Raw genomic sequence first — 140,826 nt, 5'->3', positions numbered from 1 at the left:
TAGATGAGTGTTTTCTTGGCAAATGCCTTACTTAACCCATTCGGGTAATTGGGCAATTTTGGATCTATAGCGCCATTTAGCAGCATGAAACAATTCGATAAAAAGGAAACCCAAGAGAACCGACATTGTAAAACAGGCAAAGTTTAAGTTTAAGATTTTCGTGTGGACGAACTTTACTCAAAGCGAGCAATCGATCTTTGTTCACTGTGACGCCACAATCAGGTAAAATTCCACTGGAATCCGCCCTGGCAAAAAGAAATATTATGTTTCTCTCAAAATTAATTATTCAACATAGTGTTTTGCCATCGCACAACTGCACAAGTCAAGTCATTACGCATAAGTGCAATAAATAAATTTAGATCAATAAAACTGCACATGTATGTTGGATTGGGTTGAATGTGCAGAAGACCAATATTAACCACAAGCCATCAGGCGCCTTGTTATCAAAATCAGTGCAGTTTTCATAAAACTCATCCGCCCATTTAGTATTTCGAATGCGTGCGGTCTACATAAAGAAAAAAAAATGCCACGTGCAAATAGTATTTTTGCAAACGAATAATAATTTAATCAAAAACATGCTAGTACCAAAGAATTGATGCCAAACCATGTTTATAATTTTATGTAAAATTTTGTTTGCGTTGAGATGGGTTTTTGTAAGCGTGTGATATTGGTTGCATGCGAATGTAAAAACAATATGCTTTTAAAAAGCAAACGAAATTAGTAGGTACTGATTAAACATCACAAATAAACTGGCAACGCAATATTTAAAGAAATAAATATTGGTTTGCCAGTTTTTATTCGTGGAAAAACCACTGAATAAATTTCGGTTTTATTCGTTATCTTACAAAACAATTGTCTTGTTTAAAGAAAGCACAAATATGGATCAAATTACAACATGTCGTTATTACTGGTAGATTAAGGTAAACAGAAAAAAAACATTTTGTCAGAAGAGTTGTGTTAATGTCATATCATGCCTGGCAGCAAAATGTTTGTTATAAGCGGTTAAATATATGACGTTACCTAGATAATTGATAGTGGATATTGCAATAAAAATTTCGAATGATAAAACTTTATTGGTTTGTTGGTTTGCCAACCCAGATTTGTTCTACCTCTCTAACGAATCATTTGAAAAACAAAACAAAAACATGCGTTACATTTAGGTGAACATATCCACGCACAAAAACAAACACTTTAAACCAAACATGAACTAGTTGTAACCTATTGTGGTATATAAGAGGCAAATTGAATAATGTAAAATAAACATTCAATACATAACATGCGACTAAAAAACCATCATAGCTTAACGTTTGTTACTTAGTATTTTGTATGTGAAATGTTATTTTGTATGTTCATCTCAAAAAAACTGGTTGGTGTCTTGTTTATGACGTAATCACAATTGTTTGCTACTGAATGTTTGGCTATTATTGTTGGCAATGCGATTGTGCTGTAATAAATGATTATTTTAGGTAAGATAAGCCACAACAAATTGACCAAACAGTTTTTAACGTTGATAAACGAATGATAAACAGCAAAGTGTGCTACTTAAAAATTATTTGGAACATTATCTTTTATTATGATTTTGACAAACTTCGAGTTTGAGCTCTAGTGGTTGACGAATTAGTGACGTCACATCAAAAGACGTCACATTTTACGTTAAGCCACCTTGCATTTTTGTAAAACTCGGCGCCTATGTTCCCTAATGTTCAGTCAAAAATGTTCAGTTTAACAACCACAGTTTTGCTATTGGTTGTAACTGCTAACGTGACGTCAGAAAACTACGTCACTGTGATATAGGAGATGTGGCCGAACCATGACGTCATGTTTATACCGTGACAGTGATGTAAATGTTGAAAACGTGGAGATGAATTCTCAACCGCATTGTCGGTGACGTCACATGGTTCACGTCACTGTTAAATTTTCCAAGTCCCAGAGCTTCTAGTTTAGCTGAATGACTTCCAAAACTGGTCTAAACTGACGCAGACTGACCTTTTCTTTAGCTCCAACTCATCCAAACGCGTTAACTCAAAAATGACTTGTCTACCCAAAGTCGCGTGATATATACTGGTGTGTGCGTGTAGGGGGATTTCCCACCAATGTGGTCAGTCAAATGCATATTGATTTGTCAGGGTAACTATTCACTAGATTACCAGTATAACGTAACGCTATACCGGTAAAGAATTTTTTCCGGTACAACAAATTATTATTATGCGATTCAATTATTTAACTGATGGAAATTTCCACTCCCAAACAGTTCGGTCGTGTGATGTGTATTTTCAAGCAACGCGTCGTTTAAAGTTCGATAACCTTCTCGTATTTGGTGCAACGACGTAAATAACATTTGTTCAATAAGATCGTAAACTAACTGATTGCTGTAACGGCCCTTTTATTCCGCTCGATAACTACTCACGTGCCCACCAGTTCTCGTGCCTATGTATTTACTTACGTCGAGCTAACCCAGCAAACTAGAAATGGAATTTTCCCGAGCGTTGCTGAACCCCTGGGGTTCGAACGAACCCGGGTTGAGAACCACTGCTCTAATGTCAATATATGGGCAGTAAGTTCGGGGTGTGCGTTCCATTCCATTGTATGCTATAGTCCTGTGTGCCTACCTCGCCCTCCAATGTGACCCTGTCGCATAACGCTTTTTGTTAAGGCGTAGCTGTAGCGCGTTTATCATCTTGCCGATAATTGTGCCCTTGCCCTTGTCGCGCTTATAACGTCCCAACGTTGCGCAGCTATTTCTGGTGAATGTTTTAGTGCAATTGTGCTTCTACGATTTGTATCCCAGGCGAAATAAACTCAACTCAAAAAATTTGTGTGACAATTTTTTTATAAAAAACCTGCGTGTGACGTAGGCTATATCCTACAGGTGCGAACTAACAACCAAACCACAACTTGAAATGACACAGTGGCAAGACAGCACATTGCACTGTTTTACACAGTAATTAAGTTCATTAATTATGGAACAAGTACGATGAAACCGATTTGGATACAATGATAACATCAGGTTTATGTTTCTGAACACAAATTGACTCAAATAACATAAGTCGATAGCGATCCCTCGCTGTGCCACATACTACAGGGTTCTTGGAGGCCACTACATCAGGGGTGGGCAAATAAAATTTTTAAAAGGTGTCAAATGAATTTTGAAAAGGTTAGGCATCTCATTTTTTAGAAGGGGCCACACAGCAAAGCACTTTAGGCTTTATTGCGTAACGATAGGTTGGACGCCTGGTGTTTTATGTAGGCATTCACCGGCATCCCATACACATGTGCGTCACTACGTAAATATATATTAGTGTTACCATATCTGCGTGGGCAAAATTGCGGACGGTTTCAACAAATATGCTTAAAGACACTGTTTAGATTTAACATCATGAAGCATCATTTAAAGCAGGGTTTGTCAAACTGTGGGTCTATTATTATTTTGGGATCGCGAAACATTATGCGATATTATGTCAGTCACAATAAATGGTGTACGTGCGTACATTTGTTGTTTATACATCATTCCCGTGTATAGGCTATACCAGGGGTGCACAACCTTGCGGCCGTACAAAGACGAGTTTGTGCGGCCGTGAACATGTATATTAGAATATAGGTATTGGCGGCCGTGAAGTAAATAAACTTCTTTTGCCAAATATTTTTATATTTAAACTGCTCTAAACACTGTTTGTGGAACTTAAGAGTATTACCAGCCCCGCCGGATTTTTTATGCCTATTGTGTGCAACAAGCGTCACAATATAGAACAGTGGTTCTTAACCTTTTTGGTGCGGTTTCCCATTAAAGTAAATCACCAAGTTCAAATTTCCCCCTCTGTTATTTGTGTAATGACGTTTTGTGCCAAACATTTCATCGAAATAATTTTGTGAAGCGATTTGGTCGGAACCTTAAATGTATACTGCTATTTTATTTAGTTTAAGTAGTGATTCCTTGAGAAAGTTATATCGTGTGGAATTTTGAAAAATCTCACGTGCTTGCATTAGTCATTTATTGCATCACAACCAACAGATCAAATGTGTATATTCGCGAACAATAACAAAGTCATTGATACTTTTAGTAATGTCTGTGACGTAACAAACGATGTTTGGATTTTTGTGCGCCTTGCAAAACTAGATTTAGTTAATCTTACATGTTGTTGCGGAAAATATTGTATTAGCCTAAATTACCTTTTGATTGTTAATTTCAACCCACGGGCCCGAGTTTGGTGACTTCTGATTCACATAATTTCCCTCTAAAACCATTAAATTTGCCACTAGTGGGAAATTTCCCACCGGTTAAGAACCACTGATATAGAATATAACGTCATAAACTCTAAGACTGTCAATCTGTGTATCAAGTTAGAAATTAATTTAGGCTTTTTAGGCGCCGTTATATCAAGATAAAAACACAAGCAAGCAGGCAATTGGTGGCCGTTGGTGAAATAAAGATCTGTGATTTGGCCGTCAAGCGGTCGCGTAGAAATTTCTGTTTTAAAATTGGGTCGCAGAGCAAGCAAGTTTGAGTAACCCTGATCTAAAGCATTAGATTTAACATAATAAACTTCTAAAATCGCCCAAAGTTTTATTTAAACGTAGCGTATTTTTGTGTTTCCTAAATTTGATAGCAGTTCGTGTCTGTGTGTTGGAGATTAGGCCGCAATTTCCCTTTGTTACGAAGTCAGACTGCTGTGGTTATTCCCCACTTATTCCCCACATCTAAAAGTGACCAGCAGTAGATCTAAAAGTGACCAGCAGTTGCAAAACATGGGAAAAAAGTGACATAAGCTACGAATACCGCAAAAAAATAAAATATATTTTATAACATATATAACCCAATATGTTATTCCTGTCTGCAATATATAATCGACATTAGTTTGTTTACAATTTATTTTTTATTATAAGGTTATATAACCAACACTATTACCGCTTCAGTTGTGTTGGGCTCGTGCATTTAGGTAATTGGAATACAAATAGGCGACCAAACGACAAGTACAGTGTTGTGTTTAAGTTTAAATGTTCAAAGCCTATGTACGCCTTAAACTAGCCTTTGATTATGCACAATTTTTCACCAAATTCGAACAACGACGCTCAGTTCAAATCTAGAGTGTTTTATTGGCAAATGCCTTACTTAAGCCATTCGGATAATTGGGCAATTTTGGATCTATAGCGCCATTTAGCGGCATGAAACAATTCGATAAAAAGGAAACAAACAAGAGAAGCGACATTGTAAAACAGGCAAAGTTTAAGTTTAAGATTTCGGTGTGGACGAACTTTACTTAAAGCGAGCAATCGATCTTTGTTCACTGTGACGCCACAATCAGGTAAAATTCCACTGGAATCCGCCCTGGCAAAAAAGAAATATTATGTTTCTCTCAAAATTAATTATTCAACAGAGTTTTGCCATCGCACAACTGCACAAGTCAAGTCATTACGCATAAGTGCAATAAATAAATTTAGATCAATAAAACTGCACATGTATGTTGGATTGGGTTGAATGTGCAGAAGACCAATATTAACCACAAGCCATCAGGCGCCTTGTTATCAAAATCAGTGCAGTTTTCATGAAACGCATCCGCCCATTTAGTGTTTCGAATGCGTGCGGTCTACATAAAGAAAAAAAAAAAATTGCCACGTGCAAATAGTATTTTTGCAAACGAATAATAATTTAATCAAAAACGTGCTAGTACCAAAGAATTGATGCCAAACCAGGTTTATAATTTTATGTAAAATTTTGTTTGCGTTGAGATGGGTTTTTCGTAAGCTTATAATATTGGTTGCATAAGAATGTAAAAACAATATGCTTTTAAAAAGCAAACGAAATTAGTAGGTACTGATCAAATTACAACATGTCGTTATTTCTGGTAGATTTAAGTAAACAGAAAAAAAAACATTTTGTCAGAAGAGTTGTGTTAATGTCATATCATGCCTGGCAGCAAAATGTTTGTTATAAGCGGTTAAATATATGACGTTACCAAGATAATTGATAGTGGATATTGCAATAAAAATTTCGAATGATAAAACTTTATTGGTTTGTTGGTTTGCCAACCCAGATTTGTTCTACCTCTCTAACGAATCATTTGAAAAACAAAACAAAAACATGCGTTACATTTAGGTGAACATTATCCACGCACAAAAACAAACACTTTAAACCAAACATGAACTAGTTGTAACCTATTGTGGTATATAAGAGGCAAATTGAATAATGTAAAATAAACATTCAATACATAACATGCGACTAAAAAACCATCATAGCTTAACGTTTGTTACTTAGTATTTTGTATGTGAAATGTTATTTTGTATTTTCATCTAAAAAAAAACTGGTTGGTGTCTTGTTTATGACGTAATCACAATTGTTTGCTACTGAATGTTAGGCTATTATTGTTGGCAATGCGATTGTGCTGTAATAATTGATTATTTTAGGTAAGACAAGCCACTAAAAAATTGACCAAACAGTTTTTAACGTTGATAAACGAATGATAAACAGCGAAGTGTGCTACATAAAAATTTTTTGGAACATTATCTTTTATTGTGATTTTGACGAACTTCGAGTTTGAGCTCTAGTGGTTGACGAATTAGTGACGTCACATCAAAAGACGTCACATTTTACGTTAAGCCACCTTGCATTTTTTGTAAAACTCGGCGCCTATGTCCCGTACTGTTCAGTCAATAATGTTCTGTTTAGCAACCACAGTTTTGCTATTGGCTGTAACTGCTAACGTGACGTCAGAAAACTACGTCACTGTGATATAGGAGAAACAGATTCTTGCTTGTCATCGCATGTTGCCGATGACGAAGCGGCCGAACCATGACGTCATGTTTATACCGTGAGCATATTTCCAAAATGTTTCCGAATTCGAACCACAGGGCTTTTTAAGCCAATCACAAAGGCGGGTTTTCCCGGGTCATGTGACTTTTTAACAAATCAGCGTAGTCGACTCATTGAACCAATCAGAAGACATCTGCCTTGAGTTACTATATTTGAAAGTTAAGTTTGTGCGTGGTTTTATAATTGTATTACTAAAATAAAAGCATTTTAAAAGGCATTTTTAATAATTAATCACAAGCTTTTTTGTAAATAATTATCGGATATTGTTAAGTGGATTCCATGCAGCAAATTGCGGAACTTGAAGGCATGCAGCAAATTGTGGAACTTAAAGGAAAATTAGTAACAAAAGGAAATGAAGAAATGGTTTTTAGATTGACCTTACAATCAGCAAAAGACTGGAACGAGTGGCTGGAGTCTTTTTGTGTAGTTTATAGTACTAGCTGGAATGTATGCCAAACATTTTTCAACCCTAAAATATTTTGGAGAAACCTTTAAATGCCATCTTAATCAGTTTTGCCAACATGAAATTGGTGCATCAAATTCAACACTTTGTGTCCTGTGTCTATGGATGTTAAGATCAAACTTTACACCAAGTCAACTAAACATCAGATAAGTTGGTTTCTACTCATCCGTGTATGCCAGTTAACGACAATCACTTGCTTAATGCTACCGGAAACCGTGGTTAGCTAAAGATCAGTGAATCTACAAAAATTTTTTGGCAATGATTGTTAGTGTCTCAAGCATGAAAAAGTTCAAACCCATGAGACCAAGTTGCTTGTTACAGATGGAATAAGTGCAGCAGTCACTAACAACTGCCATAATCCAAAACCCTGCTCTATGTACTATCTCTGGGATCAGTGGCGTAAATATAACTTTGGGGCATCAAGTGGTATAAATTTGTTTTGTGCTATACAGAAGTATGCCGATAAATCTGAGGCTATGATCTGCCATTAGCAATTTAAAGGATTTTATTTTCGTGCCATTGTAAGTCCGATCATGGAAACAATCGACAAAATGATGTTACAATCTTCGGAGATGGTGTTTGTGGCTTCTACAACCAATCTGGACCAGACTAATGCCTCACTTACAGTCCTGTTATGTGGGAGTCCAATTGGGGATGTATCAGGGATCAGCACCTCAGAAGCATATGTATGTAGGCGTTGCTTTTAGTCAGTAGCAGGCACCATCTGTGGAATTCATTAGTGATTTGGCCACCACACATCTACACAAGATCATGGTGGCTGTTCAAATGCCATGGAAATCAATCCACCCACTTCATTGTCTGATGGCATTGCTGGCCCCCCGTAAACATAAACCAGTGACTGAATGTCCAGACTACACTGCAGAGAACTTTTCTTAAATTTAATAGCGTTCTGAGCTTATAAAGACCAAGCACTCTAGTGACTTTCATTAAAAGAAAACTAATGAAGCATTAGAAAGGTTTAAGAACTCTATCTCTTCTGCTTATTTTGTTGCACAAATAAGATCAGCACTTCATTCATTTGGAAGAAACTCAATTGGCAGCCGCAATGCTGGGAGCAAAATACATTGTATTTTTGGTACTGACATTAAAATGATATATTTATTAACTATCATGGAGAATGTTATAACAATAGATTATCATTGGATCTACTTTATAGAACTGTGTTGACTGATTATTTTTAACTGTGGTTACTGCATGCATAATAAACAAACTTTTGGAGGACTGTTAAAGTGAGTGATATAGTGTTTTAATTTAGGTACTGTTTGTTCCAAGAAAGAGTTGCAAATAAATAAACTAATGTAAACCATGAAGGAAAATAAATAGTAAGTAAGTAAGTAAGTTTATTTCGCACAAATATTTGAACACCAAAAACGGGAAAAATTAAATGAAAGGAGAATGTGCGGGGTAGCGAAAGACTCTGTGGTCATCGTGTCAGCTACCCCTTCTTACACAAAAAAATTATACATACACACGCACGAACATGTTTGTACACGCAGATGCATAAAGAACACAAACATAAAAAATCTCTTGCGGGGCTCGAAAATTGTATAGAAACGAAACACAGTATTTAAGCAGGTAGAACAAAAATTGCAAACAATAACAAAAAGTGCACGTAATGAAAAAAAACAAAAACGGTAGCAGTAAGCGAACGTTATTAAATCAAAACGAAAAGAGTGTGTGTGTGTGATTCAGGAAAAAGAGTAGGCCTAGTTTATATGCTGAAAATAAATTTTATTTAAGAAAATACTAACATGGAAAATTTGTACATGACGGTAGAGAAACAAAACACGGAAAGCGAGTGAAAGTTGAAAATTTACGCAAGCCTTATCGCATGGAAATGCGCTGTCGCATTGGATAATTTTGATTTGTGCACGTGTTGTTTTGCGTGAGTTTGTAATCATAACATGTGGTGTAGTAGCTGAGTTTTAATTGCTGATTTAAATTTTGGGAATGATAATGTTTTATTGTTATTGGAAATCGCGGACCATAGTACAACTGCTAAGAATTTTAGACTTTTTTTACCGAAGTTTGTTTGAACGCGGGGATGGAAAAAGTTTTTTAGTTGACTTTGCCTTGTATTATGAGAATGAATGTTGGAGGTGAGATCAAAATAAGAGTTAAATATTGATGGCAGGAGGTGTGTAGCAAGGCCAAGCCTGTGTAGCAAGGCCAAGACAAACTAATTTAACTTGCTGACAAATATGACTGGTAATACAGAGTGCTGTCAATACTACCCAAGCTTGCTTACCCTAATTTAGAGTATTGTAAGTAAAATGGTTTTTGTTTTATACATGTGATTATAAATGAATAAAAAAAAACTGGTGTAAACAAGAAAAATAAAATATCTGAGAAAAAGCTGCTCACATCAGGTGAGATAAGGAAAATAAATTTCTGACACTGCTGCATAGTTTTAGATGGTAGCTATTCTGTACAACATTTTTTGGAACTATTATTATTTCAATGTCACAAGAAAAACAATAAATTTGCTAGCACAAGTAAATCTTCTCATAACTTACTTTATACTGTAGTAGTTTTTCTTAATCCTGCATTTGTTCACAAGCACACTACTTCAATTTGCTATTTAAAATCGCTTCTGTTTTATTGTAAACTTATGACAAAATTCCAGAAAAAAAAGCATGCACAATAAAAATAACATATACATTGGTGGCACAGAACAACATTCAAAACTGAAAGTACGGGAAGTTATTGGAACAACTATGCAAATGGCGTGTAAACCATTCATCTCTGTAGGTTAGGAACAGTTTGTTGATCCCAAGGTATGGCATGCATGTGTTAAATTGCGTTGATCATAGGTGCTTACACTAGAGACAATGAGGCATAATACACTGTTTTTATGCCATGCAAACTTTTTGCATGCAGTGCTCATCATATACAAAGTAAAAAAAAAAACAAAGTAAAATTTTGACATTGATGGTTTGAAGGGGTTGCGTTGCTATCTTGAACAAACACATAGCATTAATAATAGAAAATATTTTGCAAAAAAAGCTATTTCAGACCTAATAAAAAGTATCAGTGTATAAACATTACTGGAGCATATATTGCACAAAAGTGATTTTACACCTAATAAAAATTATCAGTTAAGATGAACATAAATTCATAACTGGGATCAGCCCTGAAGCGTCTATGCAGACCAGCGATCACGGCACACTCATATATAAATCCCGGAAAGACTCCTGTCGTGGGTTCGAATCCCACCGCAGGCTAGATTTTTCTAGCCTACGCCTTGCCATATGGTGGTGAATGCTTGGTGACCGGCTGATTCGGTATATAGCGTCTTCAATGGGCCTGGCGTACTGTGATCAATAAAAATTATGTGTGTATAATTTACTGCTATACTTAACCTAATAAACATTACCTTCAGTTTAAACATCCAAAATGCATCAGTCTTCACTATGTTCCGACTTGTTTTTTTCATTCAAAACTGACATAAAACTTGCAACGTCGACAATACTGAAGTCAAAGTAACCGCTTAGCAACCTAGACGTGCCGTAACGACAACCCGCAGATTTCCGCTGCTGTGATTGGCTGAAAAAGCCCTGTGGTTCGAATTCGGAAACATTTTGGAAATATGCATACCGTGACAGTAATGTAAATGTTGAAAACGTGGAGATGAAATTCTCAACAGGATTGTCGGTGAAGTCACATGGTTCACGTCAGTATGAGGCTAGGAAGTTGAGATGACAGAAAGAAATTCTCATTTTGAGTTCGATGTTGCAAGAAGGACGGTGATGACGTCATGGAAAAGTCCCGTCATAAAGGTCGCTGTTCTAAAGGTCGAACAGCTCTAAAATAACAAAATTTGTTTTGAACAATAAATACAAAAACGGACAAATATAGGTTAATAAAATACTACAATAAAGAACCATGCAGGAAACAGATTAGGTGCTAGGTTAATCTAAACTATGTAAATACATTTTAGTAACCTTTTTCCTTTGTACGAAAATGTTGTCGTTGCTGGCGTCGTTCGCTTGCTCTACCAATGACGTCATCCTGGCTGTAGCGTCTGCTTTATACTGACGTCATCCTGAAAAAACAAATTTAAGACGTTTTTGGACATGAAAGAAAGTAGATAAAGGCATGCCATATTTACGTCTTATTTTTTGGACCAGCGCTTTATTACTCTTAGTTTTAAGAGTCAAAATGACTAAGTGAACCCTAAAAAACAGAAAACCTAATGTTCTAAAGTCTAAACCAATGAAAACCTACAAACTGAAATACAAAAACAAATTTGGGTAAAACCTGCAAAACAAACATAGGTTAGTTATCAAATGTATCTTTGATACGTGGATTTGTAAAAACATCAATTTACTTTTAGAAAGAATACAACAATTCACAGTCTCTAAATTTGTAAACAAAACCAATACATCGTAAAATCGTAAAACCTGTGAAAGAAAAAATACAAATGTCGGAACTTAAACGCTGGTTTACTTAATATCAGCAAAACAATAAAAAACCTAATATACCTATAAATAAAAAATGGAACCAGAAAAACAAAAACAAGGCAATGTTGTACGTTTCAAACCCCCTAGCCTTACAATCCATAAACAAATACATAGGTTTAAAAAACCCGAATACCTAAAAAAACAGTACTTGCTAGAAAATATATATTTTTAAACGTTTTCGCTATCTGGAAAACAACACAGTTTGTTAATCCTGTAAAAAAGTATAAAAAACTGAAAAACCAAAACAGAATATGTTTGAACCTGCAAAAATAGAAATGTTATTTGCTGTTTTTAAAACACTAATACCGGAAAAACAAAACGGCACTTGTTAGGAAATATAATTTTTTAAACGTTTCCGCAATCTGGAAAACAAAACAGTTTGTTAATCCTGTGAAAAAATATGAAAACCTGAAAAATCAAAAAATAATATGATTGAACCTCTAAAAATAGAAATGTTTTTTGCTGTAAAAGAAAACACAACGTTAATTGAATCACTAACTTTAATATACCTCAAAAAACCTTAGTTTGTATTCCACGGTTTTGCAAATGATATTTTTTCCCATAAATTGTAAACAATAGTAGTGTGATACCAACCCTGAAAAACAAGAACAAAATTAGTGTTTTGAAATAAAAAGAAAAACAACAATAAACTTTCAATTTAAGATAAGTCGACTTGAAACGGCAAGAACAGCAAAACCTGACAAGTACACGTTTCTCGTTCTAACACTTAGCGATAGCAGTTCGCGTGATTAGAGCCAGCGACGGACGATAAAAAAAAACATAATAATAACATGAAGAACCTGTCGGCTGATGTAAAATGGCACAACACTGCCCAAGAACTGGTCTACTTAAAAAGAAATGATAAAATAGAATAAGTGACTCCGCACACAGTATTGTCGATGAAAGAGTGAAAAAAAAATCTAAATGCACTTTTTTGGAGTTAAAAAATACTAAACTTGAAAAAGCTTGCAATGGAAACTATAGAAATATCGTACACTTCGGAAGAAAAATAAATTGTTCGTCTGCTTCGTTTGTTAAGTTTCTGAAAAAAAACAACAACGTTGGAACCGCCATCGCCCCTGCGCGCGCGACGTAAAAGTACACAATGCAAGCTTGCCTTAACTAACTGCACTGCATTGCATACCACCGCCGCAAATTACCCTATAAAAGTAAAAAGTGAGTCTGTCGTGTTTTACAACCATCCAAATTGTCATTGCCCCATAATGACTGGATGGCCGAGTCAAGCAGAAAAACAAAACTGAAATTAGTAGTAATAAATAGGCCTAAATCCATTCAAAAACGGGTTTGACCAGCAAAAGGCGAAATTTAGGGATTTTAACCGGCGAAAGTTTAACTTAATGCAAAAACTGTTACGCAAATAATAGGCATTGTTACATCGCACGCTTGATATCCAATTCGAAATATCTTCTTAGTAAAAAAGACTTTGAAACGGATGTACATGCCTGTAAAAAAATCCTCAACTTTCCTAATTTTACAGTTAGCGTAGGCGCAAAAGTTTGTTTAAAAGGAACAGTGACATTTTAAGGTCAACAACATCGCGTCACTGTACCCTGCCCTTCGAGTCCCCCCATAAGGACCAAAACATACGCAAAGGCAGGGCTGGGAAAGTTAGCAACAGTTTGCGCCCTACGGGGAGGCTCACGGGACTTTTCGGGCAAAATGCTATGCCGGCCCCCTTCCATCTCACGAACTCAGGCCGTGTTTCTATGCGCACCTTATTTTAGCTAAATCCATTTAGCAACGCGCCACACCTAGCAAGAAATCGATCTAAGCTAAAGTTTCTAGGTGGCCCGCGAATCCCAAACATACCCCACCTATGTTATCTAGATAGTTTTTGAGTACTACTCTAGTTCTATAGAACTATAGTTTTTGGGACTATAGTCCCTAGCGCCCACTTGCTGACATAGTAGCACTCCTACAGACTTGGGCCTTTCTTTGACCGAGGAAGACTTCCTCTACAGGTCCACTTTGGACAAAGAGTAGGTCACTCAACCCTAGCGCCAGTTAACCTAAGTTAGACCTAACAGTTTCGCAAACCCGGTTGACCCACGACAGACTCCTATTCTTACATACAAGTAAATATTTGAAGTTGGAAAAGTTGGTTGAAGGGCGAAGATTTGGATGTCGATAAGATGTAAAATGGTGAATCTGCAAAAAAGTTAAATTAAAACAGTGCAGCAAACTAGAATGCTGCCATGCACCAATTCCTACAGGCAAAATGCTAGGGTTTGTGCGAAGCATTACTTCTGCCTTTGGCGCTAATTAATTTCCCGTGTTTTGCTTTAAGCGGACCCCAAACACGTTTGAGTATGAAAATAGTTTAGGCATTGGGTGATTTAGTTTACAACACCAGCATTTCCATTCAGTTTTAGTTTATAACTTATAACTTACAAAACTACACCACCATAGTTTGCTGCATGCAATAAGTTATATATGTAACTGATTATATATTCATTCAGTTTAGAAACATGTAAATATGTGAACTTTTATACGTTTGACATATCATTGTTGTAACATGCATTTGAACTTTAGTTACTCAACAACATGAACACAGCTTCCGTTTACAGGAAATTAAAATAATCGTAAGTTATAAGTTTAGAAATAGTTGCAACTCACCTTATAACAGAGCAGCCTTCCTTTACAATGGACGGAACGACCTGGAATTATATTGGAACTCGACTCTGATTGGTCGCGACGTTGTTAAACTGTATCAAGCGTATCAACTTAAAATGTGGCGCGTTTAGCAGATGGTTAGATTCGAAAACACTTTTTGTGAAAAAAAAAATTCACAGTCTTTTTTTAAGTGAAAAATTTCAGCACTAAGCTAAGTGTTTATAGTACATATTAAAAACATTGAAAATAAGGAAGAGTTTGATGTGAAATAGGAATAGTTTGATGTGAATCGACTCGTACAGTCAAAGTTTTGTGTTCCCCACACCAACATAGTCCAAACATAATTCCAGTGTATAAATCACCGTAAACCCAAGTGAGGCTTTGAAAAAAACAGCGAAATAACCGCTTCTATTTGATTCCAATTTGTTCACGTGCACCTTGACGCAAATAAACATACTAGCACAAAAACACAGGACATAGCATGAAAGAACTAAACGTAAGTCAATATTTCAGCAGTTCGACATCTCAGTAGCTTGTCCTACACTAAACGATTAATTTTAACCACCATGTTTGGGCATCGGCTTATTTATCTAAGCTATGGCAGCCAAAATCCTAAAGTATAAAAGACATTCAGATCTACGACGTAATATTTGTAATAATGCATCAAACCGGATGTATTTTGTTCGGACCAAAACATATTAATTAGCAACTTTGTCGAATATATTTAATCAACAGAATCAGGCTATTGACATGTTCACATACGTTTCTCATGTGTTTAAAACAACAAATATGTTTGCCCAGCACCACACTGCATGGAAGATGAGTTTGTTGAAAAAGATTTGCTGGAAGGCAAACAATAGTGTCACTGTAACATGAAAATTCTGATGCATTTAACCATCATTGTTCTGTGGGTATGATAAGTCATGTGCCTAATATTCGGTTTGCCGAAATAATTTGGCAGAATTAGCCATTTGTACAAAGATTCGGTTGTGGCGGAATTGTTACTTGCGTCGCGACATCGTTGTCACGAAGATGACAAAATAAAAATCGAGATTAACGGGCAAACACAGTTAGTTGAACAATATCGCAGCTTATAAGTTTTTTTTTATGAAAAAAAAACAAGAAATTGTTCTCAGCCATAACAGTTTACTTGATATAGTCGAAATTTATTAGTTTACTCGTGGTGATTATCGCATTTATACTCAACAAAAGTGATAAGATCACCAAAATTACAGGAGCACTGTTGTTTCGTCAATTATTCCTAAGATTAAGGTACAAAACCACGAAAACCACCGACTTTAACAAACCAAAGTTGTTTTCTCTTGTTCATAGGATCAAAGCACGCATAAAATAGATTACACATTGGTTAGTTACAAATCTGAAGAAAGGTGACTTGTATTGGTCTTATTGATGATTTTGAGCAACATTTCCATTTTAAAGGTTCCTTTAGTGTAGCTCCACAGTTTTTCACTAACCAACTGTAAAACAGCTGTAGTACTTATCATTAGGAAAAAAAAGTATACAGTACTAGTGGTGCATCTAAAATATTCAGGATCGCCTGGTGCAACTTTATACCACTCGGTGCATCTATATTTAGCTTGGTGCGCCTGTACAATGCTGCGTACACCTTGTTTCGGGCCATGGACCACCGGCCCAGTAAACATAACATCGCAGACCATTACTTTTTGGAGCAAGATTGAAGTACGCATACGAAACAACCATTTGTACTTGCAGCATAGTTCTTTAAAAACGATTTTCAAGAAGTGAGATTAAAATATCAACAGATAATATTTTGTTACTATTTCAAAATATAACTTAATATGCAAAACATTGTTGTTGTGTGAAGATGTTGTAAAGGTCCTGATATGAACAGGTACTCCACCCTGCTTCGGACTTTGTGTGACAAACTGATTTCCATTTTCGGCAACAGACAATAAGTTCATGTTGACATGTTTGGTAGATGGTAGTCGAGCTAAAAATGTCAATTTTTATTTCTGCAAATACCACCTCAAGAAATTTGTGATAAGATTTAAAACGTCCACAGCTAACTCTTGATCCATGTGCAACATCGCTTTGAAGGGTCAAGTCCCAACAGTTTAAAGAATCATTGCAAAGCCACAAAAACGCATCTTCAACCTCGTTAAGCTAAGCTTCTTTTCTTACTTGCATAAAAATCAGCTGGATAAGTACGTCTTCGCGTGTTGCGTGTCTCGTTGTTATTTACGTCGCGACACCGTTTGTCACGAAGACGACAAAATGAAAAATCGAGAAATAACGGACAAACACAGTTTGGTTAACGATGTCCTTGTTTAAATATGGTTTTGAAATAAAATTATTCTTAGCTGTTACTGTTTACTTAAGGTAGCCGCATTTTGTCAATTTACTTGTGGAGATTATCGCAATTAAGAAGAATTTTTCGAACGGAAAAATATAAAATCGATGATCAACAAAAAGTGGCAACTAAATATTGTACCTCTCTTAATGCATGTGCAAGTCTAACAGTCAGCTGGTGAATTAATATATAAAAAACAAGAATATTTCAATTATTGGTAATTAACATGTACATGAGTGAATTGGATTACTATGGTAACAATGTGAACAGAAAATTTCACACCTTTTTGCAATTTTTTTCATTTTTCGGTAAAATTTTATTATTGTGCTCGTAAACAATTTCATTTATGAAATTTATTTCCTTAAACATAAATTAACGCTTTTTTTTTTAACAATTCCTGTTTATTACAACAAACATCTCAGATGTCGCAATAAGAACACTGATTTCAGTTTGTCTTTCATCGCAGTCAGAATAATAAGAGCAGTGGTTCCCAAACTTTTTCATATTTTTTTAAAAACGGTACCTTTGCCATTGTTTCGAGGGCTCGCGGTCTTTAAGCCTAAATGTGTATTTCATAAAAACGAAAGTTGATTGCAGGATTTTAGCTAGTTATGCAAAGTTGCGCATAACAATCATCCAAAGACAGCGTGTGACATCACAAACAGGACAAAAGCATTACAATTGTGCGCGAACAATTGCATTTTTGATAGTTGTCATTCAACAAGGGCCATTGATTAGCAATAGAGACAGTCGATTCTCAATTCTACTTTCATTTAAACTCATTTAGTGGCACAAACTGACCCCAAATAAGTTTATAGAATTACTTCAGCCACTTCGCGGTCCCCCCAAATTGCCTCACGGACCCCTAAAGGACCGCGGATCCCACTTTCGGAGCCGCTGAATTACAGGAAAACAATCCATTTTCATCCCACAATCCCACGATAGTTGAAAGCTGGAAACAACAAAAAACATTAAGTAAAAATATTTCTAAACAATGTTAAATAAAATTCCGAAATGTAAAGAAAATTGTGACATTATTATGTTTACGTCACTATTATTTTTTACAGGATTAAAAAAAGTTAAGTTAAATAGCAGAACAGACAATCTTACGGGAAGTCCGAGTCTTTGGAGTTCTCCGCCTAAAATCTGTTTCCCATCATCAGAAATCCCGCAATCCTCCAGCCTCAACTTCCGCACGTTGTTTAAACAATCACGAATAATTCCGACTCCGTCATCTCCGAACTCGTTAAAACTCAGATCAAGATATTTCATCTGCACAAGATTTGATGATTACTTGTTGCAACCCTAATAACAAAAAATTATTTCTGTGGTTGAAATGTCACGTGACCAGTGACGTAATTGTGTTAATTAATTTACCTGTTTAAGTTTTTTTTTTGCAAAACAATGAGTAAATATTCAAGACAAACCTTATGTTTAAGTTTCGAGATTCCTTTACAAATCATCTCCAGTGATTCTAAGTTCAGGTTGCAGATGTGAAGATCCAGCCTCTCAACAGGTCGATTCAATTTCGGGAGGATTTGACCCAAGGCGTGAGCTGTACTGGATGTGATGGGGGTGAGGCTGAAATTGAACTTCACAGGAAGAAACTTCGCCAGGGAATTCTTCTCATCATCCGAGCATTCTTGTAGGTCACTCAGCAGATCTAACAAAAATGTTGATGACACATTAAAATGTCCAGTAGAGAACGTGCAACTGCATTTTACAATTGTAGTTGCAGATACAACATTTAAAGAGTTCTTTTACTGCCTAGAATTACAATTCAAATACACAACTGGACTTTATTTCGTATCATATTTATTTCACATTTAAAAAAAAAATGAAATAATGCGGGTCTTTTGCTGCTAAAAAAAATAATTCAAAGCAAACGTTAGCTTACCTGGTTATTGGCCACAATTTTTCACCCGAGGTTTCAGGCAATAAAAACTATTAAGGGGGAAAATTTAAAGAAAATTGCGATAGAAAATAAAACGCGCCCTACCTCTGCAACTCGTGAACTAATGCTAATTTTTTGGTTGAGCAAATGTTCCATAAAAACAATGTTGTATTTGTGACGTAATACAAGCTTTGTTGCACTTTGTGATATCACATGTGCCAGTTATCACAGTAATGTTTACAGTTTTACACTTTGCAGCAATTCTTTCTAACACTAATTTTCAAAACTAATTTACCTTTCGTTTTAGATAGGTTTAAGTAACAAAAATGTCGCTCATGTAAAATACGTTTTTATGCAGCATTACAATACAGAATAAACATGTATTGCGGACCGAATCGCAAATTGGGGCTTCTACGATCATGCTTACGTCTTGTAACGTCACAAATGGAGTCAAAAAAGTAACACATGTGCAACTAAATGTAAAATTTAATGTGTCCTTACCTATCAGTTGATGCTGATCCATTTCATGTTTCATGAATTCGGTGAGCTGAGTGCGAAGCTTTTCAGACTTGCCTAAAATAACAAACAATTGTTTTAATTTGGAAAAAAATCTAATAGGCGATTGCGAGACTAAATTAGCTATTTAAACGGTGGTGCGTTGTAGACATATTTCCAACATTTAATGTATTTCAAGTACGGGCCTTTGAGCCAATCAAAAGCAAGGATGGCAGTACGGTGTGGTACGTATTGAACTGACTGCACTACGTGCCTTGTTACGAAGAGCGTACCGTACCAAATGTCAATCGAAACGTACCATACCACCGTAATCGTACCGTATCTTTAAATAAACCAATCGGGATTAGGTTGGATAAATTTCATGACATGCACTAGAGCAGGGGTGGGCAACATACGGCCCGCGGGCCGGATCCGGCCCGCGACGGGATTTTGAGCGGCCCGCGGACAGTTTCCGGTCTTACATGATAATGTGGCCCGCGGCCACAGTCTGCCGCAATCCCCCATTACTTGCTTACTACGTCAAATTACAGTTGTAACGCACAGTAACGCTCCCCAATAGCAAAAAAATTTCCCGCCGTTGTTACCATTGCACCATACGTCCATTGTTACGACATAACTACCAACCTTGTGTGTGTCCTACTTCAAAGTATATATAAAACACAAGTAGTCCAACCCATTGTTACGCGATAGAGCAGCATGGACGCCATTTTGTGTCCAAATTAATACAGCAGGTATAGGGAAAAAACACATAAATTGTCTGATTTTTACAAACTGGTGGGATTTAACGCGTGTTTGATAGGCAAAATCGAATAAAACGTTTGGGTTCTAACATTTGAGCGTGATAATGCACGCTGAACGCAAATATTTAAAGTTTACATGAAAAATAAGCGGCCAAATTTACATGAAAAACAGCAATTTAGCTTTTAATATTACGGTGAAATGTTAGAACTCGAAATTTTCATTCAATTTGGCGAATCAAATTCGCGTCTATGCTCTCCAGTTTGTAAAAATCAGACAATTTATGTGTTATTTTTCTCTACCCACAGTATCATTTTGGACACAAAATGGCTACATAGGCTTTATTGCGTAATAATAGGTTGGACAACTTGTGTTTTATATAGACTTTGTCCTACTTTAACGGTTTTCTTTGTTTCCACACGTATAGCCTAGTTCAGGGGTGGGGAACCTGCGGCCTAAAGGCCACATGAGGCCTTTTAGGGCACTAAGTGCGGCTTTCGATGGCAAAATACATTTTTAAGATGTTGATATAACCGACTGCACCAGGCGCTGAAAAAAATAGACAGAAACGTATTTTTGACTTTATTGCAGATTATTTTTTGATTAGTTCCAGGGCAGCGGTTTTCAAACAAGACCCATGTGGTCCCATAGTGGTACATAAAGCGATTTCCATAGTTAGGACTACCAAAAACTCCAGGTTCAGCAATTTCTAGGTTAAATAAATCCTGAATGTTGTAGTGAAGATGAAAATGTAGTGAGGAATTTTAATTAGCTGAGACCATAAGTCCTACAAACTACGAGGAAATAGCAAAACGACCATTCTGTAAGTCAAAAAGTTTGAACATCACTGCCCTTGGCCTGGAAAATAGTCTATGCGGCCTACACGAGTGTCGATAAATCGTTTGGTAGCCTTTATAAACAAAAAGGTTCCCCACCCCTGGTTTATGTGGTCAAAAATCCGTTTCAAATCACTGGATAAATACGCGATTAATGTATCGATTCAGGAATCCGGCCCGCCAAGTACTTCATTTTCCCATATCAGGCCCGCCGACTGGAGAAGTTGCCCGCCCCTGCACTAGAGTCTAGTATTGACTAGACTAGAGGTTTATAAACAAAAGTAAGAAGAAGTTTATAAACAATCTGCCCAACTACAAAACCCTCTCATTCGAAATAAAAAGTTGACGTATTTTCTACGATGCGCTCGTGCAGCGACGTGGTGTTTTTTTTTCAACATCACGTTTTTCAAAGTCAAATCATTGCTGCAAAAGAGACTACAAGATTTACTAACTTTATTTAACTAATTTAAAATTCCAATAATAGGCCTGCATGCGTGTAACCCTGCTTTTGCAAATCGTTTAGACCGTAAGCACAAAGTATTAAGCACTGACGCCATTAACATATTTTGAGCCCTTTTTGGTACAGTGACATTGTGATGAAATAGTGTCATAAGTAATTTAAATCCAACTTTTATGCAATTTCAATGTTATCTGCAAATGTTAACGATGCAAAAATGACCGTAATGTGTACCAGTAATGTGGTACAGAACGCTTTTGGTACGGTGGTACGCTGTAGTGAAGGAACGTACCATCGTACACTGTAAATCAGGGGTCGTTTTTGGGGTGGTATTTCGATACCCCAAGGATGGAAATACCACAAAGGATGGATTTTTCCATCATTTTAGTGTTGCTTGGTTCGAAATCCATCCTTGGGGATGAGAAATACCATGGTCCCGAGAAGGGAGTTTTCAAAGTAATATGTATTTTTCCATCATTCCGTATTGCTGGCTATACTACGTGGGAAAAAACACGTTTGAGGGTGTAAGTAAATGTATGCACGTAATTTGTACAGACTTGTACTAAGTAAAAAATTATGGACGTAAAGTTTTGTTTCAGATAAACTGAATGTAAAAACGACGACGCATTCAGTAATTTGAAGCCAATAATTGTGCCTCCTGTCGCGCACTGTGACAGACGCCTCCCACTGCACATTGTGACATATTCCAGCCACGCTATAACGCTCACATTTTTTTCTTTTTAATGGCGCGCAAATTGAAACTTTGGACGATATTAGTTCTGATTGGCTGATACTATCCACTTACACATTGAAGGAAGTTTTAGAACATTATGGCGTAATACTGTCTTATTCAGCATGAGAACAAATTGTGAAGTTGATGTTACATTGAAAATGGTAAAATGGCGGTTGTCTTGATTGAAGGTAAATGTTAGGATAATGGAGTTAGGACAGTTGGCCATGACTTTAAAGGAGAGGAATATTTGCTAAAAAAGGTACATATGCTAATCTAAATTGTAGCATTCGAATTTTGTCTAGGTGCTGTGTGTGTTTTAATGTAACATTGCTGCGTATGTCAAGGAAATGATGAAGGAGTGCAAGAGAAGTGAAAAACAGGGACCTCATTAAAGATCGGATGCAAATAACATTTGTATATCGACAAGAAGCTAAAAATGGTTCCCTAACAATCACCGACGTAATTGAAAAATATCCAGCTTACCAGTTTCCTGCTATGGTGAGTAATACACTCTTCTGTACTTTTTAAAGAATTTAGTAGCATGAGAAAGTGTTGTATGAAAAAAAAAAACATGAGAAAGTGTTGTATGTAGCTTGGCATAAACAACTAAATAAAAGGGTAGTTTAGCCCGCATTATACCAGTACCAGTTTTTCCATGTTTTCCGTTGTCCCACCTAAGACATTGCCTGCACACTTACGAGCCCCACCTAGTTAATAAACGAACATTTTACTTACCTTGTTTGGGGTCACCTCCAAGCAAAAGTCCACACATAAAGCGCCGAACCATTGACCAGTGACTTTTGTAGACCACCTCGTGAACGACGTTGTTGAACTCTGAATCAGGCATTTTCATGCAGATGTACATGGCAGCAAACATTTCCTGCAACGACTGATGTATGAAGTAGAATGTTGCCTTGTCTCCATCGAACAAGTTTGTCCATGACGCAACCTTGATGACGAAATCTTGTACATTTGCATCGTCCAAGCCAGTCGTTTTCAAATTTTCATTAGTAAACACAACAGTTTTGCGATCCATTCCGTCGTAAGCCATTCCACCAAGTGGTTCGATAAGTTCGGGAAATTTTAAACCTTTTTTGTAAACAGAGTTTTCTAATTCGTGTAAAAATTGTAAGAACACATTGGTTATTGTGTCAAGTTGATCGACATTGCCACTTAAACCAGCGTAAACCACCAGTTGTAACAGCAATGGGTTGTGACAAAGTTGAATTAACTGCGGTGCATTAGAGTTCCATGTGGTCCATAAATGATCTGCATGATCCCCGGCGAATGCAAAAAATAGCACTCGCATGCCGTCTGTTGGAAGATCTCCAACAACAACGGTGACTTTTGGGCGAAGATGCATTGGAATCGAAAGAATTGCATGAGGCCGGGACGTAAAAGTTATCAGGGATTTGCTAAACAAGTTTTTACAGCAGAGATTAGCAACAAGCTGCTGGATTGGTGAAGGTTTTTCATACGACATATCGGCTTGGTTTATGTTGCTTAGAGACAACGACCATTGATCGTAGCCATCTAACACAAAAGCGCATTTCTCTTGATTTTTTAACATCCATTGAAAGGCATTATCTTTAGTTGTTTGGTTTAAATCTTTGAAGGGAAAATCAATGAGTAGCTGCTGAGGAGTGAGAACCGTTTCATAACCTAGATCCATAAACCTCAGAAAAATCACCAGAAAATGTGCGGCTCTTTTTGGCAAGGTCAATCTCTTGGCCAATGTTGTTTTGCCACAGCCTGGGGGACCAATTAGAGCCATAAAACCAATGCCCAGCATAGCTGTTAGTAAGTTATGAAAGTCAATCTGTTTTGAAGCATCAAACCTTCTGATCTCATTCCCCTCTGTAGATGGATGGAAAGGCTCCTGTTTGGGCGGGTTCTTGATATTGAAGATGTTGCTTTCAGCCAAGCTCTGATAAACATCAGGAAGTGCCGACTGACCGACAGTCAAACCAGGGATAACTTCGTTATGTTTTAGTTTTTCCAATTGATGTTGTCGAATCGCCTCTGCTGCTTCTTCTAAAATATTATCTGCGTACACATTAATATAACAAAAATAAAGGATATGATTCAAGTATTTTCCAATCAGAATATTTTTGGAGTATATTACTGGTTGATTTTTTATCAATTTTACTTACTGTCTTATTCCTAGAAATTATCCCGCTTATGTAACTACTGACTTTGCGGCAATAAAAGAATAATTTCCTTCTGTACAAGGTTTTCAACAGATCGTTTGTTTTGTTTTTACGTTGGTTGTTTTTATGTTGGCGCATGAGGTGTTGTTGGTTTACTTACTGATACATTTGTACAGGTCATAATTCAACACCTTCAGTGCAAAAGTAACCCATACCCAAACCCAAAAAATCAATTTGCTGAAATGTTTTAAATGTGACTTCTAGGTTAGATACAAGAAACGTTACCTGAACAAGGTGCAGTGGGCTGACTTGCTGTTTGGTTGCTGGGTGTAATAATGGCTGTAAAAGTATAATTGTTTACAAACGAATGTACAACATGACCAATAACCATATTCTAGTCCAAATGAGAAATTGTTAAAGCTATACATAATATAATTTGGAAACAATTGGCTAATATTAATATTCATGGGTTCCCAAATATGTACATTTTTGAATCCCAAATAGTATTAATAAGGTGCGTTCATATTTAGATTTTGAAAGTTAAGTTTGTAAAAGGGTTCAAGCAAACTTTAGAACCACATGTCTGTTAGCCTTTTACAACATTACTTTGTTAATAATAAAAGGGAAAGAAGCAACATGAAGACAACCTATACCTCAATTTTAAAATCAGCTCTACATATTGTCATCTGACAGCACCTTTGTACTTCAAACATAAAAACGAATATTTGGGAATGACAGAGTGAAAAAGGAGAAATTCAACTAAAAGTTACAAATGCTTTGGACTTTCTTTTTCACTTTTTACGATACACCACCAATAATGTATGCATCTCCTTGGTTATGTACTTCAGCAAATATGTTTTTGGTGATTTGATTGGGTGGATTTTCTGTGGGTGTAAGTTTGGTCACCTGGGGTCAAGTTTTAAGAGAATCAAGTTTAAAGAATCAACTTTGTCTAAATAACTATCATGCATGTAGATGTGAAAAGCATGAAGCGTCTTGACTAATTCGGTGGAGCAACTCGAAGCGTTACATTCCACTCTTGTTTCCAGCCTCAAATTATAGCAAGGATATGAATAACAATCTATGTTGTCAATATCATAAACACACATGCTTACTTGTAATATTTACGTTCCCTTGAACTCCAACTACAGAACCACCTCCAACTGTTGCTCCTCCCATATTTATGCTTTGACGATTAAGAGCACTTTGGTCTAATTTAAAAACAATAATGAAACTATTTAATGTAGCTGTGTGGGTGTTTAAATTTGGTTTATCTGTAGAAACAACAATGTTACGGAAACTATTCCTTTGGTAAATTCCTCACCTTCATTAGCTTGATTGGCTGCCAGTAGTTGAGAAGTAGTTTGTGTGCCAAGAGTAGAAGTTTTTCCTTCCTGATAATAACAAATACAATTTTAGTATTTTTCTAAACCAATATCTTCCCTAGTGTAAGGTGATCATGCTGAAATATTTTTTAAGCTTATTCATATTCAAAGTGACTTTCTGTTTTTTAACCTTTGTTACTTAGTGGCACCCTTAAAGTCATTTCTCAGAGCCTATGGACCCATGTTCACAGAAAAAAATTGATGACACACTCACCAGATTAAAGTTAAAGAGTAAAGTCCAAAATCTATCAGATTTTTTTTATTATTTTAACAAACAAATTTTTTTAATCTATATGCATGTGGAAATTGTTTGTGTTTTGCACAAAGGAATAATGGATTACTGTTATTTGCATTTCTTAAAAAAACTTTGCATTGAGCTTGTTGACCCCCGAATTACAGCTTGAAGTACAAAAACTGTAATCTATATCTGTTCAGTTTATATGATATTTTATGTGATATAACTGTGCAATTTATACGATATTTTATGTGATATAACTGTTCAGTTTATATGATATTTTATGTGATATAACTGTGCAGTTTATATGATATTTTATGTGATATATCTGTTCAGTTTATATGATATTTTATGTGTTATAACTTTGCAGTTTATATGATATTGTATGTGATATAACTGTTCAGTTTCTATGATATTTTATGTGATATAACTGTGCAGTTTCTATCATATTTCATGTGATATAACTGTTCAGTTTATATGATATTTTATGTGATATAACTGTGCAGTTTATATGATATTTTATGTGATATATCTGTTCATGTAGACTCTGAACGGCCGACCTGCAAGGCTGAGCCTCACAAAGGGGTTTGTCACGTTGAAACACGCCCCGCCCTTTCCCACACAAATCACACTTCCCGAATCACGTGTAATAATCCACAGCGACAACAGCGGCAACAACCACAACGTCGTACACAATCAGGAACGGACAGAAACAGGGTTGAGAACGAAACGGGAACGGGAACGGTTTTCTAAACAAGAAAACGAAACACATTGACATATGCCAACGCACAAAAATGCCAATGACTAACTTACCAACTATTTTGCGACACAGGTCAACAGGTACAGTACACGTATCAACAGTTGCAAGACGATGAAACAATCGCTGCAATCACTATAGGAAAATACAGCATGCCATAAGTCACACATAAAGCCATGAATTAATTTAGGTCACAAATCGAATTAAACACTCACCGACAATCACGGTAAACAGCCTTCACTTGAAGATTAATTAGTCAGTCGTCACAATATTTAATTTAGCCTTATTCGTCTCTAAAAATGCAACACAAACGAATTTACTTAATGCAGTAATAAATCACCTTACTCGACCACGTTGTACAGTAAAATGAACTAATCATTGCAACATACAGACAAAGGCCTTCTAATTTTACTGTTACGCACATGGCGATTGTAACGTCATAGCAGGGGAATAATGAGACAAGTTAATCATGCGTAACTGAACGTGGAGATGTAACATACCCCCACCTAAATGTATGACCCGGGTAAATACATTTCACACACAAACAAACATCGAACGTTCAACGAAATTCAACAAACAAAACAGCGCCACACTAAACATCGCTTTCAGCGGCGACAATCAAGCAAAGTTTTGCAATGGGTCGTTTGACACGATTGTATCGCGTTTGCACAAGCACCGAGCGTACAGTTCCCGTTTTATCGGGAAATGTATCCGCAACGCGACCCATCAACCACTTGGAGCGTGGCTGTGAATCATCCACGACGAGAACCACATCGTTGATCTGGAGATCTCTCCTCTTCTGGAACCACTTCTGCCTGGAAATGATGTTCGGTAGATATTCGCGAACCCAGCGGATCCAAAATTGATTCGCCAAGTACTGCACTTGCGCCCAACGGCGCCGCACGTAACAGTCCTTTTTATCGAACAAGCCAGGAGGCAAATTCGAGTTGCATCTCATGAGCAAGAGATGATTGGGTGTGATCGGCTCATCATCGCGGGGATCAAAGGTGACAGGAATAAGAGGACGCGAGTTGAGTATTGACTCAACCTCAACAAAAAGCGTTGACAATGTTTCGTCGGAAACAACTTGCTGTGTCATCAGAGACGTCAGAATTCGCCGGATGGAGCGCACCATTCGTTCCCACGCACCTCCCATATGACTGGCTGTCGGGGGATTGAACGACCAACGAATTCCGGTTTGTTTCAGGTACTCCTCAATGTGAACTTGGTTCCAAGACTGCAGTGATTCTCTCAGTATCCGTTCTGCACCGACAAAGTTCGTCCCATTGTCGGAATATATATTTACAGGATTCCCACGCCGACCAATGAAGCGACGAAGCGCGTCGATGAACGAGTCTGTAGATAGGCTGTGGGCAACTTCGATATGGACAGCTCGAATTGATAGGCAGGTAAACACTGCGCCATACCGTTTCACTATGCTCCGTCCCTGCTTAACTGGAAAGGGACCGAAATAATCAACCCCTACGTGTGAAAACGGGGGCTCGTCCGGATGCAATCTTGCTGAAGGAAGGTCTGCCATCCTCTGTACTCCAGCAGAAGCATTTCGTCTTTTGCAGAACAGGCAATTCCCGATCACTCGACGCACGGCTACTCCACCTTTAAGTATCCAAAACCTTTGGCGCAGCGACGACCAAGTGTGGCCCATCCCAGAATGTCCGACAACACGATGATGTCTCTCGATAACCAAGTCAGTAAAATGACACGAATGTGGTAGCAGAATCGGATGTTTGGCATCGTACGGAATGAAAGCCTTTTCTAGTCGACCACCAACTCGAAGCACGGAGTCAACAACAATTGGATTCAGTTTGAACATGTGACGTTTCACAGAGGTCTTCGAAAGAGAGCCCTTCTCCAACGCAGCAAGCTCAGGGCTTAAATGCTTTCGCTGCACATATTTAATCAACTCCAGTTCGGCAGCATTTAATTCTTCAACGGACAATGATCCACGATTATCCACCACAGCTTTGTCACGCCGAACACGCGACAGTAAAAAATTCTTATATCGTAGCAGCCATGCGATACTCTTTTTCAGACGATGCAACGAAGAGTACCGATGGATGATCCTCTCAACAATGGTCTGCTTCTCTACAACCATATGTATGGAGACTTCCTGCTTTTTTACGGGACTGAACTCAGCAGGTAAGTCGGGTAAAACAATCGGACTCACGGGCCAGTGATCCTCAGACTCCAACAAAAACTGCGGACCACGCAACCAGCGGCCAGTCGTCACTAACGCCTCTGACGTCAAACCACGTGACGCCTCGTCCGCCGGATTGAGCTTTGAAGGAACATGTCTCCAGCTTGAAGGATCGCTTTGCCTTTCAATCTTTGCAATTCGATTAGCAACGAACGTAGGGAATCTCTTCTTCGAATTCCTGATGCTCTGTAGGACGGCAGTGGAGTCTGTCCAGAACACAGACCGATGCACCGGTAGGCCAAGCTCTCGTCGCATCATTTCATCTAGCTTCACGGACAAAACTGCCGCCGTCAGTTCCAGTCTTGGAATTGACACTGTTTTCAGCGGCGCTAGTCGACACTTGCCAACAAGAAACACGCAGTGAACACGCGAACCGACGTCGACTATCCTCAGATAACACATAGCTCCGTAGGCCACGGAGGAAGCATCTGCAAAGTGGTGTAACTCCCAACTTTGCACATCGCCGAAATCATCGGGCTTAAAACAACGAGGAAGACACAGGTCATGAAGCTTCGGTAAACGCCCAAGCCATTCGCTCCATTGTGTTGCTTCCGATTCCAAAATGCAGTCGTCCCAGCCAACTCCACGTTTGCACAAACCTTGGAGTAATAATTTGGCTCCAAGCGTGCACGGTGCAACGAATCCAAGAGGGTCGTACAGTGAACTCAATGCAGAAAGAATTCCTCTTCGAGTCTTTGCCGTTTCAGGAAGGTTGACCTTAAATCCAAACGTATCGTCATGCACGTTCCAGTGGACACCAAGCACTCTCTCTGTGACGTCATCACTCAAGGTTTTGTTTCGCACTGCCTTTGACCTCTCTTCTTCAGGAATTTTTGACAAGATCTTCTGATTATTACTGAGCCATTTTGTCAAGTGGAATCCTCCGCGTGACAACAAATCTGAAATCTCTTTGGTCATTTGAATTCCCTCCTCTGTAGATGCAACCGAAGTCAGGCAGTCGTCCACGTAAAAATTTCTTCTGACGACCGAAGACGCTTGTGCATTGAAATCTTGACCAAAATCCAAGGCTGTTTGCTTCAAGCAAAAACTCGCGCAACTAGGGGATGAAGTCGCCCCGAACAGGTGCACAGTCATTTGATGCGCTGTTGGTTCATTTGTCAAATCACCTCCAGGCCACCACAGAAATCGCAAGGCATCCCTGTCCTTAGGGGAAACACGAATCTGGTGGAACATCGATTCTATATCGGCCACTAAAGCGTAGCGCTCTTTGCGAAATCGAGTCAAAACACCCACCAAACTGTTTACGAGATCCGGGCCCTGCATCAACACATCATTGAGGGAAACGCCCTTGTGCTTTGCAGCGCAATCAAAAACTACACGAACCTTGTCTGGCTTACGGGGATGAAGTACAGGATGATGTGGTAAATACCAGCAAACACCATCAACCGATTCGATGTCTTCTCGAGGTATCTCTCTTGCGTACCCTTTCTCGAGGTAGGACTGCATTGTGCTCACGTACTTTTCCTTCAGTGAGTGATCCTTCTCCAGGCGTCGCTTCAAGTATGTCAGCCGTCTTTCGGCCATTCGCTTGTTATCCGGCAAACAAGCTGAGCTATCTCTCCACGGCAACGGCAGCTCATAGTGACCTTCCACCATTCTCACGTCTTTTTGCATGATACCATACGTCTTTCTGTCTTCGCGCGACGTGGGGAAATCTAGAACAGCAGTTTCGTCCCCAAAATCCGTCTCCCACAGACTAGAGATTTGCTTCTGTAGACAGCTGTCTCTAGACTTCACGAAGTTCACCTGGTACCTCGATGATGCACACGGAAGGAGTGACGGACCAAATAATGTCCATCCAAAAGGTGTCTTGACAGCAAACGGTTTCCCTTTTGGACCACGACGCATCTCCTCAATGAACAAGGCGTCTGGATTATCCAGACCAATCAGCAATGTTACAGTTCCTTTCTCGATTAAGGGAAAATCCAAGTCACGTAAATGTGGGGCACCCCTTAATGCTTCTTTGCTAAGAATCGGATTAGGACGAACGGGGATTTCACCAACGGTTATTACTTTAGGAAGAAATATATCATCTCCGCCACCTACTGGAGAAACAGAGAAACTCACTGAAACAGCCGTATGCTCTTTAGCTTCGTCGGTGAGTGTTTGCAAAACAATCTCTTTAGTTTCACCTTTCATGCCCAGAGCTTCAATCAACCTTTGGTTACAGAAAGTTCCGGTAGAGCCGATATCCAAAAATGCGTAAGTTAAAACCTTCCGGCCTTCGTATTTTACCTCAACCGGTACGATACACTGATACACGTCGTCGTAACCGCATTCGCCGGGCGTTGCTACTGAACATGAAGCGACCTTTTGTGGTTCAACCGGTGTCGCTGGTGACTCTGGCTTTGCGGCTGGAGCAGGCCTATGCAGCAATGTGTGGTGATAGTGACTCGAACAGTCGTTTTCTTCGCAGGCAGTTCTCGCTTTACATCTTCTTACACGATGACCTGGAGTAAGGCATCTGAAGCACATTCTCTTACGACTGACAAATTCCACACGTTCGGAGTACGTTTTACGTTTAAACTCAAAGCACTTGGACAAATCGTGAGCCTTACCACAGAACAGACACGTAGCGGAAGTAGTCGGCCTCTCTGCCGGACGCTGCCGAACTTCTACTGGGTTCACAACGTACGCAGACGCTCTTGGCTTTCTCATCGGTGGACCAGGATCCTTGTCGCGCCTAGAACCCATAATCCTACTTCCGTAGAGGGAATTTTCCACCTCAGCACGCTCCGAAACAAACTGAACAAAGTGGCTAAACCCGGCTTCACGATTAGTGCGATGTAGAACTTCGACTGATCGCTCTATCCATCTTTCCTGCAAGCGATATGGCAACTTGTCAATGAGCTGCAGCATGGTGTCAAGTGAATTAAGACCGGCATATTCATCAATATCCTCCAGTGTAGTGAGACATTTTTCCAGCAAATCTGCAAACTGCATTAGTCGTTCCGGTTGATCTCCTTTCAAGCGAGGACTCTTCTTCAAATGCTGCTCACAGGCATTTGCGATAATGTGCGGCTGTCCGTACTCATGAAAAAGCTTTTGACGTGCCTGTCGGTAACCCTCGACTGGCCTTTTCGTCAAGTGATCAATTTTCGGTCGCACTTTGTCATCACAATGTTGCAGCAGATAAACCAAACGCAAATCGTCAGAGTGAACTTTAGTGGCAACGTGCGCTTCAAAGTTGCGAATGAACGTCCAGTATTCCATTGGATCGCCGTTAAATGACATTATCTTCGGACGCGGTAGAAAACGTTCATCTGAGCTGTAGCGAGGTTCCTGCGCTACTATGGGATTATTCCTATTTTGACAATCGTATTGCGGAGTAGCATAGATAGGAGCCTGATGACTTACTTTAGGCAGCTCCTGCCTATCACAACGCGGTACAGGTTTTGGACATTCGTTGACCGTTTGTACAAAAGGCCTCTCAACGGTTGGCGGACAAACGAATTCCGCTTCAAATTTACCTTCCCATCCGCGAGCTTCGATTTCGGCTAATTCGGCTTGACGTTCTACCTCGCGAATTTCGGCGTCGGCAGCCAACTGGCGCTCTGTCTCGCGCAAGTTCTGTTCTTCATTACGCAAATTTTGTTCCTCATCACGCAACTTACGTTCTTCATCCCGCAACTTACGTTCTTCATCCCGCAACTTTCGTTCTTCATCACGCAACTTATGTTCTCCATCACGCAATTTCCTTCGTCGCTCATTCTCTTCCTCCTGTCTTTCTTTGGCCTGACGAAGTTTTGCGCGAGCCATCTCAAACTTAATTCGTGCTTCAGTTCTGCGGACGCTGGAACTCGTACTCGCAGAAGTAGGGCAACTAGAAGTGCAACTTTTTGCCGACTTTTTTGAACCAGCTTGTGGCGGTGGGGACGTAGCAGGCTGGGCCTTTTCGATCCATTCAGCAACCCTGCTATCAAACTCCGTCTTCTCTTCAGTGTATCGCTTTAACAAATCCTTATCAAGATCTTCATTTTCAGATAAATTTGAAGTTATATGCTCCACAAGAAGTCGGTATCTTTCATTTGTAATTCGCACCGATGTATGTACAGAAACTAAGTTATTGAGACTGACCATTAAACATTCCGTTCGGGTGTAGGCTTCTTGCAATGAACGTTGCAATTTGACGAGCTGTTCACCCTTATCCTCTTCAATCACGTCGGAAATCATTTTTCTTCACCTAGCTAACGAGCAACAGTTGAAAACTTCTTTTTCAACGAGCAAAAGTTGAAAACTTCTTTATGTAGACTCTGAACGGCCGACCTGCAAGGCTGAGCCTCACAAAGGGGTTTGTCACGTTGAAACACGCCCCGCCCTTTCCCACACAAATCACACTTCCCGAATCACGTGTAATAATCCACAGCGACAACAGCGGCAACAACCACAACGTCGTACACAATCAGGAACGGACAGAAACAGGGTTGAGAACGAAACGGGAACGGGAACGGTTTTCTAAACAAGAAAACGAAACACATTGACATATGCCAACGCACAAAAATGCCAATGACTAACTTACCAACTATTTTGCGACACAGGTCAACAGGTACAGTACACGTATCAACAGTTGCAAGACGATGAAACAATCGCTGCAATCACTATAGGAAAATACAGCATGCCATAAGTCACACATAAAGCCATGAATTAATTTAGGTCACAAATCGAATTAAACACTCACCGACAATCACGGTAAACAGCCTTCACTTGAAGATTAATTAGTCAGTCGTCACAATATTTAATTTAGCCTTATTCGTCTCTAAAAATGCAACACAAACGAATTTACTTAATGCAGTAATAAATCACCTTACTCGACCACGTTGTACAGTAAAATGAACTAATCATTGCAACATACAGACAAAGGCCTTCTAATTTTACTGTTACGCACATGGCGATTGTAACGTCATAGCAGGGGAATAATGAGACAAGTTAATCATGCGTAACTGAACGTGGAGATGTAACAGTTCAGTTTATATGATATTTTATGTGTTATAACTTTGCAGTTGATATGATATTTATGTGATATAACTGTGCAATTTATACGATATTTTATGTGATATAACTGTGCAGTTTATATGATATTTTATGTGATATAACTGTGCAATTTATACGATATTTTATGTGATATAACTGTGCAGTTTATATGATATTATGTGATATAACTGTGCAGTTTATATGATATTGTATGTGATATAACTGTTTAGTTTCTATGATATTTTATGTGATATAACTGTGCAGTTTCTATCATATTTCATGTGATATAACTGTTCAGTTTATATGATATTGTATGTGATATAACTGTGCAGTTTATATGATATTTTATGTGATATATCTGTTCAGTTTATATGATATTTTATGTGTTATAACTTTGCAGTTTATATAATATTTATGTGATATAACTGTGCAGTTTATATGATCTTTTATGTGATATAACTGTGCAGTTTATATGATATTTTATGTGATATAACTGTGCAGTTTATATGATATTTATGTGATATAACTGTTCAGTTTCTATGATATTTTATGTGATATAACTGTGCAGTTTGTATGATATTTTATGTGATATATCTGTTAAGTTTATATGATATTTTATGTGTTATAACTTTGCAGTTTATATGATATTGTATGTGATATAACTGTTCAGTTTCTATGATATTTTATGTGATATAACTGTGCAGTTTCTATCATATTTCATGTGATATAACTGTTCAGTTTATACGATATTTTATGTGATATAACTGTGCAGTTTATATGATATTTTATGTTATATAACTGTGCAGGTTATATAATATTTTATGTGATATAACTGTGCAGTTTATATGATATTTTATGTTATATATCTGTGCAGTTTATATGATATTGATGTGATATAACTGTGCAGTTTATATGATGTTTATGTGATATAACTGTGCAGTTTATATGATGTTATATGTGATATAACTGTGCAGTTTATATGATATTATATGTGATATAACTGTGCAGTTTATATGGTATTATATGTGATATAACTGTGCAGTTTGTATGATATTTTATGTGATATAACTGTGCAGTTTATATGATATTTTATGTTATATAACTGTGCAGTTTATATGATATTTTATAAGATAACACTGTGCAGTTTATATGATATTTTATGTGATATATCTGTGCAGTTTATATCATATTTTATGTGATATAACTGTGCAGCTTATGTGATATTTCATGTGATATAACTGTGCAGTTTATATGATATTTTATGTGATATATCTGTGTAGTTTATATAATATAATATGTGATAACACTGTGCAGTTTATATGATATTTTATGTGATATATCTGTGCAGTTTATATCATATTTTATGTGATATAACTGTGCAGCTTATATGATATTTCATGTGATATAACTGTGCAGTTTATATGATATTTTATGTGATATATCTGTGTAGTTTATATGATATAATATGTGATATAACTGTGCAGTTTATATGATATTTTATGTGATATATCTGTGTAGTTTATATGATATAATATGTGATATAACTGTGCAGTTTATATGATATTTTATTAGATATATCTGTTCAGCTTATATGATATTTTATGTGATATAACTGTGCAGTTTATATGATATTATATGTGATATAACTGTGCAGTTTATATGATATTTATGTGATATAACTGTGCAGTTTATATGATATTGTATGTGATATAACTGTTCAGTTTCTATGATATTTTATGTGATATAACTGTTCAGTTTATATGATATTGTATGTGATATAACTGTTCAGTTTCTATGATATTTTATGTGATATAACTGTGCAGTTTCTATCATATTTTATGTGATATAACTGTGCAGCTTATATGATATTTCATGTGATATAACTGTGCAGTTTATATGATATTTTATGTGATATATCTGTGTAGTTTATATGATATAATATGTGATATAACTGTGCAGTTTATATGATATTTTATGTGATATATCTGTGTAGTTTATATGATATAATATGTGATATAACTGTGCAGTTTATATGATATTTTATTAGATATATCTGTTCAGCTTATATGATATTTTATGTGATATAACTGTGCAGTTTATATGATATTTTATGTGATATATCTGTGCAGTTTATATGATACTTTGTGTGATATATCTGTGCTGTTTATATGATACCTGAGATAAGGAAAGAACCAACATCATGGATGAATCAGTTACACTGGTAGCTACTGGTGGTTTGGGTTGAAACTGGACATCTGACACACTTGATATTGATGTGTTTGTGGAGCTTTCTGGCACTGATAATAAAGTGGGGTCATTAGGGTCATTTGGAAAATCATTTTCCAGGTTAAAGGCATCTATAAATGGAGTCATAATTTACAAACGAGAAAAAAAAACTTTATTAAATCTCCTGCAGAGTAGAGAAGCTGTTTAATATGCATAAAAGTCCTAAACAAGCTGTTAACAATGTGTTGGGTACAGTTTTCCATCTGTCCCCTTTATGAGTTGGCATACATGGGCCAAAAAAGTTTAGCAGTGAAGAATAAACCAAAATATGTTTTGCAACAAATTTCATCAATAGAATGCAAATTACAAAATTTATTTTGTTTTAGTATCACCAAGAATATTTCCTGGAGCACATTTTTGTTATATCTCTGTCGACTGAATACCACCAGCACTTTCCTAACATTGTTTAGGTAATCCCCCCAAAAACATTAATTGCTATGAAACAAAGGTGGAAGGATTAACAAACCTGATGTCTTTTGTCTCTTCTTGGGAGGTGATCTATCTGACATTGTGGATGCTTCTAGCATACAAACAGAGTATTTATCCATTGCCCAAGTAAATATGCAAAATGTGTCTAACAAATTTGCAACAGATATTAACTCAGATATCAGTTGTTAGCCCAAAAATAGTGCAGATACATATAATCACAAAAAGGTGGATTTTCGTAAAACATATACAATCTGATGTATGCGTTACCTTGTACTTCCAAATTGTCTTTCTTTGTTTCTTTCTAAAACAACAATTATTAAACAATAACTTTTGTGCAAAAAATGCTTTTGTTTAAGCAGCATGTTGAAGATTTAAAATTAAGTTTGCATAGAATAGTTAAAAAAGTGGTGTTAAACACTGTAGGATGTTATTGTATGCAACTATTGGCATTGATTTTTTTTTTATTTCATCACACTATTATTAAATTACACTTCTATGATGACACTCTTGTTAATCCGTCATACTGTGCGTTATAACTATCCTAGCCTTTTGGCATTGATTTACTGATACAATTTAACTTTATAGATTCAGCGTGGTGAAGATACCAGGTTTCATTCTCTGAATCCAAGTAAATATTATTTTATTTTTTAATAAAGAAATGTATGTGTTGTTTGGTTGTCTGACCCTCAGCATTATCATAACTGTAAGTTATGGCCTGTTGCGATAAACAGTTGCATGACCCTGCTCTAGAAGGTATTTTGTTGATTTATCAAACTGTTTATGTATTTTTGATTGATTTACATACACCCAACTGAAAATCAGGAGAAAATAAAACCCATTCAATTTTGTGACTTTGTTTGCTCTTAAAAAAAGTCTCATTGGGCAACTAGCAAAGCTAAAAATAAATAAGTTTTGACCTAACGATAAGTTTGTTGTGATACACTGTATTCCTCCAATGCTTATAAACACACTAGCTACAAAATAATTTCTTGTCATAGAATGGTGTGAGGGAATTTCATATTTAGTCTTCGCTAACAAAACCAAAATAATTCAATGTTGTGCAGAATAAATAGATAGATTTTTGTGCAGAAAAAATCTCCTAACCTTGTTTTGATCATCACTAGTTTGAACGCCAACTTTTGTGGTATTCCGCTCCATCAGATGCAAATGACAAGTTTGGCAGATCAAGGTTTCCCCAGATCTGCTGATTTGTAATAAAAAAGTTTTTAAACTAGGCAGTTTAAAACAACAGACAGAAAATACATGAAGCTAAACACAAAAACAACAGTTTTAAGAATGTCTTTCTCACAAATTCGTAATTCCAAAACCTCAAAGTGCAAAACAATTACTGAAAATTTCTGTTGTGGAAGACGTACAACTTGTTCACAACCACACTGCATTATAATGGTTTCTCGGGTTGTTAGCTAGCCTATGTTACCAAAGGCACATAGTCAAACCGTACACGTTTTAGGACTTGTATATTTCTTCGCACGTTGCATAACCAAGTTCAAACAACAAACGAAGGATAAATGCTTGAAACTGTCAAAGCATGACATACTTTTATTTTTCATTAATCTTTATTTGAATTTTTGCATTAGGTGTAAACAGTAATGGTAATTATTTCTGTTGCTGCAAATGTTTTGTTTGAACACAACAGTTGGAGTTTTGTTTATATCAGATTCTGTTTTTATAATGTATTCTGTTTTAATTAACTTATGCGCAAGTTGATGAAAAACTCAAGTTGTTGAGTTGAGCACAATTGCGCTAAAATATTCACGAGGCCGGGAATAACTGCGCAACGTTAATAAGCGCGACAAATATGACGGTACAATTGGTGAAGGGATGGAAGACGCGCTGCAGCTACACCGTTATTATAAGCAAAATATAGGTGGAACAAAAATAAGCATTTTCACATTTTTAGGAAGACATGGACGTAAAACAACTACTTTTAGGCAACTCTATTCTTATGTTCACAAAAACATATGTAGTAGCACGATTAATGACAGATCTGCAAATTAGATTAACTTTCCTCATAGGCTGCCAAACTATAACAATAGCCCGTTGACCGCCGAAACAAATACTTTGCACACAATGTAGTGGCTCACTCGAATTGAATAGATTATGTTCGATTTATTTCACAACATGTCATTTGTGTCTAGATAACAAGGATTTGTTTTTACTGTTAATGGTGGCATCGTAATCTAAAAATATGAAAATTGGAACTTGTATAGTCATGAACGCAAAACAAACACTGCCAAGAGTATTTTTAATGTTTAAAGTAGATGACAAGTGCAAGCTGCCCATCTATAGTTCACAATTCAATTACTGTTCTGGTTTTGCACATATTCCGGTGTACAGCTCACTCAACTCTTTTTTTTATTGATTTTTCACGGGGTTCGAACCCAGGACACTCCCGGGGACGAATCCCGATCAAGGTTGTTTTTTATGTCTGTATGTGGGTCAGGCGCGCCAGACCATTCGACCAAGTTCCTGCCCCAGCTCACTCAACTCCCAGAGTTTTTGACAAGCGTTGTCGTCTTGCGCCACCTCGTGTACACTCGGATCCTCTTGACAGATTCAACTTTTTTTTTGCTTGCGAAACCATTTACCTTTCTTCGTTGTTGACCACGTGATTGGCAAACTCGCGGACTGACTGAAAAGAACTCAGGTCCAACGTCTTTAAAACGATATTGGATTCTCTACACCAGCGACAATTTCCATGCGGGCAGCCTCGCCTCGAATCAGTGAGCGACAAGCCAAAATGACCAGGGCGTTTCGTTTCGCGAATTCCGCAGCAAGAGCCTTTCCCAGTCCTGTAAAATAACATAAGTTTAAATGACATCTGTGCATTCAGGCTGCAAGTTAGTTTTAAACAGGACTCGAAAAAAATACCTATTTAGCAAACATTAAATCAATAAAAACAATTTTCAACGTTTCTCTGTGTGTGACAATCCGTTGATAAAATAGTGGGAGCTGATAGCAGTTGCAAGACAACCTGTTTTTTTTTTCAAGTTGTTCCTCTATTATGCTTCATTAACCCTACACACAAAATCAATTTAAAAATGTGCTTTTCTGATGTACGAAGCATGATTGTCTGCTTTAATACAAAGCTACAATCAGTTTAAAAAGCAAACAATTTTAATACATTATGCCTGCCAGCAACAGCTTGTTGATTCATGTATTCAATCTTAAAAATCTATGTCATAGTCACAAAAAAGGCTTCTAAAGATCAAGTTTCAAAATCTCCAACACTTCCAGTTTAACATAATAAGTTGTTTCGCGCCCAATGGAAATATTTTATTGAGCTTCTGGAGTTACCTTAGATTAGGGTTGCCATTTTTTATGATATACAATCCCTGACACAATTTATCTCAGCTGCGTTAGCCCAGTGGTTCTCAAACTTTTTCGTTATTTTCTCTAAACGGTCTCTTTGCCATTATTTCGAGGGCTTCCTTAAGTCCTTAAGCCTGAAGGTGTTTTTCAGAAAAAGGAAAATTGATTGCAGCATTTTAGCTGGTAAAAATAAATTCTGCATTACAATGATCCAAATCTGACATTACAGACCAGACAAAAAACATTACCATTGTGAGCGAACAATTGCATTTTTGTTAGTTGGCATGCAATAAAGCCTATTATTTGGCAATGAAGACAATCGATTCTCAATTTTACTTTGATTTAAACTTATTTAGTTTCACAAACTGACGCTAAATTAGAATATAGAATTACTTCCAGCTTTTTGCGGTCCCCGCAAAATTACCTCACGGAGCCCTAAAGGACCGAGGACCCCAGTTTGAGAACTGTTGGGTTAACCTTTTTTGCGATCCAATTACTTATATTTCGTAATAAATTTAGAATATTCGGAAGTCACACGGACGGCGACACGAGAAAACGTTAGGTACGATACTCTGATCCTTGTTAATTAACTTTCAGCGTAGGTTTCTGTTTAGTTAAGTTTATTAGGCTAAGCTTACTACTCTCACTATCCTTGAAACAATAAGCACATATATCACGCGTCGCCAACCTTTGCCACTCTAAAAACTATTCGGACTAATTTCAAATTGTCACAGAAAAAACACACACTGGGAGCCGGCCTTTTTAAATTTGAAATAAAATACCACTGATGTAAAAACGTTTTTATATGTCACGACATTCCACTTTTTGTTGTTAGTTAATTCCTTGCATATTAGGTACACAGTTAAGCAAGTGAAACTTCCCACGTAGCATCGAGCGCTGTGTTTTTTTGAGACGGGGATTTTTATTTCTGTATTTAACGCGTATTGCTAGACAACTAGTAACAAACAGGTATTGTTACGCGCGCGCACACACTGCAAAACGAAACAGTAACCTTGTGAGTTAAGCTGCGCGCCGCCAGTTTACCTCTTTACGTTTCATGGTATAGACGCGTTTGTAGCTAACTAGTAGAAATTTTCTCCGTTAGTACATTAATTTCATAGTATATCTATATTTTTTCTTAAATTCCTGACCTTTATGTACATTTTAACATTTATCCCTGACGCAGATTTGAACACAAAATTCCCTGACTTGTCAGAGAAAATCCTGATGTAGGGGAACCCTACCTAAGATGCAAGATAGCTGTAGAATTTGCATGCACCATTATACTCTCCATATAATGTGCTAGCATTCATCCTGCAATAAATTAAACCAATTTTAGCACAAAACAATTGTTCAAAAATTTGATAAAGGTGGCCTAAGAGTTATTGCACAGTTTTAGTTCATAAGGCCATAGGTTCTAATCCTGTTTTAGCCATTTGGGTTTTACTGATCAAACAACATGATCAGCATGGCTCAGGAAAAAATTTATTTCAATTCTGAAAGAAATTAATTTTAATTTTGTCTGGTTTGACTTGGCAGGACTTGAAAAACCACCCAAACGTGCCCAAAGCTAAGTAGTTGGTTTCTGTTGGACAAAACAAACGAACGACACTTACCAATATCAACTTACTATGGGTTTGTAGCAAAATTACACCAATATCAAAAATATGATAGCCAAGTGAAGGCTTAGGTACAAAACCATGAAAACCACTGAATTTAACAAACTAATAGGTTGTAAGTCTTTTTCTTAGGTTTAAAACATATGAATCAACTATATCAGGGGTGTCAAACTCGTGGGGTTCGGGGGCCACATTGCAGTTTAGAAATTATGCCGAGGGCCGCATGTAATTTTCAAACTAGATCCTTATTTCACCAACATCCGCCAATTACCTGCTGTTTTTTGTTTTAAAATTACAGATGTAAAGAAATAGGTTTATATCATCTATATACCATCTATTGACGCCCCAAAAGCCCAGAATAATTTCCAACTTGATGCACAGATTGAGCTGCACAGTGTTCAAATCGGTTTTAGCTGTTAATTTCGTCATAATCTATATTGTGACGCTGAAGGTACTTGTTTTTTCGCATTGTTTGCACACAGTAGGCCTACAAAAGTCTGACGCATATGGCTGCTAGGCTGGTAATACTCTTGGCTGCTAGGCTGGTAATACTTTTCAGCAACACAAAAACAATTAATTATAATTAGATACAAGTCTGGCAAAATACTACAATTGTTGTTGGGTGTTTGTGGGCCGCATTGGACGGCTTCGTGGGCCGCATGCGGCCCGCGGGCCGCGAGTTTGACACCCCTGAACTATATAACACAATGATTACAAGCCTGAAGAGAAGTGACTTGTATCGGTCTTATCGATGATTTTTGAGCAACATTCGTATTTTAAAGGTTCTTTTAGTGTGGCTCCACAGTTTAAACAAAGTATTCGTTTTTCACTAACTAACTGCAAAAAAAACTGTTGTACTCACCATAAAGAAAAATGCACATGCCATGAGATATGTTACATTGTATGGTTCAATAGATTGTGTTAACGTGGCACACCAAACAATTAAACTAAATCCCTGTGGAATCACATAGTTTAAAAAATTGCACAAACGAAGCATGTACATGGGTGTATATAAAACCCCTACGAAGTTATTAATGTTTTATTTATGTACTTGTAGCATGTTTTGTGTGGAATCAGTCGTAGATTGAACCATAATTACTGGTGTCCCCTGAACCAAAACATTGTTGTTGTGTGGAGATGTTGTCAAGGTCTGGATACGAACAAGTACTCCAACCTGCTTCGGACTTTGTGTGACAAACTGATTTCCATTTTCAGCAACAGACAATAAGTTGATGTTGGCATGTTTCGTAGATGGTAGTCGAACTAAACAGACATTTAACAAATTTGCGAACTAAACAGAGCAAATACAAGTTTAACAAATTTGTGACCGGATTTAAAACGTCTACAGCAAAATTATCACGCAGTACGAAGCAAAAGCGTTTACTTAATATTTTTTGTGAATTCCCAGGCTGTTGGTTCATCGTGAAGGGGAGTGACCCGGATTACATAAACTCAAAACATTTTCGGAATATTGGCAACAACATCGTTTGCAGGGCCAGGTCGAAACAGTTTACAGAAGCATTGCAAAGCCACAAAAACGCATCTTAAACCTCGTCACGCTTTTTTTCTTACTTGCTAACTTGCTTGAGAATCAGCTGGATAAGTACGGCGTGTCTCGTGTCTCGTTGGTATTTGCGTCTCGAGGTATTTGCGTCTCGAGGTATATTCGAAGAATAACAGACAAATACAGTTTGGTGAACAATATCCCTGTGTAAAAGTTTTTGGACAAGAAACTTTTCTCAGATGAAACAGTTTACCGAAGGCAGTCCAGTGTAGCAATATGTATTTTATGTGTTTTCTGTAATTTATTTTGGCGACATTTCAGACACGTCAAGGCATTTGTGTCTTGTCTTTGAAGCCTAGTAAATACACGATTGCCTTGACGTGTCAGATGTGTCGCTAAAATAAAAATACACAAAATATAAAACACACATTGCTACACTGCCTAGGATGTTTCGTTTTCTAATACCACACGCACTAGCACTTACGCAGTTATTTCTATTGTTTCGGAGCGACACTACCTTTGCCCAGTAGCGGGATTCAAATTTTTTCGTCAGCTGCTCCATCACAAAAGTAATATTTTTCAGCCGGTTCTGTTACAAAAAGTAATATTTTCATTGACAGTAACCAGTAATGCCAACCGGTTCGCTGATCTCATAAAATTTCGTTAGGCGGATAGAACCGGTGCGAACCGACTGAATCCCATCACTGCCTTCGATACAATACCACGATGTCGCTTCACCAAGAAAAGACTTACTTATTATCTTACTCCAGAATACTTACGTTAGACTAGACGAAGTTATCGCCAACGGTATATCTGTACGTTTGTTCTCGTCGTTTATATATGTGTTTAATAAACCTTGTTTTACGTTCTAGTTGTTTGCAACACTGTAGCAAAAAAAGATATTCGCCCAGAATATTACGAAGTACGTTTTTGTTTGGCATTCTTGAAATACCTTACAAAAGTTATAAGATTGACAACACTGATAATTCTAATTTTTTAGTTGGCAACCCTAATTTTCGGTCCACTTATAAAATGTGCTTCCGGCACTGGGTATATCTAAAATTTACAGGATCCCTTGATGCATTATTAATAACGGTTGGTGTACCAAGTGTACCAGGTAAAGGAGCATTAAGCAATATTAATGTGAGCCAAGTAATGTTGGATCCTGTCTATGTTAGGTGCACCGTATTGGTAGAAAAAAAACTAAATTTTCTAACCCCTTTCATTTATTTTCAAGTCTTAGCAATCAAGTTGTGATTAAAGAAAACAATAATAATTCTATTATTGGTAATTAACATGAACAGGACTGAATTGGATAACTATGATGACGGCAATTACAGGAAATTTATAAACTTGGCAGGTTTTGCAGTTTTTGGTAAAATTTGGGGAATAATATTCTGCTCGACAACTTGATTTATAAAACTTGTTTTCATAAACATAATCTAACGCTTGTTCCTGTTTTATTGGAACAAACATAGCTGATAAAAAAACGACAAAAACAACACAATTGTCGAAATAATAACATTGCTTCGAGGTTACTTTCATCGTCGCTGTGGGAATCATGAAAAAAATATTCAATGTCAGAAAATCCAACGTCATCTCACAATCCAACAATAGTTGAAATCTAAAACAAAACAAAATTCTGAAACGTTTTTACAAAAATTCCAGGTTTGATTTAACGCCTGACTGAGTCGGCTAACTTAACGTCGGGGGCACAAATATTTTTGAACTGACTGCTTCAACGATGTCTAAAGGCTCAGAATTTTAAGTTTATAAAACGCAGAGGGGTTTGCTTTCGTCTGGATCGGTTAGAAAATGCCCTACTGTGTTAATTGTAATCTAAAAGCAACTGACTTTTGTGAATTTTCTGTCATAGAAGACCTGACTTTCGTAAATTGTCAGTAGTTAAGGCCTGACTTTCGTAATTGTTCGTTGTTGAAAGTTGTTTCAAAGTGTTGTAGATGAGTTCACTTCCGTTAACAGCAAGGGTTTGATTTTGAAAATCCATCAGAAGTGCGTTTGGGTTTAATCATTTTTCGGTTTTAAGGCCATAACGCATGAAGTTTTTTTCATAGGCTATACCCGTTTTTCATTATTAGTAATATGTTGTGCAATTAAATAAATATGAAGACGGTAAACGATATGCTAAAACATAATAAGTCAGGCCGTTCTTAAATCAAGATTTACGAAAGTCATGCCGTCCTTTGTGCAGTCTGGTCTTTTTCAGGCAACAATAAAAAAGTCCATTACGATCGACAAATCACAAATTTCTTTTTATTAGCAATTAACAATTTTAGATACTTTCTCATCAACCATGGTCAAAGCCAAGCCATCTGTTTTTTATAAACTTCAAATGTAGGCTTAACACTCTTCGAAAAAGTCAGCGCGGGCAGTTTAAGAGTATTTTGTGAAACACTGCTACTGAAACCAGTCAAGTATGGTTTTTAGTCGACCCCAAAATTTCGGAATGCAGAGAAGGCTGTTACGTTGTTATTTTTACGTTACTATTTTTTAGAATTATAAAAGTTTCACTTAAACAATTATGACAAACAAGCTTAAGGGAAGCCCGAGTTTTTGAAGTTCTCTGGGAAAAATCTGTTTTCCATCATCAGAAATCCCACAACACCCCAGGCACAGCAACTCCACGTTGTTCAAACAATCTGTGCTTGGCCATTGTGAACCTGTTTTCTCTGTGCTTTATGCCTTGTTGTGGCGGAATAGGAGAGGCATGGAGTGAAGTAAATGGTAAAGCTACGGGGGAAAACTCAACAGTCGACACCTTGAAATGGTAACTGTACAAATGTCATCAAATTTGTTGACAAGTTTTACCTATTTTAGGAGTGAATGGTGGGACTACATGGTAAGACAAATCGCTCGACACCTCAAAATGGTGTATTCTATAAACTGTAAAAATTTCATCCCATTCGCACATTGTTTTAAAAGTTTACCAATTTTAGGAAGCTAGGGGGTGTCTGATAAGGTTTTTACCAAAACTAATATATAACTAAACGACAAAAAACAAATTACACTCCCAATTTTTTTTATCCAAATCGGCCACTGTTTAAAATTTTGCCCACTAGAGGTGACCAGCAGTCGTTAACGCTTCTATGTTGTAAACACAAGTAACATATGTTCTGTTGCCTTTATCGCACGGGTTAACCACTAAAACTTTCCGTTGTGATGCGTGGCATTATAAAAAACGTTTTAGTCTTTGGGGACCAGCAGGGTAACGGCTGGGGCTATCGAGTCACACAACTAGATGATGTCACATCTACATGTCCATATCCACCATCTGTAAAAGTTTCATCAAAATCTAAAGATTTTGTGATAAAAGGTAGTTAATTACAGGATATTGTCATACTTTTACAAAGACAGTAAAAAAGAAATGGGAAAAAAATCAAATCCTTGAGAATTTAGTCTCTAGGATGACTGAGAAACATGCTTGTAAATTTAAAAAACATATCTTTCAGCCTTCTTTGTTGCTAAACGTGTGGACAAACCAGTGTTGGATAAATAAAATAAGGCCAAAAAAGAAACCCCTTCAGGGACCCATAAATGTTGAAGATATACCCCAATTGTGAGGTCCAGGAATGATTGAATCGGTTTCAGCGACTCTAGGTTGAGGTTGCAGTTGATAAGATTCAGACACTTGAGGGGTTGTTTTAATCTCAGGATGCCACCCAAGGTGCAAGCTGCACTAATGGTGATAGAGGTTCCGCTGACATCAAACACTCTAGGTAGAAAATCTACAATAGAATCCTTCTCAGCATCCGAGCATTCTTGTATGTCAGTCAGCAGATCTATATAAATAGTTGCTCTTGGTAAAAATGTTGCATGAGTTGACATTATCCAATCACAACCACTAGTTACTTCTCCAGTTTTCCCTGTGTAGGAATTCTAAACACAAACAAATTATTACCTGACCCGATTTCCTCTAAAACAAAATTAACAAACACAAACCGTCGTCAAACTTTATCCGGTGAAAATGTGTTTAATTTTGCACCGAATTGTACAGAATATTCAGTTTCGGTTAATCGTTTTTTCCCACGGAAGACAAAAAGTCAGTAATTCATGGCAGGTTGGATACGGTGGCCGAGGGACCGCACAGAACAAAACTAATAATGAAACACAACTATCCTGATGTGTAGCACAACTGTTTGCCATCACGTGCAAGTCAGCATTTTCACGAAGAACACGGTTGTTTGATTTACACGATACGTCATCTTAGTTTGCATACTGCACTGATGATGACAACACCGATTGGGAAAACATTGCAGTAAATATATTCCATATTCACAAGGTCTCTGGGAGTTGTGTTTCAAAAAAACAAGAACATCTTTAGTTAATTCATGAACCAAACGAGAACAACAAGACACATCATTACCAACATATCAATTTGTGTTGCATGTTCAGCACGAGATGTGGTTGACAGTTGCTCTGATGATTGAGGTATTGTTGCTGTTGTAGGTGTTGCAATTGATGTAGTAATTGTTGTTGTTGTTGTTGTTGCAGTTGCTCTAGTGTTTGTAGGAGTTGTAGTCGTTTAGTGGTTGTAAATATTGCTGCTGTAGTGGTTGTAGGTGTTGCTGCTGCTTTAGTGGTTGTTGTTGTTGTAGTTGGTAAAGTGGATTTATGTGTTGTTGTTGCTGTTGTGTTTGTAGGTGTTGTTTAGCTTGTAATTTTTGTTGCGTAGTTGTTGTTGCTGCAGCGGTTGTAGGTTTTGTTGCTGTAGTGGTTGTAAGTTTTGTTGCTGTAGTTGTTGCTTCTATGGTGATTGTTTTTGTTGTCGCAGTGTTTGTAGGTGTTGTTTTTGCCATTATGGTTGTAGGTTTTGCTGTTGTGATTATAAGTGTTGGTGTTGCGGTTGTACTTATTGTTGTTGTAGCGGTTGTAGGTGTTGTTGCTGTAGTGGTTGTAAGTGTTGTTGCTGTAGTGGTTGTAAGTGTTGTTGCTGTAGTGGAGGTGGTTGTTGCTGAAGTTATAGTTGCTAGTGTAGTATCCGGTGTGGAGCTCCTTACTTTGAGTTCAGCCACACTCAGAAAGATACATTCGTCGTTTTGGCAACAAGCAGCCACACAGTTACTGTAAAAAACACGTTTATTTCACTCATTATAGGTATCTACTATAAAAAGTCACGAAATTTACTCAGGTGAAATTGTTGCAGAGCATATTGCAAGTTTCGTATGTCAAACACATGCCGGTTGTTTTTGTGACTGCAAACACAACAACGTTGCAGCAAGAGTTAATTAAGTGTTAAATACTTTGACTTGAGTATTATTGAGCTATACTATGTCCATCTGTTGGTTTATAATCGAATGCCGACTTCCATGTTTTAACTTGCCAACTTTCCTCACCTCCATCAATGATGGTTTCTCTCCTTGCGCAAAATTCATATTCATCACATGTTTTCGTTTCGGTAAGGGTTCCATTTGTTGTTGTTCCTGTCATACAAGTGACCTCATAAACTAATACATCAATAGTCTTGTAGTTGCAGTTTGGTTCATCGTTGCAGCATGCAGACCAACAGTCCCTTAATATATAATTTCCTGTTAATAATCCTGCTACGAATAGGAAGACGTCATTATTCAGCAGTGCATGACATTATAAGCATGCTACAAATATAAAGGGTTATGGTTTGATTTAATCGTTGCCAAACGTGAAGATCATTGCTATTCTTACGTCTATCCAGTAAATCAAGATGGTATATCTTGCCATGGTTGCTTTTTAAACAGACCTTGGTACGATTCTTATCCGTCGATGCCTGAGCCCACAGTGCACAACGTTTTTGACATTTGAGCAAAGTTGCGATTAATCCGTTTTTTTTGTTTTGAGCCCTCAGGCCAAATGCAACTAATGCTTCTTATATAGCTCGTTTAGCTATTGTTTTCTCAACAATCTGTTTTATTTATTTCTTCACGCTTGTTCGGTTGATTTGGATTTTTAGAAAAAACCCTCACAAACTCAATGACTAGTTTTTCATTATTGTTTAACCCTAAACCCGCTTTGTTCAACATTTAAATGCAATTGCACAACTGCCATTTAAGTGAAGCACCAGTGAGCATTTTAATCAACCGAAAGCCGCTGAAGTAAATACAATAAAGCAGTGGTTCCCAACATTTTCTGACCTTGCGGCACCCTAACAAAGAGATAAACAGTTTGCGACACCCTTGCAAAACTAGATCAATTTTATGAGGTTTCTGTATTTCAAATAACTGTATAAAACAACACAAAATGAGTTGTACAGTACAGCGCGCGTAACTAAATGTATTTGATCAAAACTCAGTGTGAAATTTGGCCTTGGCTTCTTGCACAAAGTCCATTAATATGTGAAGGCACATTCGATAAAGCCACCCGCATTTCTTCCTCGACTATAAGTAGTCGTTCTCGTTTTTCAGTTTTTATGTTCGTTAATACAGAAAATCCACTCCCACATAGGTATGACGAGGAAAACTGCAACACAAGCACAGTAGCTTTCTTTCCAACGCAAGGATATTCATTTTAAATTTTTACGCAGAACGTGTCGAGGGGCATTTTTGCTTGTGCATAAGCTTAAAATTACCATCGTTATGCTATTCAAACGTTTTATGGAAAGAAACGCAACGAGTCAAAATCTCTTTCACTATGTTTTTTTTCCTGGGAAAGAATCCAAAGGCTTCCTGCGGAGTATCTACTTACCGCCAGCGACTTCCCCACGAAGCGACTCTCCAGAATGGGAATAACTGCGAGACGCGAAACCTTTTAAGGGGTTAAAGTTAAAATAAAGAATGGGTCGCAGTATTGCAATATCAATATCTCGCGGCACCCCCGAGCATTACAATTAGCATCCCAGGGTGCCGCGGCACCCCGGTTGGGAACCATTGCAATAAAGCTTTCAAAATCAACTTTCTTTAACTTTGTTTCTTCTTTTCAGTTTGACACATTGAAAACATGTCACTCCGCAGTGAACGTTTTTTGTTTTATCTTACTTACTTAACCCGCAGTTTAACTTTTGCAAATTGATACTACGGGACTCCTGCACAAAGTTGAACGCATACGACGACGTCATCCTCGTACGATGCAACAGATATCTTAGAACCATTGTCAAAAGTTTTTTTCTGTCAATCCACATTAAGTAGCAGAGGCAGGATATTCAGCGTAGTTGAATCCAGGTGGATTCGATCCCAGAGCACAAGTCAAACTATTGACTAGTTGAGGTTCCAACAACATGACAGCAACCAACAAGACTACAGCAAGTATTTGGTTCATTGCCGCCGCTTAAAACTTTATTAAAACTCCTAAACATCATAAAAACGCTGTTGAGCTGAATAAAGCCACCTTGAAATAGTAGTATTAGAAACGCAAGAGTGTTTGATTCGTTCATTCAACCCTGCCTATATTAACTTTACTCAACTCAAAACTTCCAGGTGCCATTAAACAAGTTACAGCAACGAACCAAACAAATTAATTTCACAAAAACATATACTCACAGCGGAAAAAGTAAGAACCATAGACAAGCGAGCTTGCCGAACTCCACAACGAAAAATGTACACCAAACATTTTTGTGCAATAACCCGGCGACGTTAAAATTATTCGTATTTAGGCTGCAGCTCAAAGCAGTATATTCCCCCCCCCAATAAAAAAAAATTCGACGCAGGTCAACAAAGGTGTATGTACATAGTGCTCGGTTAACTGCAGCAACTTGAGATAAATGCATAAACCAAGTTAAAAAATAAAATAAACATATAACCAGAAATAGGAAGAGACCGAAACACGCGAGTATTTAGCCGTTCGGGTAAGCGATTGGTCATTCTGCGGGAAAGCGACAAGCGAATTCCCGCGCGAACCCTAGCGACTCATATAGACTAAAGGAAAAACAAAACAGTTTATATGTTTGATAATTATAGCCTAGATAGAAAAATGCCGTTACTGTTTGGGCTCTAGCGTTGGCGCTTGCCTTAATCATAATTAATAGTTGGTTTGGTTTTAGTTTGGAGATTCAATACAGGTTTAACGGTTTCTATTCTGTGTCTTCTTTGTAATACTTTTGTTAATTGCTGGTATTTGGTTCATTTGCTGTAGCCTAAAATTATAGTTCCTAAACATTTTAAAAACACTGTTGAAACTGAGTAAAAAGAAAACACTGGAATAGTAGTATTATAAATGCAAACGTGTTTTATTCGTTATTTCAACCTTGCCTATGCTACATTAAGTTTACTAAACGCCAAACTTCCAGAAGCTATTAAACAAGTTACAGCAACGAACCAAACAAATTAATTTCACAAAAACATAGACTCGTAGCGAAAAAGGTAGAAACCATAGACAAGTAAGCTTGCCTAACTCGACGAAAAAATCTACGACAGCCATTTTTGGGCAATAATCCGGCGATGTTAAAGTTATTAACATTAAGGCTGCAAAGCACTTTTATTTTCCTTGCGGCAAATTACCAAGACTCACCATCGAAGCTTTGCTTAACGCGCCAATAGTGTACAAGCCATTTTACACAGCACACACACGTGTGTACTTTCTCAAAGACAAACTTTTATCAAAATACGCCAAAATCGAAATGAAAAACAGATCGGAATTTGATGATTTCCCAGGAAAAAAAAAACAAGACAGAAGGCAATTTGTTCTGGTCGCTGCGATTGCTAATTTTCATGGGGAACATGGTTGTCTGAATTACAAAATACATCATCCAAGCAGTGAATGTGAGAATTTATTTCCAATTTAGTTTACAACCTGCACTAATGATGACAACAGCCATTGTTGAAACAGCTGCGCTAATATGTATTTTATATGCACAATCTCTCTGGCAGTTATGTTTTCAATGAATATATGTAATTCGATAAAACGTCTTTAAGGAAGTTAAATATTTGCGATTATTGTTGCAAATTAAACGAATCTTTTATCCGTTCGAGTTACAAATGTATGCGCAGTTTAATTATAACAAAAACACCGGCTAAGAATGTCATTAGTTAAATCACGAACCAATCGAGAACCACAAGACAAGTCATCAAAATATTAATTTGTGCTGCGTGTTTAGCACCAGATGTTGTTGTTGCTGTAGGTGTTGTTGTTGTAGGTGTAGTTGTTGCTGTAGTGGTTGTAGGTGTTTTTGACGGGGTTGTAGTTATTGTTGCTGTTGCTGTAGTGGTTGTAGTTGCTGTTGCGGTAGTGGTTGTAGGAGTTGTTGCTGTAGTGGTTGTCGGTGTTGTTGTTACTGTTGTAGTATCCGGTACTGTGCTCCCCCTTGCATTGAGTTTAGCCACACTCAAGAAGTTACAATTGTCGTTTTGGCAACAGGCAGCCACACAGTTACTGTGAAAAACACTTTTATTTTACTCATTATAGATATCTTTAAACTAAAAAAATATTTTTATAAAATCTGTCTTTGGAAATTTGAAAAACTTGCAATTATTGGTCGCTATCTTAAGTTTATGTTTAATTAATTATCTTCAGGTCGCTACTGTAAGTTCCTGGACAGTCTAAACCTAAAACTAACTTACATTCTGTTTCCACAAAGTCCAGCATCACAGGCAGCCGTTGTCTGACACGAAACTTCGGTTGCTGAAACAGAAAAAAGTTTTGGTTTTAAAGCAAACGACTTTCAATCGCAAATCGCAACAAATCTTTGCTTCTCGTTTCAATTCAACTTTTACAAACCACCATCAACAATTTTACCTTTAGTGGTTTAATTCATATTTTGCGGTTTAAGGTAAAGACCAACCGTTTTGGTTCCCATCTTCTATTCTTCCACACTGATAGCCCGGAGCGCAAGTGCTGAATTGAAAAACACTTCCATCTGGTCTGAGTTTGGTCACACAGCGTACAATGTTGTTTATGTCGCTAACTAGTCGAACGTTGCACTCATCCGCATCATGGCAACATGCCGATACACAATTTCTGAACAGAAGAAAATTTGTGATCTTATGTAACAAACCATCCAATCTTTTTGAACTGTTTTTGCTTTCGTAAAAGCTCAAAAACCTTTGCAGACCACAGACAAAAACATTTTAAAATCTCGAAATGTACTCACGTAAAATTTTGGCAGAGTATATTGCAAGTTTTGAGCGTCGAACACATGCCGGTTGTTGTTGTGACTGCAAACAAAACTGCGTTACAATGGGAGTTATTTAACAACGTTGTCTTGTGTCGAGCCTCAGTGTTCAAAACCTTGACTGGAGTATTAATTGAGAAACGAATAGAGAATTGGTCCATATGTTGGTTAAAATCGATTGCGGATTTTCATGTTTTAACTTGCCAACTTTCCTTACCTCCATCAATGGTGGTTTCTCTCCTTGCGCAAAATTCATACTCATCACATGTTTTCGTTTCGGTAAGGGTTCCATTTGTTGTTGTTCCTGTCATACAAGTCACTTCAGCAGCTAATCCATATACACCGTCGAAGTTGCAGTTCGGCGATTCGTTGCAGCACGTTGACCAACAATTCCTAAACATATCTTCTAGTTAATAATTCTGCTACGAATAGGAAAACGTCATTATTCAACAGTGCATGACATTGTAAGCATGCAACAAATATGAAGCGTTCTTTTATACTTTAATACATTGGAAACATGTCACGCTGAAGTGAAACAATGTTTTGTTTTCTTTCACATACTGAACCTTCAGTCCTATTAATGGAAATTGATACTTACGGGGCTCCTGCACAAAGTTGATCGCATGCAACGACGTCATCCTCGCACGATGCGGCAGACATCTCAGAACCATTGTCAAAAGTTGTGTATGTCAATCCACAATAAGTAGCAGAGACAGGACATTCAGCGGGGTCTAATCCAGGTGGATATGTTCCCTGAGCACAACTCAAACCGTTAACTAGTTGCGCTTCCAACAACCTCAAAGCAATTGGAAAGACTACAGCAAGTATTTGGTTCATTGCTGTTGCTTAAAACTTTACTAAAACCCCTAAACATTTTAAAAACACTGTTGAAGGCCACCCTGCGATAGTAGTATTAGAAACTCAAGCGTGTTTTCTTCGATCTTTCACACTGTCTGTATTGCATCAACTTTACTCTGCGTCAAACTTCCAGCAGCCATTAAACAAGTTACAGCAACAAGCCAAACAAATGCATGAACCTTAGACAAGCGAGCTTGCCCAAGTCAACTGCGAAAACTCAACAACAGACATTCTTGTGCAAAAACCTGGCGACATTAAAGTTGTTGGTATTTAGGCTGCAACTCAAAGCAGTTTTATTTTCCCCGCGGCAAATTACAAGATACATCGCATCATCGAAGCCTCGCAAAACGCACATGCGGAAACAAAATGATAAATAGAGCGGACTTTCACGACTTTCCCGATTAAATACAGAAGGCAATTTGTCTGGATCCCTTTGAATAAACTAAACCGAAGTCAAGTTACCCAAAGCGGCCGGCATATTCTCGCTGAAAATAAAAAAACAAATTAATTTAAAATTTCGGACTTCTAACGACCGCAGATTTCGATGTGTCAAGCTACTGAGAATTTGAAACACATGCATATGGGTACCTGGCCTGTTTTGCTTCATAAACCGTTTTTAAACTTTACTCGATGAAGATGTGTTAAAATCTGAAACCTCATGTGCGTCTTCATTTTCGGTGACATTCGAGAACACACGACTACGCTAATACAGTTTGCACTTAACCACCTTGTAGAGAAATACTTGTACGTCAACATTTTTAGGGGACAACGCGGTTGTTTGAACTGCATGATATATCATCCATGTAGTAAATGTGAATGTTTGTTTTAAGCTTAGTTGCACTAACAAACGTCTGCACTAATATGTATTCTATACACACTTGCTTTCCGGGAGTTATGTTTTTAATGGAATGAATCAGGTAGCTCACGTATATTCGTCAGTCGATTTTTACAATTATTGTTGCAATTCAAACGAATCTTTTCTCCGTCCCAATTTTAAATGTATGTGCATTATATTTATGACAAAAACACCAACCAAAAATGTTTATAGTTAAATTATGAAGCAACCGAGAACCACAAGACCCTTCATCACCAACATATTAATTTGTGCAGCGTGTTCAGCTCCAGCTGTTGTTGATACAGGTGTTGTTGGTGCTGCTGTAGGTGTTGTTGTTGCTGTAGCGGTTACAGGTGTTGTTTCTGTTGAATTGGTAGAAGGTATTGTTGTTGCTGTAGTCGTTGTATTTGTTTTTGCAGTGATTGTTATTGTTGGTGTAGTGGTTGCAAGTGTTGTTGCTGTAGTGGCTGTAAGTGTTGTTGCTGTAGTGGTGGAGATGGTTGTTGCTGAAGTTATAGCTACTGTTGTAGTATCCGGTGTTGTGGTTCTCCTCACATTGAGTTCAGCCACACTCATGAAGTTACATTTGTCGTTTTGGCAACAGGCAGCCACACAGTTACTGTAAAAAACATGTGAATGTTACTCATTATAGATATCTTACACTAAAAATATATTTTATCAAATTTAATTTTGGAAATTTGAAAAACTTGCAATTATTATTCGCTCTTATAAGTTTATGTTTAATTAGTTATATTCGCTACTGTAAGTTTGTGGCCAATTAAAACTTGAAAATAACTTACGTTCTGTTTCCACAAAGTCCAGCATTACAGGCAGCCGCTGTCTGACAAGAAACTTCTATTTCAAAACAGAAATTTTGGTTTAAAAGCAAACGTCTTTTAATCGCATTTCAGACAACTCACAAACAAATGTTTGTTTCTCGTTTCAATTTAACTTTTCCAAATCATCATCAACAGTATCATCTTTCAATTGTTTAACTCATATTTAGTTGTTTAGTTTAAGTTAAGGACCAACCTTTTTGGCTCCCATCTTCTATTCTTCCACACCGATAACCAGGAGCACACGTGCTGACTTGAAAAACCCTTTTAGCTGGTACAATTTTGGTCGCACAGCGCACAATGTTGTTCATGTCACTAACTGGTCGAAAATTGCATTCATCCGCATCATAGCAACATGCCGACACACAATTTCTGAACAGAAGAAAATTTGTCGTATTTACAAATCATCCAATCTTTTCGAACTTTTTTTGTCAACTCCAAACTTCCAGCAGCCACAACGAAAAATCGAAATCGAAAAATCAGTTTAATTTTGCCCGCTTTAAATTCCAATTCACGACGCATCATCCAAGCCCAGCAAAACGCACCCACGGAAACAAAATGATAAACAGAGCGGACTTTCACGACTTTCCCGATTAAAACAGAAGGCAATTTGTCTGGGTCGCTGTGATTAAACTAAACCGAAGTCAAGTTACCCAAAGCGGCCGGCATATTCTCGCAAAAATCAAAAACCAAATTAAATTATAAATTTCGGACTTCTAACAACAAAAAAGCTTTACTGCAGAATTCGATGTGCAAAGTTACTCAAAATTTGAAACACATACAAGTGTGTACCTGACCTGTTTTACGCGGTTGTTTGAACTGCATGATATATCATCCATGTAGTAAATGTGAACCTCGGTACCTTGGGTCGCCATTCCATGTTTGTGTGTTAGCTCAGTTTGCCGCAGCCGCAAATATGTTGTTTACATCGAGCTCTCGGGCTAATTTTGCCGTCTCGTTTTACCCACAGAACTTACGCTTAAAAAAATCTTAGCGTTCTGTTCCATTCACCTTCACTCCTATAAGCTTATGGTTGATGTGTTCTTTAATTGTGAAAAATATAAAACTTTTTGTTTAAAATTAAAAAAACAATGTTTTGTGTAAGGTGGTTAGTGAATAGTTTTTACTCGTTACAATTCTTGTTGCTGCCAAACTGCTAATATCTTTGCTTTTTGCAGTCAGCAAGCTAAACCGGTATGTTCCTTCTCAGTTTGGGTCAAAGAATATAATTGTTCAAATTTCTGTTACGATAGGGTAAAGTATGGGGTGATTTGAAAAACGTTTTTACATTTTATTAAACGAAACGCTTTAATCAATTTCGCCCTAAACCAGGGGTTCCCAAACTTTTTCGGTCTGTGGCCCAAATGTTTATTGAATAGCAATTCGTGGCCCACCACGTGCTGTAAATTTGGGCACAAACAAAAAAATGACTCAAAAACAGGCAAAATTTTCTAGCAAATTATTTTTAATGAGATACATGCTCCTGGCAGTGGGCTACAAGATTCACAATTCTTTGCAAAAATTACGTTTTTCAAAACAAAGCTCGTAATATCTACAGTAAAACGAAACAGTAGAATCTGTTCAAATGGCTCTGTGGCCCATTGAAAAGGTCTTGGTGGCCCACAGTTTGGGAACCACTGCCCTAAACTGATAGATTATCGCCTAATGGTGATTTTTGTAAAATTTTATGAATGATTAAAGTAGGGTAAAGGAATTTTTATGTATGCATTCCTAATTTGGCCTTTGTTTATTTTTTACACAACAATCATACATAGTGCAGGTAGCGCAAGTGCATCGAATACCTAATATTAACCACATGTCTGTGCAGTACGAACGTATCTAAGTTATTCGATATGCCTACAACGTAATTACAAAATTACTTTGTTTTCGGCAAGCTAGCTTTTTTACATTGGTAAATCAAATTGTAGATTTTTGAATAGTATATTTAAGTTCAAATAAAATTATACATCAAATACCTCTGGAATATTGAGATATACTTTTATTCACTTTACCGGCATCATAAGTATCTATAAACGAGCATGCAGAATTACCATAATATTTCAGTGTAATGTTTCAGTAAAGTTGAAGGTTTGTTGATGAAATAAGTAAAAAGTCAAAAAAACGAAACTACGAAAGATTCAAACATATTTTAAAACACACAGCTTTTATAAAAACTTCCAGACAACTTTCCCGTAATTACCGTCAGATACTTCAAACCGGCATGTAGCGCTCCGCGCTGACAAAATTAAAAGTTCTTACATTTTAGGGTACGACAGCTCCTCGTTATTTGTATGCTGACGTGCTAAGTTTGGTCCTAGAGTGTAAATTGTTTTGTAGCCCTTCGTCATGTATAGCATCTAACATATTTCTCGTTTGGCCCGTTACCTATATTTGATGTAACAAGTTAATTTGTAGCGATTACGTCATAACGAAGGCCATTTACTACACCTTTGTACCCACAAATTCTTCTAAACGGTTGACAATGCAAATTGAACGGCTTACTATTTTGATATGTGGTCAATGTGGTATTTTATTTTCACCATACATAAGCCCTCTAAATTTTAACAGACGCGAAACATTTTGCAAGATGTCCATCCGAAAATTTCAAAAGTCAGACGCTGGTGAATTTGCTTTTAATGAACATTCACGAATGGATAGAACTAGGTAATTTACGCCTCAATCAATATAAGATTAGTGGTCGGCAACCACCGGGCCGGGCCCAATGGCGGGGGGGGGGGGGGGGGGGGGAGTTCGTTGCCGGGCCGTGTAAATTTTAGACATCAGGTATTTTGTTTGTTATTCCTACAGCCGCTGATGTTGATGAGGTGGGCAACTTCTGCTTTATGTTGATTTGTGGTTGTGGTCGTTTGGTTTGTGTTTCAGTAAGGAGTTTTACAAAACGATAATGTTTTAAATAAACGATTATTGACGCGATATTAGTTTTAACTTCGTTTAAAAGGTTGTGTAGTACTCATGAAGCAGAAAATACACGTTTTACGCTTAAAACTTGTGTCCATAAAATACTCAGTTTCAGTCGAATCGCAACAAATTATTTAACCGAATCCGAATCTTTGTAAAATTGGCCAATCCGGCCGAATAAATTCGGCAAACCGAATAGTCAGTACAACTTCATCTTTTTGCAGTAATATGGAAAACTAATTGTAAGCGGCTCTTGCTGTCATTTCCGACGCACTACCGATGCATACTTCTGTGATAACGACGAAACTGTAAATGGACTGGAAGTGAATTGTGTTTAAAAATTCCCTAGGTAGTAGCGCCTCGTTGCGACAAAACAAGCTCAATGTTCTCATTTCATTAATCTTCTAATGACTTTTACTGCTTAAAATTTGCTGTTTTGTAAAGAACGGTCCGCGAGAAAAGTTTCAGTTTCAAAACCAGTGCGCAGTGCAAAAAAGCTTGCCAACTTCTGCTATAGACGATATATTTGGATGGAGTTACAAACGGAATGGAATAAAAAGAATATGTAAAACGTAGACTTTTAACGAACAATTCGGAAATAATTTTGAGCGAGGGCAGCTTCTGTAGGAAAGTGTATTTCATATTTTCGTGTGTCTTTGTGTTAGTGGCACATTATACGCTTAAGGCAATCTCTCATTTAAAGGGTAGAGCCTTAGATGTGTTTTTTTTCAAAAAAAACACACGCCCTAGCACTTACACAATCGTGAAACTGTTTCTCGCTGAGACTTTTCTTGTTTAGTAATTGTTTCCTTTATTTCGGAGCGACACTATCTTTGCCTGATGTACAATAACGCTTTGTCACTTTGGTATATATTGGCGTTTGCTAAACCAAAGGACTCAGACCACGCGCCAGTGCAAGCAGACTTTTATATGGTTAAGTCGTTTTTGTGGGTTTATCATCGCTTACATATCTTTTTAATAAAACCTTTGTTTACGTTCTTGTTGTTTTTAGTCAGTTAACTGTTAATAGTTTACACTTACTGGAGTCAGACTGCGCATTTTCCTACTTTAACCTTGCCGTTGCTGGTCTTAAGACCTTTCCAACATACAACATTTTTGCAACGCAACCTTGTAACAGGGTAATTGCGCTAATACCAAAACGGCCATATTCCTTAATACGCAAAATGGGAGATTTTCTACGTGAAAATGGGGCTTGATAGGGAACTGTTTGTGAATACTGATGATTACAGTTTAACGCAAACTCCTTTTAACTGCAGACTTTATTGTCGACTGTAGCCTAGTATTTTTTAGAAAAAGTTAATCAATCACAATCACAACAAAAAGCTTAGCAAGTGAGTTTGCAAGGATGGCGATAGTGCGTTAATAAAGACAAAAACTACACATCTATACTTTTTAGAAAAATTGACATATTATTACCTTTAGATAGAAATCAAACACCGATAGCAAGAAACCGCTAAAACTGTCAGATGTTGTGGCTTTATTAAAAAAATAGTTTATTTTTTGACCAAAAACTTTTGCAGCTATCACAAAGTGCACTTAAGGCAGCAAAAAAGAATTAGTGATAACAAGCTACATAAATGCAGGAATAATAAATACTAAAAAAACAGTGCAATATTGCATAGAACATAAACAGTTTAAAATATTTGTGGAGAATTTTATGCAGCAAACATATTAATGCATAATTACAGAGACAATAGTATTGCGTGAAAACGAAGCAGTCAAAAAAGCGTTCGTATAAGTTACATTGTTGTAATGTGAAGTAGAGAATTTTATACAGCAAACATATAAATGCACAACTATAGAGACAATAAAGTCACAAAAATCTTAAAGAAAAAAGAAAAGTAACAAAACTGCATAAATTTCACAGCAACTTTTCAGCTAGTAAGTATATGCAACCTTTAAACAGAGGTGACAGTGTCAGATGTTACAAAAGATTCGCCATCAACAAGCAACCCACAAAGCCATGAGAATAACAGATTGGCACAATAACACATGATAATAAACTGCAACTGTTGCATTGTGGGCCATCTGGTAGATTACAAACTTGAGGTCAATGCGGGAACTGTCGTTAAAGAATGCCCAGATCGATATAACTTAAAATATTAAACTGAAAAAGTGGCTTTTTTATGTATATTTTTACAAGTTTTATTTCTTATTTAACGATTTCCTTTATACACCATTTGACCTACTAACATGATTATTTTGCAAACACACATGTGATTATGCTAATAGGTAACGTACAAAAAATTTTTTTGATTTCGGTCATTTTTAGATTCTGAAGGACAAATCAAAAGCCAAATTTAAAAACTGACAGAATGACGATGGTGTTTAACGACATTTGACACGGTGGTTTACGGTAACCGCAGTTCATCCTTCATGTTCAACAACAACGCTTTACCTCAGTTAAATAAAACCGAATTTGGTCCATCTCATGTTAAATTAAGAAGCCACGACGAAGGTATAACGAATCGTTCCTAAATGTTTTAGTCAAAAGTTACCTATAATTATTTGACCTGTAGTGACCCCTTGGTTGTTCGGCGACCGTTAAATGACCACTTAACGAATCGAGGTTATTAGAGACGTACAGTTTACCTTTAACCATTATGTTGATCAAAACGCTTTGCGAAACATACGAAACTACAGTATCACTCGTTAAAGCAACAAGATACTTGCACCAAAACTAAAAATGCCTAAAGGCATTGCGGCGCAAAAACTCATATAGGGGGTAAAGCACATGACCTGCTCTCTCCTGCTCTACATTAAACCGCGACAATTGCAAACCATTGAATCACTCGCTTGGGACTTCTGCAGTAGTGTCTGAAGGTCTATCAAACACATATTTGAGGCTGTGAAAATTCAGATAAAGATGTTGTTATTGTGTGTCTGATAAAATCTGGCTTCTGTCAAATCAACATTAACAACATTACTTTAACTTACCCAACATTAACTTAAAACTTAGTTAGTTAAATTTACCAACGTCTTTTCATACAAACCTGATGCTGCTAATCAGCAGTAATGTTCATAATGAACTGTGTTAAAGTGGTTCTATGAATTTTCAAGGGTATCTTGTTCGTTCAAGGATCAGCTTGGGCTTCTGAATATTCAACAACAAAAAGTTTGCATGTAATTATATTAATTATCATTTTTTGAAAATCTTTATTGCAAAATTTTGACCTCATATGAAACAGTAAACAACAAAATATGCTTCACTTACTGGATCCGGAAGTTGTTCAAACTTGGTTTTAAAGTCAGATGATATTAAATCATAAATTATCAGTTTATCTTGTATGTTTTTGGCATGTTGAAGCAACAGTTTTTCTGTTCCTTCTGAAAATTCGTCATAAAAACATGGGCCAATGGTAAGACTTTTGATCTAAAATACAAATATCTCAATGATTACAGTATATACTCGCGGATAGGTTGCAACTTTTTTCCTTATATTTAAAAAAATATATAGGTGCGGCCTATCCGCTCGACATAAGTGCAAATCGCCACCAAGTAGGAACAAAATTAAAGGTTTTTGGCTATTGCAAGTACCGTATTTTCCGGTCGGCTGATTGGGCAGATATAACGTATTTATTTGAGTATAACGCGCAAAATTTTATACTAATTTTCAATAAAAAATTAAGGGTGCGCGTTATAGACGCGAATTGTAGTGGAAATGTGCTATCGAATACGGGTGCATGCGCTCGTGCACGCACATACCAATGCGAGACAGTTTCATGAGCGCACACGCAGAAAACATAGTTTTGCGGCTTCAATGCAATGCAGTTCAATGCTAAACCAATTGCACCAGTTATTTGAGCAAAAAGGTTAGGGAAAGGGCCTTTTAAATCCCTAGATTTTCAGTGCGACTTAAGTGCGAGTCAACTCTAAATTACACTTTTTTAATACAAAACTAATAGTGTGACCTATACGGTAATTTGATTCAACCAACCCTTTTGGCACTTTTGAAAACTTTGGTGACACTTAAATGTATTGGTCTGAATGTTGTTTGAAAAAAATGCATAGGCTTTCATGGTTTTTATGAATGATTTTACAGGGAACCTCTTATGTGTCCACATGCAATGAAACAAATAAAAACTTGCCTTGTATTGCACAAACATCAGACTGAAAGGCTAACTAAAAATGTTACACTATGGTAACAATCCTTACAGTAACCATTGTCACATTATGAATGGTAATATTTCAGTCTGAGATATTATACCTGTCAATACATTAGAGTCTGCTGGGTATGTGGCTTGTATAAATCAAATGTTATATTTCAGCAGGATTTTTTTTCTACTACACTGTGTTCTAACTTTGGATATGTTTGTATGCTAAAGGCATAGGAAGAAATATTTTTTGCAGGACAATGTAACCTTCATTTGTACTAATATTTAAGGTTAAAAACACTTTTTGGCATGTATTGAGCATCAGTGTAGGGGTTGCTCAGTTGCACGCATTGAGTCTGACTTTGCATGGCTTATCCATACATTTAGGCTCATACATCATAAATATTTGCAAATCAGACTTTTTCAACACAAAAAAACTGAAAGTTTTGAACTGAATACCTTTTTTTGTATTGACTTGACAACTTCTTGTAATGCAAAATCATAAACAATATTCAAAGTCAGTTCCAGCGTTGGAGGAAATAAGTGCATGACACATGAAAAAGCATAAGCTTCACCATTACATTTAAAACAAATGTTGTTTGGAATAGATTCAATCTTAAAAAAATAAACGTTTTTTAGGTAAAGTAGTAAACATTGTACATGTGAAACATATGAAAATATGTTACTCACTAACAGACAAATAAAATAAAAAAGACACAAAAAACAAAATAATCTTAAAGACTAAATTGTTCACAAAATGATGAGGATTTAGCATTTTTAGGAACTACCAATCTTACCATGAACGCTGCTTTAGTGTACATCTCTTCTAACCATGTTTGATTCTGCAACACATCCTAAAAACACTTTTGTAAATGATAGGTTAAGTACAGTACCTGAAGATTGTGGCAACATGTTGCTATTAACATAAACGTAAGTTAGCGCAAAAATTAAAAACATATTATTAAAAAAATGACTTAATTTTCATTGATGGCTAATTTTTTTATTACATATGAATACATTTTCACCTTGTTAATGTTTGCATATAAATCAACTTTGCCAAAAGCATGAATTCCATCTTCTGATATTTTATACTGTGTCACATACAACTCATCCAATTTCTCAACAACATCATGGCTCATCAGTTGTTTCAAAACTGATCTGGGTATTGGATGTCCATCGATATCCAGTGATTTCATCTTAATAAAAAAAATGTTTTATTTACTAAAGTCACTTTAAATTGGTTCTATTATTTACAAGTACAATTTAAAACAAAATGAATACATATCTGTGCAATAGCATTCAAATATACATTCAATTGGAAACAATAGTCAAAAGTTGCACATTTTAGTAAGTATAAGGGAGATATACATTACACAAATAGATATTGCAACAATAAAAATTAGGGGACATACTGGTTGCTGAAGTTGTGAAATTGAAGCTGCAAGCTTTGTAAGAAATACAGTTGATAGTTTACAATCTACCAGTGACAATGCAGCAATGTGATCTATGCAAAAGTTTGAAATGTTGTCCATGCCGAAGATACAGGTACAGTGTAAAAGCGCCACCTAAACAAAAAACTTTTAAAACTTGGAACTATATTATTGCTAAGTTAAACAAGAACAATGTAAAAAGAACATTTTTCTAAGAGATAAATAAAATATTAACTTTATTGAACTCATTACATTGCTTGAAAATAAACATCTAACTAGATGTTGACTCATTACATATTACCATTGCACATACCCCTATTTAGTTAAATGTTCCCCCATACTTATTTTTATATCAGTGAAATTATTTTGAAGCTTCTATCTGCAGGCAGACTATACCCACACACAGAAAGTTGTAAACAATACATTTTCTGACAATCATGCGAAAAACCCCATCATAGCGATCAATATTCCGCTCAAATAATTATTCAATGTAAAGCACATATTCAAAGTTCATTTAATTCTAACTTTGTTTACTTTTTTTGAAATTCAAATGCTACATGGTTTAACACAACAAGGGACAACTCACAATGGCATATTCTTCAAACTGTCTAAATTTCATGCAATTCGGTCATTGGTTTACTATTTTACCCAGTTTAGGAGGCAAGTGAGATAATTGATAGGGCTAAAAGGCAAAACAGAACATATATTCATCAATCAGGTGAAGTTTGCATGGGCAAACTCTGCTAAAGAAAAAGGAAACACACACAAACAATGGACTCATAATCTTAGCATTTTAGCAAAGGGGTTGTATTAATAAGTAATTCAATAAACATTACAAAGTGCGCTTTACATTACCCAAGCTTTTAAATGGAGTATGTGATAAACCTGTTAACCAGATTTAATCAGTATGGTGCAACCGTAACGCTCAATCAACACAAACTTGTGCAGCATACCTTTTGTGCTGGTTGGTAATGTTTGCTCAACCTTTCAAGTGCAATGGGATCAGCATGACATGCAATGGTAAGTTGGCCATCAATTTTTGGTGTTGTTTTGCTAAGGTCTTTTATCATTTGAACAGACATGTTGTTGGTGATAACAAAGTCCTAAATTAATACAGCACAAATAATAAAAAACTCAGTAAACATGTACCATTTTATAAAGCTTTCAAACCTGTATTTTGTTCCCATCCAGTTTATCTAGTAAAAGCCTAAAGCTACCATAAGGAAATGTGCAACTTTTAGAGATTCTAATGTCATGTGTTTGTGTGGACTTCTGACACATTTTTTCAATGCTGGAAATGTCAGTCAAAAGTATGCTGCCAGTTAAAGTGATGGATTTTGGAGCAAGTGGTCCAACTTCAGTGTAAAAATCTTTATCATTAATTTCTTGCAACCAGGAGCATATTTGTAAAAGCTTTTTTCCACCTGCCCCAGCCTTCTGCATTTGACTACAAGCAAACGCCAGCAGAGTTTTCTTTTTGTCATCGACAAAGCTTATTGTGTCTGAAAAACAGCATTGGGCTACTTCACTAACTTCTGAGTTGCAAAGACCAAAAACAAACTTGGCAACAACCTCCCATCTGTTGCTTTTAAACTTAGGCACCAGTTTGCAGAAGTCATACTCAGTTATAAAATAAACAAGGTAACAAGCAGCAAAATATTCCTGCCAGGTTAAATGAGAAAAAGTTTTCTTTTTGTCACCATCAAGAATTGTCATGTTCCAGTTTTCATCAGTTACAAATGCATTAAGTATATCATTGTCATGCCTTGGATCAATTCCTGCTTCTATTAAGTGTTCATTTTCAAAAACAAGTCTTTTGTGTAAAAAGCCATTCCATGCCAACTTTGCTATTTTATTCAAGTACTTTTGGTTTTCTTTCTGCTCTTTTCGGCCTCTCACTAGTTTACTTTTAAAGTAAAACTTGAATCCATTTGCAAAAACATGAGTGATGGAGTGAAACTGTCCACTACCATTCTCACCTAAACTTTTCCAAATAGCAAACGCAATAAATATACATTTAGCTGGAACATAACATGAGTAAGATAGGTTAGGGTTGCTCTTTATAATATTCCACACATCATCCTGTTTATCAGTACAAATGCTACGACACAATTTTTCCTGTGAATCTGTGCTGAGACCCAAAACTTCCGCAACTAGCATCTTCCTACAACTTTCATCCATGTCAAAAAAGTGTTTTTGTCGAGATGTAAAAAGCTTTTTTGCATTAGGTAATAATTCACCATTCAAAAGACCAAGCAAATATTGCAAAGGATTGTTTTCCTTTTCCCAGTCTAACCCCCGGATGTAATTATGGTTCCATTTTGTTGAAGCTTCATCTAAACCATCAAATGCAATGAAGACATTCTCACTATTTAAAATTTGTGTGTTAAATAATTTATCTTTTTTAGGTACTTCATTGCATGTTGTAGTGGGTAAAGCATGTTTCAAAAGAAATTCTTTGAGTGACAGATTAGTTTCAAAGCCAATTTTTTTAACAGGAATATAGAAAAACAAGTCAATGTTTTTGAGACCTTCTGTATTACCAGACAAAGCTTTTTCAGTAATAACTTTACAAAGTGTTGTTTTTCCTATTCCAGGCTGACCTATTACCGCAACACTATTCTTAAGCCATGGATAATTTGATTCTGCTGCCTTCTCAAACAGATTCTCAACTAATATTTCGCTATTGTGTGTCAAATCAATTTTTTCATAATCCTGCCTTCTGTTATAATGTCCATCATATTCATCATAATGTGCGTTTGCAGTTTTTCTTTTTTTCTTTGGAGGTTTGGAAATGTTTCTGCTCAGATTCTTAGTTAAATCTAATTTGCATACTTCAATGTTTTGATTTATCAAGGGCACCAAGCCTTTGGAAGTGCATTCTTTTGTGGCTGCCTCTTTCAAATCCCTTTGAAGGTTTTCTGAAATATCTGAAAAGAAATACTTACAGTGAATGAAGGAACAAAAAATATAAAATAACAGAAAACAAATAAAGACATCTGTATGAAATAAGAGCCTTGATCACATGCACATGATTCAATGATTTGCCTGATGTCTAGTTTATTTAACATGCAACTTAGTTTATGACAAAACAAACCAGTCCTCCAATAACAACAGCATTTATTTTTTACTATTTTAACTTCTCTTATTTGTGCAGTTTTAAGAGCAAATTAAACAACAAAATACATCATGTTAATAACTGAATGCAAAGGGCAAGGAAGGTATAAAGACAATGTTAAAAAACACTGTATAGTTGCCTACGTGTATATTTTCCAAAAACATGTAAAATGCAAAGAAAATTACCGGCACAAGATTCACTGGGTTGAATCAATGTCTGGTTGCCAGGTGTGTAATTATCTACAGAAGTAAAACTTGTTTAAACTTTAATATCTTAAGAAATTTTAACATGACTGTGGTCAAAGTACACTATCATTTAATTTATTTACAAGAAAGGTTGTATTCATGAAGGCCGTTGAATTGTGCATTGACACCATTGCATAAGCACGGAGGTAAACCGGAACTAAACCTGAACTTCTGAACTGGTTTGAGTGGTTTATTCTATTAAACCTGAACTGCAAATTACAATTTTCAATATTTTGTTTGGTGTTGGCCCCGTACCGGAACTGAAGCAGTAAATTCAATTTCATGTAAAACCATTTTGGGGGGCTTGTGGGGGAAATGTTGGGACAAAAGGGTGAAACTCATCATTCTACACCTATAAATGGCACACTCTACAAGCTATCTAAATTTCACTCAATTCTGACATTGTTTAAAATATTGACCAATTTTGGGGGGCTAGTGGGGTAAATGTGGGGGGACAGGATTAAACATCACAAACAACAACTATCAGTAGCACACTCTTTAAGATGTCCAAATTTCATCCAATTCGGACATCTGGCATTTTCAGGGTAAAACAGGCGCCAAATTCCATACTTTTTCTTTGCAAACATTAGCTTTCTTAAAACTTTTCCAGGCCTTAAAAATACAAATTTACATTCCACAACTTTTGCAGGCTTTCCATACCTGGAAGCCTGACTAAATGAGTGTCCTACTGCAATCTTATTCTTTATCATTTTAGCACATATAACGGGCTTGCATTTCTGACCAAAAGGACTGGAAAAACTAAAACCGATTATTTCGGGGTTAAAGGGGGTAAAAATGGGTGAATCCAAAGCTTGAAACTCCTAGATTACGTACTTTAGTCAGGACAGACACTTAAATTTTATGTTTTGGGTGTGGGTGAACTGTTTAGTCATTCGGGGTCTAACTTTGGGAGGATCAACTTAAATAAACAACTAACTTCTGTGTAAATTTAAATAAATTTGAAGCACTGTATCTTGACCAAACATGTACAACAAACCAACATTAGACACAAACAAAAATTGTGGGTTTAAAAGGTGAAAATAGGTAAATTCTGTTAAAACAACAAATTGCTTTGAAATACCTTACATTGCACCAACAAACAAAGCATAAAACTCATAGATTATGTACTTTAGCATGTACAGCTGTTTTACAAATTTTACGTTTTGGGGGCCTGTGGGTGAATCACTGGGTCTTTTGCGGTCAAACTTTAGGAGGATCAAATTTGGATCAATAGCTAACAACTGTCTTCAGGGAAGTGGACACATAACTATAACCATCCTTATAACGTTAAAGTTGCAGCACCAGTATTGCTTGAACAAAAAAACTTAAAATGTGAAAATTTCATATTTAATAAAAATTCGAAATGCAGAAAAGCTTACTACAATTTCCCGCAGCTATGTATATTGAAGAATTTGAAATTGTGTTTCCATCAAAGTTGGCCTGGGCAGGTCCTGCATTGCAAACATTAGGACATTTATTTCAACCACCGATATTTTGCTATTGTTTTAAGTACAACATCAACAAAAACAAAATTGTAAGTTGTGTGTTACTTAAAACATACTTTACGAAAAGTTACTTATATCTAGGGTTGGGCATTTGACCGATCAAATAAATTCTTGTCTATTGACCAGTGAAATACTTGACAAATAGGTCAAATATCGGTCAAATACTATACACATTATTAAATTGCAATTTTAGTTAAAACTTGAAAGTTAATTCTTCTCCTAAACCGTAAGTAACGAAAATGAAGGTTTCAACTCATGTAAATTTGTTTGTGAAATAGGGAATGTCCAGTTTGTATTATATTACAGACTTTTTCGACTGCATTGCATGCTTCATTACATCAATGGCCCCATCTGTGTGTCTGTAATTTTCATTCAGTAATCACATTTGTGAACAGAATTCTCATAATATTCTATATACATCAGATTAAAGTCTAATTTTGACTAAGATTTAACTGCAAAACTCGCTTATCTTGCTTAAAGTCGTAATTTATACTGTTGCGCTGTTGTCACATCTCCATTCATGACAAAAAAGGAATATACAAAGGCTTGATATGTACGTACTTCATCTTAATAAGTACTGACCTGTAACTTACTAACAAAAATCTATTCAGGGCAATTATAAGCTAAATATATAGTTACAAACAATTTTTGGATCAACTATAGAAAAAAATGACTGTAGACCTACAAGTTTACACAGATGCTTTAAATTACTTAGATTTTTTATCTGTCAGTAAAAATGTGCAACATTTGCAAAAATGTATATATACTACTGAAGTATATACTACTGAACTAACTTCCCCTGATACATATCACACTCGATTTGTATTAAGATAGAACGGTGCTAGAAGTGATCCATGTTTTTTAATTGCATTGTAAACTTTGCAAAGTTTGCCATAACGTGAATCAGATCTTAATTTCAAATAAAAAGTATCCACTAATTGTTTGGGCATTTTTTTCAAATGAACAAAACACATCTATAATGGCTTTAAAAGCACTTATTACTACAAGAGTATGCCCTAAACCAGTGGTTCTTAACCGGTGGGAAATTTCCCACTAGTGGGAAATTAAATGTGTTTAGAGGGAAATTATGTGAGTCAGGTAACCAAACTCGGGCCCGACTGTCGAACCTGACTTTGAATTAATCGTTGAAAGTTACTTTCCTAACATTTTTCCGCAACAATATGTAAGATTGATTTCAGCAAGGCTTACAATACACATACAAATCCAAAGGCCGTTTGTTACATCACAAACAAGACTAAAAGTATCAATGACTTTGCTATTGTGTGCAAATAAAAGTCTTTCCTTTGTTGAATATGATGCAATAAATGACTACTTCAATATTCCAAAAACTTTAATCTCTCACAGGAGCACTATTTAAACTAAATAAGATTGCAGTATACCTTTGGGGTTTGTTAACGTAAGGGCACAAAACACAATTTCAAAAAACAGGGGGGAAATTCGAAGTTGGCGGTTGACTTTAGTGGGAAACCACACCAAAAAGGTTAAGAACCACTGCCCTAAACTGTTCTACTTGAGGGTTAATAGAAATAATTTACCCTTTCCAACAACCAAAAAGCAATTCCAAGAAAATTTACCACATTGATTTTAAAAATTAAAAATAGTATTTGACCGGTCAATTAACTGGCTTGCCAACCCTACTTATAACATACACTTTTACCTGTTTGCCCTTGACCCAAACCTTGACAATTCTAGAAAAAGAAAAAAAAGAGCTCAGTACACACAGGTTTTTTACCACACAACTAACTAATTAGGCAGTTTATTTGCAAAACATTTTAAGCCAATTCTGAAAAGGTTCTAAACAGAAAAGTGCAATAGTGCAAGAAAAGTATATAAATAAAAAAGAATGTGTTATAAAATGAGCTCCCTTTAAAAAAGGACTTTACATAATTTAATAAGTTGTACTTACAGAAAACCCAGGTTGATTAGGGTTTTGAGATGGGTAAGCTAATTGGCCACTCTGAAAATAAGCCTGAGCCTCTGGATAACTTTGCAATGCAGATGGTCTATGAGGTCTGTAAGAGGTTTGGCAGCCACTTGCTGAAGTCAAAGCTGCATAAGTTGGATCAGGCCCAGAAGTTGTTAAAGTGATGGGCATAGTAGTTGGAGCAGAGTTAAATGGAGTAGGCCTTGCTGCAGAGGTCACTTGGTGAAATAAAAAGGTAAAAAAATGGTTAGCCCGATTTTTTAAAACTTTTATTTCTGGATTGTTACGATTATTGTTATGATCCAATTAACACACAAAATCCTAATATTTCAGTATTTGTTTTCCGTTTGGCAAATCAAATTCACATTTAAGCTCTCCAGTTTGTAAAACTGACCATGTATGTTTTTTTCCTATACCCGCTGTATTATTTTAGACACAAATGGCTACATGGGCTTTAATGCACAACAATGGGTTGGACAACATTTTTTATGTAGACTTTGACCAGCATCACATGTAGCTGTTTGCCTACGTATATACATAATTATGTAATAATATAAACATCAATGACAGTTTTTTTAAAATAAAAGCAATACTATTTTATTTCATGTACAGCATAAATAAGGCTAATTCCAGGTTAATGTTTCAATTTACTTGACCCCATGTAAGTAAATTTGGGCCAATAAGAGACAGCCACTAGAGATGTGGCCTGCAGGCGGTAAAATGCCATGGTCTGCTCCAAAGCAATAAATAATAGTGAATTCTAGCAAATGAAGATTACAGTTCAATGGATACAGTCTGGTTATTTGCATACCAATTGATCTCATATTCTTCATTAATTTTATCTGGACCATAATTTCAAGTCTATTATTTGCTTGAAAAAAGTTTATTTCGAATAATCAATTTTATGATAAGTTCCTGGATTTATTGGTACTTAACCTTAAACCAACCGAACGATAAATATCCTAAACCACATTGCGGTCGATTTTAAGTAAAAATTATGTTATCAAGCAAACAAACTCACTCTGCTGGTAACCAGGATTGATAAAAGGATTAAACCAAAAAGATGAAGACCCTCTTAAGTTTGGTTGGTGGTAGAAAAATGGAGTAGAGTCTAATAAATGCAAACAAAAGGTAATTTTTCTAGGTGCAGTATGTTTATAACAAGCTCTTCTTATTACATATTTTTCAATCCAAAGCGACAAAATAACATGGTAATGGGTGCTGTGTTAAAAAAATGAGCTAGTTTATTAAGTCAATTGCCCACCTGCTGGGAATGTTGGTTGGGTAAAAAAGGCACGATTTTGGTTAACACTGCTATCCCATTGAAATGAAGATCCATAACCTTGATGAGGACATTTGTCATGAATCTGGGACACAGGATTTACAAAGTTTGGAAGAGGAATCGTTGGAGTGAAAGAGGTTACGCGAGGAGAATAAGAAGATGAATAGTTTTGCGAATCATATGGTGTCCCAACAGAACTTGGTGTTGATTCAAAAATGTTAAAACCACTTGCTGCAGCATCCTGGCAGTAAAAAAACATATTCAATATTTATTGTTTTTATATCAATAATAGAATGAACAACTAGAATGGCAACTTTCGTGTATATTTGCAGTTTATATGTAACTTTTCTATGTAAGCTTGGGAACCAAAGTTATTGACTTAATGCGTTTACATTGAAACTCTACACTGAGCTGACTTCACTTTGGTTCCCAAGCAGTTGCTTGGCCATTGTGAGCCAGTTTCCTTTGTGGTGTTGTGGTGTCGCATGGGCTAGGGGAGGCATGAGTTTTTACTCTGTTACTTCCAACAAACTGGAGTGCCATTGGATAGCCAGTACAACTGATCTCTTGTCACCAGCTGCACTGATGAGACCCAAAACAGTGTGCATTGTCTGCAGCTTATCATTTATTGGCTTGATGCATTAAAAAAGCTTTAGTTAAAGTGTTTTTTTAATGTTTTAGCTACATCGCTAGGCCTCAAAATCATATGTGCAGCCCACTGATCCACAAAAAAACAAACCAAAATAAGATTTGGTCATGAGGACTGTATTGAAATAGTTTATTGCAGTAGTTTCTCAAACCCCTTTGTCATACATGCCCACATTTTATTCCTAACTTCTAAAGCACTAGAGGATCTTTAAAATAGTTTAGTACTACTGTATATTATGGTACACTTCGAAATCTTGTCACTGTTGATTAGTGTGCAACACACATTTAGTGAGTCAATGGTATAGCTGGTCACACTTTGTTTAAAAACCACATATAACACACGCCACAAAACCGTTTATTAATTTCAATGTTTATTGAGCTTTTCAATCACTTCTTTCACATCATGTAGATTTAAGGCAAACAACAGCATCCACACACAAATTATCCTTAATCTGATGATAATTAATGTCAACAAATGGCAGTTATTGTTCTTTGGGTGGGTACGGAACTTATAAAATTTGGTAGGGATTGGCCGAACCGAGCCTCGGTACCGAGCGTCGCTGTTTTCAATGCTCGGTGCTCGGCCGAGCAGTTGCACAAACTAATCCGAGCATTAAATTTGCATATACATGCCCTGCTAACATACGTAACTGGTGTCCTAAGCCTTAGAACTTAGAATCTAAGGGGTGTCTATGAACAAAAACGAATGATTTTTCCATTGTATTAGATGGTGGAAAAACGCTTACTTTATGGGCATGTGCAGCTTAACAAAACACCGCCGGTGACCAAAGAGACCTTGTAGAGCTAAAACGTAGAAAGGGGATTTTTGTGACGTCATAGTGCACCAAGCATGCTCGGCCGAGCACTGAGCATTAAAGTGAGATGCTCGGTGCTCGACCAAACAGAACATTTGCAGTTTTGGCACATCCCTAATATTTGGTATTTGCAAATTAAACTTGGCTGTTGCTATAATACCTGGTTGTTACTGTTGTTATTGTTGTCAACAGAATTGAAGTTTTGTTGGTGGTGGTTCCTATCCATGATGTCAGAATAACATATTATATGACAGGCAGCAAATATGTTTAAGTACAGTTAAGCTGGTATTTAAAGCAAAAATAAGTTTCAAATCGGTTGATACAATTATTATTTTTAAAAATACTTTAACTACAGTTATTACTCTAAAGGTTAGTAAATTTTACATAGAGTATAGTTTTTAGTTTTACATTCACACTGACAAAATTGGAATCATTTATAAATTAGGTTTAAAAAGCGTAGCATAATATTGGTTTAGTTAAATATTGAACCCTTTACCATTTTTAATTCAAGGTTGTTATAATCCGAGCAAAAAATGTACCTTTACAAAACGTTTTACTAATCATGTATCAGATACATATAACAAACACGCCCATGCCCTGTTATTATATACCTATAGTAAAGTTACATTGAAATATTTTGAATTGTTTCTCTTAACCTGTTTCCTGACAATAATTGGTACAGAGGGACAAAACTTACTCAATTTTTGTTTATTGTTGGCTTTCGTTTACAACTCAAGTCCCATAATCCAACACAATTTGCACTGTTAGACTTAGAACAATACAGAACAGAAACAGGAAGTGCAAAAAGTTTTATCCTGAATCTACTACCAGGGGAATCCCCACACGGTGCAAGTAAAAGTCATCTCACAAATTTTCATGAAAACCAAATGGCTTGAAAATTTAAATACATATTGCAGTAAAACTTCATAATTTTTGCTTTACCCACGAGGCATATATTAGCCCAAACGAACACGATAACGTGTAATTAACATCGATATTTCGGCGGCCATCACGTGTGTTTATAGAAATCATAAAAGGTATGCATTGTTTGACAAATGGCGGTGGTCAAATGAGTTAATTCAACGAGAGTACTGAGTTCACTAAACGTAGTAAGAATAATTTAGCACTAACCGTGTTTAGCTATATGTTTTATTGTATATGAGCAAAGTAAGGTGTAAACCCATTGTTACTGCGTTCTGAAGTAGAAAACAACTCAATGCTTTAAATGTAGCTGTGCGCCGTGTACAATACACTAGGGGTTGCATACGCTTTGTATTAGGTAAAGGTTCAAAAATATTGTTGTTAAGCTGTTTCAATTTCCAAACCACTTGTGTTCTAAAAATGTCGGATCATGAAGATGATTTTGATGGGTAAGGTTTTCTCTTTTTATCCTGCCTAATATTGGTGTTACCACAAACTTCATTTAAAGTGGTGGTGTAAAATTACAACAGTTAGTTGCAAGTTAGAACTTAACACATTTCAGTTGCTGTTGGCCAAAATTACATGTTATATAAGCAGTGTACTCAAGCATTTGTTGTACAGGTAATATGTAAACAAAGCAAATTATTTAACTGGCTTCATTTTTGTTGGTTAAATTTCCAGATAACCCCAATTGAAATTAATATGCCCATCACCAAAAAAACACACTTATGTTAAAATTATGTTTCAGGTATGGTGAGGATGGTGCTGAGATGGATGATGTAGGTGAAGGTGGAGAGATGGAAAATGCTGAAGATGGAGATCAAAGAGTGGAAATAATGGATGCAAGTGGTAAAGTGCTTCAGGAAATTTATAATCTCGATTTTAGGGCTTGTGAAATTTATTAGTAGGATGCAAATCTGGAGTTTATGCATATGTTTCAAAAATGTTTTGTCAGTATTAAAGGATAAACTTGTGCAACTTCGTTTCTAATTAAGTTTTAATGACAGAAGATATGCAGAGTTTCTATTGTGCTTAATATTAGAAAACTCTATGAGGAATGCGAATATAGTTTCAAACCAGCAGAAAAATATTTTTCAGAAATCGGTGCTATTGCTCCATCAAAAAGGATTACTACACCCTATCTTACAAAGTATGAAAGAGCCAGGGTACTTGGAACAAGAGCATTGCAAATATCGTAAGTTGTTTGTCATACAGTAGTAGTATTGTATGGTTTGCCCATTTGTTGGTGTAAAGTAGGGTTGGCCCCATAATGCTGTATCAGCACTGATAGACGATGCTATGCGTGGTATCGGCACTCGTCTGATACTTTGTCGATAACGAAACAAATACCGATACCTTTATTACCAAGTGAAACATGCTTTAGTCTGTCGTTTCTGCCTTAACATTTTGCGGAAAGTCGCATCACACAGACTTTTCACTTAGTCATTGTGCAACAACACAATCTCTATGCCAGTGCAATACAATCTCTATTCCTGGGTGGGACGTTTGTTCTATGCCTGGGTGGGACGTTCATCTCAGACCGATTTGCAGAAACAGCTGCCAATTCGTTTTTTAAGTAATTTAAATACAGTGGGGTAAAACTAGACAAAAGCAGTTCATTTGCCATATATCACCCATATATACCTATACTATGCTTTGTTAAGTTAATTCGCCTCAACTGAGGTCACAATGGATCAAGTTAAAGCTGTTACAATGCTTTAAAACACACACTAAATGTTGTTTTGGAATGGTTAAAAACTTGCGCAACAGCAACTAAAAATATCTGGTATGGGTATCAGACCAAACCTAACAAGTTCGGTAAACCTTGGTTAATCCGGACCTGGTTGGACTAAAAATATTGTGCCGATTATGCAAGATTCAGGTTTGTTCATTGTCGTTTTTAACCCTATGTAATGGGATTAGTAAGAACCATATAATGATAGAAATAAAGTGAATTAGGTGAAGATATGTACAGAATCCAGTTAAACTGTGTTTTTTTGGAGGTCTAAAATTTGTTATGCTTTACTTAATGCTTAAATGCATATTTATGGTCTTATTACTACTGGCAGTGCGGTCACCTTGCATGTTAAGATCAAGTGATCTGTATCTTTATCTTGCTTGGTGCTGTACAATAAAAACAAACGTGACATTAGTCTCCATTATAGTCAATGTTAATATTTTTAATTTGTAGAATGAATGCTCCTGTAATGGTTGAACTGGAGGGGGAAACTGATCCACTGCAAATTGCAATGAAAGAATTGAAGTAAGTTTTTTTACCTGAAATGTGCTTTTTGTTGAATAGGTGGTAGTATAAAATTGTGTATTTTGGTCTTGTGTTGATTTTTTATTGGTGAAAATTGTGTAACATCTTCAAACGAAACCTTTATTCTCAATATGTTTGCATAAATTGCAAGTAGAATCATGGACCACTTTTTATATTTATTCCCTGGGTAAAAAAAACAACTTAAATAGAAATACTGTATTGTTAACCAAGTGTGTTCCACCCGCTTTTATTCACAAAATGCTAAGAACTAAGGCAACTGTGGTACACTATGTCACTTTTTGCGAATTTTCTTTTTTCAGAGCTAAGAAAATTCCCATCATAATTCGACGGTACATGCCAGATGGCAGTTATGAAGATTGGTCAATTGATGAGCTTATCATTGAGTAAAAGCAGCAGTCGACAAAAAAGTTAAAACATGACACGTCCAGCTTCAAGAGAGAAGGATTTATCAAGCTTGAACACAATTTTTGTGGTCCAAGTCTTACTTTTTTATTGCATGACGACAGAGTTGAAATTTTCAACAATGTTTAAAACTGCCACAACAAAGCGTATGTTTGCAATCACCAAAACTAAAATCACTACATAGATTTTGTGTTTCATTTCTCAATTTGTGGTGTTCAGCTACTTGGTATATGATAAATTGTGCTCAAAAATAAAATGTGTTTGTAAAACTTTTGATTTTGTAGATCTAGCAAAGAAGCCTGCGGACATTATTTACAAATTTAAATAATACTTTTATGTAGTGTAAGCACTCGGTGGCGCAAATGAGCTACCTAATTTAATCAAGCAATTCAAATAAGCAAACAAAAAGCATTAGTTTCTACAATGAAAACCTAACAGTATTGTCCAGGCCATTTTTATTTTTTAGTGAAACATTATCAAATACTTAGCCTAAATGCAACCGTTCGGTACCTTACTTACAACCTTCGCTGGTGTTAGAAAAATGCTTTAACTCTCCAAACAGATTTGTTAAATTCAAGATATTAGCGCAAACAGTAGACTAATATGAGCTTGACATACTTAATACTTAAAAAATACGCACTTTATAACTCTACTTCCGCATGTACGACAGTCAGTAATTAACGCCACCAGATTAATTTTGTGGTGACTGATAACTTGCCAAAACAAGTTCTCGACCCCCGCGTTTTATATCCCTGATGAATCATTACACGATCTGTCATCTACCAAATTTTTACCGGCTGTGTCAAAATATTGAAGCTGCACATTCACTATTTGGCTGTTTTGTGGATACATTTTATCGAAGCAAACTTTTTGTGCTACATTACCAAGTAATTTTAGTAACCTAATTAAAAGGTTGAATCTGCGGCCGCGGGTGGTAGTTTGGGCTTAGCCAAATCAATGTGCCAAAATTATGGTTTGAAATCTCGTGATCACTACAAACCAAACTTTGGGATTCAGGGCACAAAAATAGTAAAAAAGCTCTTGTGTGTTCTTGCATTATACCACAACATGACTCCGAACGAGTCACATCAGCTGATATAATAAAAGTTTTAAAATTTAAATGAGCGACCAATGTACATTTATTTTAAATCCTACTTTGATATCGCCACTGTTGTTGGTGTTCGGGCTTCTGACTCCTTGAACACATTTGCAATGATCCAATGGTTATATGTACGGCATAAACACAAAACTTTAATATTCTTGTAATTAAGTTATTAACTGACTTTGTACAACAAGCACCCCCTGGCCTGAAAAGCAATGGATTAGTCACTTCCTATAGTTAAAAACACCAGTTATGCGTAGAGCCCTGTTGCAGGCCTGACGTACTTTAGGCACACATAGTGCGTGCGCTTCAAGCCTTTAGTGTTTAAGCAAGCAGCCCCAAGACCTCTTTAACCATGTTGAAGAATGGCGACGCTCAAGGTAAGACTGAAGACTGTACAAGTCAGTAAAACTGAATAGTTTTGAAAGTATCACATCATTTTGTATAGAACTGGTTTAGATTTTTTCTTTCTGCTCCTTAAACTAACTGACGGGTTTACAAACAAACTGTACAGCAGCCAGCAGGTGTTAAGTTTGTAATATAGTAACATTTTGTGGATTAAATCCAATTACCTGTGACGGCATAGAGAATAGAAAACGTGTTTGTTAGGTCAATATTATTGTGTATTCTTTATCCATTGTTGATTAAAAATAGGCTCCAGCGTGGCCGTGCAGTCGTCGAGTAATCTGCCAGCGGGGAAACACGTGACGTGACGTCATAACCGGCTGAGCAGTAATCAAAACAGATCGTAGTTGGGTCGACAGAATTTGCAGCAATTTCTGGCAACGACTACAGTTTGTGCTATGTTAAAAATTTCGCATGAAAAGTTAAAATGTTGGCGCTTTATTTTACGGACGAACAAGTTGTCTAAACCAGATACACAGGCGAAAGTGATGAACAGCGCGTTTCACTGGGCATATGCCAGGCATAACAGTTCAACGCGTTGGTGAGGCTGCACGTAGTTCAGTTTACAATAGCAATAACGCAATTCGTGGTGCAACCTTCTGCATGTTGCATAGTGGTATACAAATATAGGAGATGAAAGGCGGCAACAAGTTTATGTGGTGTCCAGCACAAAACGCACAATGTTGGAACAATAGATTTAAAAAAAAGTTTTTTAAGTTGACTTTTTTGATAAGTCAAAACAGGTTTTCGCATTTTTCGTGTGCATTTCGTGTCCAATGTAGTTAAATGTTTGCGCATGATCGGTTGAAACTGTATTGTCTTGTTGGAAAAGGAAATTGGCATCAAATACAGACAGAATGAAACACTTCCTGGCAAATAGTTCAAATGTTTGTTCATTTCCTAACTACTGTGTCAGACGCAAACTGTAGTAACGTATATGGCACTATTAGCTATACGTAAATGAATAAATTTACAAACGGTGCTTTAGGCGCTGTGAGACTGCAATCAGTGACTGGCAGTTTAGAACTGAGGATATGACAGTGATGATTGTTTTTGTTCTATATTTTGGTAATACAACTTTTTCAGCAGTTTCGTTTTTTTTGCTAGGCCGCCTATAATCGTTTTCTGTCGGCATTTTCGCGTTTCTGGGCACAAAATCGAGAGGACGAGTTCGAAGAAGAAACTGCTTCAGATACAAAGTCCAGGGAAATTCCAAAAATTAAAGTTGACGAGGTAAAGATTGTTATTTTTAAGGTTTAGGGCAAATTTGCAGATATTTAACTTAGTTAGAAACACTATGCATTTGACATGCTCCGAGAAAAACAATCTAACGCATATTTTAAATTATTACCAACCTATGTTAAAAATATGGTCCGTTTTAGACGCAACAGCATAACGTAGTGCTTTATAGCCTGAAACAACCCCATAAGCAGCAAATGATGTTTACCAACACCGCAAGTAACGTTTTGTGTTTAAAAGGGTGATTGTTATGTTTGTCGATCATTACCTTTTTGGTTACATTACTGGTGAATTTTCGAACAATACATTAACATGAGGAAAAATTGATCCGGATAAAAATTACTGCCTTCTGGAAGATAAACCGCCTATCGCTTTTGTTTGGTCTTGACGTTGTGCAACTAACACTCTCAATTTTCACTGACAGGTTGACGACGTAACATTGGTGTCGTCATCAGAAACCGAAAGCGTCACTCTGCGCGTGGGAAACGGAAGAAGGAAAGAGACCAAAGCTTTGTTCAGACGCAGTTACTACGCTTTACGAAGCAGCACAGAATCTCTGCTGAAGAAGTCGCCGAAAAAGATGGCGGAAATAAAATTGAGCGACTCCAAGACCTTAGCAACGTAAGAATTAATTTGTAGAAGCAGCAAATTGTAGTCTAAGGTTTCAAGTAATTGTAAGTATTGGTTGAAAATTAAGACAAGCAAACGGTACTTCAAGGTTGGGTTTTTAATATGGTCTAAATTTGAGATTATTGGCATAGTTGTACAGGTTTATGGAATGGTTTTAATATGCCAGAAAAAGCCTTTATTTGTGCCCCATTAGCGTGTTTAATAATTTTGTAACCGTGTTGAATTCTTTGCTTATAGGGTGCACCTTTTCTTAGCATACGAATGTAAGGTTTATCGTTTTAAATCAATTCAACAAACAAGCGTTTACATACAGTAAACATATATTTGTATACCTTGGGTACATAACGTTATAGCCCGTGTTTAAAGATAAGACCAACTTTTAGCTGTTCTTAATCGTGACGTCGTGTTTGACGTTATGTCAACTGGTTTTATCGGGCGCAGTTCGCTAAGTAACAAATCGCCAAATTAGGTCAGGACATTTTGGGAATGCTGTTAGTTTTGGCTATGTTCCTGATTGCAGAAATGAGTCCATTTTTTTGGCTGCGGTTTCATGATTTTCCAAACATATTTGGTGACAGACACTTTGATTAATATAGGGTCATTTCTCAACAAAGGGTCAATTTTGGGAGCAGCATAGCAAAACACATGCTTTGGTACAAAACTTGTTGAAATCAAGTCGGTAAAAGAAATCGTAGCAGCACAATTGCGCCAAAAATATTCACCAAGCCGGAAATAGCTGCGCAACATTGGAACGTTAAGCATGACAAAGCATTGGCCCGTAGATATTGGACGCGCTGCAGCTACATCGTTAATACAAAGCTTGTGTGACCAGAAACGTTAATTACAGGGTAATGTTGACGTGCTACGAAACCAAAACTTTGGGTTATCATTGTTCATGTAAATACTTTGAATGGCTCAATACATCCTCTGTTTGACAACATATTTTCCATTACTGAAACGTTAGTATATCACTAAATCAAGAAAAATAGGAACGAACAAAAGATGTCATGACAATAATAGTTCTAAACGTTGTTGTTTGGTGAGATTTTAGTTTCCAAAGTAGTTGCTGTATGTTAAACAGGTGCGGTAATCTTGTCACTAAGTTGTTTAGACACAGAAATACCATGTTCATATCTTCTACCCTTTGATGTAGGGAATCATCATGTTTCCTGGCATCCTGGACAAATAAAAGTCAAATTTTAACAAATAAACACTTGCAATATATAGATTACTCAAGTAATTATGTACACATGGCATAAAATATATGCAGTAGATTTGCGTCAACGATGAAAAATCCCCGCACAGCCATGCAACTATGAGCAATTTTGTCCGTTAAAATTTTCGTAAATGTCCGTTAAAGCATAATAACGGGCAAGTGCCCCCTTCTTGCCCTTACGTCCCAGCGCTCATGACACCCAGCATATTTCAGTCTGTGTCTGACTTGACAAGTTGCAGTAACAAGATGCATGTTGCTGTTGTTTTGCAGTGACAGTTTTATGTCCCGTCTGAACGATTACAACACTTATTACGATGGAGGTGCCGAAAAACTCGGTAAACGACAAAACAAGAAGGGAGAATTGGTCGTGGAAGGACTGCTTAATATTTACTGGGGCCTGAAAACAGCTATACGACTCCAGGTAAGACCTCATACGAGTTATAAATAGTAAAAATATTCGTGAAACTCAATAATTTAAACGAAATTTTTATTTTTTGAAAAGTTATTTTTAGGTGAATATACGTCACCCTCACTTCCTTATTCAAATAGAATCTTCTTTATTCGTTATTTACTTGCTGGTGTTATGAAAAACTTAAAATTGTGTGTCGGTAACCAAGCAAGTTCTGCGTTATACTTTTTGCAAATAATATAAGAGTTTACTAGTGTGGTTTAAAGTTGCATCGTTGAGCTGATTTGAAACTTTACCGCTGGGTGATAAAAGTTGTAACTTAGCATAAAATTTACAAAAAATACATTTGTGAAAGAATTTCTACTATACCAAACATTCAAACCCAACTTCTTTCGTTTTTGTTCGTGGCAAAGATGGTATTAGGGCAATAGTCATTGGTAAGGGATGATTAAACAATAACTGAGTACTTGGCAAACGGAATCCATTTTTTGTGAAAGAACGTTTTTTCGGGTGCATCCAAAATATATAGGATCACTTTGATCGCTTGGTTCATTATTATACCAAGCGACCGAGCGTAACAAAACTTCACCAAGTGAATTAAAGTCGCACCAAACGATTTGCTGGTACATCAAACGATATAATTAGGTGCAACAAACAATTTACAGTGTGTTAAAAATGCATCAAGCGATTTAGTTGTTAAAAGTGATTCTGTTTATTGTAGATTCACAGTGTTTTTTCGGAAATAAAAACGGAAATAAAACCGTAAAAACAGTTTTTGCAAAACAAACATAAATTGATGATTTCTTGCAGCTTGCTGATGACGACGAGAAAATAAGGCCGATGATACAAGGAGATGAAGAACAAACGGAGTAAGTTGACTTAAAACCAAGTACAACTTTGTGTTAAGATTTTTTGCACCGTTACTTTCAACTTATATTTGTTGTTGTGTTCAGAAACGGGGAAGGAACTGGAAACAAACTTGAAGTGCCAGGCGCGAGCGGTAAGTTGCAATGTTTATTCTCACTACGTTCCATACGTTGTTTTATTATTATAACCAATTGCTTACCTGCATAAGAGTAAATTGTATACATACAAGCTTACAAAACCTTTGCACCGGAGTCGTTTGGGACAAAAATGGATTTATTAAAGTCTAAAACTTTTAAATCTAAAGTTTCAAACCTATATCTATTTCGTAGTATTTCAAAGTCATTTAAACACAAATCATTTTTAACCACAAATGACCTGTGCATTGTATCGTTTTGATACTAAAATAAAACTTTTGCAATCTTTGACTGGAGCATAAGTTGTCAAATTGATGTTAACTTTCTAAACGAGATTTTTTAATTATTTTCGCCCAACCCACCACATCTACCAACCGCAATAAATCTCTAGTCGTGTAGGTTAATATTTTTAAATTGTTTTGGACGGCATCAAATCCAAATGTACAGCTATATGTATAGCAATGATAATGCAAAGTCAGGCTGAGGCATTCAACCCTCAAATCGATTGCTTTAAACCAGTGGTTCTCAAACTTTTTTATTGTCGGGGCCAAATGGTATTTTTTTAAATGTGTAGGAGCCGCAAAAAAACAAAACCTTGGGAAAATCGCTGAAGATTATTACTTTGAAAGCTAAAATAGCAATGTTTGGTGGTTTTCTGAGGTTTTGGTGCGAGCCGCAGAATAAGTAGTTGGGAGCCGCATGCGGCCCCAAAAACCGAGTTTGAGAACCACTGCTTTAAATCAAGGGCTGCTATTTACTTACAGGAGCCAACTTAAACGTGGAGAATGCAATTTGGGGCAAAACGAGGCAACGTCGTAACGACAGGAGGAGAGGAGCCATGAGACTTCGGGTTCGTGACCCCACAAGACCAGGTACACACCGAGGCATGACTGAACACCAGTTGTGTATATCTCAAAGGCCAAATTTGAATGAAAACACTGGTAAACGCAAACGTTGCAAGAACAGACCACAGTTTATAACCTTCTTACCCAAGAAACTCAAATTAAGGATTCGAAAAGTAATTTAATCATAAACATAACTGCCAAAGAAAGTTCTTTTAAATTTTACGAATACATTTGTCGAGTAAGTAACAAATTTTCTGGACAAGGTTGCATGATTGTTGAAAGGCTACATAAAGTCTCACCGGCGTTGCAAGAGCAAAATACATTTAACTTTTTAAATTGTTGAACTCTAAATTGAACAAATGAACGTTTTTTCAGAAACCGATAGTGACGAGGAAGGAGGAAGTTTGGCTCGTACCAGCAGCGTCATCATGCGGAAAAAGGGTTCACGAAATTTGAGACACCGGGCCTCGATCAACGGTCACAGTTACAACTACAGGGTAACCACTATTTAAAAAATGTATTACCTACAAATATACACTTTCAAAAGTGCGTATTACCTAAAAATTATCAAAACATAAATCCTTTGTGTTTCTTATGTATAACCCAGGGGTTCTTAACCAGGGGTACGTGTACCCCTTGGGGGTACGAAGCATCAAAGCAGGGGGTACGGCATGCAGAGCGAAACTATATGCTATTTAGGCATATTTGTGAAGAATGCGTAACAAGTTACTTATTTACAGTATCCAGAACGGGTTAGTTTTGAACTACTTGCAATACTGTTTTCATGCATGCATTCAACACATAAGTTACAAATACACTGAGTTTAATTGTTACAATTTTATTTTCTTCCATCGGCTATTTTAGACAGGGGGTACGAGAAAATTTTATGAAAGCTCAAAGGGTACGAGCGCTAAAAAGGTTAAGAAACACTGGTATAACCTATTGCTGCCAGGCATAATGTCGAGTTTACAGAGCTCTTCTGGCAATTGTATTTTTATTCTGACGTTTCGACATCCTATACAGGTCGCCTTCGTCAGGGTAAACAACACTGAATGCGACTAGTCAGTGCACGATAAACAAACGACAATAGAATGAAACGCAAGCACGTCACAGCGCAACGAAAACACCGTTTTTCGTGCATTGTAGTATAGTCGCATTCAGTGTTATTTACCCTGATGAAGGCGACCTGCATACAATGTTTCTTAATTAGAGTTCGTGATTCAGTGAAAGGTTTTCATGCGTCCGTGACCGACTTATGACATGTTTTCCAACTTCATGCGGTTTTTATTACTTAACATTTTACGTGGTTAAGTACTGCAGGACCAGGAACGGTTAAGAAACTCTGGGCGTCATTCATAATGATGTTTATTATTCAACTTTTTCAACAGACTTCGGTATTCACTCCTGCATTCGGTTCAGTGACAAAAGTTCGAGTAACGAGTCAAAACAACGCGCACACTGTCGTCACGAAGTTGTTCGCGAAATTCCGAGTGGAAAATACTCCCGATGACTTCTCACTTTACATTGTAAAGGAAACCGGGGGTAAGCATGTAGGAAAGTTCCCAAGCTTTGGGCGATGAGAGGGGTAAATTGTCCCAAGACACTCTTTTAGGAAAATCAACCCCCGAAAATTTTAAAGTTTCAGCGTTTTTTGAAAATTTGAAGATGAAGGACTAACGGGTCTTTTCTAAATTAAACGCGAATTAAGTTATAGACCACTATAGTGAGAGAAAGTATACATTTTGTCAATTTCGTTTTGTTGGATAGTAATTAGGAACTCAAAAAATGTGCATTGTGAAAACAGTTGCAATACTACTGTGTTAAAATTATACTTTTTGCCTTCTAAAATGTCTACATTTTCTACAAAAAGGTGACAAACAGAAACCTTGCTACAAGCTTAAACCATGACAATTATTTTCACAGAACGTCGTGAGCTTCCTGGCGACGAGTTCCCACTATTGAGTCGGGTTCTTGTCGGCCCAAACGAGAAGCTCGGCAAAATCTTTCTGCAGGAACGAAAAATGCACAAAGAGATTTCGCCTGAGGTCAGTCGTTTGATCACGTGTTAGCTAGCGTTTGATCACCAGTTCGTTAATTTAAAAACAGTTTTAAACAGACAAGAATGACCCCAATGGTGTATGCAAGTGCTCTATAATGTTAAAAAATGAAAATAAAAAATGCAGAAAAACCACACATTATAATCGAAGCAAACATTTTTTGTTCAAATGTTTCAAAACTTTTCTGTTTAAAAAAACGCATTTTTCGTAGTGATGACATCACTAAGAGAATCTGTAAATTGTCGGTGACTATATCGTAGTTTGGAAATATTCTTTGTGACTTCTAACTGAATTTGAACTGTATTAAAAGGTTTCCAGGAAACTGTTGCTTTAGCCTGGTGCACTTGAAAACTTAAACACTGTTTTGTTGTTGCTCAGGTTGCTCAATACATAAAACTAGACACGAGAATTCTTCAAGTTTTTCTCACGAAATTCGCCGAAGAGGAAGACAAGGAAGTGAGCAAGATGAGGAAAAGGTAAAGTTCGTATTTAACATTTTTCCCTTTGTTGATGTTTATTGATAATAATTTTCTTTCCCATTAACTAAGTTTATTGCAAGATCTAAGGCACCGTGACACGAACTCTAATACAGGTAGACAAAAAAATTGGTGTAAGGCACGCACAATAATAACGACATAAGCGACATAAGCGACATGAAAATTTAGGCTAACAATATTTTACAAATTTGCAAAACAGGTGAAACAGAAAGTTCAATTTGTCACAAAAAACTTATGTATTGTTATATCAAAGTAAATGTAAAATTGTATTCAAACTCCATTTTGTTACATTTTGTGCTCTCGCGCATCATCTAGCGGACATAATATTTTTATTTACTTTTTTCAGATTCGAGTTCTATCGCAAAATGCTACGGAAAGAAATACGCGAACAGAAACAAGCACAGTCCGGGTAATGACGTCAAGCTCCACGTACGTCACATTGACGTCATATGTATTCCTGTTTGGCACGTGACGTCTGGTTGTAATTGTACGTGACGTCATCGGTCGGGTCGTGATGACGTGAACCAACGATGACGAAAATGGAGCCAATGAACCATAACAGCCCGAATGCAAGGCAGATCTGATTGGAGTATGTGTTTTTGTAAAACGTAAAAAAATATAAAAACGATAAATTTGTTTCAAGTTTTGTGAAAAAATGTTACTCTGGTTGAAAAGTATTTCTGATTTTTTGGTTGAAAATATTTTTCTTACTTGTCGAAAACTCGTAATAATCGTAAACATTTGGGCTATTTGACCACATAGCTAATTAAACCAATGATAGACTACAATATTCGTCACGGGTCCAGTCAATGAGATATGCCCGGTTAAATTTGTATGCGTGGCAACGATTTGAAGGATTTCATGAACACATTGTTTACAAAGTTACAACCGAACACTCATCAAAAGTGCCTTAGAATAAATTGAATTTTTGAAATCTAACTTTTTCATACTTTACCAAATGATTTGAATGATTTTGTTTCTGTTCGGCACGTCTTAACCAATCAATTTTACGTATTGGGAAATTTGATTACAGATTTTACAGTCTCGGCCACTCCAAGTTGTTTTAGTTGTAATAGCCCACCTACGATTTAGTAACCTCGTTTGTAATAGCCTACCTAAGACACTAAACCCACGGGTATTTTTAGTTGAAGTTTTTACAAGCACTCTCTACTTTTTCAAGATTAGTATTTCGTTTGTTCGAAAGAATTGTAACACGAAACTAATCAAATATCTGTAAGGTTAAAAAAACTATTTTTAACATTATTTTAAAATGATGTGTCAATTTTATTTACATTGAAGTGATCGATTTGTGCCCAGTTTGTCATTCATTTTCGTTGCAATTATTTGTTTAACTTTTATGGAAAACCTTTATCATAGCGGCGAAATCGTTCATGCGGAGCTGTTGCCACCGGTTACTTACGTACGATTTGCGCGCTTTTTAACCAACTTTGATTTTCACTTTATTACGCTTTTCTGCTGGACGACGAACTGTTGTAAACATAAAAACATGAAAAACTCTTTATTTGACCTTTTGACACTACTTCGAAATTTACGTAGACAACATAAAAATTATTATTTGAAATGCAAGATATTTAGGATATTCTGATACATTGAAAATGATTTTCTTCAGTGGACTTTCTAGAGACCTTTTATTAACTTTACAAAAGTCGTTCATCAGTCGGAAATAAAGTCACGCGATGCAAAATTGTGAGCCTGGCAGAGATTTTTGGGTCGGGTTTGGACTTTTGAATGAAACAAAGCTACTTCATATCATATGCCGCATTTGTGCCGTAATTTTACCTTGCTTAAACTAACTTTCGGGTATAACTAGGACTTTATTTCAACACAATTTCCAGTTCCGGCCTGGTTTTATGCATGCACATTCGGGCCCTAATTTAAGCCCGCTGACATGTTTTGAATAATAAGGTAAAGTGCAGATGTGCGACAAAAAGTAAGAACTAAAGAACAGCGTTTTTTCCTGACCTGCACTGCTTCGTGAATTTTGTAGGTCAGCAAATTTCTTCTCGGTCCAATGGGTGGTGGTGACGTCATGACACTAAATATGTACCAGCATGACGCAATGATGACGCACGAAGCTGTGACGACATGCATGTTTTAATAATAATTTATAGCTACACAATAAAATGCTATTGTTTATCTTAGTGATTTTGCCAATTACCAAAAAATTTTTTAATGTTTATTGTTTACTATTCTTTCCATTTTGCAACGTTTTTGGTCATTTTTTGTTGTTAAAGTCAGTATTAATTGCGTTATATCACACTAGAATACAACATGGTCGAAGGCAAACAGGCTCCTTTGTCAAAAGGTGTCAAACGGAGATTTTTTTATTATTATCGTGTCGGTACGATTTCAAATTTACTTGAAATTAACCATCGAAAAAAAATCCTTAAAGGACAAGTTCAGGTTTTATGAAAAACATAGCGTAAGTGTCAATAAGTCGTCCCCACTTGACGCGTCTTTAACAAAAACAAACTTGAAATTAGATGAAAAGGATTTCACCCCCCTTTTGTCAATCCGTCAAAACAGATCGTGCCTTAGCAAAACACATGGCTCCTTGAAGGAGTTCGTAAAAATAACAAACTCTTCTCCAAAGTGGTTTTGGTTTACCGTTAAGATGCCAGTTTTTCGTCGGGATTTATGTCTGTTGTCTGAGGTAATTTCTATCAGATATACCCCTACCATAGGTCAATGGAAAGCAATTGCGCATTTTCACTTATTGAAAATAAAACCCGTACACTTGACCAAGAAAAACTAACGTTCAGGACGCTAGTCACTAATTCGATGCAAATGTATTTATTTTTACCAAGTTCATATGCGAAGATTGAGATCATTTTATTGCAAATCGTTTAAATAATTAAACTCTAGATGAAATTTGAAATTCACTATAAATGTAACAACGCGTCCTTAACAGGGCCATTTACTGTTCAGAGTTATACAGTTTCGTGTTTGCTTTTGTACAATCGCGTTGTTACGAACCCCCACAAATTGCCTAATTTGGTGAAATTCCTTTCGAACTTTTAAAGTTTTCTGAACGAGGTGTTGTGCTGAACAAATTTTGGCAAAAATTTAGGAAAACCATACAGTACCTGAAACAAGAAACATAATCCCGCTTATAAGAGCGCACTTGGCTTTGGCCTTGGCTGTGCTGGGACCAACCGCCGTACACTTAAATCCCATAAGCGTGACGAGACCGGCAATACAGCCCAATAAGATTGCGAATATAAGAAAACATCGACAAGCCAGGACGACCACTGTAAAACGGAAAGACAAGAGTCTGGCATTGATCAAATTTTTAAGTAAGGCGTGTATAAAATAAACATTTTTCGTCATGAGGGCTTAGGAACCCCCGGTGATTGTCAAAATTTCAATCAATTGCTTCTTAGACTGGGCGCGACTGGGATTAATGTGACTAAGGAGATAATCTTAGTAAACTGCGGCGATGCATGGCGGTAAAGCGGATTGCTGGCAAGATCTCTAACAATAATAAATGTGGGATACGTTGTATTGTTGCGCCAAAACAATATTGTTTGCTTTTGTTAAAAATTGTTTCAGTCTAATCAATAACTATAAACTTTAACAAAACACATCAAAACAATTTCGTTTGGTTGACTGTGTATTTTTTCATGTCACGTTGAACTACAAACTATGTATAGGCTAACCTTAGGAATATCAAAGAAAACGTTGTTTTTGCTGCCAGATTAACTATTGGTTAAACTTAAGTGGAGCAAACATATCATTATTTTAACACTAGTTTGCATGACAGCTGAAGCTGATTGTTAGAAAACAAAATCGATTGTTATTATTTCATTAAACTTAATTATCTAACACGTAAATAAGTATTTTTGTCGTTTTTAGTACTTACTGCTGACAGGAGCCAGAGAATAACACTGTTTTTGTCCGGATGGAAATACTTGACATGTCTGAAATAAACCTTCCATATTTGCAATCGTATCCAGAGCCGAATGATGCAACCCTTCTACCGAATTCTGCTTCCACTTATGGGACAAGAGAACTCCGATTGTGGCCCCCCAAGAACCCATGCTAAGGATCCAACCTATAAAGTGAAATAAAGCAAAATTTGATGGGGTCATAGAAAACGTTTGAAAGAGTTTCGTAACACGTCATTTATATTTCACAAAAGAAACAAAACTTAAAAAATATAGGATTTTGTAAAAAGCAAATTAAAAACTGATACTTGAAGTGCAAAACCGGTGTGCACATGGAATTATCGGTTTGAAGAAAGAACAAAAGCTATAGATAAAACTTTCGATACAAGACACTGGATTTACCAACTTACATGATGTTGTTATTGGCCCAACAGTATACGTAAAAAACATTAATCTCGTCGCTACTGAAATGTAAGAAAGCATGCGCTTAACAAAACGTGCTTTGTGAAATAAATACCCCTAAGGTAAATTTGGTTTAAGGTTGAGTTGAGTTGAGTTTATTTCGCTTGGTGAAAGACAACATAGCAACACAATTGCACTAAAACAATCACCAAGCCGGAAATAGGTAGGTTATTACTATCCAGGCCAAAATAATTCAACATTTCCAACGCGCTGTCAACAATTTAAAAGAATGCGGTGATTATGTGTACCGCTTATATGTTTTGTTGTTTGTTCCGAAATACGTATTAAGCCAATTTTAATGTGATTTATCTCTACAAGTAAGTAAGTAAGTAAGTAATTTATTTTTGCGCTGTTTAAGCGGCAGGGTGGCGAAAGACCCTAAGGTCACCTTGTCAGCCACCCTTGATTTCTACAAGCATCCTAAACAAAACTAGATCATTAATGTTTGGTGTTGTTATACAGCCAATAGACTTACCTAAAGCTTGAACTATAGTCTTGGCCATTTCAACAGCGTACGATCCACAGTGAACACTAAAAAAACCTACACACCCTGAGAAGGGAGTATCGGCCGCTGGCTTTTTTCTTCTTCGAGCAACTATCTGTCACTAGTTGATGCGCGAGAGCAATTTGTAAAATAAGAAACGGGTGAAGTATTTAAAACTAGGGGCAAAAATCATGGCTTAATATTTGTTGCATTAAACCACCGCCTAATTATAATTCACATGTAAAACAATGGACTGTTTTGGTAAAAACAACAACACAAATGGTTTAAATAAGTAGGCTAGGCTGGTTTAAAACCCTCAGATCGTTTTTTTTTTTTTTTGGCAACTACCCGAAAGTTTTTAGAATGGACGTTAGTTTGCACCCATAAATTCGGTGGAAATAAAACTGCTTATGTTATCATCAACTCAATCTAACCAAGTCAACTCAAGCTGGTTTCGGATTTTTTACTTTGCTGGTGTAAAAACTTGTGTGATAAAATATAGGACAAACCGTGGTGAAAGTAGAGCCAGAACGTCGCTCTGGTAGAAGAATTATTGTCGAAACGGCGCCCCACGAAGGTTTTCAACGCAAGGTGTTATTATTATAGGCTATATCATGAATCTATATGATAATCTCTCGGATACTTTGTCTTCAAGACGTTTTTGTTGTGCCTTGTGCGCAGCCTTTAATTGTTGTGTTTATTTATGCTTTTATGTTATATAATTTACGCCTAAATTATAGACAAATAGCGGATGGTTCCGGTAAAAAAACACCATACTTTTGTTACAGGATATAACCAAGGGTTGTTGCATTAGGACGTTGAGTTGAGTTTATTTCGCTTGGTGAAAGACAACATAGCGAAACAATTGCACTAAAACAATCACCAAGCCGGAAATAGCTGCGCAACGTTGAAACGTTTTGGAGCGCATAAAAGTGTCGGGCACAATTGGTGGATGAGAGCCAAAACGCGCTGCAGCTACACCGTCATTACAAGGCGTTAAGTAACACGTAACAGTGATATATTGTATTTTTTTCTGCAAAATCTACAAATACGGTCGAAGAATTTGCATAAACGGCTCGTGGAACAGCTTTTGCCCTGCACTGTCGATAAATAACATCACCATATTGTGTTTATTGTTTTGGCAGTTGAAATGTAGCCATGTAGACATACTAATTGTAACACTAAACTGAACAAATAACATTAACTTGGGCAAGGGAACCCTGATTCATCAAACAAGCTCTTTAAACAGTACAGTAAACAGGCATGGGAATGGCGTCATAAGGCATTTGCAACGTCATATAACATATCACTTTAGCGCAAATGTCAAAAGCACCCAAAAAAGAAAGACCACATTGTTGGTAAATCATATTTTAATGGGCAGAAACACATTTTGTCATCTTCTACAACTCCTCGATGACAAACACTTCAACCAGTTGGCCAAGATACCCACCGTCCTGATTGCTAGGTAACAGTTTCATCAAAAATGGTGTCAATATCAAAACCGCACTACCTTCTTTTTGGCCTTCACAGGCCGTTTTACTGTTTCAATGTCTTCGTATAAGCTCATTTCGTCGTCCATACTCACGTGAGCGATTTTACGTTTCCCGTTGGACAATCTGGTTGCTCGTGGCAATCTGTATGCTGTGACCTCACCCTTGACCTTGCGGTCAGGGCAGTCTTTTTTGTAATGTTCCACTGAGCCGCAAAGTTGGCAACAACCCCCATCTGGGTACAAGCCTCTAGGATTGTCTGGACAAGATTTCGAAAGGTGACCAGTTTCGCCACATACAAAACATTTTGCAAATGTGAATTCCTTGCCTGAAATAAAAGGAAAATTTCATGTTAATTAAGCTTGTATGCTGTTTTTAAATAACTTACATTTGTTTTTTTAACCAAACCTAGCAGATTTATACATGTCAAATAATATTAAAATTCACAGCTTGATTTTTACAGTTTAAATTATTGAAACAATAAACTCGAAAAAGCCCCTGTGGCAAAAGTTTTATTTCAAATCAACACTACAATGGTTTATTGACGTCAACCCCCAAAATATAAGTAGATTTATGCTTTGCCTGATAGCAACAGATTATGCAGCAAATAGCAGCAATGTAACAAAATGTTTTGTTTTGAACACTGCACAATTAATTATTTGTGGTTGTGTGACACAGGAAATATGTGACGCACCCTATAAAAACCGACATGGTCCTTGTTGAACAAATGTGGGATAAACAAATCAATTATACATGGTTTGCGGTCACTAAGGTCACAACAACAACCTAATTGGCACCATAAAACAACTACTTTATTACTACAAAGTAAGTTTCAAGCATTCTTCAGCAATTCGCCTAATCTTTACGTTATTTGCTGTCATCTTGTGCTTTGCATTTATGGGTAGTGAGCCCAACATTTAAACAACTAAGCTTGTTTAACAACAAAATCAAACAAGCTTTGACAAGTGGGCGGTAATGACTTTATCACTGTAATGCACTTGCCCACTACCGACCTTTAGTGACTTTTGCAGTGCATACACTGGACCTGTGTTCTGTTGAGCCACATTTAAAACATATATCAGTGCCTTGTTCCACATCATCCTTAACCATTGGACAATCTGCCATTCCATGTCCAGGCATTCTGCAATGAAAACAAACCTAAAAAAGAAAGACAGCATTTTTAATGCAAATTGACAGCATTCTGTGCATTGGGGCCTAATTCATTAAAATTGATTACGCATTAATGGGTGTTGAAAATGCCCAACCTTTGAAGCATCGTTTTTCCTAATTCGTTTAATGCGGCGATTTTCCCTTCGCTTGTCCTTTTTAACTGCAAGGTCTTGAGCAACTTCCAACTGATGTTTTTCAAATGTTGTTACTGCCTTGGTGCCTACAAAATGAAAATAAATAGTAATGTGTGATATTTAACAGTGAAAACAAAATGAAAATGTGAGGTGATAGAAATAGCTTCATTGGAAAGAAATTGACAAAACAGTTTAAATCACCTATAAAATTTGCAAAGCACCCTTGACATAGCAAACCTAAAAATACCATCAGCTCTTAATACCACAATTAGGACCAGATTTTGTACATATAAAGACTTTTCCCTGTTTTTTACCTTTTGACTTTTCAGTCTTTTTTTTCAGGTCTTTCCATGCAGTTCCGTCATGTGCAACTTTCTTTACTACTCCAGGTCTCGCCCATCTTGTCATTATATAATGCCTAGTTTATTTAACCAACTCCAAAGCTTACAGCCCTAGGAAGGAACAGACAAAAGAAATAGCTATAAGAGCAATGAAAGAAATGCAACACAAAATGAAGAACATAATTACATTAAAAAGCTATGAAACAAACAAGCAGTGTTACCAACAGACCACGGTGGTCTTTTCAAATGGTATACCTTACAGCATAATAAGCAAGGTTTTAGACATGATTTTGTATCACATATTTGCCTGTTATGATTTAACCTGGTGGATTTTAGTTGATCTGAGACTGAATGCAAAATCACATCAGATAATAAAAACCGAATGAAAACAATGGGAATAAATTAACACAGAACAATAGTCCCTGAAACAAACACACAGTATGAAAGCAAACACTCATTTGCTTAAACATTGTGATAAGCTCTATGCCACACAGAGTAGATGTTATGTTTCACATAAATCATTTTGGTCGTTTTGGTTGAACTTAAAAGTGAACAATTGCACCAATACCATAAACCAATGAAAATATTTACTTTTGCAATTCTTCCAATAAAGAACAAGGTAAGTAAAGACTTATTCCAGGTGAGGTAAATCAAAAACTGTTTGAAAAAAAGACATCAATCTTTAACACTAAGGATCACCAACAACAATACGGCGAAAAACTACTATGTGTACACACAATTAATAATCCTTGTCTTATGTTAGTTTGTTTTAAATGCTGTTTCAAGCCACAACTTTAAAGCAAATTTTGTTCCAGTACTAACTCTTTCGCGCATGTTTTCTTTTATCATGCTCAACATGGGCTTAAAGGGAATGCTTGTAGTTTGGACTGTTTGTTCAGTTTGTACCACTGTGCCACATAAATCACTATCACCAGTTCGATGACAGGTGTTTGTGTCATTGCACTGTCCACAATCTTTGTCCAATGAAAACTGGGGATCAGATTGAACAATCCTTTTGGCTTGACAGGGGCAAATCCATGCTGAGCATGCAACTTCATTTTGCTGCAAGTTAATTAAGGAGTTTACTTCTTGTGCTGTTTGTTTTCCTTTGACATGTAAGTATATAACAACATGATGACGTTTTGGCAATCCAGACATAAGCCATGGGGGGAAAACAGACTCCCATAAACCAAGCAGTCGAGATTCAGAAATTGTATTCACAGGATTGAAAGAGATACCAATCTCTTCATGAGCTTCCCGAAATGCAGCTTCCTCAAACGTCTCACCAGGATCGATATGTCCACCAGGTGGCACCCAAACATTGGGAAAAGTGCGCATGTTTGAAGCTCTTTTTGTCAATAAAATATTATTGTCTGCACTCTCAAACAGCATTGCCACACCAACATTAACACCCCTAAGCCGTGTTTGAGGCGACAAATTAAGAAGCTGATTTTTGTCCAATTGTTTGATGGGACAAAATGGTGGTCTGGCCAAAATTCCACAGCTGTGCGACTCTGTGGACAGTTTTTTACTCTCGCTTGGTGCAGACAACACTAGCCTGTTCTTGCTCAAGTGACATGAGACCTTTACCTCATTTTCTGACAACATAGAGCCAACATTCTCTTGCTGAAGGATATCAACAAGACTTTCAGAAAACTTGGCAGCAACACATGCTTCAGAAGACTTTGGAATATGATGTACCAACAGCTTTAATGATTTTGCCATTTCCATGAGCAATTTTGAATATTAATTATTCAACATTTACACAGTTAATCTGCCAATGTGGTGTGTCGCCTGAAAATATAATGTATGAAAATAGAATAAAAATGCTTGAACAAAATGTTTTCATCATGGCAACATTAACATCTGGGCATTTGAGTTGGAATCATTTAAAAAAAGTAGCTAACAACTTTTAGAGCATCTTTTAAATCAGTGTTTTCAATGAGACTTGTTAAAATAGTTTTAAATCTAAGAATCGTTTCATAAATTAACCACTAAGTTTATGTAAACACTTAATTGATTTAAAAGATGTTGCATTTGAAGTTTATGTAAACATTTACCGTAATTAAGAGACTGCATGTGAAGAATTTTTTTAACTTCACCACACTAAACATAAGGCATTAGTTCTCGTTAATTCTTGCTTAAAATACACTGCAACAAACTGACTTGCCAAGCAAATCAAGAACCAGTCCTACTACAATAGCAAACGAAACCTAACTAAAGGAAGTAAAATTTAAATACTCTCTTTGTCGGCATGCCAGGTGTCACGTAATTGCAATTTGCAACCCTTCTGGCTCTGGTAATAGTTGTTTTAATCAATCTATTCTGTACTGTGGTGTCGAGGATTATTTGAAATTCCACGCATCACTGCGCTCCAGCTAACATCAAAACCGCCGGCGACAGAATCAGTTCTACTTTGCTGCAACTGTTTATATCAGTTAATTTTTACAGTTGTACAAAGTCTGCGTTTATAAATACATTTTAAGGTAATTTTGTCCTAAGAGTTGGGATTTAATTGCAGGTAAAGTTGTAATAGCTTCACGTAAAACACGTAAATGATGTTTATAGTTATTTTTTACGATGTATTGTTTGTTAGTGCCGTTTTTTAAGGAGTATGCTATCGACATCTAACAATTAGCATGTTTTGAGGAGCAGTTTATTCTTCCAATTCAACTTACACCTACAAGGCCGCTATTTAGCTGTTACTGCTCATAAGCGTACATAACGCGGATGCAACATAATTTGATGTCGAAACTAAGTTTAGTTTATTTCGTTTGGTAAAAAAACGCAATCTCTGAATCAAAGGTAATAAACACGCTAGACCTTCCTTTTGTCAGGTGTATGTAACAGGAACTTCTGTGACAGTACTTTTTTAGAATCCCCGCTGCAAGCAACAATTACTTTGCTTATTAAAGATCCTTTGCATATAGTTGCTTCAATTTGCTTGATGAAGAAAAATCATAGTAGATTTATTGCACGAAAAGCAATAGGTTGCAACAAAACATTGGGCATTATTAAGCGCAAACAGTAATATTAGGCATTTAAGTGGATTTGAACAATGATATAATATATACAATTGAAGAATTGTGTGATATAAAACTTTAGCATGTAAAACCTAACATAGATTAGGGAGAGAATTTTGCAAATACAATGTGTAAAATAAGGCAAATTTCAGGTGAGCCAATAGAGGGGAATTTAAGGAGTTCTATAAATTGCCAATTTCATTCTAACTTTAATAGGTCATAAGTTAATTTAACTATTCCATTTCAATGCACTTTCCTATAAACTGCAGGAAATAAGTTGACAAAGTAAAAATGCTTTTGATCTAAATTACATGTACTAATTGAACATTAAATAGTTGATATATTTTACTTTCCAGTATGAATTAAATTATCACATATATGGTTGTCATGCAGTTACACACACACCAACAAAGCAAACCAAGCATGGACTTTCGTTTTATTCTGTAAAGTGAAAAAAAAAAATTAAGTGCAACCCAATTTATAATAACAACAATTACATTACCCCCAGTTTATTCAGTGTGATTGACACGCTTTTCTATTCTTTACACTAAAATAGGTAAGTTTATGCTTAATTTCACATTTAAATTTTTGCCTGGCAAGTAACAGAAGTTCTTCATCAGTTGAAATTTTTACTTCTGTAATAATTTTATCTGTGTTTGGGTCCACAATTTCCCTGACAACAAAACAGTCATCAAAAAACCTTAACATTTTCTTTGGTTCAAATCGCATTAAAAGTATTTTATGGTACAGCGTAGATTGATCATTATCATGTAAAAAGTCAATGCAGTCTTGAAAGTCTTCTGAATTTGCAGGCAAAGTGTTGAATCGAAACAAAAAAGTCCAGTGTTGTGATTCTTCCTTTGCGCATTCACTGTCACAAAATCCAGTTACTGAAGTGGCAGGTCCTTTCTTTGAAATATTGCCTAAACGTTTGTTGTAAAGAAAACAGACCTTTTCAGAAACAACTGACATACATTCTTACCAAGTGCTAGGTCCTTAAACATACATTAAACAAAAATTGAGGGAATTTAGACATGTGATAGCTTTTTCCTCTGATTTATCATGTACTAAATTGCATGTTTAAATGCATTGAAACTAATCTAAAACCCAAATATCTTTACAAACAACAAATATTCTCCTAGAAAAGAATGTCAACAAAGACATTTCAGGTGTAGCAAAGTTAAAAATACTTGCCTTCGACATCCAAAATGGTCTTTTTATGTCTTTCAATATAGCACCATCCATCACGATCATGCATTGTGCGGAATCTGTACCTACCATGGGTTTCAACATATGGTGACATGAGTTCAAGCTTCATTGGGCCAAATGTTATCCAACCCGGATCAACATAGTACTGGTCACCAGAAAGTTCTACCTATAAAGCTTTAGCAAGTTTTCTCTTGAATAACCATTTGAACTAACTTCATTGATTTCACTAAATCTAAGACAGTATTGTTTTTTGCAACCAACACCTGTTATTACACTCAAAATTTTTATCCGCAGATCATTTAATTTGAACCAAATTTGATAAACTACCTTTAAAAAGTGTGTTTTAAAAAAAAACTTTCACACACAAAAATACACAAAAGAACGTGGTGCTTAAACTAACCAGTAAAACCATATGGTGATGATCACGTGTGAATTTTTCTGAACGCTCCTGATAAAAGTCAGCTTCAAAAAACTTAACTTTGTAACCAAGCTTCCGTAGAATCCACATAAATAAATAATTCAGTTCACAACAAATTCCACCTTGTCTTTCAATGACTATTTTTTGATATATGGCTTCTACGTCAAGAACCGTTCTTTTTCCACCCCAAAACTGAAGGCTAGAGTATGGAACTGCCAGTTTGTATGCATAAGAAAGTAATTGTAAGTTTTCCACATTAGGTTCTCGATTACCATTGTATTCAATCCTTTTCAAACACTTATCAATTTCCATTGTGCTTTTAGTTTTCTTCCAAATTCTTCAGGAATCTAAAAAAGTGATTTGTGATCAGATAATAACAGTGATTGGAATTTTTGAACTAATGATTACATTAACTAGAAACAAGTAAATATATTAAATTAATTTGTATTGATAAATAACTTTAAAATATGTGCGAAAATTTTTGTTAAAGCTCTTGCCTCACCTGAGATTTAAGTCATCCCAATTAGTAGGTAAAGTAACTGCTGCACCACGCATTTCAAAAACGTTCACGGTAGGTTGTATCGAGAACACCTGTTAAACTTTAACTAGAGTTGGGTGTTGACTTTCCACGTTATTGACGCCATACAGTCGCGACTTCTTGCCATACATGATTGTTTTTTTGCCTAACGCAGAGCTAATCCTCAAAATTTTCATAGTCCAAATACTAATATTTCATAAATTACCACTAAAACAACGGCACATTTGCAAAAACGATCAATAGAAATTTAACCGTATTGCGAAATAACCCTACGGTACTTACCCAGTTGAGAGTTTGTCGCTTTTATTAATTTTACTTCTTTAATTAATCCTGATCACTGCGACTTCAAATTCGACTTCATAGCGAAAGTAAAACCCTTTTAAACAATTTTGGGTGAAGTTTTGTCTATTATTTTGTTTGTCATTGCGTAAATAACGAAACATTGGTTAAAGAACAGCAATTTATAGCCGAACACAAATTAAGTTCAAAATAGCATGCAATGTAAAACTTTTATAGCCAAACACAAATGCACAACAATGTAAAAATTACTTGATTTTGGAAATAATGTCAACAGTATGTTAAAGGAAGTTAGGTTAACTGTGGGTAATGAATAAATTTGTCAGTGAAAGTGAAATTGCTGAAAAGCGCCGCCTTCGACAAGAGGAATGGGAAAAGGTGCGGAAAGCTGAAGACCCAGTCGAAGCCCCAGAGGAGGTGTATGACCCACGGTCACTGTTTGATCGCTTACAGGAACAGAAAGATAAGAAACAAAATGAATTTGAAGAAAGCATCAAGTTTAAAAATCAGTTCCGTGGCATTGACAAAACTGAAGCAGACTTTTTGGACATGGTTTCAACACAAGCTTCGTTAATTGAAAAACAGAAAAAAGATGAAGAGAAAAAAGAGTTGGAAGAATTTCGAGCTGCTGTCAGAACTGTGAAAAAAGTTGAACCAAATGACAATTCTGATAAAATGCCTAAAACTGAAAGTTTTGTTAAAAAGTCAACCAATAAGCAACTTAAACTTTTGCAAAGTGGAATTAAAAGAAAAAGCACTCCCTTGCCAGAGAAAAATGCAAAACGAACAACAAATGAGAAGCAGACTGATAACAGAAATGTAACTCCTGTCTCTAACATAGGTACAGACAATGAGAAAAAAGAAACAACACCTACACCACCAGGTAAATCTAATGCATTGCTACCAGGTTTATCGTGCTATGGATCAGATGAAGATTCAACGAACAGTGAAGAAGAATTGGATGATAATAAAACTTGAGAACTCAATGTGTGCAACAGGCTCTGTCATCTACTTGGCCTTAATTAGGTAAACAATTTACACATTGTATGCTCTGTAGCCACATAGTAATTGTTCTTCTGTGTTTTTATATTAAATCATACAACAGTTGCTTTTGGTAATATATCTTTTTTGTATTGTTATTACTCTTTGTGCTGCAACTCTTAATGGAATTATAAAACACTATTACTAATTAAGAACTTTGTGTCTAAATGTATAGAAATCAAATAACTACACTAGAAAAAAGTAGAACTGCAGCAATTTATTGCATGTATACATGTTAAATACAATGAAAGATCCACACTTGCAACAATCACAAAAAAGCAGTGCAAAAAATCATTTACACTGCATAAAAATATATATAGGTTAAATTTTTTCTGATTATGTAACAGTCAAAATTACAAAGATTGAGGTGATAATTCAAGTTCACAAATATAAAATAGGTTGCAAACTATTTTGAATAACTATATGAATATATACATATGTCAGGTGATAAGATATGAACTAAGGCAGATATTACACTACATTTTGATGAATAAGTTAATGATGGCATAGAAAACTTTCTAAAAAAAAGAGGTGAATGGTTTTACCAAAATGTAGTCATAAATTAATTCAATGTCCTAGTGTTTTTTACTATTTTTATTTTTCCAAACCACTGTAGTAGTTTCTGGTGGCAAAGGACAATAATTTATTGTTTCTTGCAACTAAAATATGATAGTTTGTGATTTATTTCACAGTTAAATATCTCTTTGGCTACCCTAACAAGATCATCATCAGTTTTCAATTTCACCTCTTCCAAAATCTTGTCTGTGTTTGGATCAACACTTTCTTTAATGGCATAAGAGTCACCAAAAAACATAAGAAACTTATTTGGAGTAAATCGAATCATTGCAAAATTGTCATACAAAATAGACTGCTCGTCATCATGCAGATAATCCAAACGATACTGAAAATCTTCTACTTTTGCAGGTGTAGTGTCAAAACGAAACATAAAAGTCCAGTGATCTGATTCTTCTTTAGCACATTCATCATCACAATATCCTGTTGATGACGTTGCTGGGCCTTTTTTTAAAATGTTACCTGCATAAACGTTAAAATTTAAATAAGTGTGAATCATTTAGTGCAGAAGAAAGCATAAAAGTAAAGTATGTTAAAAACAATCAAACTAGAATATACAGAAACTAGAATAGTGGTTTTGCTATATATTGCTAGTTTATATATATATACTACATCATAATTAAACTGTATCACATATAACATTTACTATATTTATAATGGATATATATTTGGCACACCGTTAAGTTTCTACATACCAACAATATGATTGCTTAGCTGGGCTTTTTACGTCCAAAACCTGTTCTGAAACAGTTCTATTAATGTTTCAGTTTGATAAGTCATGTTACACAGGTGTAACAAATCGTGCTGCGTTGTCGCTCTGCATTTCGAAACACGAATAAGTTGACATACATTAAAGTTTACAGCACAATATAACTAACATCGTAACATCTTAATTCCAACTAGTGAGAAAATGGTCAAGTCACAACTGCGTTCAAGCGTGAAGCAGAGACACTTTTTTCCATATCGTCAATCACCCATATTGCGTCAGCTGTGCACTGAGCGAGCACAAATTTGACAAAAGACAGCATGTAAAAACATACTTGAGGCTGTAAGAGTAATTACTGAGCTGATTGCACTGACATTTTTAACAGCCAACAAGGAGCACCCTATCCACAACTGTTTAAAATTTCAGCAGGTTAAGTCTTGTATTTCTAAGCTCATTAACATGTGAACAAACAAACAAATATTTGAGGGTAAAGGGGTGAAAATTGATATATACAACTTCAAGTTACAAAATACTTAAAAATACGCTGCAATGTACCAAGCAAAAAAGTATGAAACTCCAGAATCATATGCTTTACCAAGTATAGCATATGACCAAGTTAGACCAATATCTATGTGTGTAAATTTGAAAAAGTTTGAACCATTCTTTCTTGATCAAAACGTGAGAACAAATCCGAGTTAAAAATTTCACGTTTTGGGGGGCTATGGGTGAACCGAGGGATCAAACAGGGTCAAAATTCACATGGACTATCTTTAGACCAATATCTATAATGTGTGCAAATTTGAAAAAGTTTGAACCATTCTTTCTTGACCAAAGCATGGAAACAAATCCACGTTAAACAGGAAAAAAAGATATAGACATAAACAATATGTGTCCCCTTCAGGAAAGGGGACCCATAAATATCATGTTTGTGTTGTTACACAGGTACTAAATTCTGGGAAAAAAGTTTTTATTTGTTTTGGTATACCTTGTGCATCTAAAACTGTTTTCTTGTGCCTTTCCATGTAATACCAACCATCACGACTTGACATTTTTCTCATTCTGTATATTGCATGAGTTTCAATGTGGGGCAACATGTGTTCAAATTTCATTGGGCCAAATGTAAACCATCCTGGATCAACAAGATACTTGATATTTTCTACAGTCACCTAAAGGTACAACGATAAAGATTAAGAGCTAAATGTGGTAATGTCAACACAGGTGTTCATTTAATTTGAAACATGACAGTAAATTTGTGGCTAATAAAAACACATTGCCCTCAGGGGCGCTGACATACGAAGTAATTTTCATAGCGTGAAACGAAATGGTGTAAAAAAGTGTTTTGCACAGTTTATGACCAATAATTTCGTAACATAATATTTATAAAGGAGTAATTAAATGGCTATGGTGTACACTGATGTAATTGCAGTGTGGTAAAAGTGACCATGAAAAAATATAATAATAATAATATTACCATTTAAAGTCATGTTTCTAGAATACCAGAAAAAAAATGTTATTACTATTTGCGCAATTCTTACCAGGGGTACACAAATAGGATTTAAATCTACTGGTAGACAAATCTTGCAAACAAACATAAACTGGGAAAATAATTTAAAACTTTTGCTCACCAATGGTATCATGTGATGATGGCTTGGAGAAAATCCTTCAAAAAATTCATGAAAAAACTCTGCAGGGCAAAATTCTATGTCATAACCAAGTTGCTGAAGAAGCCAAAGAAACAGATAGTTCAGCTCATAGCAAATGCCACCCCCTTTTTCAGTCACAATTTTATCATACATTTTCTTCACGTCAAGAGTACTTCTTGCTCCTCCAAAGAAATTGGAACTTGTATATTGGATGTTGATTTTTTGTGCATATGACAAAGCACGGAGGTTTTCTAGATTTGGTTCCCGAGAACCGTAGTAACAAATGCGATCTAAATAAGCGTCAACATTCATAGTTGCTAGTTTATAACATAACCTACAAAAATTAAAACAAGATTGCATGTTAATTTTCTGGCTCACCACTTCTTCCAAGTCATGAGTTTGGCTGTTTTCCATGGAAGGTTGCCAACTTTATGCAAAGACTACATGCCGGTGCTAAAGAATATTATGCACTAGATAGGAGCAGCAAAACAAAATGCATGTGAATAGCAATGCATGCAGCTATACGGAAACTTTTTGACTCGGTACTTTTGCTATTGCATCATTGCACAACTCACTAATTCAGTTGTTCTTCTGGACAAAAATTGAAAAATACACAATGCACAACAAAGCATACCGCAGTAAACCAGCTTCGTATTTAGGAGTAGATTGCATATTTTTCATAGTATGACATCGTTGAAATAGACTGCATTTAAATAAAACTCAGCAGAAGCATCGGACATAACATGCTAGCCGTGGATAGCATGGCATGCTAGCCGTAGATATTTATAGGTACCTGCCCCACCCCTGTTAAAAGCAATGACCACTCTACTCTTTTTGGTTACATTAGATTACATTACAATGCCTGACTTTCCAGGCCCTCACCTCACGTATTTTACATGGGGTAATTCCCCAATTAAAACCATGATTTGACAGTTGACACAAATACTGCCTTTTTTATTTGAGGAATCAAGCCCTAGGATGTAATCTTGGAGTTAAACAAGGTTCGCAAAATCAAACTCGTGATTGTACAACACCCACTTTTGTGACTTACCATTAGAAGGTTGCAAGTCGCGGATCCCGGATACCTTAATAACAAAGAAAGTGTTTTAAACTAAAAGTAGGACTGTTTTACTACAGCACGCTAATCGCTGTAACAAAAGATTGTATATCTTGTGATCTATAGGCTAAAAGATAGAACGGTAAAAGTTTACTCCGGTACTATGTGGAACAATAAACAATTTAGGTGCATCATACCCTATTGTAGGCCTACCATATTTTCACCCCCCGAAAAGAGGACACATTGTTAAAAAAAAACAGGTTGGATAGAGTTTGACGTTTATCACATCACAACACTAAAATAAGCGTGTAAAAATTAAAACCTGTATTCTTTAAAAAATAAGCTAAAGATGTGTATTTGGCTGTTTTCAAAGGCACAATTGTCACATATGTGTTTGGTAAATCAGAAATTCTTCAGAAAGGAGGACATTTGGGCACTTTTTCTTGTCCTCGGAGGACAACTTGGTTTTTGGTAAAAAGGAGGACATGTCCTCCAAAAAGAGGACGTATGGTAGGCCTACCCTATTGGGACTATATTCTCAAATGTGCTGGAGTGGGTAATAAACACTGTATAGTGTGGCTTGTGAGCACTGGAAAGGTATAATAATAATTTCAATTTTAGGCCTGTTGTAATTACAGATCTTCACCCAATCCCTAATAGCCCTAATCGTCAGCAATTTCATGCGTTTTGTTACGACTGTAGGGGTTGGTCGAGTTGGCTTTATACTTATTACTACAGAATTATTTTTTGCTGTAAACGTTTATACTCTAAGTCCTTGGCTATCTGAGCTACTGCTTGTCTGAACTTAGTCCGATATAGCGGACGGCGTTTAAACTTTAAACTTAGTTTATTGAGTTTGTGGTTTAAGAGAGAGATTAAGAGTTCGTTAAGAGAGCTACCGATATCGTCACTGATGTTGTTAGAGTGTGTGTGAGAGAGAGTTAGTCTCTGATATGGTTACAACACACGTTAATATAGCCTATATAGCAGGGGTTCCCAACCTGTGGTACGAGTGGTACGCGTAGGTTTTTTAGGTGGCACGCGAGTAGCTTCCGTTTTTTCACAAAAACCTGGATTCACAACTTTACATTTTGTTTATATGGCTTTGATAACAACCAAAAATACCGAAGCCTATTCTGATTGGTACGTAACTATTCCTGTTGTTTCGTGTCATTACGATCTGCAAAATGCAGGTCATGTCAACAAAATGATGTCGACGACCGAAGAAAACGATCGTACAATCACGTGATAAAGTTACTCGTATGACATTTGTGCTTATTTGTACTATAATACACGATACAGTTGATTAGTTAGATTGCGTATTTTAAACGAGTATCAAGCAAAGCAGGCAAAAATGACTTTTTAGCTTTTCTTAAAGTTTTTTAAAAACAACCCGGTAAAGTATGGGTTTTAAAAGGTCTTATAAATGTTTAGTAACTAAAAGTCTAAAACTACACACAGCCTTGCAATTATTATGTAAAGTTCACTTCAACTGTTTGTAAAGAATACATAAAATAAAACATTACAACACAGCATCATGTCGGCATCTTTAATAAAATCAATAGGTTTCGAAATTAAGTCCATCAACACACAACCTTCAACATTGAGGGGACATAATAACATTTAAAAAGGCACTTGCTGCGAAGTAATATTGTCAAAAGTGTTTAATGTCCCAAACATAAATTTTTAGAAAGAGTAATATGGAGTGCAATTACATGACGTAAAAACACACTAAAAGTAACAATAATGCTGAATCAAAGTCTTGCTTGCTGTGAGTTAATATAAGACAAAGAAAGTTGTCTGAAGAGAGTTCAAATACTTTTTTACAGTTTGTTCTGGGCTAAACAAAAAAGTTCTATTTCGTATAGAAATTATAGACCGTTATTTTGAGGTTTGTTACTAAAAAAGTTAATTTTGTGCTTGGTATTGTAATTGTAATACTTTTTACAGGCCTCGTGCACTTCATCATCATCGTGCAATGAAATATCCGATAAAATTTTATCTGTGTTCGGACCTAAGCTTTCCTTGACGGTGACATTTTCGCCGAAAGTCACAATATATCGGTCTTTCTCAAATCGGTGCATTATCATGTGAGTTCTCAATAGCCCCTTTTCATAATCTTGATGGTGATCACAGCATTCTATGAAATCATCCAACTGCTTTGGTTCCATGCTCATTCGAAATAGTGAACTCCAGTGAGAGGATTCTTCCTTTGCACATTCTTCATTGCAGTAACCAGTAGGAACCCCAGGGGGTGCTGGACCTTGCTTTAATACATTTCCTTAAGAAAAGAACCTGTTTAGAGAAGAATTTCTATGCCTTGCCCACAGGAATGATTGGCACATATTTTGTAGTTAGATGTGCAATGTATGCGATATTCGCACGGTACACATGAATATTTTTTGTTGCAACGGAAAAGTGGATAATTTCGGATTGGATTTCGGCTTTATTTTGTTCAAACCGTTTTTTTTTAGGACAGACTTTCTATAAGGCATCTTTTGCCACAATTCTACCAGCTTTCAGAACCAATTTACGGTTCGGATCCGGCTTCAGGCAGTTTTAGGCTCAGGACGGATTCGATCCATTTTTAACAGTGCATATGTAACACTGGATGGTTGTTGATGTGCTAAGTTACACAATTGTTCTTGTTTTGTTATTTCAGTGTTGTATTAGTGACTGTAACCGGTCCACGTTACGACCACGTCAACTTCCAGTTTTTCTAGTTGCACAACCTTGAATTAAAACGTAAACTTGCCACCAGAAGTTCTCAAATTTGCCCATCTGGCTTATTTCGGGATGTAAACAACTTTAATCCCGGGAAATCCCAGGATTTTATTTGATATTTGGTAATTTTGTAATATTTGTTTGTTTGTTACATTTTAACTTTCAGGAGGCGGGCAAAGCATTAATTTATTCTGGTCACGAGGTTTTCAAAATTGAAAAATATTTTTTTACAAAATGAAAATCAGTTTCGAAATTTTTTAAACTGTTCCGCCGTTCAAAATTTAAAATATTTTTTACAAAATTAAAATCAGTTCTCGATTTAGGCGGTTGGTGAGTTTTAAACAATTTAGTTCAACCCCTCAGGTTCCACTGGGTTGGGGCATTGCCGCTAAAAGTAATGGAGTGGGTATCGGGTAAAACACATAAATTGGCAGGTTTTTACAAACTGGATAGCTATAACGCGAATTTGACAAACTGAAGAGCGATAAGATGGGTTCTAACACTGTTGTACTGTTCGCAAATTTGCAACAGCAGAACTATTTATCATTACTGTTTGTTACAAGAAACCTCGGGGAACCATTTAATTCACGGAAACCCTGTTAGTGTCGCACGCCTAGTTGAAGAGTTCAACTTAAAAAGCAATCAATTATTGTCCCGGTATACAGAGAAAATTCCGCGATATATTGTTTTGAAATTTGTCCAGGATCCTGAGAAAGAAACTCTACTTGCCACGTACCATCAGCATCCAACACAGTCTTCTTATGTCGTTCAATGAAATACCAGCAGTCGTCCTCTCCCGGGATATTTCTCGACCTATACATCGCATGAGTTTCAACATGAGGTTCCATATGTTTGACTTTCATGGGACCCACTATCACCCAACCCGGATCTGGGATGTAATACTCCCCATCAATCTTGACCTGAAAACAAATTTAATTAATAAGTTTACCTTGTTCAAAGTATGCAACAAATAGGTACAAGTATACGTAGTACGTTGTTTTCGCTTTTGCGTCGAGACAACAGACAAGACGGTGCATTAAGTCCCACTTAATTGTTTCAAAATAAACTGGAATTTTTGCAACATAGGCAACACGACGTTTATTTGTTCATAAGTTTCTTCCAACATTACATTAGTTTCCAGCCTACATTAAACAATGTAAGTTACTTTTGTATCCATCTGTAGGTGGGTTACAAAGCCGTGTTAATTGTCCGTTTGCAAGGTACTGCAACGGCCTAAACTTAATCGAAGGTGACCAAAGTTTTGGCGTCAACAGTGCAAAGTAGGATGTATTATAAAACGTTAATCGCTTTTACTTCTATTGCCCGCCGTAACAAGTGACCCAAAAATAAATCGTCGTTAAACTTGCTAATTTGCAAACGCGCAAACGTACAGTCAACGTCTTAAACAGAACGAAGAAATTGTGTGAAGTGACTGTTTGCAAAATAATTTGCCAGAACCTACAGGCATGTAAAAAGTATCTGTGTTTAGTCAGCATGTAAAAAGTATCTGTGTTTTGTCCCAAAGTATGGTTATGGGTACAGACACTGAACATGGCATAGGCATCCGCCAAGTCGCACTCTGGTATTTTTTTGAACTCTACGCCTGTGCTCATAACACTCTTTAGCGTTGCTCTGTACTTTATCTTTTAAATTTACTAACATTTGGCAGGCCACATGAACTCCGTAGTTTGCCCACCCTTGGACTAGGCAAAATTAATTCTATATGACGTTGCAGGAAATCTTTTGTAAGGAATAAATAAATTTTGGTTATTAAATATTACAAAGTTTAATACGATTCGGCAAATCCGAAAAAACGGTCGCGGGCCGGATGAAATGAACTTGCGGATCGGCTCTGGCCCGCTGGTCATAGTTTGGTTGTTTTAAAAGCAACAAATTCGTACAGATTTGCTGCAACCGGGAAAAAATAATACAAAAGTTAACAAATCCACAATCATTTATGAGTTGTGAGTTCTAACCAATAAGTATCTGCATTTTGAAATGGACAACTATGCAATAACAAAGCACTTACAAACAACAAAATATGATAGTATGGGATAGAAAATCCATTTGTTCCAGGGTTAAAGAACGCCCCCTGTCCACAATGTACTTGGTATCCCAAATTTTGCAGAAGCCACATAAAAAGACTGTTCAGCTCGTAGCAGATACCTCCGCGCTTGTTGGTTACGACTTTTTGATAAATCACATCTAGGTTTATAACAATACGTTCGCCCCCAAAAATGTCCATACTGGTGTACGGCACATGTATTTTATGAGACAATGAAAGAGCGCCTAGATTTTCTAGGGTTGGTTCCCTTGAACCGGTGTAATTTATTCGTTCCAAGTAATCGTCTACATTCATTTTAACTGAGCTCATTGTTTGAGGTGTATAGTGCAGAATAGGTAAAAATCTGTCAATGATAGAGGACAAGAAAATACTTCTTTATTTTTGTTCAATTTTATTTTGTTGCATAATTTTATCTGGAAAAATGTTGGTCAGAAATATTTTTCACTAATATGCACATAACGGTTTTCTTAAACTTTGTACTTTGTAATTCTTTTCACAATTAACCTGCAAAAAGTCGCAACCTTTTTTCATGTCTATGTTTTACCTAGAATAATTGTGATTTGGGCCTTTCATAGTTTGCTTTCACATCTAACAACTACAACCTCATAAAGTACATTTTTGTATTTAAATTCAATTATAACTCCTGCCTTAAAGCAATACAAATATTATAAGGGTATAAGAAAACCAGTCTAAACTGTAAAACTGAACACGTTTTATAAACATAACTGCTCAATAGCTAGTTATCTGCCAACGAAGCACCCTTGTACGCTAACCTAGTTAACTCGACAGTCGACACACCAGTTTTTCGTCCCTGTCCAGCGCCGTTAACAAAAGAGGGCTTCAGACGGCAAACAGTCTGGCGCGGTCAACACAATAAAGAGACCAGTCATCTGGTCGAGCGAGCCATAAAAAAGAGATGTCCACTGTCCTCTCAACTGGCCGGCTGACAGTAATCGTATTGTTGTCGGTTTGGCAAATAGACAAGTATGCGATGATATTCATCTTTGCCCGAAGCAATACTGCGAAGACATCGCTGGCAAATGCGATGGGAACTTTTTATGTTAAATTCAGAGAGTTGCAAGATGTTTTTTTTGGCCAGAGTTTTTTTGTAGATGTTTTTTTCCTTAATTAGTGTTTTGTCTTGTGCCTTTTTTGTCCAAATCAATATATCCTTGGCATTTTGACCCAAATTTACGTTTTCTATAATGATTTTAAACCCAAATTTGTATTTTTAAGCAATAAAACGAACTGCGTATTTCGTAAAAGAAAGGAATGACCCGAAAAAACGATACAAAAACGTATCAACCACAGACTAGAATGGGAATCATGTATATTATATTTTATTAGATTTTCCAAGTCCACGCCGAAGTGGTAACATATCAACACAACATGTATGATCGTAACAGCTATTGTTTCTATGTTCAATCACCATCAACAGTAACCTCTGACCCCACATACTTGAGCCAGACGCCAAAAGCTTAAACAAACTGTAAAGCTCTTTGACCAAATGTGCACGTGAATTGTCCGTGTGTGATTCACAAGCCAAAATCTCAATCATAAATGAAATGGGGTTTCCTTGTTTTGGTAGGTGTGAAGGTTGGAAATTCTTCTAACGTAAGAACTTAACTCTTAAACAGTTTGCTAAATACCGATGGATGGCGCGAAGAGCATTTAATCAAAAAATATTTTTTAATGTTTGAAAATGATGACGGGTAGGGCTATTAGGGTTGAATGAAGTTGTATAATAAAAATACCAATATTTATAAATCAATTTATAAACTTTGTTTCTTACCTTATCCCACTCTCACTGTTAATTGAAATAACTATACTTTTTACGCCACCTATCGGAATTTAGCACATTGTTTGTGATGTGAGTTCTTGGTTGGTTGCTCTACTCGTTGAAAAATCAGCCACGCATTAGAAGCAGTCAAGCGTGACTGAAACAAAAAAAAAACGATTTTACGTGTTCCCAATCTATATCTATGCTGATTGCTGAAACTCAATGGTAAGACTTACGGACACAATGTTTCTTTCTTTAGGAATTAAACATGTAGCGGTTGTCATGCGAAAGCATTAGATTTAAAATCATAAACTTCTAAAATTACCCAAGTCATTCAAACGTATAGCGTATTTTTATGTGTCCTAAATTTTGTGTTTGTGCGTTGGGGATTAGGCTGTCGCAATTTCCCTTTGTTTCGGAGTCAGGAAGCTTGTGTTTTCAGCCGTGCGCCTGCAAAAGTGATTTAGTGTTCCCTGCTGAATTTTGTACCACGTGTTTTGTGCTATATAAGGTTTTGCGTTTTGTTCAATAAAACACTCTAGATACTGTGCTCTGCACACTCTACGCTCTGGAGTCAGAACTGGGAACACAGTGTGGACAGTGGGAACACACACTGGCCTCAGTCCACAGTCGCGACGGGCCATGATGTCAACAAACTAACGGCAGGGTCCCATGCCCCCAACTGAAAAAAAATCTTACTTTGGTATGAGTTATATATTTTACTTTAAGCATCAAATGACATTGTGGAATGAAGTTGCAGAGCCTAAACTTCTATATGCCAACAGAATATCAGACATAATTGACCAATACTAATCATTCCCACGTATTCAGGACAAAATATCACACCTTGTTGGATTATGCAACAATAGTGAACTCGGTCCAAGCTGAATCAATGTAAAACCATATACATTTTCACTGCACCATTCAGGATTTATTTTATCGACAGATTCGGTTGTTTATGCATATTATTAATCTAAAAAGAGTTTGTTACATTACAGACAAATCTAAAATATTACATCATTAGTAAACAATTGCTTAAATTGTCACACAATAAGATAGTTTAGCAATAATGCAGTCCACGACTGCAACTAGTGTGGAATAGCTGTTCAAAATTCAATTAAATGATAATGTATAGAAATAACTGTAAATAAAAATTTAAAAATGGCATTTCCACATATTTCTCTTCGACGTGCAATGTCATTTAAGTTTTGAACGTATTTTGACATCAAAGTCTGCCGTTAGGCCCCGGTTCCCCAGCCCCGGAGTAGCGTGTACCTTGTGACGGCATTTACATTTACTCCAAACCCCACAAGAAATATCAGTGTTATTGCCGCGATTATATTGATGGTTCCTCGTCCTGACTGCTTTAACTTGTTAAACGCTGTTTGAGATAGGAACCCGAACTTTAACTCTCGGTTGTATTCTTGAATAAATTCGACAGCACATATCGCTTTCAAAACAGCAGTAAGAACTTTGATTTGCAGGCGAAAAACATCACTATATATACCTTATGCACTACCGTGTTTTACCCACAATGCAATAGTAACTTCTTCACTTATTTCATAAATTTTATTTCGTTAATGTTATATTTACAATGGACTCAGACAGAAAAGTGCAACTCGTGTTTGATATTACATTTTACAAATGTATCAAGTTTTCACAAGACTAGGCAAAATAACTGATACTGTGTATATGAGATGACGTGTCCAATCACACGGGTTAACCCTTTTTAAGTGCTGTATGCAGAGATATCTTTTGAGGTGTGAATGATATGCTAATTTAAATACTTATTAAAAGCATGTAATAATATACATGATTCGCAGTTTTGGTGATGACAATTATGTTTACATGCTGTGGTAATGGTTTAGAAAGGACATTTTTACGCCTTTTTTCCATGATGGCGTTGCGTGGATTCTGAATTTAGTAAGAGATATGGTGTATTGGTTGTGTCCTAATAAACTTAGCCTTTACAAACGTCTGCAACGCAATGAAGTTTCTATCACAGCAGATTGTATATTGGCCCATAGGGACAACGCGCGTAAAAGTTAAAATCGCGACATATCAATTCCGATCGGGATTTGTAATTCGGCAATAGGGATTCCAATCAGGCCTGGCGATCTATGATTTCTATGTAAGTGTGCCGTGATCGCTGGTCTGCATCGACGCTTCAGGGCTGATCCCAGCTTTTCATCTATGTCATAGGAATTGTACATTGTGGAGTTTGTTGTAGAGTAGAATTGCTTAACCTAACAGGTGACAAGAATAAATTTACGCTCTGAACGATTAATGGGAAAGCACAGAAAATCAATGGTTTCGTTGTCAGTATATGTGCGAGACCGCTAGATGGTGCAGAAGTTGTCGACTTGCTACATGTGAATACCGTACACAATTTACCTTTTTTTGAAACAGAAGCGAAAAAAATGGTTACATCTCCGGGAGATTAAATTAACGACGCCATTAAACGATGAAGTTTTACTGCTGATCGGACTGGATGTGCCTGAAGCATTTTGGATCGAAGATGAGAGAAGAGGCCGAGCGCGATCAAGACAGTTCTCGGTTGGTGTCGGTACTGCTTCGCCTCGTTCTGATAGATGCAGTGTGTAACACGTCCAGGTAAATCACGTTAACTTGTCTAATTAGTGGTGGCATCAACGTCAGTCTGCATATGAATTAAATACATCTGTGTTATGCGCCACTGTATATCGCCACTCGTGGATAAAGATGCAGGAGTTTGCTGACTCAGCAATTATTATCACCGTAAACGCCCATGCTTCGTTTCGCCACCTATCAACAATTCCCAAACTTGGCTACTGTGAGTTTATACGTGAGTAGTTCTACCGTAAAACCGACGACAAAAGGCAATGTTGAGACAAAAATGGAAAAGACGGACGAGAATAAAAATAGCACCAATCAAAAAGCGACAAGATAGGCTAAAGGCCAGCCTACTTTACCTTAAAGGTCGCAAGTTTATTATTCTTTAATGCACTTACATATTCTTAGGTTTTAACCGACTTAAACAATGAAATAAACAAGCACAGCGTGGGCAAAGTTCCTCCATACTTACTACGGTATATGACAAACCGCGCATATAACAGTAAACAATTTAACAAATCATCATCAAGGTGAGTTCCAAAAATAAGAGTTACAGGGTTAATTCGCAAGGGAATTAAAAGTTTTGCTGAAATCCAAGAAATTTGTCATCAAGTTACGTGAAGCCTGTATACAATCGTTGGTATACTGACCCTGCGTGGTTGGTGTTTATCTTGTTTTGTAAATTAATGATTTACCAGGGAACGCACCAACGCAGTAAGGACAAACACAAGGAGACTGTAATAAACCTAATATTTATGTTCTTATCAATGAGTAACAGTTCAACTGAAACCCATGTCAATTCGTACTGAGATAGATACAAACATCTCACATTGACAATGCTGCGTGTTTTTGGCAGGCAACATATGTTTTAGCTTAAGTGCCTGTTAGAATCTGTTTAGTTCACGTTACAATTAACTGTTTGGAGACTATTTTATTAGTGTATATATGTTTTTGCATTGAATGATAAAATTTTAGTAAGTTCGTTGATATAAATTTGCTTGACGCGTAAAAGCTGGACAGAAATTGTTATCATTAAATTAAAACGAAACCAATTGTGGTTATGTGAAACATGTACCTATATTTTACGAGGTTGCCCAGCTATAATTTTAAATGCTTGCTAATGTTACGAGGTTAAGTTGATGTTTAACCTAGTTTACAGAGCACAACAAAGAGGGCAAACTGAGGTAGCATACTACATTTGATGACAAAAACGATTTTAAATTGCTTTTAAAAGTCGATTTAGCACTTACAGTCCTACTGAGGATATGTAAAGTTCTGGTTGGTCATGACGTTCGGTTTTAGTAGGTAAGTTTATATTTTGTGTTTGCTTGAGCGAAAAGAGTAAGGGAATTTAAACCTGTCGGACAGTTTAAGTCAAAGTAATTGAAAGCCTAACGAATGTATAGAATTACATTAGGCACAGGATAAGATATAACTACTCATGGTTGAGGCTTTCAAAACAATGGTTTTGCTAAAACAACAGCAACTTTGTTTTGTGTCAATATAATCCCTAAGGAGAAAACAACAACAATAAAACAATTCAACATATTGTACCACAATCCCAGGAATGTCATTGGATAAAACACTAATAATTTCTTTGTTTAGATTTATATTTTTAAAAACATGTGGTCAGATTATTTTGCTGTTGGTATTCTCTGGAGCTCTGTGTGTTTTGCTAAGGTAAAATTTTTGTAAACTCTAAACTAAGCAATTTTCTAACTGTGAACTAATTTAAAGTAGCAAAAAGCTGCCTGCATGAGCTAAGAATAGCCAATAACGTTAAAACGAACGTAATTTGCTCACAACCAAATTGGTCTAGTCATCTTTAAACACATATACAAACAGCCAAAATGTCTGATTTTATAAATGCTTCTGTATTAAAAATTACTAGCTAAATTTCGCTTTGTAAAAGAATTGCTTTATTTTTAAAGGCTGATGAATTTTGTGACGGAAGGTATTGTCCAGGTATGCTACAAAAATCAAAAATGTTTATTTTTTCTTCTTTTTTGAACATTTTTTGCTAGCCTATTTGTCACAGTCAGTAAGTGAAGTGTCTATACAAACGATTGTTTAATTAATATTATCTTTACACAAACAATACCTACTTTTGCCAATAGATGTAAAATTAAACAATACAGCTTACATTCCTTTCGCACTTTCAGAGAATTCTTTGATTCTCTTTATCAAAATCTCTCTGTTCATAAAAGTAAGGGAGACTTCTATCTTTTGAAAATTTGACATGAATGTGCTGTTAACAGATAGTGGAAGCAACATAGCCTACTGCTGTGATCCAGATGAATATGAAGGATTTAAATGTTGTTGGTATCAAGCATGGTACGGAACCTGGTGTAAGTTGATAATACAGTTAACACAGTTAATGCAGTGCAGCATTTTCCTAATAAGGCGAATGTCAAAAAATGACAAAAATATGTTTGTCATGATAAAATTTACAGAATGTGACAAAATACACATAATCATCTGTATGATTTAGACACATAACCATATAGCTTAAAAATACAATAAACCCAAACCAAGCACTGCTGACAGTTTGTAGATCGGCCATAGTCTTTAAACAAAAATCTTTTTTAATAGTTTGACGTTTAAAAAGTAGACACCACGATACCAAAAAATCTGTTTTACTGATCCCACTTATTCAAAATTTTAACTTTTGCAGACTTTTGGTTCGGTTTGATACTTGGCATCGTTGTGCTTGTTTGTTTGATCACAATGTGCCGAAAATCGCTGTCACGTCACAGAGGACGCAGATGTAGAAGTACCGAAAGAGCAGAATATCGACGGGAAGCCGTTCCATCAGTATCAGGGATACAGACGGTAAAAAACGCGAATGTCTGCTTTGTGCTTAGATACAGTGATCCTATTTAGAAACCCGCAGAAACTTTGATTTGGAGAAAACTTTTATTGAAAATTGTACCTTTCGCTATAACGCTTTTCGGACTTTATTATCTGTAAGATTTATATTTATTCAAAATCAAGGTAACATTCAAATTATGGTGGACTTTAATGGCATGTAACTAGCAACGGTTGGTGATTCTTGACATAAACCGTAAACGCAGAGCGTAGAGTACCAATGACTTGTGACCTGGTCGGGCTTTTCACTTTTATGTGATGTGAGGAATTGGTGTACTTGATTGAAATCAGGGTCAAGAGCGCTCCTGCTTAAATATGGACTTATAAAACACAGCTGGTCCACGAAGGTTTTGATATTTTGGTAACATTAAAGTATAAGACGATTGTGGTCACTAAAACGGTACATTGTAGTCTGTGCCTTAGACCATCCCTCAAGATATTTGAAACAAAAATATTTGAAAACAAAAAAACGTTTGTTTAAACAGTTTATATTTTTGCTTAAATTTGATGCGACAATACAAAATTCTGTGTGACGTCACCATTTTAGGAGGAGCCGGAAGTGACGTTGAACGTTGACGTTCTTCCGACGTACGAAGAAATACAAGCGCAGGGAATTTCAAAAGAATTTCTTCAGTACGCTGAAACGGAAGGGGTCACAAACTCCGCTTGTGACGTAACAATCACGGATGATATTCAGTAAATCTCTTCATTGCTGTATGATTTCCACAATGTATCTATGCAATTCTGTGTTAGTTGTTATTGCTGTTGTTGTACTGCTTGATGTTGTCGCATTTCTCATAATTTCATACAAATCAAAATACTTCGATACCCCAAAACCAGTTTGAAAAAAAAGCTAGTGAAAAATTATATTAAGCAGTTAACACAAAATATAACATTTTCTGTTTAATTTAAGTGACCTGGCAAACCTCACTGGAGCTATTATCCTTTGCGTTGAACACCTGAATTGCTTCAATTTCTTACATGCTTTTGCGCGGCAATATATCTACTAGGCAAGGAAATAAAAAGCAGAAAAACTAATGAAAAAACCGACTGTGTGAAGAGTTACTACGGATGACATAAAGTATGAACTTTTAAGCAAGAAAGTTTTACAAAAATACACGTATATTTCAAAATAAATGAACCAAACCAGCCAAAAATGTTCGGCCAAACAAGACCTCTTCGGCCAAAAAAGTTCGGCCAAACAAGAACCCATTTCTGTCACGCAAACTACGCTAAATTTAGAAGTAAAAATTTTTGCAGCAGTGAACTAGTCAAATGCACTTTGTTGTTGTACCAAGACGTCTTCACGGTCTCGATCGCTTACTGGGGCGTATCGAAAGACAAAAAAGCTCTAAAATTGCGGTAAGATTGAGAATTTAGCCAACTATTTTGCAGGAATAGACCCTATCACTTTTGGCGTTAGACGATAATGGGTTTGCCGAAGGTAACTTATGGGGGATGTTAGATTAGGCAATAATATGACAAATAGACACTACAACAGACGAAAACTATAGCCACTAAAGCAGATATCTCTTTAACCATTGTTTTTTGTGCTGCTTGCTACTGGACAAGATTAGTATGAGCAATTTGAATTTAAGGAGGCTGCAGAGCATTGGTGTACAGTCTATGCCATGATAACTTCCCCAATATTGCCTGAAAGCCTACACATAATTTTAAAAAATGGAATAGTGTGAAGAATGAAAGCATACAAAAAATCAACCAAACCATATTTTTGTGTAATAAATTTTTAATTGCAAATATTTTGTAACTTGAGTTTAATATTATATTTGACAATTTTTATATTACTCGATATTAAAAAACCTTTTGACTTATTTTCTGCAGGTTTTGTTTAGTTGATAGAAAATTATCTGGACAAAGATGCTCACGTTTGTAGCAGTCTGTTTTGCCGCCATCGCATCGCATATCACTGAGGTCAGTTACTGTGGTAAACAAATTATCGCTGCAAAGGCCTATTTATCCTGTGAAACACTACACTTTTACAAATAGGTGTAGGTTTTACAAAACAAATAGGTTTTGACGATATAGTAAACATTTATAAGTGGACAAAATTCCTGACAATAGCATTACACCAAAAGACAAAAAACGCTTTGTTTCTTAAAATGTTAGAAAAAAGAAGGTTTGTACTGTCAATGAGTTAAATGTCTAGTGATACAGTGCTCTTTAACAGAGCTTTTTTAGGTTTCAAAGTGCCGTAAAACTCGTCAAATACAAATTGATGTAACTTTGGAACAAAATGTGTTTATGTACACGCTAGCTCCCTGGCAGTATTTTTTTGATCAAGCTAATTTGGCGACAAAGCGAAATTATATTTTACAAAAAAAAATCAATTTCAAAAAAATGTAAACTGTAACAACATGGAATAATATACGTGGATTCGTTTGTGTAAATGTAAACCAAGTATGTTTTCCAGGCGATGCCGCATGGATTTCATTCCAGCTACGTGCCTTGGTGGTCTCAATGGTGTAAGTAGATTTAATGCTTTTCAAACCAATAGTGATTGCTGTTAGGCATATGGAAGATTATCATACCAAATTTATAAAGCTTAATTTTTGTTGGCCGATGACCAGTAACGAATAGAATAAAACAAACATACTTTAACGAGGCTAATTTAAAAATACACCACCATTTTTTTCTACATTTTTAGTTATTTGGGTGGGTATCGGGTTTGGATTACCCGTAACAATTTTGTTCTGCTGGTTTTTCTACATAATTTTGAAAGGATATGTAAAGCGACAACGTGAAGAAATACCCACCCCACCACAGGAAAATGGAACTGAAGATAAAACACTTTCAGTAAGTGTGAAAGAATAATGATTTTTAAGTTCATTAAAAATTTAAAACGCTTGCTTTCTTTAAAAAATTCACATATCCCATGTTTATTTGCAGAATAAGCTCAACAAACCATACCAACTTCCAACGTACGACGAAGCTTGCAAAAACGAAAGTTAAAGCATTTACCTCCACCAAAAACGGAAATTTTATTGTTTCTCCTATGACCCAACAATGGATGTGATTCCAAAAATAACAGTTTTATTATCTGTAATTAAGAATACAGTGCTGTTTTACATCGGTATGCCTCTATCATTCCCTATCAGTCACTTATTCATCATAATGTTTCTACCTTTTGATTCAAAGACAAATATTGTGGTGTACAAATATTGTATGTTTGAGTTTTAAGTAACTTTTATTTTTATGATTGTAAGGATTACTTTTAAGATCCTAAACTCGGAGATTAACGTGCAAGAAAGGTGCGCTTAAATATAACACCGGGTGTTCAGAACAAGCAAGCTAATGTATAAAGCGTCGATAAAAACATTGTGTCAGCCCTTTCAAGAGCACGACTTAAAACATGGGTTTAATGTGTTGTAATATATACGGATTTTGTTGCCCTAATTTTCCGCTTTGTCATTTTGCCTTGAGACTTTTTGCCTTGCAAGTTTCCTTTATACATGTAAATAAACAATTACTTTTTTCTGCTATTGTAAATAGTGGCACACGGCAAAGAGTAAAAAAACAAACAAATAAAACGGTGTTGCTACAAAGCATATATATAAGCTATATATATAGCTTCCAAGGATGTTGTGTCTAGCTGTTTTTGCTGCACAATATTTCAAAAAGTATACAATTTGGTGAATGTCACAAAACAAGAATATTACCAACAAAATAAACAAACAAAAAGTAATTTAACTATTATTGTTACTGCATTTCAATCAAAATAACTACAGTGTCAGGTTATGATCGTTTTAAACTTATTGCGTCGGTGACAAAACCGACTAGATTTGTTATATGAACATAACAACCGTAATTGAGAGCAGAAATAATACTTTTTGAGTTAACTCAAGTATGTTGAGCTCAGTAAAAAAGCGAAAGTTACCCAAAATGCAAAGTGGACCTTTAAAGGAGAAATATGTGTTGGTACAAGATATTTTCTGTTTCTTTTCGAGATTAATATTTTTTAGTTAACAACTACAAAAATCATGCATAAATGCTTCTTTCAATTTGAAACTCACAAATAAAACCCTTTTGTTAGGCTTGGCAAAACAACGCAGACTCTGTGGAAACTACCAGTAGGCTTCGTGCATTGTGGCGAAAACTTTTAACTCTATAACCACCACACTGGATAAACCCCCAAGCGACCCATGTGTTTGCCCCATGTAACTTGATCCACAAACGGTCACAAATTTTCGAAGGAAGGAATTCCATTAAAAAAGCCATCGAGTCAAGAAACCTTTTTCGTGCAGTTTCCTGGCAACTGATTTCGTCTGCTGCACCGAGACTAAGACGCCCGTGGTCGCGCTATTGCACAAGGCCCTCTATTGCGCAACAGAAAACAAATTAGTTGCACAAGATACGGGGTTCAATTGTCACCTAAGCAAGAGCGAAAACGTAGTGCAATAAAGCGTAAACTTTTTTCCGTTTCAAGTAGCTGTTCATGGGCACAAATTATTCTAAGTTTACTTTTATGCTTAGCTGAATAATTTTGTTGAGAAACATAATAAAATCCAAGAATAACCAAGCAAAATATTCAAGATGAAACAAGTTTGTCATGTTCGGAATCAAGTTTGATCATTGTCTTGATGATGATAGCTAAGCATTAGCCCTGTGCTTTTGAATAACTATGTGCTTTTTAATACCGAGCAACAGATAAAGCAGTTCAAATTTTTCATGTTTACAAGATAAAAGCATTTCAAAACGTCAAAGCAGTTTAATTTGAAATGTACATGCCGCATTAATTGACACAAAATTTTTTAAAAAAATTGACGTAACCTGTATTAAACATTGCCAGAATTCGTGTGGAAAATTACTGGAAAAAAGCTCATAAAGTGCAACCTCAACAAAATCGTTTGGCGTGGTAAGAAAAAGGATTTCGATTTTCAACTGGTGGCCTGAGAAATAGGCGAGGGTGTATAAGCGCAGTCGTCATGTTAAGTTGGAATCAAAATGTGCTTAATCACTGAAAGTGTTGCAGCCATATGGAATTTGTTATTCTAACTATTTTGTGTGTGTTTTGAATGTGAATGCATTAAGTGAGGTTAGGTTATGGTTTGTTGATAACTTAATTCTTACGGATGCAATTCAAAGGTTTTCAAGCTGACTTAAAGCAACTTATTTATTTAATTCTTAAAAAATAGTGGTATCATAATTTATCTTAGGAACACTATGCACGGACTTGAAAAGTAGTTTAATCATAAACATTACTGCCAAGGTAGTGGTGTATATAGAATACATCGTGTAGACGTTTCGACAATCTCTGATGATGACAACAGAGATTGTCGAAACGTCTACACGATGTATTCTATATACACCACTACCTTGGCAGTAATGTTTATGATTAAAATAATTTATCTGTTCATTAATTGTCAAAATAATTTTTTTAAACACTTCTTTGTGAACAAGCTTAGGTACTTCTTTACAAATATTTCGAAATGCATGCTTTTTGGATTGTCGTTGCCGTGGTATTTCTTCACGCAGGTACAGTTAAGGTAAGTTTTACATTATCTTATGGAATATGTTTTACTTTGCGTTTTGTTTAAAAAAAATTTTCATGTTTTACAGGCAGTGCAATGTGGACACCGATCATGTGCGGGTAAGTCAAAATAAAAAAGTAAATTTAAAAGTTACTTTCGGTTACTTTTGACGTCCAGTTGTTTGTTTGTTAAATTTTACATAATCCCGTTGAATTATTTTGTATTTGGTTTCAAATTTAAAGAGTTGGTGACTTGAATTTAATTAACCTATAAGACTACTTGAATTAATTATCCTACTATGAACTTAAGTTATGTGTTCACCGAAATAGGATTAGAACGTATTACCTGGTAAACATAATTTGGGCTAACCACTACAACTATTAACTTACTACTCCAAGCTAAACTAAGTTACAAAAAATTTAACCATATTTCATGCATTTACAGAAAGATGCTGTTTCTTCGATGGGAATGAATGTTGCCGATCCAGCTCAACAAATCAGGTGCCAAACATCCCATCCTGGTTCAACTTATGGTGTAAGTTCAACAACGTGTAATTAGTTTATTCTGTTTTATTCAAAAAATAGTAAGTGATAAATTCTAGATGGTTTGCTCCTTGCGGATATTTACTTGTTAACGGAATAATGATCAAATCTGGGCCCCCAAGCTTTTTTTGAAGAAGATTTTTTGTTCTTTTTTTAAAATTAAAGTTGAATCGTTAACATCGAGAAAAGACTTAAATGCAGAATTTATCTTTGCTTTCAAATTGCATCTTAATACAGTATTTCGAAACGGTTTCAGAAAATAAGATCCGAATTTTTCTTTAACAAAAGTACCAAACCATCGGTCGGCAACAACTTTTGCAGAGAAACCCACAATATAGTTCGGTTTCTTCAGCCTTGCATGCATATCAGCTGGCACGAATCACTATTGACACTTGTCGCCTAAAAGGTTGCCGACCCTAGATTTAGAACAACTTATGCGATTTTACTCAATTAGTTTATATTTTTTAAGATGTTTGGTTCGGCATTTTCGTGGGAATCGTATTAACCGGTATGTGCTGTACATGCTGTGCATGCTGCCGACGCCATTACAACAGCCAACCGGGAAATACAGAAGGAGTATCGAGTATTTCGGCTGTTAGCGGGACAATGTCCCATAGTTCGAACTTTCACCACACCAGCCATATGCACACATTTTCACCGACACATTCTAGCAGCCATATGATGAGACCAATTTGAGCACCGCTGCGAGATTCGCACAAAGCTAAAGTGTTTAGAGTTTGTCCTTGGCTTAAAGTTGCAAGATACGTACAGAATAAACTTCAACTATATAAATGCTATTTTGCCACGGATGAAATAATCTGCCTTTCGACGCCTTGTACGCAGCACCCCTCATCGCATAATGACGTCATTGCCTTTTTATATCAGTTAGTTTATATTTCCTACCGGCGCTTTTATTGTCACCTCTTTTGCAGTTAGTCAGCTTCGGTCTCTGTTATAGACCTCAAAATATTTTGTAAGTTATATCAAATTAAATGTTATTTTGTTTTGGTTTTAAATGTGTACATTTCGGTACAAAAAAGTTTTGTCCACTTTTTTTCCTAAAACTGAGTGCCAAAAATGGTTTAAATGGTTATATCTGTCAAAAAAAAAATTCTTATTACTAGTGTTTTTTGTGCCTGTGGCTCTTTCAAAAAATTGCAATGTTTGCGCATATAAGTTTCACACACGAGTTCATGTAACATATAAGCAGTGTGAAGAAAATTCTCGCAAAATATAAAAAAGGCTAACTGAATGTGTTTACAAAAAGACGTCAAACTATGGCGGAGGTTGGAAATCTTTTTTTTTATTGGACAATTTTCTTTTTGCCATAGCGTACATTTATTGTTTAGTTATTTTTTTAAATTTTTATTGATGTGCATTTCTGATGTGCAACTTTTTTTTACTTTTTGTTCTCTTATTTCTAACTTTGTTACTCTTTGATTTATTCTTTTCTAACCAGTACGTTTTATTGTTTCACAATAAAATTACGCAAAAAATCCTAAAATTAACACTGTGAGATATTTTAAAATAAGTCATGAACCAAACAATGATTTTTGTATTTAAAAACACTACAAACGCGGTAAGTTTTTTATTCGATCCTATTTAGATTAAACATTTGAACCATCTTCGAATATATTTCCAATTATTAAAATCAGTAGGTTTGTGATAGTTATGTGTTTATTCGCAACGCTGAAAATGTTTGCTAGACAGACAGACTCAGCAGACAGGGCTTTCCTGCTCTGGTCGGGTTCAGACTTTTTTCTGGCCTGATTTCGCACTAGGCCGCATATATCTTGAATAGCGCTTTGCATTTATAAAACGTCGGATATGGGCTTGTACGTCGGATACGGATTTAAGGCCCAATGTTGGACTTGCTTATAACCCGATACTAAAATGGTCTACAAGTGCGACAAAACTTATTAACTAAAATCTGTAAGTACAGCCAGTGCAAAAATTATAAATTAAATCGATTCGATTAAATCATGCACCAAGTTAAAAAACATACGTAATGGAAAACTATAGTTTTAACTAAAGTATACTGGTAAAAGATTTGACCGCCTGCATTGCAACTTTTTTAATCGCATGACCACCCCATTAGGTAAAATCCCCAGAACTTCTTTGACCCAGGTGGTGTGCCCCATGTAATTTAACGTCTACAGTTGTTTACAAACGGTCACGAGATTTTGAAGAAAAGAATGCCAGTTTAGATGTTATCGGACCGAGAAACTTTTTCTTTCAGTTTCCTGGCAACTTAGCTTGTCTGCTGCACTGAGTTTATGGCGCCCTATGTTGCGATGTTGTGCAGCGCCCTTTTAAATTTTGAAACAGGAACAAAATTGGTCGAAAAGGTTGGTATTTGAAAGTTGCCTTATAAATTCAATTCACATGTTTTTATCGCAATGATGGCAAAAGCCTTAGCCCGGTTTTCCGCGACATTTTGCATCCAACCTCTCCATCAAGTTTTGGACATTAGTTTCGCATTATCGGTTTGCAACGGCGGAACTCTTTTCGGATGTAGTTTGTTATTGGGTAATTATTTTTGATCGTGTCCCGCTGTTCTTGCTCGCAATACATCATTCATTGCTCTGATAAAGCCCTACCGTTCTGGTGGGCGAAACGTTAGCAAATGCAAGTTCTTGAAACAACAAGTAGTATTTTGTTTAGCATTACACCACTTGAACGACAAATTTGTTAAGTAATTATTGTGTTGAGTTAATTTGGGAATAATCAAGGACACAGCCTGTTTCGAAATAATTGATTGGCCAACCATTTGAAATGCAGCGATGTAACAAAATCAAGGCGACTAAGTATTTTTTACATGAAATAGACTTATAATTTTTAAATAATTTTACGCAAAATCCAATAATGTTCACTTGTCGTTTAGTTTTAGACTATACTCAAAGAGAATTTCAATTATTCAGCGGAACGCGACTGAGAACATTTTTCAAGTCTGGCGGGTTAACAAAATCGAGTTTCCCCCCGAAACCGACAAAAAGCGCCTCGTCCCTTTCTGTGGTTGCGCGGAAAGTTTTAGGAAAATTTCAATTTCCCGTGCAAATTTTTGCAAACTGTTTTGCTGCAGCAAACCTATGTGTGTATTTTTGTACAAATTTATGCATTATATTTTCCTACTGTATTATTTTTGCACGAATAAATATTTTTTTAAACAAATGTAGGTTATTTGCAAAGGTATATTTCAGCTTTATCAAAAACATAATTGTCATAGAGCTTGCACATTGTGCATACATTAATACAGGCTTGTCCACAGTTGCTGTTTTCAAGATCAATGATAAAATATAAAATCAGAGAGTGCGAAAAAATGTTTATATTGTCCAAAATAAATTTTAAGTCCGTGTATAAAGTGCTGCATATAAACATTTTATTGTAAATCAACCAGAATATATATGTTGTAAATTGGATGATAACAGCCCAGGTTTAAGAAAACAATACAAAAACATAGGCAATAAACATAATTTAACAGTGAGTCTCTTCTGAAATTTAAGAGCTTCAAAAACCAATAAACTAAGTAAATTGTTTTCCGGACCCGTTGCTAATTATTTCTGTGACAAATCTTTCGTAAAAAAGCGGTAAAACATGACGTAACCGTTCACATGGCTTTGTGTGGAATAATACTGGAAAGAAACCATAAAAGTGCAGACTCAGCAATTTAAGTTGTGGTCACATGTACGCAACCACCACAAAAAAATCGTATGGAATGTGCGTAGGGCTCACCGAAAAAAGGTATATAAGTGACCCAATCGGATAGTAAACCTTACAGGGTTCATGGGGCGGCAAAGAAAAATAGGTTAAAAATATATTCATAACTGCCCGGAACCATTGCGATGTGTTTGTGAGATAACTGTATGCCATGTACGAACGCACATGATGCGATGTACTATTAGTGAAAAAAATCTAGACTGCTCAAATGTATTGCATATAAGTTAGTTTGAAATGAAAGAGTCGTAGTTAAAAATTAAATTAAATGCAATATGCTAAACTTATACTGCTCAGGCATTCGTCAAAGCATAAAAAATATTCCATTATGTTTGTTTTACTAATTGCTGCGACTGTTGCTCTTTTTCAAGGAAGCACAGCTCAAGTAAGTATTCTTTCATTTGTTTTATTGCGAAAAAATAAATGTTTCATAGACTCTAACCGGCGTTTCTGTTTAACTAAAAAACATAGCAGAAAAACATTTAACTTTTGACTTAACATTGAACACTTAAAAGCCTTTGTCACGTGTTATAAGGCTGTTGCTTTCGTTTTGCAGGTGATCATATGTGGATTTGAAACATGTGTAGGTAAGGATATAAGTCAACCTACACAACATAATTTTATTCTATATAGCACCACAGTTAATAAACAGCAAATAACTTTGATTATGGTTCGTGCACCACAATTGGGGCCCGTACTCGATTTTTTTCGAAGGTCCCCAATATAGGCCCATGTCTGAAAAGTTAGATTCCCAACATGAAATTATACGGCACAGATTTTGTGAACTGTAAAACCACAATATATGTAATAAAGTCTCAGCACTTTTAAAGCACTTTCGAATAGCATTTAAGCCAATAGCTTCAAGTAAAACAATGTTTTTGAACCGAAATCTGTGGTTACAATCGGAAACTTTTAAATTAAAAAAATCCCGTACAACCCGGTTTCAATATTTCAATATGCAAGGCATATTTTTTTCTAATAGCTTATGTTTACAGGAAGATGCTGTTTCAATTCAGACGGGTTTGGTTGCTGCCCCACAGAGCCCCCGTTTACGCTGCCTCCAATTAACCTTGACCCTCCAAGAATACAAATACCAGTTCATCTTTTGTGGTGTAAGTTTTCGTCAATGTATTTTGATGTTTAACGTTCTGAAAAATTGTAGTAATGCAAAAGCAGTGAAAAGGAAGAGACGAAAACCTTAATTCTGTCGTTGTTGTTGTTTTACAAGATCAATGGATTTTACTGAAGTAAGCATCATTAGTTAATAAAATGTAGAAACTGAGGTTTTACTCTGGTGCTTGCTGCAGTCACGAATAATGCAACTACCCTGAATCGTTGACGTCTGTTGTTTTACTTGCAACGGATATTTTAAACTAAACTTTACATAATGATAAAATAGTAAAACCAATAGACGATCAAAATCTTGCTTAAAACAAAATCAGATTCAGGTAAAGGAACTTATGTTTCGTCTAAAACGCATTATCAGTTTCTTAATCAAATAGAATCTATTTGCGTTTTGGAACTCTAACTCAGAGAATTATCATGTTTTTAGATTTCTGGGTTGGATTGATTGTGGGGATAATCGTTTTTATAGTTTGTGTTGGATATTGCTGTTGCAACGACAAATCCCGCGGATCACCTACAAGAAACCAAGCTAAACAAGTCCCGAACGTTAATGGCAACAACATGGCAGTGAACAACGAAGCGTACGTGATCGAACCTCCGCCCGCCCCAATTTCGACAAGTTTTACGCAAATTTAAGCTGGGATTTTGTTATATTTTTTTCATCACTAACTAAGTTGGCGGTACTGTATTTGTTTGTTAGCTTTCCAAGTGAACTTTGGCGAGATTGATTTGATACCGGGTTGGTAGATTTTAAGTCCATTAATAAACAAATACCGTTTCAAACATGCCAACCTCATAGGTTTGTAAATCATAGTACGCCAGGTGCATTAAAGGCGTCATATCAAATCAAATCGATCTCTTAAGCATTTCCCATGTGATGGCAAAGTAAAAAACTAGTAAAATCGAGCCTGACGTGGGATTCGAACTATCGACAGGGTCATGGGACTCGTGTTCTACGAAAAAAGCTATACAAACTCAGTGGAGAACCGTTCCCTGACGTGTATGCTGCACATGTCTGCTTCGTCACAGGTTTGTAAGGACAATTCAATTGCGGTCACATCACTTACAATAGATACCATCAATCAGTAAAATGATTTAGGGTTTAACAATAAGAAAGTAAAAGATTTAAACAAGTACGGATTTGCTTTCACAAAAATAAAACAAGCGTTAACAACGTCACCGGCAGGGGACATACCCAGGCTTTGCAGCAGCAAGGTAGCTGGAGTAACACAAGTTAAAAAAAAACGCTGAGGTAAATTTTGTTTTCAAAAGCGGCCAAGCGGAAAAAGGTCAACGAGACGAAAAAGGTTGAAAACTTTTGATGGGGAAAACACGTATTTTACCAAGCTAAAATGTGCGGCAAGGCCATAGTTAACCCACTGTTGGTTGATTCCATTACCTCATTAACATTACCTAATTCTTTTATACAGACTCTTTTATACATAACTGCTCGTTTTGTTTTCTATTTGTTCGTATTTTTAGTGTACTTAAAAGACGATTTGTGCGATGATTAAAAGAGCCAATAAAGCAAAAAACTATAAAAGTTGAAAAGTTATTGAAAAAGTTATTACATTTTTTGACCTTGCTGAATAACAGTGACAATGCAAGTTTTTTCAAAAAATCCCCGCAAAAGCGCAAAGGTCATCGTTCAACCTCGTTGCACAGCTTCACACTTCAGGGGTTTGGGGTAAATGTTAGGATAAAATTGGAGCTTGCTTTTTTTGCTCAAACTGTTTTGCTTAATTTTCTGCAGAAAACTAGAACATTTTCAGACCAAGTTTATCTTATTGTGTGAATTTTCAATAAATCACACCAGTAATGATGTTTTGTACACATAAAAGGGTTTAACAAATCACAACAAGATCGGAAAAAATGACATGAAAATCAGCCTAATAAATATTTTTTAAAATTTATTTGAACTAAAATTTGAACCAATGACCGAAAAAACGTCGTAACCTACAACGTAATGTTTACTAAAAGTTCATTTGAAGCACTAAAGACCGTAGTAAAAAGATTATTATGGATTATTTTCAAGTCCTTATAACTGTCAGTTAACATAAAAAATAAATAAATCTACTGTGATAAAAAGAAACACGGTTTTAAATATTGTTTAAAATTTTGATCCTGACCTGGAAAACAATGACACAGCAAAACTTCGTAGAAACGCAGCATCAGCAGTACCAGGCTTACTGAGGCAAAACTGGAAAAAAAACTTTGTACATTTTTTCCTTTGACCGCAGAACTCATGTACGTGCAAACTTCAATGGTAATTTTGTGGTGGAAGCGTGAAGGTTTTGCAGTTAGCAGAAAATGATCGAACGTTATATTAAGAAACGTTGAGTTATAGCAAGTAACAAAGTACTTTTAACAAACTTTAGATATGTTTCAGCAAAAATAGGTGCAATTTCACAGTTATGAGGTTTTACTGTAGGCCTAAAGTTTTACCAAGTGGTGTATTGTTTGGGCAAGAATGCTTATACCATCATATGTACCAACATATTAGTGACCGTATTTTCATCTTTTAATAGATGTGTTTTAAGTTTCCTAGGTGCGGGGCAGCGTACCCTGACAGAACATCACTTAACAGCTGGTTCTATGTTATGTCAAAGTACGTTCCGGAAAGTACCGATTGTTGGGCAAAGTTGTATGTGGCCTGAACCTTAAATTACAAACCCGAAAACCAGGGTTATAAAGCCCGAAAGTTGGACTTTAAATTACAATTCACATGTGACCGAGAGTCAGGTCAGACAAAAAAACAAAAGCCAACCCGGAAAATCCCTACCAAAAGCCAACCCGGAAAATCCCTGCCTTACTCTGGGTGCGAGGACTCCTTGGTCATTTTGAAGGATTACCGGCAACAAACGCTTAAACTTTTTCATGTAGTAACATGTACTTCATTATATTAAAATAACTAGTTTTTAAAAAAGTAGCTTTTGAAGCCTGTATCTAATGTTAACAATTAACTTAAACTTTTAAAAATATTTTGAAACGTAATTTTTTAAACATAGGCTAAATTTAAAATTCTTATGACAAATTTTAATGTTTTTGCGCAGGTGTTTAGGATTAGGCCAAAAAATTATGCACGCTTTGCTGTTTGCAGTGGCTTTGGTCCTAAATCAAGTAACTTCAGTTTATGGTTGCTGCGGACCTGTTCACTCTCAATGGTGTGAGTATATAAACATTAAATGTTTTAAAATGCCGATATCTTGTGGAGATCAAGCAATATGTGTTAAACTAATAACTCAAAAACTGTCTAACTTGTTTTTGGAATGGAGGGATATTTAAATGTCATTTTATTAAAGTGTGTTGAGTTTTTCGTTGCCCTTATCAATCGGATTGTAGTTATAAACGTAGTGCTTCCTAAGATAATTGATTGAAAATGAGAAGGAATTAGTAGAAGGAATTAGAACCTAGAACTTTGTAACCACAACGACAGGTTCATTTAAGCAGAGAAACTATTTCATAATTTTCAAATTGAACTGGTCGTGATTTGTCGTGATTAGGTATAAATAGATTTAGAAGTTTAAGGGCAATAGATGGTAAAACTGATCAACTTAACCAAAGTAAAGTCAACAAGACAAGTACGCGGCATTGCCCTTACCCAATGACAGTGGCGGCTCGTGCCTAAAATTTCTGGGGGTGCTGCTCCAAATTTTAGCCTTTATTGGACAAATATAAGTTGGCAATATATAGAAAAGCCAAATTTCTAGTTTTCTAGTCATTGTTTTGTGCAGAGAAACAAGTAATACAAATCTTAATTAGCAACTCCATTGTGACGTAATGGTTGTCACGCAATAATGTACACGTGTGTACACAGCAGAGGTATCATTGGGGAATTTTGTTTACTTGCAGAGCGACGGGCCAAACTCAACAACATGCAGTAATAATGTGGCACAAAAACACGTGACACAGACTGGAAACAAATCGGTTGTAAATACGGTAAAACACAACAACAGTATATAGAAAATTTTTTATTAATAAATGAGTCGAAAAAGGTCGAAGTATTTCAATTGGACAACATTTAAGTAAAACTGGTTATAACAATGACTACTAACTAACACACTTGCTATTCAGTCATTAATATGGTCATGTATCATTTAAGTACCTTATAGCAACAGTCAGCATTTTCAACATATTCCATTACACGTCACAGATTATAATTGCCACACAAAAATAGCCATAAAGCTTTTTATTTGTATCATAACTGACAAATTCAACAACCACATTACATTTGTGTCAGAACTTTTTTATTCAACAACTTTTCTTAATTTTTGTGTACAACTATTAATTGTTTGTAAGTTTCTTAACTGCTAAACTTGCTGCTTTATTTGGTGGCAAATAGCTTATAATTCCTTTTTTGAAGTACAAAACTCTGCAAGCTTTGAAAATTACAACTCTCTCACTTAAATTTAAAACATATCATTAAACCTTGTCCTTCTATTTTACAACCAAAATGAATCATAAAGCTATAGTTTAGGCAAAATAATTGATAGCTTCTTCCTTGATTTCCAAATGACAACCAAGAAACTGTTTTTTTTTTTTTATTTAGTGCTATCACTGCAAGTGCAAGTCTTTTTGGAAATAATGGTGTTCCTTAGAAAAGTTTGCATCCTTTTCAGTGTTGACATCCTTTTCAAGAACCGTTTTGCCTTTGAGAGACTCATGGAAATTGCTGGCTAGCTGACCTTTCCTTTAAAAGTTTCAGTAACTTTTCTAACAACAGAATATGTTTGGTGGTCACTACTATCTCCCCTGTAGAATGTTCATTCTTAACAAACATTTCCTGTACAACAATTTAGCAGCTACTGTTTAAAGAAACATAACATGTCCATTATATCAATACACAAGATTGCACTTGGTTGCAAATACTGTCATCATGGTGTGTTAAGAAACCAAAACGTGAAGTTGTCATCACTAAGATATTTCAAAATTCCTGTTGCTTGTGCAATTGTTTGTTCTGCATTTAATATTGCCTGAATTTCAGTGAGGCATTATACTTCACAGTGTGAGTAGTTCTTGTGGTTGCTTATTCCTGCATGACATATTTGGAATAGAAGATGTTTTATCCCAGTTTTCTTAACTTTTTATTCAGGCTTTTATTATAAAGGTTAATCGTGACTTTTCAAGTGTTAGATGACCTTTTTCTTTTTCAAGGTGGTAGATACACAATCTAATTTAATGATAACTGCAAAAACTGAAGCCCACTTACAGTCATCTTAAAAATTCATGACTAACCTTCAAACAAATAAATTAAAACATGGCAAAAAAATTGTTTAACTGTACTCACTGTCGAACTTAGAATATAGCAAACGGGTTTGGTTTTGGAGCACAATATAGACCCGGAACAGACAACACAACTACAGCGGCCGGTTCACACGCTGCGTGATTGGTGGAGCTGCACGAGACGCAGCACCCAGTCGCCTATTTCGCCCGGCGTGTAGCTTTTCCAAGTGCGCATGCGCACAAGTGCAAAACGTCATGAAACGTCACGATTCGTCATGAAACTGGAGCTGCAGTTCCACCATAGATAACATATTAATGCCATATTTTTTTTTTCAAATGAAAAAAATGCCGCTCAAGACGGAAATTATACTTATAAAAATTATACTTAGGAATAAAAAATAAGTATCATGAAAGTTATCTGTATATTGTTGTGGTAGGAATATTAAGTGAAAATATCTAGGGGGTGCTGCAGCTCCGCAGCACCCTAGCACGAGCCGCCCCTGCCCAATGAAGTAAAACATGTATAAATATCAAACCTTGTTGAAAGGCGACATGCTGTAATCAGATTTTTCGAAAACAGTGACATGTATTTACCAACAATAAGCCACAACACTTTTTGTCATTATACCAAGAATATTTAAATAGGCAAGGAACAGTTTTTGCAAACGGAGCAAGTCTATTTTTTTCATTGTATTTATCCTGAGCAGTGTTTTTTTTTAAGGTGTTAATTTCTCCAGCGGTTTCCCAAACTTTGGACTTATGGCTATTTTTTGGTATTTAAATGAACACTTGCGGTCTCTTAAAACTACTTAGTGGTCACTCAAACCAAACCTAAAAAAACCCTGATCCTGAGTATTGTTTAGATGTTTGGGCGGGGATTCTTGCCGCACTAGCCTTCCTCGCGGCTTGTTGCAAAGTTTGGTTTGCCAAAAGAAATGCGAGAAGGCGCCCTCCGCCGGTACAAATAGCTCAGATGAATATTTCCGCCATTAACGTGCCGCAGTCTGACAACCCCCCTCCGTACCAGGGTGATCGTCGATACCAACTATACCCGCTTTCTATCAGTATTCCATACCCAGCTCAAGGGGCCACAGTAAGTGACTTTGTTATGCAATAACGCGTAAAATGACGCTTTGCCAGAAAATTGATTGCGTTGCCAAAATTTATGCAGTTTGTTGCTATAAGTTCCCAGTTGGCAAAAAAAATCTCACTGTTTCAGACAGTACGGAAAAGACAATACACCTTTTACTGTGTGTTGAGTGAAATACAAAGGATACATAGTTTTTTCGCAGGAGTGTTGTTTGTTTTTTAAAAACGTGCAAAAAATATGACAAATAAAGTCATTTCTATTTTGTAAAACGGCGATTATTGCTCTTTAAAAAGCCTTTTTGTGACAGACTCAGAAAAGTAACTTTTTTGAGGCCACCCAAGTAATTGTAAGCTAATTAGGTTTCTGGTTAAGTTTATTGTCTATTGTAAAGAAAAAAAAATAAGTAATACAATTTTCACGGTGCAAAAAAGCTTAAGACTAAAGTACATCTCTCTACCCTTTAAAATAGCATCACGATTTGACGGTTTTAAAGGGCCCTAACATAATCAGCTACCGCAAGTGCACTATACATACAGTTATTTGGTTCTGTTTCATGCGCAGACCAACCAACAAGAATCATCAGAAGTCGAAAAACTGCCTTCATATGACGAAGTTTGCGCAAACAAGGACAAAAAATACGACGAAACACCTGAAGTATAAAAAAACGCTCTTCATGACGTCATTATTTCTTTGATGGTGTTTGTTACGTAACCCTCATACAGCAATTTTACATTTAGACCTCGTAATTATTACAGCATACAGAACTTTATTATTTGTCAAGTATTTCTTTCATTGCGCTGTAAAACTTCAATAAATCGTTTTCTTGAATAAAAACGAGTGCGGTTGCAAGGGGAATTCCCTTCAGTCACGAGTTGAGTCACGTGAGCGCCATTCATATTTAATTAGTTTGAACCGGATTTGGCTTATTTGCAGACATATAAGTTTACTTGGCAAACAAAACCGATGTACACTATTCACGGTTTAAACTCGAATAAGGAACAGACAAAGTTATAATATATTCGTCTGAAATATGACGATTTTCCACAACTATTTTGCCAAATTACAAATAAACATTTAAAATAACACAGCAATTTGTAGAAACATTTTTTCGTGCCATATTACTGTTGGCTGATTCACCAAAACAAAAATTTCCATTTAATATTATAAAACACGCTAACATTTCATCAATGTGTTTCTGGTTTTCATTTAAATAAGTTGCAGGTTTTCCTTTAAGTCTGTCGCAGGTTTAAGTTTAAAAATGTTGCGGGTTTCCCTTTAACCACAAACATGTCTGGTACAGCAAAATTGCGCAAAATCAATCAAGCGCGACCGCATGTCTTGTGATACGAATCACGTGCGCACTTCGCAGCACGTGATGTAAATACGAGCGGCTTTCAAACCGAAATTAACCAAAGAGATGTTCAAAGCGTTGCTAAAGTGAGGTAAACATATTGACGAAAGTAACGGTATTGGTAGGAGATGCAATGTTGTGTTTATACATTTCAGTTGAGTTGATTTATTTCGCTTGGTAAAAGAAAACACAATTGCACAAAGAAAAGTAACAATCCGGAAATAGTTGCGCAACGTTGAAACGTTATGGAACGTTTAACAGTGAAGAGTATAATGCAAAAACGCACTGCAGCTACACCGTATTATAGGACGTGATATGACATGGGCTCACAAGAAAGTGAGGTTGGCGCGCAGTGAGTAAAGTTTTGTGAGAAGGGATTTATCAGGTTTATCGGCAGCAATATTTACGAAATTTGGGTTAATAAGCAAAATAATAAAGGCAAAAACATTACATTTTTGACAAATTTGACAAGGTGAATTACATAATAATGTTTCACTCAAAAAATGTCTCCTAGCAACCGTTGGTGTGTTTGTTACCAGGCTTGACAAGTCACTAGTGCTTTTGACGTCAATTTACGCGTTCAAACATCAGTCTGAAACCAATGCACAATGCGATAGCGATATCCCAAAAACTAAAAACAATACGACTCTGAAATTATGACACAATATACGCCTTTCCAGCTTTTCAGCGCACAAACCTTTGAATAAAATTTTTTTAATACGCGTACTCTTTAATTAATATTCATCGAGATGTATATGATGACGTCATCGCTTTAACGACAAACTTACACAAAATGTTCCATGCAACATAAGCTTTAAATAGAGCCATTGCTGAATGTTCTAGCATCAGTGGTAAGCGCAACCACCTTGCATTTACAAGACTGTGAGTTAATCTAAGTTGAAGTCACCAACCGCGATTCAACAGATTTGCATTAAAACAGGCAGCTCGATGGTTGACGGATTTGTTGTAATAAATATAAGTTGAAACTGTTATTTTTCTTTGTCGAAACTTTTAGTTTTTCGGAACAAATGTTTTTCACTATTAAAAACAAACTCCTGCTAAAATATGATGTCATTTGGTATGACGCAATCACTCATTTTGTTAATGCTGTGCATTATGGCATCAGTGTCAAAGGTAAGTTGTTATTTATAGTATAGTGTTTCACGAATAGCTTGTATAAAACAACGCCCAAGAAAGTTACAATACTAGTTAAAAGTATATTAAAATAGTAATAAAAAAAAAACTTTCACCATAACCCGAGTTTAGTCTCTTTTTCAATTAAATACGATACATTATGTCAGCGGTTCTCAAACTGTGCGTCGCGACGCCCTGGCGCGTCGTTTCAATTTTCCAAAGGCGTCGCAGAATATTTCCGTTTCCTAACTTTTGGTTGTTGTATCAATAAACACAACTTTAATAATAAGTTTCCTAATTAACTTTTATTTGCTGGGGCGTCGCAAGTCCAGAAAACTGTTCGAGAGGCGTCGCAACAAAAAAGTTTGAGAACCACTGCATTATGTCGTTGCCGTTTTTGCCACTTACGCTGTTTATTCAAAATAGTTTTAAAATCGAAGTCTGTCGCTTTATATAGATGTAGTGTCATTTTCAGACATTTGTTTTTGTTAGAAACTAACCAAGAAGACAATATTTTTAGGCATTTGACATCTGCACAAGTGGTTTTGAAGTTCTCACATGTCATGGTAAGGAAAAACAATCTCTAACCAAATCAGAAGAGCAATTAGTGATAATTAAACGTTATGTTCTTGGGGGTTTCTGTTTTGAAACATGGCCTTCTTATCGTTAATCGTTATTGCAGCATAGCAAATGTATTAATTTTAAAAGCACAGTACGTCAGGCCCATTAGAGGCGCCATACCGAATCAACCGTACACCAAGTATTCACCACCATATCGCACAGCGTAGGCTAGAAAAATGGGCTTGCGTGCTGTGATTTATATTTGAGTGTACCGTGACCGCTGGTCTGCATAGACGCTCCAGGGCTAATCGCAGTTGTTAATTTTTAAAAGCACATACTACTTAGCACTTAATTTGTTTGGGAACAAGCTTTAGGCGCCTAAAATTTCGAAAATAAGAAGTTTGTTACATCTACTGACGAAGATGCCGAACAAACGTTTCGTCCAGAAGCAGGGTTACAGACTTAACAAGTTCTTTAAACCAGTGCTCGGCAACGTTTTTTATACTGCGGACCGGTTTGAAACTGATTTTTTTTATCACAGACCGGCCTTTTAAAAACCACAAATGTTCAGCACTGAAAACTAATTACAAATGTGAACCTTTACAAATTTTGTCTATAGCACCAGTTGATTTCGTTAAATGTAATGACGAATCCGGTTATTAGCATAAAAAAACGATTATTATTGGACTGTTTGTGAATCTAACAAATCGCGTGCAATTACACGAAAAAAATTGCTTCTGTTTTTTTAGACAACGGGTCATCGATTGGTTACTGTTGTGATGAACAGGACAAGTTATACTTAATTCATTACAAGTGTTGTTTTTACACGGCGTGGTGGGGAAGATGGTGTAAGTAATATGTGTTTTCGAATTTTATAAATGCTCTGCTCTTCATGTAGGTTTAAAGGTTAATTTTAAAGTATAGTTTTTTGCATTTTTCCAGATTAAATGCCAAACAAAAATTGCTTTTAAATGCCTTGTTTAGAAAAAACGTATTTTTTTGGCAGATATCTATTTGGCAATTGGCGTTGGTTTGGGAATCTTAACCTGCTTGACAAAATGTTGTACAACGCGGCAAAACACGAGAAACAACTTGCCAACGTACAACCAGATAAATGCGCAGGTAAAGAACAGATTGCTTGCAAACTTTAACTAACATGTACAGCAAAACAATGTGGAGTAATGTATTTCTACTGGAAAGGCACTCATTTCTTTCTTATTATGTTCCGGTAACAACTAAAACAAGAAAAATACAGAGAAGAAAAGAGAAATTAACAAAGTCATTTTATGTGCGACAATCAAAGCCCAGACCTTTTGTCTTACTTGCAGTTACATGTTCTGATTGATTCATATTTTAAGAGCAATGATTTTAAAAGCTTTTTTAGCCTGTGCCTTGACATGTGGTGGCGAATGCTTACTACATGTGGTGGCAAATGCTTTTACTAAGGCTTTTAATGGCCTGTGACTTATATATGAGTGGTCCGTGATCGCTGGTTCGCATATACGCTTAAGGCTCCCAGTTGCTAATTAATGTTCATCTTAACTGATTTAAAAAGCGTGAATAAATCTATACATAGTTTGGTTTAGGCAAGAGACATTATACTTTTTGTCACAGGCTGAAATTCCTGTGGCGCCTCCAACGGATGAGGATACGCTACCAACGTACGAACAAGCGATTAAAATCGGAAAGTGCGACGAATTAGAGCAAATTCACCCCAGTCACCACCCTAGTTATGGTTCATACCAAAACTCGACTTAAATATTTCCTCTGACACAAGGAACTTTGTTGACCATCGTTGATTTTGCAAGCTGGCGGTATTATTCAACTCCTAGCTGAAATGTTCACGACACAAAGGGGTTCTTTATGAAGCCACAATGCAAAGGAATAGATGGCATCTAAAACCAAAAAAAATTGGAAAGCTTTCGGGCATTCGGATTGGGGGTGTTATGGCACTGGTGTGTGAATCATGCAAAACCAAGCAAAAGTTACACAATCACATACCCACTTTAGCAAACAAGCATTACATTGTGAATCTATTCATAATCTAAAGTTCTAAACGATTTATCGGCTTTTGAAAAGTGAGAATGCTTGAAAACTTTTGAGCATCTGTAGCTACTTTATAAATTACAAAACCGTCGCTTGTTGTCGTTTTCGTATATATTTGATATCATTGTCTGCTTCTAATGTTGAATTTTAATCGTAAAAGGTTAATATACTACTTGCAGGAGTTTGAATGTTTAAAATTCCGTTTTAAAATGGACAATTAACGTCGGCAAGATATCGTATAGATTTTGGCCATGTTTACGCAAACTGCAGTTTGGTGACATTCAGTTTTTTGTTGGCATAGATATTTGTTTATTTCATTGCAAACTGTTTTCAAGTTTTTTTTAAATTTTTCGTTGGTTTTGACAAATGTTGCATTTAAAATATAAAATATTTATTAATTTGTTACCGTTATTGTTGAGGTGCTATCCAAGCAGTAGAAACAAAAGCACCCCCTCAACTAAGAAAGCTTCCACATAAGATAATGCCACTTTTTTATTTGTCAGCAGACCAACGAGTTATCGCGAGACAGAAATGTCATGAGCTTATTACCTCAGTTAAAGAGAAATACGTTTGTCAATCGTTTCGTTTCTGTTTACGTTTAAAAGCAGTTGTATGACATCAAAATTTGAGAATGATTACTGATGCAGTTGCGTTGAAACTTACACGGTATTGGTTTTGGCAGTGCCGGATTAAGGGTCTACTGGCCTCATTGTCACCGATTTCAAAGTGGTCTGGATTTTTGACTGGTAAAAAGAGATAAAACAACACTGCCTAAATTGGCAACAAAAATTACAAAAACCTGTCAATTAATCAACGAAGTTCAAACTTCACAACACGTAGCAATGTGTCGATTTGTCGTATTAATCGGCCTAACATTCGTTTCCATACAAAAGCATCGAACCAATACATAATAATCTGCAGACAGTGCACACTGTTCGGCTTATAAGAATAATGTTTATCAAATTGGATTTCTGTTTGACAGTATTAAACACAGGTATTTTAAATCGTCTACGGTTTTCCCTTAAACTTTCTTAAGTATGTCAGAAGCTAAAGGCCAACTCCGATCGAAAAAGTTTGGCCTTTTGACCGAACATTCAGTTTCCGGTCACAACCGTTTAAGTCAAACCGGTGCAATGCTTCAGATTTACGTCATACAGAAAACAACAATTACCAATTCCATCAAATTTCCCACTCGATCACGCGCTTATCACATGCGCCACTTTGCCTACGCATAAGCAATTAGAGGACGGCAGTAAATTTGAAAACAACAACAGAAGCTGTACAAACAGATATTTTGCCGTTGAATTCAGTCAAGATTTCTGAGAGAGTTAATGTTTGAGTTTGCTATGTACCTTACTGAAGGAAAATGAAGTTGTAGTGCATTCGTGATGTAGTATTGTGTTGAGTGAGGTAAAAGGAACCTTTTGGAGCAATCGTAGCCCCAACAAAGTCATTTATAAGTTTTTAAACTCAGTGACAAGAAAACACGAGTGTGTAGAAAGTTTTGATTTTTCTTACTGCACTAGAAATTCTGTAGCAACAATATTTAACTACTCCTTACAGAGCAGTCACGTCAAAAGTTACATAGTTTAGGGGTTGGTAATGATTTCCAGTCAAGTAACAAGTGTAAGCTAAG

The 140,826-nt window shown here is 36.2% G+C and overlaps 15 protein-coding genes and 1 long non-coding RNA gene across 28 annotated transcripts; 5 read left to right on the top strand and 11 right to left on the bottom strand.

Moving 5' to 3' along the window:
- Positions 1-10,720: 10,720 nt before the first annotated feature.
- On the bottom strand, positions 10,721-11,468 carry LOC145233968 (uncharacterized). Its single transcript, XR_013861225.1, has 3 exons — positions 11,401-11,468; positions 11,234-11,334; positions 10,721-11,094 (listed from the first exon to the last, which is right to left on the bottom strand). It is a non-coding gene; the product is annotated as an uncharacterized LOC145233968 (long non-coding RNA).
- A 5,154-nt stretch (positions 11,469-16,622) lies between these two features.
- Positions 16,623-37,805, bottom strand: LOC145232546 (nucleotide-binding oligomerization domain-containing protein 1-like). Of its 6 annotated transcripts, none has more exons than XM_080097184.1 (12): positions 37,449-37,805; positions 36,612-36,645; positions 36,382-36,435; positions 35,805-35,926; positions 25,367-25,436; positions 25,158-25,253; positions 24,328-24,381; positions 22,628-23,938; positions 19,114-19,185; positions 18,146-18,381; positions 17,829-17,990; positions 16,623-17,670 (listed from the first exon to the last, which is right to left on the bottom strand). In XM_080097184.1, exons 1-12 carry the CDS (start codon positions 37,500-37,502, stop codon positions 17,584-17,586), a joined length of 2,352 nt encoding a protein of 783 aa, XP_079953310.1. In that variant the 5' UTR covers positions 37,503-37,805; the 3' UTR covers positions 16,623-17,583. The 6 variants fall into 6 exon arrangements, with proteins under 6 accessions (XP_079953310.1, XP_079953313.1, XP_079953312.1 ...); XM_080097187.1 differs by having other exon boundaries at positions 22,628-23,926; XM_080097186.1 differs by having other exon boundaries at positions 35,805-35,920.
- On the bottom strand, positions 26,289-33,615 carry LOC145232545 (uncharacterized). 4 transcript variants are annotated; one of them, XR_013860913.1, is made up of 4 exons: positions 33,178-33,615; positions 26,635-33,113; positions 26,476-26,554; positions 26,289-26,411 (listed from the first exon to the last, which is right to left on the bottom strand). XR_013860913.1 is itself a non-coding variant. In XM_080097183.1 (2 exons), the coding sequence occupies exon 2, from the start codon at positions 32,829-32,831 to the stop codon at positions 27,012-27,014; it is 5,820 nt and encodes a 1,939-aa protein (XP_079953309.1). In that variant the 5' UTR covers positions 32,832-33,113; positions 33,178-33,615; the 3' UTR covers positions 26,289-27,011. The 4 variants fall into 4 exon arrangements, 1 of the variants encoding a protein (XP_079953309.1); XR_013860912.1 differs by having other exon boundaries at positions 26,476-33,113; positions 33,178-33,256; positions 33,337-33,615; XR_013860911.1 differs by having other exon boundaries at positions 26,476-33,113.
- Positions 37,806-51,433: 13,628 nt separating the features above from the next.
- Positions 51,434-53,991, bottom strand: LOC145233141 (uncharacterized). Its single transcript, XM_080097800.1, has 6 exons — positions 53,432-53,991; positions 53,051-53,226; positions 52,813-52,876; positions 52,504-52,679; positions 52,283-52,343; positions 51,434-52,094 (listed from the first exon to the last, which is right to left on the bottom strand). The coding sequence occupies exons 1-6, from the start codon at positions 53,668-53,670 to the stop codon at positions 51,752-51,754; spliced, it is 1,059 nt and encodes a 352-aa protein (XP_079953926.1). The 5' UTR covers positions 53,671-53,991; the 3' UTR covers positions 51,434-51,751.
- Positions 53,992-59,436: 5,445 nt separating this feature from the next.
- On the bottom strand, positions 59,437-73,662 carry LOC145233507 (uncharacterized). 2 transcript variants are annotated; one of them, XM_080098244.1, is made up of 16 exons: positions 73,545-73,662; positions 71,904-72,162; positions 71,661-71,750; positions 70,622-70,857; positions 70,373-70,403; positions 68,569-68,640; positions 67,130-67,183; positions 64,997-66,756; positions 64,780-64,929; positions 63,809-63,961; positions 63,422-63,592; positions 63,194-63,250; positions 62,856-63,011; positions 61,517-61,675; positions 61,296-61,396; positions 59,437-61,148 (listed from the first exon to the last, which is right to left on the bottom strand). In XM_080098244.1, the coding sequence occupies exons 1-15, from the start codon at positions 73,608-73,610 to the stop codon at positions 61,358-61,360; spliced, it is 3,453 nt and encodes a 1,150-aa protein (XP_079954370.1). In that variant the 5' UTR covers positions 73,611-73,662; the 3' UTR covers positions 59,437-61,148; positions 61,296-61,357. The 2 variants fall into 2 exon arrangements, with proteins under 2 accessions (XP_079954370.1, XP_079954371.1); XM_080098245.1 differs by having other exon boundaries at positions 59,437-61,127.
- Positions 73,663-74,484: 822 nt separating this feature from the next.
- Positions 74,485-77,260, top strand: LOC145234069 (DNA-directed RNA polymerases I, II, and III subunit RPABC2-like). Its single transcript, XM_080098843.1, has 5 exons — positions 74,485-74,754; positions 75,054-75,154; positions 75,404-75,500; positions 76,497-76,568; positions 76,889-77,260. Exons 1-5 carry the CDS (start codon positions 74,726-74,728, stop codon positions 76,974-76,976), a joined length of 387 nt encoding a protein of 128 aa, XP_079954969.1. The 5' UTR covers positions 74,485-74,725; the 3' UTR covers positions 76,977-77,260.
- Positions 77,261-78,299: 1,039 nt separating this feature from the next.
- LOC145233428 (ras association domain-containing protein 4-like) lies at positions 78,300-87,919 on the top strand. 2 transcript variants are annotated; one of them, XM_080098149.1, is made up of 12 exons: positions 78,300-78,473; positions 79,606-79,731; positions 80,162-80,358; positions 81,854-82,004; positions 82,803-82,861; positions 82,946-82,992; positions 83,758-83,865; positions 84,214-84,335; positions 85,227-85,380; positions 85,762-85,883; positions 86,274-86,371; positions 86,739-87,919. In XM_080098149.1, exons 1-12 carry the CDS (start codon positions 78,459-78,461, stop codon positions 86,803-86,805), a joined length of 1,266 nt encoding a protein of 421 aa, XP_079954275.1. In that variant the 5' UTR covers positions 78,300-78,458; the 3' UTR covers positions 86,806-87,919. The 2 variants fall into 2 exon arrangements, with proteins under 2 accessions (XP_079954275.1, XP_079954276.1); XM_080098150.1 differs by lacking the exons at positions 86,274-86,371; positions 86,739-87,919 and adding an exon at positions 84,446-84,590 and having other exon boundaries at positions 78,334-78,473; positions 85,762-85,827.
- On the bottom strand, positions 86,293-91,316 carry LOC145233429 (claudin-19-like). Its single transcript, XM_080098151.1, has 5 exons — positions 91,238-91,316; positions 90,276-90,467; positions 89,500-89,664; positions 88,376-88,488; positions 86,293-86,972 (listed from the first exon to the last, which is right to left on the bottom strand). The coding sequence occupies exons 1-5, from the start codon at positions 91,263-91,265 to the stop codon at positions 86,838-86,840; spliced, it is 633 nt and encodes a 210-aa protein (XP_079954277.1). The 5' UTR covers positions 91,266-91,316; the 3' UTR covers positions 86,293-86,837.
- Positions 91,317-92,357: 1,041 nt separating this feature from the next.
- Positions 92,358-94,461, bottom strand: LOC145233849 (zinc finger CCHC domain-containing protein 9-like). The gene is made up of 4 exons (XM_080098627.1): positions 94,355-94,461; positions 94,002-94,126; positions 93,750-93,894; positions 92,358-93,064 (listed from the first exon to the last, which is right to left on the bottom strand). The coding sequence occupies exons 1-4, from the start codon at positions 94,446-94,448 to the stop codon at positions 92,742-92,744; spliced, it is 687 nt and encodes a 228-aa protein (XP_079954753.1). The 5' UTR covers positions 94,449-94,461; the 3' UTR covers positions 92,358-92,741.
- Positions 94,462-94,492: 31 nt separating this feature from the next.
- Positions 94,493-96,195, bottom strand: LOC145233848 (m7GpppN-mRNA hydrolase NUDT17-like). The gene has a single exon (XM_080098626.1). The coding sequence runs from the start codon at positions 96,110-96,112 to the stop codon at positions 95,141-95,143; it is 972 nt and encodes a 323-aa protein (XP_079954752.1). The 5' UTR covers positions 96,113-96,195; the 3' UTR covers positions 94,493-95,140.
- A 1,131-nt stretch (positions 96,196-97,326) lies between these two features.
- On the bottom strand, positions 97,327-99,956 carry LOC145233198 (arylamine N-acetyltransferase, liver isozyme-like). Its single transcript, XM_080097876.1, has 4 exons — positions 99,534-99,956; positions 99,014-99,378; positions 98,599-98,779; positions 97,327-98,327 (listed from the first exon to the last, which is right to left on the bottom strand). The coding sequence occupies exons 2-4, from the start codon at positions 99,341-99,343 to the stop codon at positions 97,918-97,920; spliced, it is 921 nt and encodes a 306-aa protein (XP_079954002.1). The 5' UTR covers positions 99,344-99,378; positions 99,534-99,956; the 3' UTR covers positions 97,327-97,917.
- A 158-nt stretch (positions 99,957-100,114) lies between these two features.
- Positions 100,115-101,895, top strand: LOC145233199 (PSME3-interacting protein-like). Its single transcript, XM_080097877.1, has 2 exons — positions 100,115-100,892; positions 101,832-101,895. Exon 1 carries the CDS (start codon positions 100,176-100,178, stop codon positions 100,842-100,844), a length of 669 nt encoding a protein of 222 aa, XP_079954003.1. The 5' UTR covers positions 100,115-100,175; the 3' UTR covers positions 100,845-100,892; positions 101,832-101,895.
- Positions 101,110-104,936, bottom strand: LOC145233197 (arylamine N-acetyltransferase, liver isozyme-like). Its single transcript, XM_080097875.1, has 3 exons — positions 103,812-104,936; positions 103,172-103,352; positions 101,110-101,942 (listed from the first exon to the last, which is right to left on the bottom strand). Exons 1-3 carry the CDS (start codon positions 104,241-104,243, stop codon positions 101,551-101,553), a joined length of 1,005 nt encoding a protein of 334 aa, XP_079954001.1. The 5' UTR covers positions 104,244-104,936; the 3' UTR covers positions 101,110-101,550.
- Positions 104,937-106,421: 1,485 nt separating this feature from the next.
- Positions 106,422-110,074, bottom strand: LOC145233167 (arylamine N-acetyltransferase, pineal gland isozyme NAT-10-like). Of its 2 annotated transcripts, none has more exons than XM_080097837.1 (3): positions 109,640-110,074; positions 108,347-108,530; positions 106,422-107,167 (listed from the first exon to the last, which is right to left on the bottom strand). In XM_080097837.1, exons 1-3 carry the CDS (start codon positions 109,982-109,984, stop codon positions 106,758-106,760), a joined length of 939 nt encoding a protein of 312 aa, XP_079953963.1. In that variant the 5' UTR covers positions 109,985-110,074; the 3' UTR covers positions 106,422-106,757. The 2 variants fall into 2 exon arrangements, with proteins under 2 accessions (XP_079953963.1, XP_079953964.1); XM_080097838.1 differs by lacking the exon at positions 109,640-110,074 and adding an exon at positions 108,597-109,628.
- A 481-nt stretch (positions 110,075-110,555) lies between these two features.
- On the top strand, positions 110,556-117,935 carry LOC145233169 (uncharacterized). 2 transcript variants are annotated; one of them, XM_080097840.1, is made up of 7 exons: positions 110,556-112,158; positions 113,865-114,068; positions 115,653-115,727; positions 115,979-116,012; positions 116,306-116,395; positions 116,722-116,879; positions 117,463-117,935. In XM_080097840.1, exons 3-7 carry the CDS (start codon positions 115,671-115,673, stop codon positions 117,613-117,615), a joined length of 492 nt encoding a protein of 163 aa, XP_079953966.1. In that variant the 5' UTR covers positions 110,556-112,158; positions 113,865-114,068; positions 115,653-115,670; the 3' UTR covers positions 117,616-117,935. The 2 variants fall into 2 exon arrangements, with proteins under 2 accessions (XP_079953966.1, XP_079953965.1); XM_080097839.1 differs by having other exon boundaries at positions 113,865-115,352.
- An 18,530-nt stretch (positions 117,936-136,465) lies between these two features.
- On the top strand, positions 136,466-139,568 carry LOC145233337 (uncharacterized). The gene is made up of 5 exons (XM_080098047.1): positions 136,466-136,583; positions 137,104-137,149; positions 137,894-137,992; positions 138,151-138,266; positions 138,759-139,568. Exons 1-5 carry the CDS (start codon positions 136,515-136,517, stop codon positions 138,900-138,902), a joined length of 474 nt encoding a protein of 157 aa, XP_079954173.1. The 5' UTR covers positions 136,466-136,514; the 3' UTR covers positions 138,903-139,568.
- The last annotated feature ends 1,258 nt before the right edge of the window (positions 139,569-140,826 follow it).

Source organism: Phallusia mammillata, chromosome 6 (assembly GCF_965637545.1).
Source record: "Phallusia mammillata chromosome 6, kaPhaMamm4.hap1.1, whole genome shotgun sequence".
In the NCBI taxonomy this organism is placed as follows: domain Eukaryota; kingdom Metazoa; phylum Chordata; class Ascidiacea; order Phlebobranchia; family Ascidiidae; genus Phallusia; species Phallusia mammillata.
This window is presented reverse-complemented; position numbering and strand designations above follow the sequence as displayed.

What these genes read in the sequence shown, in the direction of transcription:
- LOC145233337 (XM_080098047.1), top strand. Translation starts at nt 136,515, where the DNA reads ATGATGTCATTTGGTATGACGCAATCACTCATTTTGTTAATGCTGTGC. An exon ending in TGAAGTTCTCACATGTCATG is followed by an intron (nt 137,150 to 137,893) that starts GTAAGGAAAAAC and finishes CTGTTTTTTTAG; the next exon opens with ACAACGGGTCATCGATTGGT. An exon ending in GGCGTGGTGGGGAAGATGGT is followed by an intron (nt 137,993 to 138,150) that starts GTAAGTAATATG and finishes TTTTTTTGGCAG; the next exon opens with ATATCTATTTGGCAATTGGC.
- LOC145232545 (XM_080097183.1), bottom strand. Translation starts at nt 32,831, where the DNA reads ATGATTTCCGACGTGATTGAAGAGGATAAGGGTGAACAGCTCGTCAAA.
- LOC145233197 (XM_080097875.1), bottom strand. Translation starts at nt 104,243, where the DNA reads ATGGAAAACAGCCAAACTCATGACTTGGAAGAAGTGGTGAGCCAGAAA. An exon ending in ATCATCACATGATACCATTG is followed by an intron (nt 103,353 to 103,811) that starts GTGAGCAAAAGT and finishes TTGTACCTTTAG; the next exon opens with GTGACTGTAGAAAATATCAA. An exon ending in AACAGTTTTAGATGCACAAG is followed by an intron (nt 101,943 to 103,171) that starts GTATACCAAAAC and finishes ACGTTTATGCAG; the next exon opens with GTAACATTTTAAAAAAAGGC.
- LOC145233848 (XM_080098626.1), bottom strand. Translation starts at nt 96,112, where the DNA reads ATGGAAATGGCAAAATCATTAAAGCTGTTGGTACATCATATTCCAAAG.
- LOC145233169 (XM_080097840.1), top strand. Translation starts at nt 115,671, where the DNA reads ATGTGGTCAGATTATTTTGCTGTTGGTATTCTCTGGAGCTCTGTGTGT. An exon ending in TGACGGAAGGTATTGTCCAG is followed by an intron (nt 116,013 to 116,305) that starts GTATGCTACAAA and finishes TGCTGTTAACAG; the next exon opens with ATAGTGGAAGCAACATAGCC. An exon ending in AGCATGGTACGGAACCTGGT is followed by an intron (nt 116,396 to 116,721) that starts GTAAGTTGATAA and finishes TAACTTTTGCAG; the next exon opens with ACTTTTGGTTCGGTTTGATA.
- LOC145233849 (XM_080098627.1), bottom strand. Translation starts at nt 94,448, where the DNA reads ATGACAAGATGGGCGAGACCTGGAGTAGTAAAGAAAGTTGCACATGAC. An exon ending in AAAGACTGAAAAGTCAAAAG is followed by an intron (nt 94,127 to 94,354) that starts GTAAAAAACAGG and finishes TTCATTTTGTAG; the next exon opens with GCACCAAGGCAGTAACAACA. An exon ending in CACTGCAAAAGTCACTAAAG is followed by an intron (nt 93,065 to 93,749) that starts GTCGGTAGTGGG and finishes CTTTTATTTCAG; the next exon opens with GCAAGGAATTCACATTTGCA.
- LOC145232546 (XM_080097184.1), bottom strand. Translation starts at nt 37,502, where the DNA reads ATGGAGCGGAATACCACAAAAGTTGGCGTTCAAACTAGTGATGATCAA. An exon ending in GAAGAGACAAAAGACATCAG is followed by an intron (nt 35,927 to 36,381) that starts GTTTGTTAATCC and finishes CTTTATTATCAG; the next exon opens with TGCCAGAAAGCTCCACAAAC. An exon ending in TGGTTCTTTCCTTATCTCAG is followed by an intron (nt 25,437 to 35,804) that starts GTATCATATAAA and finishes TGTTATTATCAG; the next exon opens with GAAGGAAAAACTTCTACTCT.
- LOC145233198 (XM_080097876.1), bottom strand. Translation starts at nt 99,343, where the DNA reads ATGGAAATTGATAAGTGTTTGAAAAGGATTGAATACAATGGTAATCGA. An exon ending in ATCACCATATGGTTTTACTG is followed by an intron (nt 98,780 to 99,013) that starts GTTAGTTTAAGC and finishes AAAGCTTTATAG; the next exon opens with GTAGAACTTTCTGGTGACCA. An exon ending in GACCATTTTGGATGTCGAAG is followed by an intron (nt 98,328 to 98,598) that starts GCAAGTATTTTT and finishes ACAAACGTTTAG; the next exon opens with GCAATATTTCAAAGAAAGGA.
- LOC145233199 (XM_080097877.1), top strand. Translation starts at nt 100,176, where the DNA reads ATGAATAAATTTGTCAGTGAAAGTGAAATTGCTGAAAAGCGCCGCCTT.
- LOC145233429 (XM_080098151.1), bottom strand. Translation starts at nt 91,265, where the DNA reads ATGGCCAAGACTATAGTTCAAGCTTTAG. An exon ending in GATTATGTTTCTTGTTTCAG is followed by an intron (nt 88,489 to 89,499) that starts GTACTGTATGGT and finishes ATGTCGTCACAG; the next exon opens with CTTCGTGCGTCATCATTGCG. An exon ending in AAATTCACGAAGCAGTGCAG is followed by an intron (nt 86,973 to 88,375) that starts GTCAGGAAAAAA and finishes TACTCCAATCAG; the next exon opens with ATCTGCCTTGCATTCGGGCT.
- LOC145233428 (XM_080098149.1), top strand. An exon ending in GACTCCAAGACCTTAGCAAC is followed by an intron (nt 80,359 to 81,853) that starts GTAAGAATTAAT and finishes GTTGTTTTGCAG; the next exon opens with TGACAGTTTTATGTCCCGTC. An exon ending in TGAAGTGCCAGGCGCGAGCG is followed by an intron (nt 82,993 to 83,757) that starts GTAAGTTGCAAT and finishes ATTTACTTACAG; the next exon opens with GAGCCAACTTAAACGTGGAG.
- LOC145234069 (XM_080098843.1), top strand. Translation starts at nt 74,726, where the DNA reads ATGTCGGATCATGAAGATGATTTTGATGG. An exon ending in CATGAAGATGATTTTGATGG is followed by an intron (nt 74,755 to 75,053) that starts GTAAGGTTTTCT and finishes ATTATGTTTCAG; the next exon opens with GTATGGTGAGGATGGTGCTG. An exon ending in GGAAATAATGGATGCAAGTG is followed by an intron (nt 75,155 to 75,403) that starts GTAAAGTGCTTC and finishes AATATTTTTCAG; the next exon opens with AAATCGGTGCTATTGCTCCA.
- LOC145233507 (XM_080098244.1), bottom strand. Translation starts at nt 73,610, where the DNA reads ATGGATAGGAACCACCACCAACAAAACTTCAATTCTGTTGACAACAAT. An exon ending in TTTCACAACTTCAGCAACCA is followed by an intron (nt 63,593 to 63,808) that starts GTATGTCCCCTA and finishes TTTTTTATTAAG; the next exon opens with ATGAAATCACTGGATATCGA. An exon ending in TTGAACAACTTCCGGATCCA is followed by an intron (nt 61,397 to 61,516) that starts GTAAGTGAAGCA and finishes TTGAATATTCAG; the next exon opens with AAGCCCAAGCTGATCCTTGA.
- LOC145233141 (XM_080097800.1), bottom strand. Translation starts at nt 53,670, where the DNA reads ATGAACCAAATACTTGCTGTAGTCTTTCCAATTGCTTTGAGGTTGTTG. An exon ending in ATACTCTGCCAAAATTTTAC is followed by an intron (nt 52,680 to 52,812) that starts GTGAGTACATTT and finishes TCTTCTGTTCAG; the next exon opens with AAATTGTGTATCGGCATGTT. An exon ending in AGAAGATGGGAACCAAAACG is followed by an intron (nt 52,344 to 52,503) that starts GTTGGTCTTTAC and finishes TTTCTGTTTCAG; the next exon opens with CAACCGAAGTTTCGTGTCAG.
- LOC145233167 (XM_080097837.1), bottom strand. Translation starts at nt 109,984, where the DNA reads ATGAGCTCAGTTAAAATGAATGTAGACGATTACTTGGAACGAATAAAT. An exon ending in ACTATCATATTTTGTTGTTT is followed by an intron (nt 108,531 to 109,639) that starts GTAAGTGCTTTG and finishes ATTTGTTTTCAG; the next exon opens with GTCAAGATTGATGGGGAGTA. An exon ending in GACTGTGTTGGATGCTGATG is followed by an intron (nt 107,168 to 108,346) that starts GTACGTGGCAAG and finishes TCTTTTCTTAAG; the next exon opens with GAAATGTATTAAAGCAAGGT.